Source organism: Dendropsophus ebraccatus, chromosome 4 (assembly GCF_027789765.1).
Source record: "Dendropsophus ebraccatus isolate aDenEbr1 chromosome 4, aDenEbr1.pat, whole genome shotgun sequence".
NCBI classification, from domain to species: Eukaryota; Metazoa; Chordata; class Amphibia; order Anura; family Hylidae; genus Dendropsophus; species Dendropsophus ebraccatus.
The window spans coordinates 85,814,879-85,959,057 of NC_091457.1; the positions used below are offsets into that span (position 1 = coordinate 85,814,879).

The window sequence follows — 144,179 nt, forward strand, 5'->3', positions numbered from 1 at the left end:
TCGCACTACCAAATCGGCTCTGAAATTCCACTCGGAACCCCCGCCCATGGACTGCACGCTGAATCTGGCCTGCTATCTCTTTCAATGAGATGCCTTCCGCGCCTCCACTATCCACGCCTCTCTGCTCAAAGAATTCAATTGTCAATTCAAATGTCAATTCTTTGAGCAGAGAGGCACGAAGAGTGCAGGCGCACAAGGTCTCCGATTGAAAGACATAGCAGGCAAGATTTGGCACGGGTCCACAGGCAGACGGGGTTTACGAGTGGAATTTGTGAGCTGGCACACACATTTTAGCAAAACTGGCCATCCCTGTGCCCTGCGCAAAAAATCTGCACCTGCTTCCAGCAGTTGTAGATTTGTATCATGATTTACGCCTCAAAAATGAGGCACGGGAGGAGGCTGTGCCTCCTCCTCACCTTGCTGCGCCCGCCTGCCCATTAGAGAGGGGGCATATGGCAGGTGTATGCCAGGGAGAAGGGGCAAATCTGTGCCTTTTGTATGACATAAGCCAAGGGCGCAACATTGATAAATGTCTTCTAACAAATTTGTTTATGCCAGTTGTAAATGCATATTAAAAGCCAACACAGACAGGGTCCTCTCTCCTTCTGCACATCACTCATTTACTTTATGTTTATTGGTTGTTTGCCCAATGGTATTACCTCTAGAACAGATGGTTGTTGGTCTAAATAGTAAAAATAGGACTCTAGGGCAGTGATTTTCAACCAGTGTGCCGTGGCACACTAGTGTGCCGCGACACATGGTCGGGTGTGCCGCGGGGAAAGTTCCCCAAACTATGGTGCCCTTGTGAAACAGGAGAAAACAAAGGGGGAGAGAAACCTGGGGATGGGGGAGAGAAACAGCGGAGAGAAGCAGGGGGGAGAGAAACATGGGGATGGGGGAGAGAAACAGCGGAGAGAAGCATGGGGGAGAGAAACATGGGGATGGGGGAGAGAAACATGGGGATGGGGGAGAAACGGGAGAGAAGCAGGGGGGAGAGAAGTTTGGTGGAGAGAAGCAGGGGGGAGAGAAGTATGGTGGAGAGAAGCACAGGAGAGAAGCACGGGGGAGAGAAGCACAGGAGAGAAGCAGGGGGGAGAAGCACAGGAGAGAAGCAGGGGGGAGAAGTATGGTGGAGAGAAGCACAGGAGAGAAGCAGGGGGGAGAAGTATGGTGGAGAGAAGCACAGGGGGGAGAAGAAAACAGGCCCAGGTTTCACACTGAGTGAGTATAAATACATTTAGAATCTATATTATTAACTATATGTATAATATGTACTGATTTAGTGTCATTTTGTGCCATTTTGGTTGGTGGTGTGCCCCGGGATTTTTTAAGTATAAAAAGTGTGCCGCAGCTCAAAAAATCACTGCTCTAGGGTATGTATCAGTCTGGGTATGTATACTATTTCATTTAGTAGATTTTTAAGGGCAAACCAGGTTGGCCCATGGCATATGTTATAATCATATTTCAATATTTGTAAGGCCTTTGTTATTAGCATCTGCTAATGTAAAATCAGAGAAAAACACTTTTTTCTCCATGCCACAGTTATTAAGAGGTTTGCATAAACATAACATGTACACACCATTAGCGTAATTGCTGAGAGCTCGTTAATTGGGCTTTGTATCTCGCTTCTCTGTGTGCCACTGGGATACATTCAATGTAATCCAAACAAATCATAGTACAGTTTTATCTGGTTTTATATCATTTGGAGGCAGTTACCAGGCTGTTTGTATGGATAGACGGAATTTGCATGTTAAAAAAAAAAAGTGAGAATTGAGAAGTTTACTTTAAAGAGACAGTGGTGCTTTATCTTTGCTCTTTGTGTTTTTGTGATAATATTTTGCTTGATCACTTTTCATATCTCACAACTGGTGCACTTTAAATAACTGTTGGACATACTGTTTAACTGAAAGCTTTGTCCAAAATGGTTGAGCTGTAAGTAGCCACACTTACCTTCTTTATTTTAATGTGTGTTGCCCTTTTTCCACAATTGCTTACTAGTGGGGGTGTTTAGGCCACCGGCACTAATCCATAGGATGATGTCTCAAGCAGTTCCTTGGATTTACTGTATTTACAGTATGTTAAAGTTTATATTGTTAAACTGTCGCATGTCAGAAGTTTTGAATGGTTGGCCAGTAGCCCAGAACCTTTAACTGTAGTTGCTGCATGAGACAAGTTCTATTATGACCTTCTGACGAAGGGCGTGACCTGAAACGTGCGTTGGGGTGTTCTGTGGGTAAGATGGCTGCACGGCGTATTCTGCATTCATAGTATCACTACTTATCCGCCTCTATCCTCTTCTCTCTTTGATTTGATGTTTACTTTAATGCTGCATGAGTGGCTAAGACTTGGAGAACTTTTCCCTAGAGCATTTTATATCTGCCTACATTGGGATACTCTGGCTGGTTTGCTACTCATGTATCCACTTTAAACTCTGCTCCTTTTAGGATCTATACTAAGGGATGTGGGTTTGTTTTTTTTACACACTTTGCATCTGAGGATTTTTTATTATTGCACTAAGCCATTACAATCTGTTCACAATAACCTCATAGGCCAAAGTGTGCATAAGATTTTTTCTTACCTAGATGCCGTGCAGTCCTCTCTTCCCCTGCTGGTTGTTCTGTCTTGCCTACATATTTTATATACTTTTATTAATAAATGTATTTTTGTTAAATTAATATTGTATTTCACTAAACTTTGATATATAATTTTTTTTAAATGATTTCTGTGGCTCATGTGTTTGATGGGGGTGGGGGTTAAAGTTCTATGGAGCTTATCTCATACAGCAAGGCAGGAATAACAGAGAATGCACGTTCTTCTCCCAATTATATCTAGAGATCGGTGGGGTCTGACCAGACCAACAAAAACTTTTGATATTTCCCTGCAACATGTAAATTTTTTTTTATAATGGCAGTGACACTAAGACCATTAGCTTCACTACAGTACTGCATGTATGCATGCCATTCTCTAGCCTCATTTCTACACTTTCCTATCTACCGTATTTTCCGGCGTATAAGACAACTTTTTAACCCCGAAAAATATTGTCAGAATTCGGAGGTCGTCTTATACGCCAGGTATGGTTGCCCCATACGGTGGGGGGGCTAAAAATGTCTAATCGGAGACGCGCGGCTGCTCGGGAGAGCTTCGGAAGAATGGCAGTGGCTTCGGGAGGCCCTGGAAGTACCCGAAGCCTCTGTCATTCTTCTGAAGCTCTCCCAAGCAGCCGAGCATCTCCCATTAGACGCTCGGCTGCTCGGGAGAGCTTCGGGCATCCCCGCGCAGCCAGTGTACGTCTCACTGCCTGCACCGGGGAACGGGACCGGAGAAGAAGGCGCGCGGAGGACGGGAACGGGCCCAGGTGAGTTAATTGTTTGTTATTTTATTCATTTAGCTGCAGTTAACCCCTGCCTGATCGTAGCAGCGCTGTGGTCAGGCAGGTGTTAACATTTTCCCGCGTATAAGGCGAATCCCTGACAATCTGATTGAAAGTCAGGGGTTGTCTTATACGGCCAGTCGCCTTATACGCCGGAAAATACGGTACTCTTAAAAAAATCATGATCAGGTCGCATCTTGGAAAAATGGTCACCCAGCATATCTGACTCTAGTCTCTAAACATTATGTAGGCAGATGCCTAAAATAGGAAGACCTTATGTTTGGCAATGTCCTATGTGGATCCTCTATTGGTGTGCTCTCCATAAGGTGTTTTGTTATACAATGTAAAAGTAACCATACCAAACAATTACTAATTTAAATTTTCATATACAACTGTGATGTACTCGGATGTCAGGCTTTCTGTCATGTCTTCTTCACCCTGTGTGACCTTTGAACAGTGTTGCACACCCCAAAGGTCAACCCTTGGCCCATCCTAGCAAGCTTGTTGCTGGCTAAACTATCAATCTGAAGGATCTGGTACAAGATTACAGATCACAGAAAAGACTAAACCCTAACTTCTTTTTGGCTCACATTTACTTTATATTTTTGTTTCACTATAGACTTCTACACCACTTGGAGTTTAAAGATTACCACTTCCTGGCAGTGCTCTGTTGAATATGGTGACCTTTAATCCAGACACTCACTAGGACATGCTTTTAACGCCAAAGAAAAGATTCCTTAATCTCTATTAATTTATTGTAGACCTGATTGATATATAGAAACAAACACATTTCCCTTTGAGCAGTGCAGAGGGCTTTATCTATTGATAGGGAATGATATTTAGATATTGCAGAGAGCATGAAATTATCTATGTGTCCTCGTGAAATCTGAACAAAAATCTATTTCAACTACTTGGAGGGTGAACGGCGCTCCCATGACTGGGATGAAAGCATTAAGAGCTGTGTTCTGCCAGATGAAAATGCATTAACTGTTATCTCTGAGATGAGTGGAGAGGCTCACGAGTGCTCAACTTCTCTACTTCAACGATTCCAATTCAAGGGAAGAGACTTCAATATTTTCTTTGCAGCTGATGGAGAAGAAACACTTCTTTTATCTTATTGCACATATCATTGATTATAAGAAACAGATGTCACCAGAGTGGAATGGACAGGTCTCTTAAAGGGCAGATCCACCTTTATTAAGCAGTGACTTGGTAGATAATAAGTGTAAACTCCAACATCATCATCTGCATCATTATATCTGCATACCTCTCTACATTACACAACAAATTAAAAGATATTTCCTCTTAGGGCCATATTACATGGAGTGATAATCTGCTGAATCAGGCCAATTTGGCATATTATTGCCCCATGTAATAAAGACAACTGGAAAACGATCATTGGCTGATCATTGTTGTTTAGACTAGCTTTAAAATCATTGGCCACCGTCTGCGCATTGCTTTAGAATGTGAATATATATATATATATATATATATATATACTTACCCTTCCACACTCCCCTGTGTCCTTAAAGCTTCTGCCCCCCACTGCCCTGCCTCAGTCAGTGAATGGCTAAGCGGTCTGTAACTTCAGAAACTAGCTCAGAAGTGTCAGTGGCATCTGAGGACACCAGGAAGATTGGTGCTCGGCGCCGTAATAGCGCTGATCCCGACTCAGCACTTGGTTGTTTTCAGCTGCAGCAGCCGAAAGCAATCGAGTGCCGATTTCATTGAACTATGCTGAATAACTCCAGCGGCGTCTCCTTCCAGCTCGGCTCCGGCGGTCGGCTCGGGAGCGCGCCGTCGCTCCGCCCGCCGGAGCCAAGTGACGTCACGGAGACCCGGCGGCGTCCCTAGCAACCGGGGACGCCGTGGTCTCACGTGACTGTCAGCCGGCCAGCCGGCACGCAGCTACTGTGTCTTGCACTCAGGCTGAGTGACAGGTCGCCCGGCCACTCAGCCTGCAGTGCACCAGCTGCAGAAAGACTGAACTCAGGAGGCCGGACCAATCAGCCTTTGGTCCGGGCTCCTGGTATAGTATAAAGTCTAAGCATTGCCAGTAGTTAATCGCTGGCTATTAGTTCATCTGATCCCAGCTCCCCCCGTCCTATTCCTGCGAACCCCGTCCTAATTACTTCTGCCTGATTTACTTGTGTTCTGACCTCCGCCTGACTTTTGACTATCCCTTGTGTTCCTGACTTTGTACTGCGTTGTCCGTGTGGTTTGACCTGGCTTGTTCCGTTACTCCTTATTGTGTTTGTCTGTCTGTACTGTTTAGTGTGTTCACTTACGTAGTGTAGGGAACGTCTCCGTGGTTGTCCGCGACCGCCTAGGGTCGACTGAGGCAAGTAGGCAGGTGACAGTGGGCGGGTTCAGTTCAGGGCCCACTGTCTGGTTGTGTTTGTCCCTTCTGACAGAATAGCCAGCCCGAATTTTACCGCCGTTTCCTCATGGACAATCGGACGGCCATGTCTAATATCGTGGACCAAATGCAGCGGCTCAACACTATGGTTCAGGAGCTTCCTGTAAGGGTTCAAGACCAAGAGACGACACCCCGACAACTCACGGTGACCTCCCCAGCACCTCCTGAGCCACCCGTTCAGCTCCCAGATAAGTTCTCGGGGGACAGGAGCAGGTTCCGTGCATTCAGGGAGGGGTGCAAGTTATTTTTTAGATTGCGCCTCCGCTCTTCAGGAGACGAGTCTCAGAAGGTCGGCATCATCGTATCCCTCCTCCAAGGGCCACCGCAAGAGTGGGCATTCTCCCTGCCCCCTGACTCCCCTGACCTGCAGACTTCTGACCAATTTTTTTCGGCCTTGGGGTTACTTTATGATGACCCAGACAGTGCAGCCAATGCTGAGCGTCAGTTGACTGGGTTGAGACAGGGTCGACGTCCAGTGGAGGAGTACTGCTCAGAGTTCAGGCAGTGGAGTGGTCTCTCCACGTGGAACGACGTTTCAGTTTCGGGCAGGCCTTAGTGATCGACTGAAGGATATGTTGGTGGCATACCCCCCTCCTGACTCCTTAGAAGAGAGCATGACTTTAGCTATTAGAGTGGACCGGCGACTTAGGGACCGACAGAGAGAGAGGGGGGTACCCCCGACCTACCTAAAAACCCTGTATCACTGTTTCCTAACCCCAAGCCTTCCCTTCCTGTCTTGTCCGCACCTGAAGAACCCATGCAGGTAGATACTACCGATGCTAAAACTTGAAGAGCCCATCGCATACAGAATAGTCTGTGTTTCTACTGCGGGAAGACTGGACACCAGATCCGACAATGTCCTTCTAGGCTGAGGTCACTGCCGGAAAACTCCAGCACCTGAGAGATTATCGAGGGGGTCTCTCAGGCGCACAGGTACCCTCCAAAAATAAGCTACTGTTACCTATTTCTCTGTCTGTGGGAGGTAAAAGTATCAATGGGTACGCCCAGATTGATTCTGGATCCTCCGCAAATTTTATTAATCCTGTGTTCTTTTCTGGTTTAGAGGTATGTCCCCTGCTGCTCCAGCGGCCTGTTAATGTCACTGGAGCAGACTCTGCTCCCTTTGCCCAGGGGGACGTACGATATGTGACCCCGTGCCTGGAAGTTAAGGTGGGGTCGGTCCATGTTGAAAGTCTTGATTTTCTTCTTATGCATAATTTGTCATCGGATGTAATTCTGGGGTTATCATGGTTGGAGACACATAATCCAGTTTTTGATTGGTCGAGCAGGGAACTGGTCCGGTGGGGGCCTGGATGTGATTCTCATTGTATTGCTGTGTCTCTCTCAGGATGTTCTCCTGAGGAAGGAGAAATTCCAGAATTTTTGTCAGACTATGCTGATGTCTTTGATGAGAAGGCGGTAGAGGTGTTGCCACCCCACAGACCGTATGACTGCGCCATAGATTTAGTTCCTGGTGTCAAATACCCACGAGGTCGCATTTTTAACTTGTCCTGCCCTGAGAGGGAAGCTATGCGGGAATACATTAAAGATAGTCTACGTAAGGGTCATATCCGTCCCTCCTCTTCCCCCATGGGGGCAGGGTTCTTTTTTGTGAGTAAAAAATACGGGGGTCTCCGGCCCTGTATTGACTATCGGGAACTAAATAAAATCACTGTTAAGAATCAACATCCGCTGCCCCTAATCCCCGATTTGTTCAATCAGATTGTGGGTGCTAAATGGTTTTCGAAAATCGACCTGAGGGGGGCATATAATTTAATTCGCATCAGGGAAGGTGATGAATGGAAGACCGCATTTAACACCCCAGAGGGTCACTTCGAGTATCTCGTCATGCCCTTTGGGTTGTGTAATACTCCAGCGGTCTTCCAACACTTTGTTAACGACATTTTTCGGGAACACCTTGGTCGTTTCCTTGTTGTATATCTTGATGATATTCTGTTTTTTTCCTCAGACTGGTCGACTCATTTGCAGCATGTTCGTATGGTAATGGAGCTTCTGAGACATAATAATCTTTGTGCCAAGTTGTCAAAGTGCCAGTTCGGTATTCAAAAGGTCTCGTTTCTGGGTTATAATATTACCCGATTCGTTTAGTATGGATCCCATCAAAGTAGCAGCCATTGAGAATTGGGAGCGACCTGGCAACCTGAAGGCCTTACAAAGGTTTTTAGGTTTTGCTAATTATTATAGAAAATTCATCAAGGGTTTTTCTATCATAGCCAAACCTCTTACAGATTTGACCAAAAAGGGGGCGGATCTGGTACATTGGTCCACAGAGGCTACCAAGGCCTTCGACACACTTCGGCACTGTTTCTCAGAGGCTCCAGTGTTGATTCAGCCAGATTTCGAGCGCCCATTCATTGTTGAAGTGGACGCATCCGAGGTAGGGGTGGGAGCAGTTTTGTCACAGGGATCAAACACCCTTACCAACCTCCGGCCAGTTGCGTACTTCTCAAGGAAATTCTCGCAAGCAGAACGCAAATATGATATTGTTAATCGGGAGTTACTAGCCATTAAGATGGCATTTGATGAGTGGAGGCACTTCTTAGAAGGTGCCAGGCATAAGGTTACTGTACTAACTGACCACAAAAACTTAGTATATCTCAATACTGCCAAGCGTCTTTCTCCACGTCAGGCCCGGTGGGCCTTATTCTTTGCTAGATTCAACTTTGAGATCACCTATCGACCTGGTTCTCGCAATATCAAGGCTGACGCCCTCTCCCGCAGTTTTGATCCCGAAGACAGTTCCGAAAATCAGGTCGATACGATTTTACGACCCGGGTGGTGGTGTCTGTCCTGCAACCAGACCTGGTGACACTAATCGTGCAGTCACAAGACCTAGCCCCCCATAACACACCTGAATCTCTCCTCTTTGTGCCGCCGAATCTTCGTCTCCGAGTGTTGGAGGAGATCCATAGTTCTGTGTTGGCAGGGCATCTGGGGGTGGCAGGTACCAAGTACTTACTCCCGCGTCACCTTTGGTGGCCAACCTGGGCTCGTGATGTTAAATCATTTGTTGAAGCCTGTGAAATCTGTGCTAGGTCTAAGGTTCCCCGTAGACCACCGGTCTGCCGGTGGACCTGCCGGTTCCTACGAGACCCTGGACGCATTTATCCATGGATTTTATTACAGATTTACCTGTGTCTAGGGGTAAGACGGTCATTTGGGTGGTGGTGGACCGTTTCTCTAAAATGTGCCACCTCATTCCACTACGTAAACTCCCAAGTGCTCGCTTACTAGCCACGCTGTTTGTCAATCATGTTCTGCGCTTGCATGGGGTACCGGAGAACATTGTTTCCGACAGAGGGGTCCAGTTTGTTGCTAGGTTTTGGAGAGAATTTTGTGGTAAATTGGGTACCTCGTTATCCTTCTCTTCTGCCTTTCATCCCCAGACCAATGGACAGACTGAGAGGGTCAACCAGTCACTGGAGCAATTTCTAAGGTGTTTTGTGTCAGATACTCAAGACAAATGGCGTGATTTCATTTCCCTCGCTGAATTTGCAATCAATAACCATGAGCAACGTTCTATCAAAATGTCGCTGTCAGGATGGTATCTTTGCAGAGCATTATGCGCCCCTCGGCTCGTGCTGTGCGGCCGAGAAGGCGCTGATATTCTTGTCTTCTGTTTCTGTGTTTTTGTTTGCAATGTGTGAACACTGGTTTATATGTTGGGAGACACACCCGACTTCACCTGCTGAGTTCTGTCTGGCCATGTCTGGGTTAATCTGTGTTTTGGTTCTGCTGTGACTGACAGGTCTTCCTGCCAGTGGATCTGTTTTGTTCTCAGGTGTCTGTGCTTGGAGTTCAGGGGGATGGTCCAATTACGTTCTGGACCAGAGCCCTGGTCTCCTATATAACAAACCTCAGTCTCTGCACTCATTGCTGGTTATTGACTTAGTCTCTGCCTGCTTGTGTGTTCTGTTTTCTGGTTTCTCCTGATTCCTGCTTTGTATCTCTGACCTCCCTTGCTTGCTGCCTGCCCCGACCATATTGCCTGTTATTTGACTACTCTTTTGGATCCTGATTTTGTACCTTTGCTGCCAGACTGTTGTGACCCGGATTGCTAACCATTCTTATTGTGTTTGTTTGTTTTGTCTTGTCCATTGTTTCACGTATCCAGGCCAGGGATCGCCGCCAAGTTGTCCGCTGCCATTTTAGGGCAGATTGCGGCAATTAGGTAGGGACAGTGGGAGGGGCTGAGCTCAGGGCTCACTGTCTCTGTGTGTTTGGTGTGACTGGTCCTGACAGTCGCCATTTTTTTGTAATTATGGTTTTAATCCCAGATACTCATCCGTTCACTCCGCTGAGTCTGTAAACCCCTCTGCTGAGGCTATTTTTTCGAAACTGTGCACAGTTTGGGCCCAAGCTCATCAGAGCTTGGTTAAAGCCCAAGAATCTTACTGAAAGTATTCTAACAAAAGACACATATCTGGCCACCAATATGCAGTGGGTGATAAAGTCTGGCTCTCTACCAAGAATCTTAAACTAAGGGTACAGTCCGGGAAACTAGCACCCAAATACATTGGGCCATATACCATTCTGGAAATCATTAATCCTGTTACTTTCAGACTTAAACTGCCTACATCTTTAAGAATTCATTCTGTGTTTCACAAAGCTCTGTTAAAGAAATATGTGCCGCCGGTGTTCCCATCACTTCCTCCTGCCCCACTTGTCATTCAGGGTGAGTTGGAGTATGAGGTGGAGAGAATTCTGGATTCCCGTTGGGTACAGGGATCGTTACAGTACTTGGTCCACTGGAAGGGCTTCGGACCAGAGGAGCGTACATGGGTGGCACTTAAGGACGTGCACGCTCCTCAGTTGCTCCGACGATACCATACTCAGAACCCGTCTAAGCCCGGTCCAGTGGATAAGGGTCCTGAGTCCCCTCATAAAAGGGGGGGTAATGTCAGGAACTTACCTTACCTGGCTCCAGCGGCGTCTCCTTCCAGCTCGGCTCCGGCGGTCGGCTCGGGAGCGCGCCGTCGCTCCGCCCGCCGGAGCCGAGTGACGTCACGGAGACCCGGCGCGTCCCTAGCAACTGGGGACGCCGTGGTCCCACGTGACTGTCAACCGGCCGGCCGGCACGCAGCTGCTGTGTCTTGCACTCAGGCTGAGTGATAGGTCGCCCGGCCACTCAGCCTGCAGTGCACCAGCTGCAGTAAGACTGGACTCAGGAGGCCGGACCAATCAGCCTTTGGTCCGGGCTTCTGGTCCAGTATAAAGTCTAAACATTGTCAGTAGTTAATGTCAGGCTATTAGTTCATCTGATCCCAGCTCCCCCCGTCCTATTCCTGCGAACCCCGTCCTAATTCCTTCTGCCTGATTTACTCGTGTTCTGACCTCCGCCTGACTTTTGACTATCCCTTGTGTTCCTGACTTTGTACTGCGTTGTCCGTGTGGTTTGACCTGGCTTGTTCCGTTATTCCTTATTGTGTTTGTCTGTCTGTACTGTTCAGTGTGTTCACTTACGTAGTGTAGGGAACGTCTCCGTGGTTGTCCGCGACCGCCTAGGGTCGACTGAGGCAAGTAGGCAGGTGACAGTGGGCGGGTTCAGTTCAGGGCCCACTGTCTGGTTGTGTTTGTCCCTTCTGACAAGTGCTATGGCCTTTTAAGCACAAGGAAGAAAAAAACGGAACTGTAAAAATTTAAATTGGCTCTGTCTTTAAGGGGTTAATACCCACATTTCTAGACTTCATAAATAGCAAGTTCAAATTTCAGCTAAACACATGATGATAAGACTTAATGGTAATAAGCATTACTTAGGTATGCAGGTGTTCGTTACATCAGCTGTCCCGGATAGTCATTTTAATTTGAGGCATATTAACATCAGTCTACACTCACCGGCCACTTTATTAGGTACACCATGCTAGTAACGGGTTGGACCCCCTTTTGCCTTCAGAACTTCCTCAATTCTTCGTGGCATAGATTCAACAAGGTGCTGGAAGCATTTCTCTGAGATTTTGGTCCATATTGACATGATGGCATCACACATTTGCCGCAGATTTGTCAGCTGCACATCCATGATGCAAATCTCCCGTTCCACCACATCCCAAAGATGCTCTATTGGATTGAGATCTAGAGACTGTGGAGGCCATTTGAGTACAGTGAACTCATTGTCATGTTCAAGAAATCAGTCTGAGATGATTCTAGCTTTATGACATGGCGCATTATCCTGCTGAAAGTAGCCATCAGATGTTGGGTACATTGTGGTCATAAAGGGATGGACATGGTCAGCAACAATACTCAGGTAGGCTGTGGCGTTGCAACGATGCTCAATTGGTACCAAGGGGCCCAAAGAGTGCCAAGAAAATATTCCCCACACCATGACACCACCAGCACCAGCCTGAACCGATGATACAAGGCAGGATGGATCCATGCTTTGATGTTGTTGACGCCAAATTCTGACCCTACCATCCGAATGTTGCAGCAGAAATCGAGACTCATCAGACCAGGCAACGTTTTTCCAATCTTCTACTGTCCAATTTCGATGAGCTTGTGCAAATTGTAGCCTCAGTTTCCTGTTCTTAGCTGAAAGAAGTGGCACCCGGTGTGGTCTTCTGCTGCTGTAGCCTATCTGCCTCAAAGTTGGACGTACTGTGCGTTCAGAGATGCTCTTCTGCCTACCTTGGTTGTAACGGTTGGCTATTTGAGTCACTGTTGCCTTTCTATCAGCTCGAACCAGTCTGCCCATTCTCCTCTGACCTCTGGCATCAACAAGGCATTTCCGCCCACAGAACTGCCGCTCACTGGATGGTTTTTCTTTTTCGGACCATTCTGTGTAAACCCTAGAGATGGTTGTGCGTGAAAATCCCAGTAGATCAGCAGTTTCTGAAATACTCAGACCAGACCTTCTGGCACCAACAACCATGCCACGTTCAAAGGCACTCAAATCACCTTTCTTCCCCATACTGATGCTCGGTTTGGACTGCAGGAGATTGTCTTGACCATGTCTACATGCCTAAATGCACTGAGTTGCCGCCATGTGATTGGCTGATTAGAAATTAAGTGGTAACGTGCATTTGGACAGGTGTACCTAATAAAGTGGCCGGTGAGTGTATAGCTGCTTAGCCTGCTAATTGAGCCCAGCTTAGGGGGGACCCATCCTTTTTCTCAGTGAGTAGTGTGAAGCAGCCTAGGCCATTCCCTCTTTACAGGTATTGCTATAGGGTACTAAAAACTTATCTACCAGCCATGCAGGCAAGAGATGATCTTGTTCTGGGATGGGTTTTATTCTGGGGAAACATTTTTTGGGGGGCTTTTTCCCTATGTATATCCCTATTTTATACAATGAATTTCCTCTTCATGGATTGGATAACTACATCAATAAGGGCTAAATACTGTGAATTCAATGTTGAATAGAGGTTATTATCCATTTAACTACAACTCTAGAAGTGGAAACACTGGATGTGCTCCTCTTGCGCTTTGACTTTGACGCAAGGTCACAGTGGGGTCTCTGACATGTGATAAGAAGTTAATTAGTGAGAAAAATGGAACAATGGCTGCAAAATTACAGAGATTATCCAAGAAAAAGCTATAAATAAAGTGCTCTCATGGAGTCAGTCGGAAACATTTCACACCTTTTTGGTTAATAGTTTCTTTACATAACAGGATTTATTAACACAGGAAAAGAACTTGATTTGTAATTTACAGGCCTTGAATGGAAATAGCTAGCAGTGGTCTTCAGAGCACAAAAGATGTTATACGTAATTCATTACTCCTAACCATTGTGAAAAAAAAAAGGAAAAATATTTTAATGTGCCTTTGGTAGTAACCTGCTAATATAAAGTCTCAGACAAGGATGGCAGTGATAATGAAATGGGGTATATTAACATGTAACTAATTGGGCTTGCCATTTAACATACTAAAAAAACTGTGTGACCATTCAGCTATAATGGTGGCCATGAAAAGTGACACCTAGACAGTCCCTAACATATCACTTATGTATATATTAAAGGTTGGAGCCCTACCATTAGGTACATCGCTTTATGTTTTTTACATAAATGGATCAGCGCCTGTGCGGGGATGTCTGGCAAGAACCCTCTCCCCCCCATTGATTCTAATAAAGCTGTGTCACAGAGGGGAGATCGTCACACTGGGGGCCAGCAGGTCCGTCCTCAATGCTTCAAGCAGGCTCGGGCCCGGGAATAGGCCGGTGCCGTGCTCGGGAACCGGGCGCCGGTTCAAAAAAGAGAGCCACGGCATCGACGCTGATCCATTCATGTAAAAAACTTAAAGCAATGTACAGTACCTGATTGATTATTTTTATTTTATTTTACCCATTACTTTGAAAGCACTTCTGGTTTTGACTGGATAACTGCCACGTGTGAAATCAGCATAAGGGCACCCTCACACTTTTTGTCTGGCGTTTTTGAGGCCAAAAAACAACAACACTGTGAGCGTTTGTGTTTTATGCGCAAAAAAAAACAAAAAACAAAAAACGCCATACGCAGAGCAATGGCCTTTCTGAGGCAATCAGAACAATCCCAATGAAGTCTATTGGAGAAAAAAAACACCAGAGTTTGCTGAAAAAACTCCACACCCTCAGCATGCTGCATTTTGGAAAAACTGCCAAAAAACACCATAAAAAAGGGTGTGTACGGCAGGTCATAAACTTAATTGACTTCCACATAACAGCCTAAATCTTCTGAGGCCATTCAATCCAATAATTGGTGCAACACCTCTCTCTATTACTTGATTCTCTCTCTCTCTTTCTCGAGGACCCAACATGTGTTTGTGTTTAATAGACCATTGATTTTAATGAATACCATGTAATGCTTCATTTCACCTGTCATGCTACTGTAAGGAAAATGAACACTTGCTATTTCCATTCTGAGAATTTTTTTTTAGCTTATAATGGCTTTATGAAAGGGGCAAAAAAGGCAAAAGTATTAGCTACAATAAAACAGATGATATGATGAGTGATAATCTGATAATCCAATGAAGGACTGATGTGTCTTAGCAGAGGTGCTATGTAGTCATATTGCTTTGTGCCAATTTGAGACTCCTAATATTGTCAACTGTCTGTAAAACCATTTACTTTCCAGGCTCAGCTCAGATATTGTGTCTTCTCATCAGAGCCATGTCTTATAAATCAGATTGTTAGCAATAACACTGTGTCACATCAATCATACAGAACAGTGTTAGATCCTATTATGTAGATTGCATTTAGAGTGTAGATGATGTTGTGGTTGCCATAGAAAATGTGGATTTTAAAGCTATCTTCACATTAATTTTTTTGTGTATTTTATCAAGAAGTGGGGTTTAAAAAAATAAAACAATACCTAAACAGCAGGACCACATATTACCACTGCAGTGAGTAAAATAATACCATCATCATGTTACTAAATAATTCTGCGATGCACAGCTCAATGTCAGCAACTACCACTGTGAAAGGAATAAATAATTCTGTCACACCACAACCACTACTATTGCCACTACATGTGGCTGGAAAATACTGCCGTACTGATACTAAATAAAAAACCTATACAAAGATAAATATTTTTCTAAATACAGTGCTCATATAGTGGTGATTCCAGATCTATAAAGGATTTGCAGAATGAATAAATGATTACAGTGTTGCTACATCTAGTGACTCACAAGTAACATCTTGTTGAAGTCGTTTTTTATCCTTTCCTTCTATATCTGGACCAGATGCCCATGAAGACTTGTTCCAATCATAACTCATTTCTGCAGAATCTGCTAGACAAACATCTAAGGCTCCACACTTTTCAAGCACATCCCTTAGGGTTAGTAGGTAAGTGTGGTAACCCATGGTAGCCAAGTGGTGTTAGCTAGAGCAGATGTTGGTGTACCTCTTCAGCTCTTGTCAGCACTTGTTGTGTCATGTGCAAAGCACCCCCCCCCCCCCCTCCTCAGGTTCCAGAGACACACCAGTAAAAGTTGTGTAGGTGGATAGGAACTACAAATCTCAAAATAGACTTACATAGGCAAAATGTTAACTGTAATAAATTCTTAAGGTATGGTACACGGTAAATAACAGGTCCTTCAATATAGTGCAAAAATATAATGGTTTGGGGTTTCCGACTAAGATGCCTTGTAATACGATGGGTACTTATAATGCATTGCATTGCTTCTATCAGGTATACTGGAGAATTATGCTTAAGACTTGAGATAAGTGAACTACTTTAAAGTGACACTGCCACTTTTTGCATTATGACTTCTCTACACAGGTGTAAAGGGTAAATTTAGCAGTTTTCATACCATATTTTATATCATACGTCATGGTGCTTGTTCCCTATTGGTATATATATAAAGCTAGTGGGCACCACTAATAATCATGGAGTGCTAAACCAATGCATATAAGTAGTACATCATCCTCTCAAAGAAAAAAAGCATATGCACAAAAAATGGTAGCACATCACGAAAATCTTTATTATAACACTGACAGATACAAAAATACCACATAAATATATGAATGTAAAGGAGCAGTAAAATGAGGGAGACAACACCCCAAATACTGCTCTACATTAAAAACACTAAAATGTCACCATAAGTCCTGCTGGTGTTCCAGCCAGGACTAATCTACCACTCTGACTCTGGACCATATGTACAATAACAAAAATCCAACATCTCTACCTAGACAGAGACCCGGTAAAACAAAATATAACCACAAATGATGGAGAACAGAAAAAGTTAAGAAAAGATCACCATATGCTGTCCAACAGAATAAGAGTCCCATCTGACTCTCATTACCTAACCGCCCCACCCAATTCACTTTCCCCTCCCCAACACACATGCAATGTCCCAGAGCAAATATGCCACTGCTGCATGTTGCATATGTAGGTCGGTGTGCACTGGAGGTGGATAGATGTATTATAAGATGTTCTGAGCTAAACATGCACTCCCACCTCTAGATGTCATTGTATGATATGTACTGTATGGCACAGCTGAGAAAAGAGTTTACTAAGGGTTAACTGTGTGTGACTTATTGCATGTATTTTTTCTGTGTTCTGTGACATCAGCGCCGCATAGGCCCCGTCCCATCAGCTTGACAGCTGGTGATTGACAGCCAGAAAAGGCGGGATGAAAATACAGCATTACTTAACCGGAGGGCAGGCGCAGACAGTGTCACAGACACACCTCTGTGACACTGTCAGCCTGGGAATAAAGAAGGTTTTTTAGAACAAACCGGATCACAGAGATGTGCGGAGAGTACACATGCACTGCTCATGTGATCAGCAATGGGAAAGGAAACTGGTAGCAAGGATATATTCATATCCATGCCTGTCAGTTTCCCTTTAAATGCTAATTTACATTACTTTTTCTTTTAATCCTCCCACATAATGTATTACCGCACATATGCATAGCTGATTATGTATTTTTTTTAGCACCTACATGTATTAGTATATTTAGATTTTTCCTTACTTTGTTTTAGCATCTAATGAAGGTCTAGAAACCAAAACATTACATATACCTCTATTATGGCTGCACTTAATAAACTTAACTTATTGCTTGACATCTCTAAATGCAGAGCAGCTCCTTTAGCTCCACTCAGTAGGTATTTAATCACACTATTAGGTAAATGCCCCCTAGTAGGTACATATTTCCCCTTGACACCAATAGGTAGATGGCCCCAAGTAGAATCATAATCTCATCCCCCTCCCAATAGGTAGATGTGCACAAAAGGTGTGTAATCACCCCCTCCCAGGATGCCCCTAGTTGGATGGTCACTTCCCCTATCAGACAAGTAACCCAATAGGACCCCACCTCTTGCCAACATAAAAAACTAACAAAAATCTGGCCCCTCTTCTTTCTTTGCTCCTGCAGCAGTGCCGGAATCTTCCTGGATTAAATTATATTATCACATGGCACACACCAGAAACCCTGCCTTACTGTAGTAGCATACAAGAGCAGAGAGTCCAGATAGGACTAGAGTACCTCCTATTGCGTGTACATTGCATAGTGCACTAAACAGTGCACCAGGCAATGTGATTACAGGAACAAGGACCACCAAAGTCTATGCTTCTGTACAACACTCATTGACAAGGGCACAAAATTGCCCCCCCCCCCCCTGCACCCCATGGTATGCCACTGCCTTAGGGTCTCATTTTCCTATAGTAGCAGGAAGAAATTTATATACATAATATAGATACAAATATATACTAAAAAGACAACACTCCAGAAATCTTAAAAGTGAATAAAATAAACTATAACAGAGAATCTGTGTTACACTTAGTGGCACACCATCACAAGCTTTGGCTCAAAAGTAAAAACAATCAAGAACATGGACCAAATCCCAGATCAGCTTCACATGTTTAAAGCCTACACATGTTTATTTTTAGATATGATACTAAGGTGGAAGTAGAAGGCACAGGCTGGGACTTATAGTGTGGCATGTCAACTGCCATGAAGTGGTCCAATCATCTTTAGAGAATCTGAAATTATTATTATTAATAATATTTATGCATATACTATATGTTAAAAATATTGTATCCTGAGACCATAACGCTATGAAAAACCTATTGGTTTTTTTATTTCAAAATTGTTATACAAAAAAAAAAAAAAAAAAGTATTTACCTTTTACAGATTAACAATATACATGCAAAACATAAATACAAGTTTTTACAATATCATCAAATATTTATATAATTCTTTTACAAGGTCCATTTTTCCATCTGTATCCCTCCATTTACTTACTGTGTCCTAAGTCCATCTTTCCTTACTTCAGGTCTGTGTATTCTCCCCTATATCCCTAACTATAATGTTATAGACCCTTCCAAATGATTTTCTCCCTTTATTCCCATTTTGCCTCATAATGTCCATCCACTCGTGTAAAGAAAAATAATCAGGTAACTTATATAATTAAAGCAAACCCTCTGTCAGAAGCCGTAGTGTGCGGCTGGCCTCTTGTAGGTGCCGACGGTGTCATTGGCAACCAGTCTGGCCGGTTGTGGGTAGCGCTCCAATGGTGTCCCTTACGATCGGGCCGGCTGGTTGCTAGGGGTGCGCTGGCGAAGGCGTCCTTGGTTATTGCCACGGTCAGGGCTTCACTGCCGCCGGACGATCGGCTCAGGTGTTCCTCTTGAAGACATGCTGACTGGCGGCTGGCAGCGCCAGTCAGTTATGTAAATACTCTGGGGTGCTGGAGTCTCTGCCCCAATCATGCCTGGGGCTGGGACTCCAGCCTCCATAAGACTACTCCCCTCATCATCCTCCTTGCCTGTGATAGAGCCTCTTTAGAGTGTGACTAAGCTAGCAATTGTATCCTGATTGTGTATTCCCTGGTTTTCTGATTCTGGCTTGACACTCTGACTATTCCACCCGACTTCCGATTTTGTACTGGAACGACTGATAGATGTTTGTTTTTTCTTGTCTTTGTGTTTCACGTATATCAGCATAGCAACCAGTCTTCAGGTTGGGGCTGGCCTGCTTAGGAGCTGATTACTCCAAGAGGAAGGGACAGCGGGCAGGTGCCAGCGTAAGGGCTTCAATTGTCCTGCGTCTCTTGGTCCCAGCCTGACACCCTTACATACAACAGTAAGAAAGAGCTACTAGATGTTGTAGATCACTTTCTATGTTCATACAGGGGGCCAAATAATAAGATAAAACAGAGTCACCTAATCTGGTGCCCAAAGGAGCACCTGATTGTGACACAGGTAAAAAACAGAGCATGTAATATCACACTGTACTGTACAGAGGTAACCAACAACCCAGAAATATAGTTGTTTTACCAGTCAAACCTTTATTGTTCAGATTATCTAGCCATTAACATGTTTCGCAAATTTTGACCATCTGTAGCATTATTTGTTGGTTCTGGTCTCAAATTACAATTATTGAAGACCATTGTATGTTGAAAATATTGTAACCTGTGACCATTCCTACTTTAGGGACCACTGTATATCTATTGTAGTAGACTGGGGTGGAGACTTTTAAAGCATACCTGCCAGTAACAAAAACTTTCAACATGTCAAAAAATATTATCGGTCAGGGTTTGAGTGTTAAGACTGTGAGCAATCAGGAGAACGAGCAGGAAGAGACGGGTGCTACTGTGTGCCTTTCTCCCCCTCTCTCTCTACTTGAATGAGTTGGCTCCTTACGCTTACATTGTGCAGCCTCCGTGTTTTTCTGTTTGGTGCAATTTGAACCATTATGCCACTAATGGGAAAGCCATAATTTGTGAATTTTCAGAAAGAAAATTTGTTACAAATGAAAAGATGTCCAAAAAGCATCTACTGTACAGTTTCATAAGGCTTAGGGTGTTCATCCAGATATTGAAACAAATAGCATAAACATAATGTACAATCACGTTGGCTGTACATGATAAATCCTCATACCATAACAAGACTGGTGTATGAGTCGCAGTTTAGTTCTTTCCAAGATTTCTCATCTAACATCTGACAGCTGTACTTTTGAGCCAAAAAATGTGTTTTATTTGTTTTTTCTTCCAAAAAACCTGGTGTGACTCCTTTACAAACAGATGCATCCTCCATTGGTCTGGGAGAAGGACTTCACACGCATGAAAGAAAATCAGGTACTATAGGACTAAAGTGTTTAAACCCACTTAATATACCGGGCTTTGCTTCCTTCCTCTGCTCTAAATATCTGAGACATTGACCCTTGTCCCTGTGTCCAGTGCAATTTGTAGTGCACAAATGAGCTGATATGACATGATTTAGGGGCACCTCTACCATTCTCTGTACGCCATTATTTTATTAATTTATAGTTGTTGCGCACAGAGTAAAATTTTAAGCTTCTTTTATAAAGCCATTTGTGCTATTTCTGAGTATTTTACACCGGCTGCATCATTTTTTAAATGTTTCACTCAGAATAGGCATGATGTTTGAATTAGCTATTTTTTTTAACCAGCTATTTATTTTGCTAAAAAAAAAAAAAAAAAAAAAAGACGCAGCAATGCTCCAGTCAGACCCTGGCATTGTTTTTTTAGCCATTTTTTTAAGCCTTTTTAAGAAACTGCTCAAAAAAATTGTGCAAGCACATAAAAAATGTGCAGATTCATCAAGGCTACTGTGCCTAATGATACATTTTGAGCAAGCTCTGTGAGTTTTTTCCATAGCACATAATAAGTGCTCAAGTACTCCCTCAAAAATATGCAAATGATAGATGTGACCCCTAGAATTTATCTTTGGTCTATTAGCAGCAGAAAAGGCTTATAATTTGCTTTCCTCAGAGTAGTAGTGCTCAAAGTAGCTGTCATCTTCTTTTTTGCTCTGCACTTGGTAGCTTATACACAGCTCAGCAGGGAACAAAAATAGTCATGGAATAAAATTTTCATTCTGATACGTGATGGGAATAATATTCAAAATAATAATCAATAATCAATCATCACCATCATCAATCATCACAGGCATTCTGAAAATGTAGGCTGTATTTTGGCTTATAAAATGGCATTCCACACTGTACAAATAGTATTTTCAGATCATATTTTTAAAGTGATTTTAGCTAATCTTCTTTCCTTCACAAAAAAACTGTTGAATTTCTATGGTAATACTATCCTTTCCTCACTAGGATTACCTTGGTCCTCTAAATTTCCTGGAATCAGTATTTGTAGCAGTTTTACTCTCTGTGGATCACAGGACAACACTGAACTGTATTCAGTCTGTCAATTATTTCTGAGATACAAAGAAAAACTGGCAGGATCCACAAGGCTACCACAGTCAGGGACCTGAATGCCAAATTGTTGACTGATTGCAGCAGAGAACAAACAGAGAAAAGGATGAGATAGAAATAACTCCAAAGACTCAACCCTAATACTTCCAGACAAGAGCCAATGTTTCCTGCAGAACGAAGAATGAAGTCAATGGGAGCCATTGATTGTTATGTGGCTTTCACCTCCCAATCCCCGGAACGACATTGTCTTTCTGCTCACATTTCCTATTAAACACAAAATTCAAAGCCCGAAGAGAAGAAAATGTGAAAAGATAATGCTTATCTCATACAGAAGTGAAACCTCATTTTCATAAGGGGTTGCTTATTATAGTATAGTATAGTAATTAAAGTAATATGTATCATTAGGTTGGCCACCTGGTGGTCTTTAGATTTTCCCATCTTGTCTTTGGTCTTGGGCTTTTAAATGTTATGACTCAATTAAATGTTTCTGCATTTCCATTGGTCACCTTCTTCTTTCCTTTTAAATTTTTCATAGCAAAATGTTTTTCCCCCAAAAAGCCAAATCGTCGCTCGGGAGAAGATGCTGGTGATGATCATTGGTGGCATAAGATACCAGGAAATTTGGTGGAATTAAGCCTTTTATGCATATGAAGAACAATGCTGCATTTTTGTATTCCTTTTAGATCACACCAGTGGTCAATGTTAGTCCAGATGGAAGAGTTGGCTTGGCTGTGTTAAAAATATTTAACATCCAGCATTCAGAAATAAAAAAAATTTCCACAATATTTTCTCTTTAAGTTAGCAGGGAATATGTGGCCTCAGAGTCCCACCTTATGATACAGATAATTGTAATGCACCTGTATTATGGTTGAAAATGCTGGCACAACCATGGCTCAAATGACTCAGATTAACAACATTATAGATTCAGTGCTGACCCTGGCAACTGCAGATTTTACAGATGCAAACATGGTCCCTATTTAAATCTGGCCTAAGAGAGCAGCCAGACATTGTTAGTTCCAAGGTCATCCCTATAAGTAAGGACAGATGATCATCCCTTACAAACAGGGGTTAACTACAAGGCCTCTTTTATATGCTATATTCAAGAGGTTTTCCAGGGAAAAAAAACTATTGATAGACTCCACTCATCAGCTGTTCAAAAAATGCACTATACCAGGGGTGGGGAACCTTTTCCATGTCGAGGGCAGGTCGGGCATTAATAAAATCATTCGAGGGCCGCATACCGTGTGCAGCAGTTAGTAGTGTGGGTTTGCAGCACCCGGGGCAAGGCAAAGTATTGTTCCCCTAGTGCCCCTGCTATTGTAGTTAACCCCTAGTGATGCCCCTGCTATTGTAGTTAACCCCCCCAGTGATGCCCCTTGTAGTCTAGTTAACCCCCAAGTCATGTCCCTGGTAGCCTAGTTAACCCCCCCAGTGATGCCTCTGGTAGGCCTAGTTAACCCCCATCAGTCATGTCCCTGGTAGCCTAGTTAACCCCTATCAGGCATGTCCCTGGTGGCCTAGTTAACCCCCATCAGGCATGTCCCTGGTGGCCTAGTTAACCCCCATCAGGCATGTCCCTGGTGGCCTAGTTAACCCCCCTCAGGCATGTCCCTGGTGGCCTAGTTAACCCCCATCAGGCATGTCCCTGGTGGCCTAGTTAACCCCCATCAGGCATGTCCCTGGTGGCCTAGTTAACCCCCATCAGGCATGTCCCTGGTGGCCTAGTTAACCCTTATCAGGCATGTCCCTGGTTGCCTAGTTAACCCCCATCAGGCATGTCCCTGGTGGCCTAGTTAACCCCCATCAGGCATGTCCCTGGTGGCCTATTTAACCCTCCATCAGGCATATCCCTGGTGGCCTAGTTAACCCCCATCAGGCATGTCCCTGGTGGCCTAGTTAACCCCCATCAGGCATGTCCCTGGTGGCCTAGTTAACCCCCATCAGGCATGTCCCTGGTGGCCTAGTTAACCCCCATCAGGCTTGTCCCTGGTGGCCTAGTTAACCCCCATCAGGCATGTCCCTGGTGGCCTAGTTAACCCCCATCAGGCATGTTCCTGGTGGCCTAGTTAACCCCCATCAGGCATGTCCCTGGTGGCCTAGTTAACCCCCATCAGGCATGTCCCTGGTGGCCTATTTAACCCCCATCAGGCATGTCCCTGGTGGCCTAGTTAACCCCCAAATAAAAAAAATAAACATCCCACTCACCTTACCTCCGCTCCCACGCTGCCCATGTCCTCTTCTCTCCCAGGTCCTCTGTGCCGGTCTTCTCCTGCAGGCGGCGCGCGATGAAATGACGTCATCGCGCGCGGCCCACAGGAGACTGAAGACACGCGCCGCTCTGCTGTGGAAGAAGCCGGTATAGACAGCATTCTCCTGTGTCCGGCAGCTGTCACAGACACCAGAGGATGCTGTGTGCGCCGGCTCCTTCCTCCTCCAGAGCGGCGCGCATCACAGGGGAGCTGCGGGCCGCATCGGGAGGTCTCAGGGGCCGGATGTGGCCAGCGGGCCGGAGGTTCCCCACCCCTGCACTATACAGTAATACCTCGGTTTCCAAACACTGTTATTCATAAAACATTCCCTCCAGAAGTTTTGTTCAGTACTTGAACATTCCTCGATATCCGAACAAAATGGGGGGAGAAAACTGTTGGCTGAACTATTTTTCAACCGATAGTTATTGAAAGTGGTTGGACACCAAGGCCTAGAGGCTTATTATGATGGGAATCCCACCTTTAAACAGGTGGGTTGCAGCCAGAGCAGGGCTCCCTGCCTGGTAGTTCCTGGGTGACCAGGAGCTACTGCTTCTCCAGTAATGTTCTCCCTCAGCTGCATAGGAGACATGCCGGCCGCCTGGGGTGGGAAGACATCACTGTGCAGAGCTTTGGGTCACTCCCTTCATACGTCCAGCAGTCTATTCATGTGCACAGAGACGGAGAGCAGCTCCGAAGCTCCATGCACAGTGACGGCCTTTCTCCCCAGATGGTCGGCATGTCTCCTTTGCAGCTGAGGAAGGACATCACTGTGCAGGAGCTCCGGGTTACCTCATCATCTTTTGGTTAGAGCACCCAGAAATGCCCGGGTGTACATTCCACTTAACTGCTTCTTCTTTGGGCAGAGCACACTGTGCGACAGGCCCAGTAAGAAAGGGTTAAGTGGGATGCCCGTTCAGGATGGGGAATCTATTCATTATGAAGAGATTCCCCACTCTTTTACAATAAGTAGGGGTGCATAATGTACCAATACTTACTGCAAGTCCAGAGGAGGTATATGGTAATGCTATTGCTTCACCACTAAAATGTTTACACTCTGTGGGCCGGGGGCTCTGCACCTGACCCATGAAGTGTAAAAAACAATCAAACACATTTACATTGTTCCCTATGGGAAAAAAAGCTGGGTTCTTGAACTGCTAGATTTTGGAACAGCCTCAAGAACGGACTGTTGTTGGAGAACATAGGTATTTCTGTATAGTGAATGAGGCCAGGATAAGTTGTAGCGATGGTTTTCACTTCAATTGGAGCCGAGGCTGCTGTGAAGCTGCACTGCCGCTACACTGAGTATGGAGCCAACTTCTTCCGGCCCATTTTCAGTGTAGTGCGGGCACTGAACAGCTAATCAGCAGCATCACACCAATAAACCATTGCTAGGCGATCTGGTGGATAGCCTTATCAATATTTTTTGGGGGCAAATCTCTTTAAAATACTTAAGAAAAATGTGGCTTCTTTAAAAAGTTTGTAGCTTCATTATCCATGTACATAGTCTACGGTACATGACTTTCTTCCACATTCTTTGAACATTTCCATTACTTTCCTGATTTTATGCTCCACTCATGAGTGATCCAAATGCAAAAATTAAAGGACCTTGGAAGCTTTAGAGAGTACTCCAGTAGGTATTTATGCAAGTCTAAATTGTGCACCCACCTACGAGCATCTGACATGCTTAAATTACAGTGGAATATACAGTACCTTTGAAATCTCATATTTGTGGATAGCACTATTCGTATTTCATACATTTCCATTTTGCATGTCATGTTAAATTGATGACTTCATCTTGCTTCCACTCTACATCAACAAAAGTGACAAAGTTAATCACATTTAAAATTCCAGACAAAATGTTCTTGTATTGGGAGGCGTGCAGTTCACCTAGTGACTCACTAACAGCAGAAATTCTCACACAGATCTTTAAATCCAGGTGGCTCTCAGACTGAACTGCTGTTTAATGCAGTGGTAGAACAAACATCATACTACAGAACTAAAGAACTATGATTCACAGCTAAAAGGATTTGGGGCAGAATTCCATTATTGGGCTGTAGGTCACACCTCACTAAATTTATAGTTAATGGTGTTATCCATGACTACAAATGAAATGCTCTATGCTTAATATAGGACATCACTATCAGAATGGTTGCAGTCTGAATCCCGACATCCTGTCAATCAGGTGACTGACGGAGCCGTTTACCAGGCTGAGCTGCATACATTTGTTATTGTCTGTGCCTTGTAATGCTGCTTGCTGCAGCTTTACATGCTGGGAAAGGATGTCAGGATCAGACCCCTACCAATCAGATATTGATAGCTTGTCCTTAGTATAGGCCATCAAATTCGTAGTCCAAGAAAACTCATTTAAGGCCAGATTCACACATACCGGATCCCCAGCGGCTTTCACGCTGCGAATTCGCAGCAAAATCCGCTGGGGTTCCCTTGCCTGATGACAATCCCGCTGCGAGAATGGATTCTCATAGAAACTAACAGGCAAGGGATCTGCAACAGATTTTGCTGCAGATCTGGAATGTGTGAATCTGGCCTAAAAGTATCAACAGAAAAAAAAATACCTTGGTCCAGTTGTGCTTGGAACTGCAGGTCAGCCATATTTTACCATACACATATATGGAGTATCTACTAGCTACACATGGATGTACAGTAAGGCCTCACAGACTTTTAAAGGGTGCTACATTACTGCTCCTTATAGTTCCGCATATATCTACATAATACAACTGTGTGTATGAGCCCTTAAAAGGTTAATTCTCTCAGCTGTAATAGTGATTGGTAGGTGTAATCAGGGCCGCATTTAGAGTTGCTGCTCCCCTAGGCACTAAAACTGAAGACTCCCAATCTTGGGGAGCGTGGTTTCAGAATCGCGTTTTTCTTGCTTTTTAACTACTTAAAACATAAACAAATTTGAAGGAATTCTCTACACAGGATTGGTAGATTGGTAGGTAATAGCTCCAGGCATCACATTCAACACTGCCACACCAGGCTTGACCAATACCGCCATACTGTGACTGGATAACACTGCCTTACCAGACCTAAACAATACCGCCATACTGTGACTGGATAACACTGCCTTACCAGACCTAAACAATACCGACATACTGTGACTGGATAACACTGCCTTACCAGACCTAAACAATACTGACATACTGTGACTGGATAACACTGCCTTACCAGACCTAAACAATACCGACATACTGTGACTGGATAACACCCCCACAACATACCTGAGAACCCCCCCCCCCCCCCTCGAAAAGAGACCAGATTTACTGGCAATCTGATCGGGAGGTGGGAGATTAAAAAAAAAAAGTTTTTTTCTTCTCCCTGGTGCTTCTTCCCCCCCCTTCCGAAAGGTGCTTCCCTAGGCACCAGACCACGGGTGCCTAGTGGTAAATACGGCCCAGGGTGTAATATAATTCCTATGCACCATCTAGTCGCTTACTAAATACAAATTATTTACAACTTTTTACTGTTATTTAGTAATTATATTTCATTTCTCAGTATAAAATCTAAAAGCTATACAACAAATAGAAAATATAAAAATGAATGTCATTTTTAAGTGAGTGGAAAGATGATGGTTCAGCTGAGTAGCCTGCAGTATAGAGGATCCCGTTGGTTCTGAATCCTGCTGTGGAACAATTAAATCTAACTTCTTAGACTTCTCACTGGTAATCAGCAAGATGGTGCACGCCTCTTAATTGACTTACAATTAGTGAAGAGGGCAGGAATAATCAGGAGCCATCTGCATACAGCTGTCTGCAAACAATATGTCTTCAAATCATTGAGGGGAAAAGAATGCAAAGTTTTTAAGAACCGCTATGCTTATTGTATGGAAAATAAACGACTCACTTGGTAAAACCATTACAAAAAAAATACTTTAACCTGAATCTTGGATTATTGAATAGATATATGACTGTATATTGACCAATGTGGCATCTCCAGGGACTACTGAAAAAGACAAGGGGATGCTTCCTAGTGCAATACAATCAGCAAAGGTGAGCCCACACAAAATTATATTGAAATGAACTCACCTAGTTGAGTTGTGCAGAAACAGGCACAACTCTATAGAAGCGTGTTGTGGTATATATGTCTCTGCAGCTCAAAGGAAGAGGAATCACCACAGGTGTCCACTGGTGTCAGGAAAATGTAAAACATAACCGCTCGATCCAGACCTATCGTGCCACTCGATCCTATGTGAAATCCCAAGTGCAGGTGAGCGGTTACCACAGTCTGTGGTAGACGCAGTAGAGATGGACCATCAATTCAGGAGTACGAATAATTTATTAATAAGCTCAACACGTTTAGGCATCCACATATAACAGAGCCTTTCTCAGGCATAGCAAAATTATGCTGGGGTTGTACTTTGTTATGATATGCTTGAGAAAGGCTCCGTTATATGTGGGTGCCAAAATGTGTTGCGCTTATTTATAAATCATTTGTGCTCCTGAATTGATGGCCCATCTCTACTGCGTCTATCACGGACTATGGTTATTGCTCACTTGCACTTGGGATTTCCGACCTAGAGGATCAAGTTGCGCAATAGGTCTGAATCGAGCTTTTCTATCTTATACATCTCCAGAGAAGCATCCCAAGTGGTAGATATAAGCAATGGATTATTAAATTTCTTGAGGTGGCCCATTTTGTAAGGTTAATATTAGTCCATTCCTAATCTCCTCCAACCCCCCAGTATTACGCAGTATTACACTTTCTTACTTTAAAGGTGTAGTGCGGCAGTAAGCAATTATTCACTAAAAACACACATTAGTTATACAACTTTGTAATGTGTTATGTTAGTGAATGGCCCCCTTCCTCGTGTTCCCCCCCACCACCCCGGAAGTGTAGTGCTCTATACTCACCTGATTCGTGTCGACCCCCGCCTGCCATCTTGTGACAATGATGTCATCAGCAGTTATGCTCAGCCAATCGCGGCTAAGCAGCTGATGACACGGCAGAGGGCGGCCGGCACGAGGGACGGTCGGAGAGGTTCGGCTGGCCACCCGAAGATGACATCATTGTTACAAGATGGCGGTCGGGGGTCGCCGCGAATCAGGTGAGTATAGAGCACACTTCCGGGGGGGAATATTCCAGTTTGTAGCTGGCATGGATCACAGTGTGTGGCACATTGACTTCTCCTTATAACCTGTATCTAAAATTCCAGTCTTTGATATTTTCCCCCCATAGGGACTATTGTCTATTACCATAAAGACACATACTGTAGATCTGCATTTTAAATATATTTACATGAAATGTTTTTTTTTTTATATTCCTGCATAACTAAACAGATTGGATAACTTCTGTGAATGCTGCTGTGACAGCGATACTGGTTGCTACCCAGTTTTCCCAGGACTGGATGACTAAGAAATGGCTGGAAGAATATGTTTAGATACAGCAGCCTAGGCATAGATTAGAAATGCCAGCCCATACCAGCTGCTCAGTAATGACTTCTATATATATGCTTAAAGAGGCTTTATGTTTTCAGACTTCTTGACCCACCAGACGTGAGGTCAGTCAGCCGATGAGGAAAGTGTCTTGTTAACCGACGCAGTAATATAAAGTGATTAGAACACTTTTTTTTTCATCTACAAAGTAGGAACTCATTTGTGTTATGATGCATCTGTAGATGGATGTGTTCCATACATCTAATCAGCATGCATGAGCCCACACACAAATGACTGTTTTGCAGAACATGGCCGGGCAGTAGTGAATTACTCCTCACCATTCTATTCATGAGTGGACAAAAAGACTGGATGAAAATTACTGCTTTCAGTGTGTCTATCAGGCGCTTTCCGGTGTGAAAACATATGTCCATGATTACAGCGATTATAAATCGTAAACTACAGCAGCAGCATGGAAAACAATAAGGATACTGGGCAATAAGTGTTTGTACAAGACAACTATAATACTGCTCTTATGTACAGGAATATATCTGTATAATACCGCTCTTATGTACAGGAATATATCTGGTATAATACTGCTCTCATGTACAGGAATATATCTGGTATAATACTGCTCTCATGTACAGGAATATATCTGGTATAATACTGCTCTTATGTACAGGAATATATCTGCTATAATACTGCTCTTATGTACAGGAATATATCTGGTATAATACTGCTCTTATGTACAGGAATATATCTGGTATAATACTGCTCTTATGTACAGGAATATATCTGCTATAATACTGCTCTTATGTACAGGAATATATCTGTATAATACTGCTCTTATCTACAGGAATACATCTGGTATAATACTGCTCTTATGTACAGGAATATATCTGCTATAAGACTATGTTCACACTCTATAAGAGGCCAGCTGTTCCGTGACCCCGGCCGGGCCACAGAATGGCCGGTCTCTGCACAGATCATCCCGGCCGGTACTGCAGTACCAGCCGGATGATGTTTATGGCCGTAGTGTTCTGATGCGGGCGCAGCCGGAGCCGCTCGCTTCATTGTGTGAACTGACAGAGCTTTCTGTGGCCGCAATTCACTGAATTGTGGCTGCAGAAAACTGACATGTCAGTTATTTGCTGGTCCGCATGGGATCCCGGCCTGAGCGTATATGATGTGTATTTATCACTGATGCCGACCTGAGGAACATGGAAGAGATTTGTGAATCCCTCGTACCTTAACCATTTACCTCCCCAGCTGATGACGCAGCTTAGGTTTCCTCTGGGCCGGTAACTATACCTCCAAAGTGGTCTACTGGCCTCAGTAGTTACATAGTTAGCACAGTTGAAAAAAGACACATGTCCCCTGAAGTTCAGCCAAGGACGGGATGGATGATGATAGGTTCTATACATATGCATTTATGTTATTTTGGTCTAAGAACTTGCCTAGGCCGGTTTTGAAGCTCTCCACTGTCTTTGCTTTGACCAGATCCTGGGGTAGACTGTTCCACAGATTCACAGTTCTCATGGTAAAGTGAGACATAGCAAACTGGATAGTGTCTTTGTGAGAGATATGTACAGTGGAAATGGTAAAAACGATGTGTACCTGTGTGGAGTAACACAGGAACGCAGTCCAGGTATAGGCTCCTGTAAAGTGAACAAGGACATAAAACAGATTCTGTACCATATAAGAGGGACATTATATCTTTTTCAATGAAGAAGTACCTTTTCAATTACATCTATTAGTTGTTTCCTGTGGCTCTTTTGCTGCAGCAGGTTTTGGCCATAAATTATTCTCCTAGTATTTCATAATGAAGCATTTTCAGATTAAATCCTACAATCACATGAGAACTTTCTTGTAATTATTGCATTTCAACTGAATTATTAGTTTCCTTTAATTTTGTTCCTTATAACTTGGCCATGAGAACACAAAGAACAAGGACAACATCAATAGTCTTAATTATGCTGTCTAATTATATTGTATAATATAAAGCTCTGTGCTGCATACAAACTGCTGAAATGCTCTGATTTGTAGCCATTGTGATGTTGCATAAAGAATAGGGCAGCGGACAATGCCACACATTAGGGCGCTGCCGTTAATGAATTGATACTGTATTGTATGGCTTTCCATAATGAACGGATGAGGAGCAGCTACTGTTACTGATTCTCTTTATATTTCCCCACCATTAGCCATGCTTCTTAGCAATAGCAAGTAGGATCTAAATGGATGTATTAGGAACTGCATAGAAAGCATTTCTCTACTGTATACATGTGCGGCATGCAACCATGAATGTACAGATGGTATACTGTAGGCCAGCTGTACCGTGTCACGGCAGCTGGAGCTGGACTGCTGGCTCAGAGACACTTTCCTGGCATGCGCAGCAATAATAGGAGAAATGCACGTTATAAATTTCTGTGAGTCTCTCTGTGTAATGGGTCTGGTTGAGTGGTAAACGGGATACCCATGGGGGGACATGTATGAAAAGGCTAAAAAGCCTTTTTTTGGTGCAGATGTTTTTTTTTTGGCCTAAAAATATTTGCAAAGGGTATTTTTGCGAATATTTTTTCACACCTGCCCCATCTTCGCCAGTGGGGCGTTACTGGGGGTGGGGGTGCGGCTGCACGCAGAGGGGGTGTGGCCTCTGCGTGCGCCGCATTTATAATTTTTTCCGTGGAAGAATTATACTGAAAACTGCGTCAGTTCTGAGCTGACGTAGGTTTAAAATTTTCGCACGGACGGGCTCCATGTGATCGCCTCTACATAAATCCCCTGAGCTCCAGAGCTGCGGGGACATTTGTAAGCCCGGTGTAAAAAGCGCCGGACTTTATAAATCTTCCCCATTGTGTTCGTTGTGCAGCCAGATACATATTTACCAGAGCAGAAACATGGTTTTTAACAGAAGAAATCCTTCCTCTTGAATATAACACACCGATAGATCGGCGCCATTCTATCCAGCGGTACCGGGCCATGCTGAAACACTGGATGTCGGCCGTCCCGCCCCCAGTGGGAGGAAGTTCCCTCCCCTCTAAGACGCGGCTCCATTGATTCTAATGGAGCCGTGTCATATTGGGGAGGGAATTCCCTCCCACTGGGGCGGGCCGGCTGACCTCCAGTGCTTCAGCACGGCCTGGTACCGGTGGATAGAACGGCGCTGTACATGGGAACCAGGCCGCGGTTCGAAAAACGGACGGCGGCACCCATGACGGTGTCGTTCTGTCAGTGTGTTAAATTCAAGAGGATGTAGCTGGTGGTACATCCTCTTTAAGTACCGGCCGGATGATCTTTCCGGCCGCAGGGTTCTAATGGGGGCGCATCAGCGTGCGCCCGCATCAGAACCTCCCACAGCATACAATGAAGCATTAAATTGCGGCCGCAGAAAACTGACATGTCAGTTATTTGCGGGTCCGCATTGGGATCCCAGCCGGAGTGTATACGATGTGTAAACGCTCCGGCCGGGATCCCATAGAAATGTAGGCAATGTTCCACACTGCATAAAGTACGGCCATTGTTGGCGGGTCATACCTGGGACTGTTGGCAACTATGTGTGTGGGCAGAGAACGGGTGGAGTGCGGACGATGAACGGGCAGGACGCAGGCTCCAGCGTCGCAGTGACCAGCCAGGACGGGCGGGACGTGGGCGGGGCCCCGACTTAGCACCAGAGGTCACTGGGGAGAACGCACAGGATGCCGGCGGGACGCGAGGTGTAACTGCGTGCATCCATGGGTCTGTGTGACCCATGGATGCAAGCAGCTTCTTAAAGGTGGGGACACAGCAAGGTGGCTGGCGGGCCGGGTCGCATCTGCGACCGTTGCGACCCCTGTAGCTACGCCACTGCCTGCCACTACTCCCAGGATGCCGGGAAAAACTGGTTACAATCCTGGGAAACTTGTTTGTTTCCCAGAATTAGATCCAGCTTTTCTCCAGCACCCGGGGTGGAGCTGCCAGGTGCGGAGCAGTGCTGACAGGCAGTCGGCTTTATGAGCAGAGGGATGATCAATCGAAGTGATTCGCTTAGATGAACGATTCGCGCATCTCTAGTAATAAACCCTCAGCTGTGAGTATAAACCCTGTATGGGTTTTTAGCTCTCATGTATTGACAGCAAGCAGAGAAAATGCAGCAGTATTGAAAAGTAAAGTATATATTTAATTCTAAAGCTCTTGTACCCTTGTAAATCCCTCCACTTCTTTGACATGTATGATTGACAGTTCTATTATTGAATTTCCAGTTACTGTCATTGTAATTATTTGTCATTGAGATGTTGTGGAGCAGTAAAACATTACAATGTATTAAGATGGTCAAAAAAACTATTTTTTTTTTTTTATTCAGTTTCTCATTGTCAAAAGCTTTTAATAGATCATTTATCAGACCGTCACTTAGGTGGGCCTTGGTCTGAGCTGCCGAAGTCTAAGCAGTTAGTGGGGAGACAGGTGCTAAGCGCAGGTGACAGGGCTAATATTATTGCACTGTGCTGAAATTCTCAACTGAATGCGAAAGAAGTGGAGGGAGAAGGCTGGATCCAGGAAAATACAATGAATTACATCATCTGGACTCTAATACATTTAAAGGGGTTAACCAGTGCTATAAAAACATGGCCACTTTTTTCCCTACGGTTGTCTCCAGTTCAGGTATGGTTTGCAATTAAGCTCCATTTACTTCAATGGAACTGAGTTTCAAAACCCCACCAAAACTGAAGACAAATGTAGGGGAAAAGTGGCTATGTTTTTGTTGCGCTGGATAACCCCTTTAAGCCAATGCTGTATTATAGGATAATATGCAGGCTAACCAATGAAGTCTCTGTAGGGCTATGTTCACACAATGTCAAAAATGGAGAAATGGCGGCCCCTTTACAATTTAAAATAACGTCCGTTTTGGCCGCAATTTAACTGACTGCAATGGCAATGCATTGAAGTCAATTGGAAGACGGATGTCCAATGCGCAATAACAGACATTATTACCGCGGATGGCAAAATAATTAACATGATCATTATTTTCGGACGTCTTTTGCAAACAGCGGACGTTTTTTTATTAGTTGTTCACACACAGTTTTTCTTTTGTCACCATTCTTTCTCCGTTTTTGCTATTGAATTCAATGGACATTTCAATTAAAGGACAACTCCCACGGAAATTTTTTTTGGCTTATTTAACACACATTACAAAGTTATATAACTTTGTAATGTGGTTAAATACCCGGTCTGGCCCCCTTCCCCCACTTTCCGACCCCCGACCCCCCCCCCCCGGGAGTTAAAAAATGTATACATTACCTATTACGGTTGTCACCGTCCTCTTCTCCCGGGCGGCATCTGGTGACGACGACGTCGTCAGAGTCGGAGGGCGGTCCGGGTCTTCTTCCTCCTCTGCGTCTTCATTGAAAGTGAATGGGAGAGAAAAGGCTGCTGGTGCACATGCGCACCAGCAACCTTTTCATTGGCTGGAGCGCATCACATGGCTTCCAGCTTGCTCAGCCCTGATTGGCTGAGTTAGCTGGAAGCCATGTGATACCCTCCAGCCAATAATGTACCAGCAGACGTCATTGCAAGAGGAGGCCAGACAGCTAAATGACGTTCGTTATTTTAGACTTAAAATAACGGATGTCATTTTAAATGGAGCTGAAAAGACGTTGTGTAAACATAGTCTAATACTGTAACTAAAGGGGATGCAGAGGAAGTAGTTATGCTGAGGTCCAATAGAACCCTCTGTATTATGACAGAATAACATGGCTACAGCTTGCATCCTATTGTGTATTTATATCACAGCCATAACTAATATTGTGTAGGTCCTTCTTGACATACCAAGCAGCATCTGACCTGTCAAGACATAGGGGGAGATTTATCAAACATGGTGTCAAGTGAAACTGGCTCATTGTGATCATTCAGCTCGCTGCTATCGTGATCGTTCAGCTTTTAAAGTGGTACTCCGGCGGGGGGGGCATTTTTTTCCTGACACCGGGGAGGAGGTGGCTGAGGGAAACGACGTCCACTCACCTCCCCGATGCCAGCGGCGGGTCCCGCATCGCGGCGCTCCGGTCCCCCGCCGCTTCCTGGTGTCTGTCGTGGGCCCGAGACGTGACGTCAGTGACAGAGGCGGGATCTGAGCGGACTTGAAACGGATCCAGCCTCCGTCACTGACTGGCTGAGCGAACCTGAGATGTCACGTCTCGGGCCCGCGTCAGACACCAGGAAGCGGCCGGGAACTGGGGACCGAAGCGCCGCGATGCGAGACCCGCCGCTGGAACCGGGGAGGTGAGTGGACGACATTTCCCTCAGCTACCTACTTCCCGGTGTCAGGAAAAAAATGCCCCCCCGCCGGACTACCCCTTTAACAACAAACAGCCAACATCGTGCATCCGTGCATTGTGTCTTCTATTACATGAGACGATTATCGTCCGTAACGGCCGATAATCACTTCATTAAATAGGGCCTTAAGGTAGTTCCTTTAAATGGTTGCTGTCAATTCAAAAAAGTTTGCATACATGAATAATACAAATATATGAAACTTTGTAATCTATGTTATGAGTGATGGACCAGATGCTCACTGGGAGTTACACATATATGGAGAGGAATATTGTGAGAAGGGAGATGGAAGAGGAAATGTGTAAGTGGAGAAAGCCGGAAGCAAACAGAGAGACCCTAAAGGCCCTATTACACTAAACAATTATTGTCCGTACTTGGCTGATTACCAGCTAATAATCACTTGTTGTAATAGGACATGTTAAAAGAGCACGATCACTGACTTGCACAATTCTCTTTATTGGGATCTTAGGCTGTATTCACATGGTGTGTGATCAGTAACTAAGCTCTGTTTATTCTGTAACAAAAAACATAAGAGAAAACTAGGAACATCCTAGGATCGTCCTAGTGGAAAGGTTTTGGAAAAGGTTGTCTTGCTAAATCCTAATGGGTTTCCAATCAGTTTTTGGTATAACACATAGCTTCTCAATTCCAGTTCTCATGGCTCACCAACAGGCCATGGTTTGTTGCTCTGATTTATTACCTTCATGACTACTGCAACTCCTTACTAATCGTCCATCCCTTCTCTAATGGTGCCTTTAAACAGGGAGATTTATCTGACAGATTTTTTAAGCCAAAGCCAAGAACAGACTATAAACAGGAAGCAGGTCTTAAAGGAAAGACTGAGATTTCTGCTCTTTTCAAATCCATTCCTGGCTTTGGCTTAAAAAAATCTGTCAGATAAATCTCCCTGTGTAAAGGCACCCTAAGGGTCCTATTCCACGGGCCGAGGAGGGCCCGATCAACTATGTAAACGAGCCGCGATCTGCTAGGTCGCCGCTCGTTTACTGGGCCTATTCCACGGCCCGATGATCGTTGAGCGAGGGCTGCAGGGACATTGTTACCGATGTCCTTGCAACCCTTGCAGCATCATACATTACCTGGCTGCAGGGCTTGTCCTTCGCTCCGTCTCCTCCCCGGGTCCCCCGCGCTCTATCTTCTGAATGGCCGGTCAGCTGACAGGCCAAACTCAGCCAATCACAGGCCGCGGCGGTCCCGGCCTGTGATTGGCTGAGCGCTCCGTCAGCTGACCGGCCATTCAGAAGATAGAGTGCGCGGGACCCGGGGATGAAGACCACGCAGAGAAGAAGCCCTGCAGCCAGGTAATGTATGATGATGCTGCTGCTGTTTCTTCTCAAATCGTCGGTCGCCCGTCGCGCACCGCTATTCAACCGTAGCGATGCGCGGTGGGGGAACGATGATTTTAGGTCTGGCCCTAAATGAACGATCAGCCGATGACACGATCATCGGCTGATCGTTCTCTCTATTTCACCGAGCGATAATCGGCCGAATCGGGCCAAATGGGCCCGATCTGGCCGATTATCGTTACTGTAGAATAGGGCCCTAAGGGTGACCTGTTTCCTGTTTATAGTCTGTTCCTGGCTTTGGCTTCAATGATCTGTCAGATAAATCTCTCTGTGTAAAGGCACCCTAAGCTCTCCCCTCTCCAGTCCATCCTAAATGCAGCAGCCATCTGAACTTCTTATTCCTGACTTTGCTCTTGTTCCATCAGTTCTCTGGAATGTGATATCCAAAGCACATAGGTGGGGGGATGTATTAAATCAGCATATCTTTGTCAGTCTTACCTTAAAGGGGTAGTGCGGCGCTCAGAAATTATTCACAGAATAACACACATTACAAAGTTATACAACTTTGTAATGTATGTTATGTCTGTGAATCTCCCCGTTCCACATGTCCCACCACCCCCACCTGTGTACCCGGAAGTGTGGTGCATTATACATTACCTGATCCGTGTCGAGGGCCGTCCGTCATCTTGTGCCAAACGTCATCTTCGGACGGACGGCCGAGTTGCTGCCGCCCGTCCCCCCTCCACCGCGTCACAACTGTGCTCAGCCGCGATTGGCTGAGCACAGTTATGCTCAGCCAATCGCGGCTGAGCATCGGATGACGCTGCAGAGGGCGGCCAGCATTCGGCACAGTCGGAGCTGTTCGCCGTCTGCCTGAAGAAGACGTCACTCTCTGAAGATTGGAGACGGGTGTCGGCACGTGACAGGTGAGTATAGCGCACCACACTTCCGGGTACACGGGTGGGGGTGGTGGGACACGGGGAAGGGGGCCATTCACAGATATAACATACATTACAAAGTTGTATAACTTTGTAATGTGTGTTAGTCTGTGAATAATTCTTTACCGCCGCACTACCCCTTTAATCCCTTCCTCTATGTCCCACACCAGATTTATTGAGAGCATGCCTCTTGGTAATTCCAGTAAATCTGAGGTCAGCAATAGCTCTGAGCTGGTGTTGATCTTTTGCCATGATCTACATCTACATGCGCCTTCTGCACCCCCTGCCTCCCATCAGACGGACAAGGCTTTCATCTGTAAAAAGTTCCACATTTTTGTGCAATCCAGTGACTTTTTGTAAATGTACACCGGGCACAGGAATAAAAAACCCACCCACCTTTCAGTCAGCAGCGGTCTCTATGTTTCATGCACTTTGGAGGAGATTTATCAAATTGGTGTAAAGTAGAATTGTCTTAGTTTCCCCGAGCAACCAATCACATTCCACTTTTCAGGCCTCACAGGTTCTTTAAAAAATGAAAGGTGGAATCTGATTGGTTGCTAGGGGCAACATAGACAATTCTACTTTACACCAGTTTGATAAATTTCCCCCCTTTGTATGTACATACACAGATTGGCTGACAATCTATATACGATGGCTGGACGACTATACAAAGCCTCTTCAGCCTCATGTCTCAACATCATTCCCCTTAGGTCCCGTTCACAAGGCGGAATTCCACGACGGAACTCTCCTTCTTACTCAGTGTGAACGGGGCCATGGATTGTAAGCTTTTGCTAGCAGGGCCCTTATTCCTCTTGTTTCAGTGATAAGTGTGTAACTCTATAGTCTGTTTATGTCCCCTTTTAGGCTGGGTTCACACTACGTATATTTCAGTCAGTATTGTGGTCCTCATATTGCAACCGTGGTGTATGGAGAGGCTTTCACCGGCACTACTCCTGGCACTTAGTCAGTAAATACAGCTGGACGTAAGATGGACTAATATAGTTCTAGGCCGGGGGTGCTCCTTATATAGTGTAGAACATCAAAATGCAATTTCATGTAGAGAAAGAAGAAGCCAAGGGCACTCACCCGTCGGTAGTGAAGATTCCTTTATTTCATAGTGCAGTAAAATAACAAGATTGCACACTGATCGGGGCAGACGCCATGCGCGCGAAATGGCCATCATGACCACGCTTTAAACAGGATGGCGTCTGCCCCGATCAGTGTGCAATCTTGTTATTTTACTGCACTATGAAATAAAGGAATCTTCACTACCGACGGGTGAGTGCCCTTGGCTTCTTCTTTCTCTACATGAAATTGCTCATATTGCAACCATTACCAGGAGTGGATTAAAAACACAGAAAGGCTCTGTTCACACAATGTTGAAATTGAGTGGATGGCCGCCATATAACAGTAAATAACTGCCATTATTTCAATATAACAGCCGTTGTTTTAAAATAACAGCAAATATTTGCCATTAAATGGCGGCCATCCACTCAATTTCAACATTGTGTGAACAGATCCTTTCTGTGTTTTTAATCCACTCCTGGTTTTGGTTGCAATATGAGGACCACAATACTGACTGAAATATACGTAGTGTGAACCCAGCGTCACAGTGTACAGTGCTGTGGAATTTGTTGGCTCTATATAAATAAACCATGTTATTATTAACTATACTGCCATAGTACAATATTGCCATCTTGTGGATTTTTTTTAATTTTTTTTTATTAAAGTACAATTAATCCTGATACACATAGGCTGCATTTACATGTTCCATTGTGCATCCATAATTGGGGACCCATTCCTTTAAATCAGTGCTTCTCAATTCCAGTCCTCAGGCCTCACCAACAGGTCATGTTTTGAGTATTTTGTATATAGAATATTTTTTATTATATATATTATATATAGTTTTTTCCACATTTGTTTGTTATTCTATGCCAATTTGCACTTATAGGTCCGGGTTTATAATCATGTTGTTTTTTTTGTTTCTTTTTGATTTTTCTTTTCTCTCTTGTCTTCATTTCCTCCTTTCTTATACCTGCTTTTCATCAGCTCTTTTTGTTAATCATGTTGTGTATTTATACATATTTATTGTGGCCAGCGAGGTTCTATGCATATTTATTTTCTTATGTATATTTATATTTATAACTATATTCATTGTCATTCATTTATATTTATATTAATATAAGGTGCAGGGGTTGTGATGCACTTATTCATTTATTTATTTATTCATTTGATTAGCGGTGGCTGCTGAACTTGGATAAAGCCCTAAGGCTATGCGGAAATCATGGATATAGTCATTGGCTGTATCCATGTTTTCTAATGCACTTTCGTCATTGTGACACCGTCACCTGTGTGCTCCGAGCCTGGGAGAGGGCAGCCCATCTCAGAATGAGCTCATATATTTGTAATGCAGGTAGACATGGCATGAGATAAATAAACATCATCATTTGCTACTGTCTATGTCAACTTAATGCCAAAGATTTATACCTTGAGCCGAGCAGAGCTCTCCCTGACACATTTTAATTTAATTAAATTTCTGTCGGATTGATGTTTTATCAATCAATAATGTTAATGTTTTTGCAATTTGGAGATTAAAACACGCACACGCACGCACGCGTCCACGTCATACAGGTATCACATGTGACTTGTGTGTACCATGTGACTAGCTATTTGGACGTCATTACGTTGCGCCGCTAGCGCTGACGTCAGCCGTACCCGGAAGTAATGTTCCGACTTAGCAGGTAATTAGATTTTACGTGACACCCTACATGTGCGGAGCGGGTGGGTGATTGGTCTATCTAGTAGCATCTTAGGTATTTATAGTGTGACCCTCCAGCAGATAGGTACCCCTTGAAAAAGGCTACGCCGAAACGTGCGTTGGGGTGGGGGCCGCCGGTGGACACTTTGACTTCTATCATTTATGGTATGACACTTTAGTAGTTTTACATCAGTTGAGATCTATGAATTCTTTATAGCACTTTTTTAGCTTGTTTACTATAAAATCATTTACTCATAGCTCTTTTTGTACTATATCTAGCACTTTAGTCTACCATTTATTCATTTATTTATTTATTTACTTGCGTCCATCTGCAGCAGCCCCCTCACTGTATGTTTGTCGTTTTTTAACATTTTGTCAGCCATGGTTCATTGTGTATTCATCTATTATTTTGCCATTGTATTGTAATTTTAACAATAAAATCTATATGTTGTAATATATTAGAGGTTCAGTTGTTCTTTTATTGGTATTTAGGTCATGTTTTGAGGATTTCCTTAGTATTTCACAGGTGATATAATTATAGTCAGTGCATCAGGTATTAGCACAGGTGTCCTTTGTATGGGAAATCCTCAAAACATGACCTGTTGGTGAGGCCTGAGGACTGGATTTTAGAAGCACTGCTTTAAATGGCCTGTTTACACATACTATACAAATACTGGGCCGTGATCTATGCCGCATAAAAAATGGGCAGGTCCTACTACCCACATTTACAGCACAGATCACTATTCCCTATTGAACAGGTTGTGCACTGTGGACACCCAATGAATACACTTCCGTAGTCTGTCCAAAGCTACAGGTCTGCGGCTACAGACAGCCTACTGAACATGTAAACAAGGCTTTAGACCTCATTCACAGGTGCCTATTTCTTGTCTGTAATTGCGGATACGCAAAACAAGAGTCCGTGGAGCCTTGGTTGTGAGTCTCAAAACACGGGAATAGCCAGACATCCCTAGCCTGTTGCCACGGTGTGCCTCTATGATGGGGAGAGCACCACACCACCCTGTAATTGTGGATACGCAAGATTTGGCCAAGTGGAGCAGACAACCAACAATTAGGTAATGAGTCTAGCCATGTAAGATTATTATAGCCCTTGATAAAAAAAAAGTTAAAAGAAGAACTCCAGCCAAATCTAAAAATCCAGCGCAGGCGGGGGGACATAATAAAAAAGCTATACTTACCTGTCCCCATGCCTCAGCAGCATAGAGTCACCAGCTCACTGACCGCCGCCAGTTTCCTGCAGCTTCCGCTTCTGCATTGTCATGCCCCGGCTCAGAAATACCCACCCATCCAGTCAGTGACTGGGGCAGGACACTAGTGCAGTAACCGGCAGTTTGTCGTGTTGGCGTCTCTCTAAAGAAGTTTAGGACTGCAGTAATGACCGCCTGCCGCTAGTTGGCGTGGTGCTGTGGTGACCTCCTGCCACTAGGTGGCGCGCTGCTGCCTCTGACGCTCTGTCTACAGTAAAATTCCATCTCTTTGGTGGTGGATGAATGCGCAGCAGCGAATGAGCGCGTAGCTAGTCCGTGACGTCAGAGGAGGGTGTGACCGGGAGATTTGAACGGTGGCACGAGCAGGCGGGGCGGGATCTGCCGTTGTCATGTCGGAACGCTTGCTGCAAGATCTCTCGGAGAGGGAGGACGAGGAGGAGGAGGCCGGCAGTTCCCGGGACGTGAAGCAGGGTACGGTACAGGGCTTGTCCCAGCCTTCCGGTAGTTTCTGCCCGGCCTTGCTAGCAGCTTGGATGTTGTGTAGGGACTGCAAGTGCCAGCAATCTACTGGATCCCTGCTGCCGGGACTGGGCGTATGGGTGCTAGCTCTTGGGTAGATCACACATCCATGGGCTTCTGTATGTACTACAAGTACCAGCATGGCCTGACAGTCTCATGGAGGGATTGCTGCCCGGGCAGGTTACACGCAGGTACTCCACTATCACAGCAGGGAGGGTGATCGGGGGGGGTATGAGTATGCTTGATGGTTGTTATCCCTGGGAGAGGAGTGGCAGCAGTGCCTGTATCCAGCATCTTTCCCCCTCACTATTGGAATAACCTTTTCTTGTAGAGGTTTGGGTAGACGGCTGGCAGCTGTCATGTATGGGCAGCTCTCTTATTTGGGTAGATGGCTGGCAGCTGTCATGTATGGGCCGCTCTCTTATTTGGGTAGATGGCTGGCAGCTGTCATGTATGGGCCGCTCTCTTATTTGGGTAGACGGCTGGCAGCTGTCATGTATGGGCCGCTCTCTTATTTGGGTAGACGGCTGGCAGCTGTCATGTATGGGCCGCTCTCTTATTTGGGTTGATGGCTGGCAGCTGTCATGTATGGGCAGCTCTCTTATTTGGGTTGATGGCTGGCAGCTGTCATGTATGGGCAGCTCTCTTATTTGGGTAGATGGCTGGCAGCTGTCATGTATGGGCAGCTCTCTTATTTGGGTAGATGGCTGGCAGCTGTCATGTATGGGCCGCGCTCTTATTTGGGTAGATGGCTGGAAGCTGTCATGTATGGGCAGCTCTCTTATTTGGGTAGATGGCTGGCAGCTGTCATGTATGGGCCGCTCTCTTATTTGGGTAGATGGCTGGCAGCTGTCATGTATGGGCAGCTCTCTTATTTGGGTAGATGGCTGGCAGCTGTCATGTATGGGCCGCTCTCTTATTTGGGTAGATGGCTGGAAGCTGTCATGTATGGGCAGCTCTCTTATTTGGGTAGATGGCTGGCAGCTGTCATGTATGGGCCGCTCTCTTATTTGGGTAGATGGCTGGCAGCTGTCATGTATGGGCAGCTCTCTTATTTGGGTAGATGGCTGGCAGCTGTAATGTATGGGCCGCTCTCTTATTTGGGTAGATGGCTGGAAGCTGTCATGTATGGGCAGCTCTCTTATTTGGGTAGATGGCTGGAAGCTGTCATGTATGGGCAGCTCTCTTATTTGGGTAGATGGCTGGAAGCTGTCATGTATGGGCCGCTCTCTTATTTGGGTTGATGGCTGGCAGCTGTCATGTATGGGCCGCTCTCTTATTTGGGTTGATGGCTGGCAGCTGTCATGTATGGGCCGCTCTCTTATTTGGGTTGATGGCTGGCAGCTGTCATGTATGGGCCGCTCTCTTATTTGGGTTGATGGCTGGCAGCTGTCATGTATGGGCCGCTCTCTTATTTGGGTAGATGGCTGGCAGCTGTCATGTATGGGCAGCTCTCTTTGGGTTGATGGCTGGCAGCTGTCATGTATGGGCAGCTCTCTTATTTGGGTAGATGGCTGGCAGCTGTCATGTATGGGCCGCTCTCTTATTTGGGTAGATGGCTGGCAGCTGTCATGTATGGGCAGCTCTCTTATTTGGGTAGATGGCTGGCAGCTGTCATGTATAGGTATACAGGTATAACTGAGTTATAGGGGCTGTGGCTATAATTGTGCGGAGGCCACATGATCTATGACGTATTAATGGAGAGGTGGTCTCCAGACAGCAGCAGTGTCTTATACCAGTCCTGATATACAGTAATGTTCCTATGTGCTCAGTGAGATTATCAGCTGGTGTTTCCTGCACCTTGTAGTGTAGCATCTTGTGTCTGTAGGGATTGCTGCTGCTGGTTCCCTCTATATATAGTCATCTTATATGCCACATTTTCTCTCCATGCCACATGTCCTTCCATAGTCACTGTATGACACCTGTCAGATTTTCTGGGACCTCTGTTGTTATTATTAAAGGGTCTATCCAAAGAATGATAGTATATTAATAGGTGCTCCAAACCTGTTTCAGCAGTGGCCTGCTCTGCCAGGGATTGGCTAACCAGGCATTTCTTATATGCTGAGGCAGCAGGGGCCAACACTGGTGGGGGATCAATGGGAGGTGGCTAATTATTTCCTCCCACCCTGAACATATGTAAATATACAGAATAATGTTCTTGAGAAACCCTTTAAATGTTGCCACTGATGCTGGAATTGAGCAGGGACTATAGGTTTATATAGCTCAACCCATTGAGTAACTAGAGTTGCTGTGCCCTAGTGCGCCAAGCAGCTGCTGACAGCTTTCCTGAAGATTTCTGTCACATCCATCTATCTGTCCCTCGGGGGTTCCCTCACAGAACTGCTCAGCATTCCAGGTATCGTGTTACAGCAATGGCCTACAACCTGAGGGATGTGTACTGTATAGTGTGCAGTGATTGCCCCAAGTCCTGTAGATTTTACATACACTCTGCTCTGTCACTAGGGAGGTGCTGAGCCGTGCAAACAATAGGTCCATTGGAGTAAGCAGTAAAGAATAGCTAGGAAGTGAGCGGGCCTTCCTTTAGTAACACTGTGCTGTAATACCACACTTCATACAGGCCATCCAGGTAGCCTTGCGCCGTTCTCATGTTTCCTGTTTTTCTCCAGTCTTGTTTCAGGAAGATGTGGACAGTGACTATGGGAGCCACAAAAAACTTGGGAGGGTTTCTCCACGAGGTGTTTTTGCTGGAAACCAGCAGTTCCCAGACCTATTCCAGACTAGCAACCTCCTTTTCTATGAGAGGTTTGAGGCCTACAAGGATTATCTGCTGGGTAAGTACAGTGGTAAATCGCATGACAGCTGTTCAGGTACTTACTTATGAAGACCTCCAAAGATTCGCAGAGTGGCTGGGATAAGCGGATTGAATATAAGGCTTTATATCTGTCTCTTCTTCTGCTGGTCCACTGGAATCCGCTTTCCTGTTAATGCGCAGCATGCAAAAGCAGCGTCTGTGCAATCAGTATATTCTACTGTGCAAAACACTGTTCAGTGCAACCTTCATGCAACTCCCCCCCCCCCCCCCCTCTGCCTACTATAGACATTAAAGGGAAACTCTCAGCATGTTAGATACCCCTTTAAAAGCAAACTAACAGCAGGTTAGAAGCATCTTACGCTGTTTTCATTAAGTTTATGGTTCATTCCCTATGCAGCTGAGGCAGTTTGGTGCACTGGAGGCATGGCCACCACCCTTAGTGCTCCATTCCGCCCCAGCCGTCCCTCCCCTCCTACTAAATATTTATCTTGGATCCACAGTGCAAGCACAGAGTAACATCACTGCAGAGCGCTGCCCCAATATTTATAAGAGGCTGGCTGAGGTGAGTCAGTGCATTGAGGGTGGTATCCACACCCCCAGTGCACCAAAATGCCTCAGTTACATAAGGAATGAATCACAAACTTAACAAAAATAGTTTTGAGGATTAAGGTAAGGGAAAGTACCTTCTTACTCAGCACCCTATTCCCTATAGGGACATAACAGCAGGTTAGCTGCTTCTAAGCTAGGGCTGGGCGGTATACCGTAAAAATACCGATACCGTCACTGGTGTCGGTTAACCGACCTCAACTCTGCCAGGACGGTATCTGAGGTATTTTTCCTCCCCTCACCCGGCGGCCGCATGTTCTGCTCCCCTCAGTTAATCTCCCACGTGTCCCTGCTCCTACCCTTACTGGCCTGTGTAAAACTATTCCGATCCCAGCCAGGACACACATATACTGGTGCAAGGCAAGGGATAGAAGATCCTGCTGCGGGGGCTGAAGAGAGGCTGGAGAACTGACCGGCTGCGCGCGGGCGTGCAGTGTGCTCAGCGCTGCTGCCGGGGCGGCTCACTTCTCCTAGCTTCTCTGGAAGCTGCTGCACGGTGTGCCCTGCCCCCCCTCTTCCGCACATACAGTGGCTTCAGGGGGTCAGGTATGGGTCGGCACCTCCTCGCTCCACAGGGCACCGCACTCTGTCCCGCACAGGAATCCCCGGCGCCCGTTATCTTTTCTCAGTCCTGGAAGCAGCCATGTGTGACGCTCTTCCCCGGACACTGCCAGCAGATATATGTGCTCGGAGGAGCTACACCAACACTAAGTGACAGGGGCTGTGCGGGAGAGACAGAGAGCGGTGGCCGGTGGAGCAAGGAGGTGCCGACCCATACCTGACCCCAACTGTATGTGAGGGAGAGGGGGGCCACGGCAGAACAGCTTGTGACAGTGACTGGGGGTAGATATTAGATAGAAAGAGATAGATTAGATGAGATAGGAGAGAGATAGATAGATCTATTATCTATCTCCCATCTATCTATCTCCCTATCTATCTAAATAGAAAAAGCCGTGGCACTCGAAATTCAGTGAAAAAATAATAAGTGTTTTTTATTCGCCCAAAACCGCGGTTTTGGGCGAATAAAAAACACTTATTATTTTTTCACTGAATTTCGAGTGCCACGGCTTTTTCTATTTGTATACTTAAGCACCTGTGGTCGCAAGGGTGCTGGAAGGCACCGAACTAACTTATAAAAAGGAGTGCTGCACTAATAGACTTTTTTTCTATCTATCTATCTATCTATCTATCTCCCTCCCATCTATCTATCTATCTCCCATCTGTCGATAGATAGATAAAGCAAACCATATAGGCCGCACACTAAATGAACTGTGGCTGCCAGCAGTCGAATCCCAGATCTTGGATCAAGTCAGCTAGTAAAAAATACTCTGCAACACTGATGGTAATACAAACGTGGATTTATTCCATATAACAATGTACAACGTTTCGGCGTCTCCTACGCCATTTTCAAGTGGCACTTGAAAATGGCGTAGGAGAAGCCAAAACGTCGTATATTACTTATGAAGTTTGCTGCATATTGTTATATGGAATAAATCTACGTTTGTATTACCATCGGAAAATGTGGTTTTCAAAAGGGGTGTGGCTTTTAAAAGGGGCGTGTCATAATTATCGTCCAATTTATCGTTACCGCGGCTTCATGAACGATAAACCGCGATATTGATTTAGGCCAATATCGCCCAGCCCTATTCTAAGCTGCTGTTAGTTTCCCTTTAATAAAACCTGCTATACTGCTGCCACTACAGTAGCCAATAATAATAATGACTGCTTAAAGGGGAACACCAGTGAATGCCATTTTTCAAATCAACTATAAAGATTTATAAAATTAATTCTCTTTACAAATCTTACTGTGAGATACTTATCTGCTACTGTATGTTCTGCAGGAAGGGGTGTATTTCCAGTCTGACACTGCTCTCTGCTGCCCCCTCTTCGTGACAGGAATGGTCCAGAGCAGTAGCAAATCCCTATAGAAATCCTTTACTGCTCTAAACAGTTCCTGTCAGACAGAGGTGGCAGTAGAGAGCACTGTGTCAGACTGGAAAGAATCCACCACTTCCTGCAGAACATGGAGCAGCTGATAAGTACTAGTACTAGAAGACTGGAGAATTTTTGAAGTAATTTACAAATCTATATAACTTTCTGGTATCAGTTGCTTTGAAAGGTAAATAAACAAAAACACCAAAGTGGAGAACCCCTTCAATCCTCTGATAAAGTGACACATTTTTAGGTGACTTTGTTGTTTTTCTTTTCCTTAATTTGTCTTTACAAGGTGATGGTAAACCTTCTGAAGTGACAGAATTTATAGCCGAGTACCTAGAACGGGCTGCAGAACCCTCTGGCTGGAGGGCTGTATGGCGGACAGATATCTTCGAAGTTCTTGTAGAGGTTTGTGTACTTGTCTCTAATTATTGTATGATGAAGTTTTGACTGCAATGGTTATCTGTAGTTCTAAGCTGCTGATGCAGTCACAAGGTTTCCCAGCAGACAGGACAACAGGTTGCAGCAGCACACTGCAAACACTAAGATGACTTGTCTGCTTCAGCACTGTTTCAGCACTTTAAATTCTAATACATGGTTTTAATAAAGTTATACTACTCTATATCCTACACAATTTGTGTATATATGCACTATACAGAGCAGTGTCCCATTCCCCCCCCCCCCCCATATGTACTGTATATTCTTATACACAGTTCTTTGGGAGAAGGCTGTGAGATGCAATCTCTGTGTGCTGCGGCCTCTACACAGGGAGTGGGGTTGCTGTGATTGCTCAGTGTGCTGTAACCATAAGCAGAGCGAGTGGTGATAGCATTCATTGCTTGCTGTAGAGAGGCTACCACGTAGCAATCATGTCTGACAGCTTCCAGATAGGTTACTATTACCACAAAGCTCCTGCCGCGAGTGGCCGCGGGGGGGGGTGCGTGGGTGCCGCGAGTGGCCGCCGGGGGTAGCTGCAGACAAGGATGCGGACGAAGAGGCAGCAAAGAGACAGCAGGAGGCCGGGACAGAGGCGGAAGGTGAGTGGAACTCCGGACGCTTTCCTGATGTGCATCAGGAAAGCGTCCGGGGCCCGGGTGCTCCCATAGACTCCTATGGGGGCGTCCGGGCCGGATTTCCGGACGAAAATAGGACCGGTTCTAAAATATCCAGTCCTATTTTCCGGAACGGACACCCTTCCGGAAAATTCTGGAAGGGTGTCCGTGTCCAATGAAAGTCTATGCGTCCGGAAATCCATCCGGGTGGTTTTTCCGGACAAGTGAAGGGGGGCCTAATCCGTTTTTACCATCAGGAAGCAATCAGGAAAAACCTTCAGGATTTCCTGATGAGAAAAAAAACAGGCACCCATATTGCCGAAGTACAACTCCCATCATGGCCTGCCAACAGGGGCATGATGAGAGTAGTAGTTCTGCAACCTGGATGGCCACAGGCTGCAGAAGTACAACTCCCATCATTGCCTGCCAACAGGGGCATGATGAGAATAGTAGTTCTGCAACCTGGATGGCCACAGGCAGCAGAACTACAACTCCCATCATGGCCTGCCAACAGAGCATAATGAGAGCTGTACTTCTGCAATCTGGATGGCCACAGGCTGCAGAAGTACAACTCCCATCATTGCCTGCCAACAGGGGCATGATGAGAATAGTAGTTCTGCAACCGGGATGGCCACAGGCAGCAGAACTACAACTCCCATCGTGGCCTGTCAGCAGGGTCATGATGAGAGTTGTACTTCTGCAACCTGGATGGCCACAGGCAGCAGAACTACAACTCCCATCATGGCCCGCCAACAGAGCATAATGAGAGTTGTACTTCTGCAACCTGGATGGCCACAGGCTGCAGAAGTACAACTCCCATCATGGCCTGTTAGCAGGACATGGTGGGAGTTTTAGTATTGGGGTGGAGAAGGCTGTATTGGGGTGGAGAAGGCTGTGTATGTCACCTGTCGGCGGCGGAAGAACAACGGCGGCAGCTGGTGGGAGTCCCGGGGGGGGGGGGGGCCCCAGTGTACCGGGGGCCACAGAGGTCGGGGGTGGCGGCGGGGTGATGCAATGCGGCGTGGCAAGGTCATCGGGCGACGGCGGCGGGGTGATGCGATGCGGCGTGGCGAGGTCATTGGGCGGCGGGGTGATGTGATGCGGCGGGGTTATCGGGCGGCAGGGTGATGCGATGCGGCGTGGCGAGGTCATCGAGTGCCGGCGGCAGCTGATGTCCGGGTGCAGGGGCAGAGAAGCTAATGTCCTGTCCGATCCCTTGTGGTGGTGGCGGCGCGGCAATCGGGCAGCGGGGGTGCCGGCAGGCTCTCAATCATCCGGAATCATGGGCACTTTCCTGATGTACATCAGGAAAGTGCCCGTGGTTCCGGCGCTTCCATAGACATCTATGGGGGTGTCCGGGTCGGAATTCCGGACAAAAATAGGACATGCTCTATTTTTTCCGGAAGGGTGTCCGTGACCAGTTAAAGTCTATGGGTCCGGAAATCCGTCCGGATTTCCTGATAGGAAATCCGGATGTTTTTTCCGGACGTGTGAAGGGGGCCTAAAGGAAAAGCTTCTTATTACCCACAGAAACCAATCAGTGCTTAGCTTTCATATTATATATGGTTTTGGCAAGACTGGTTGGATGCTATGGGCAACAAATGCATTTTTACTATTAGTTTTTGAGGCCCTTTGTTCCTGTATTAAAGTGTGTGGGAAGCTTGTCAATTTAAACGTCAGGATGAAATATGAGCGGCTAAATAGGAGACACAATGAGAGGTGGGGGCACCCTTCTTGGGACAACAAACTTGGGCCCCCTACTCTGTTTCCCCACCCCACCCCGGAAGTGTGGTGCGGTATACTTACTGAATTTCTGTCGACCCCGGCCGCCATCTTGGGTCGACGACGTCATAGTTATGCTCAGCCAATCGGGGCTGAGAAGCTGATGACGCGGCAGAGGTGGGCCGGCATGAGGAAGGGCTGCAGCGAAGATGATGTCGCCGACCCAAGATGTCGGCCGGGGTAGACAGCAAGCAATTCAGTAAGTATACCGCACCACACTTCCGGGGTGGGGGGGACACGGGGAAGGAGGGCATTCACTTAAATAACACACATTACAAAGTTGTATAACAGATGCATCTGTCCATATTGTTACTTTTGTTATAACATCAGGTGAAGGGTGATCTTTCTGGGAATGTCCTGTGGACTAGTGACTATTTTTTAATTGATTTATTTTTTAATGACAATTGATTTAAAACTACAGGTTTTAGTTTTGCACATATGAGTAACCGAAATCGTTTTTCATAAGACCTAAAACCATTTAAAATTTCAAATATTCTTTATAAAATCTGTAATTTATGACCTTGACAGGTGATGGACCTCTCCTTCTCCAGCTTGCAGGCGGTGGTACAACCATGTGAGCCATTCTTGTGTGACTGTCGCGTGGATTGTGTCAATGAGCAGAGCATCCGTGACCTGTTAGAGGTTAAGGAACAGAAGGTCCCCCTCCAGGAGCTCTATGTGGTATTTGATGATTCAGGAGAATATGACCAGACTGCAATGGCTATAGAACATGTCAGGTTAGTGAAGCCAAATCCTCCTTTATCAGGCTTACATGTGTAGACTGATCTCACACATTGATCTCTAATTCTTGCATCTGAGTTATCCATAATTTCCTTTTTCCTCCATTGGCAGTGTTAACCTAACATTGACTTGCTTATAGATTATATCGGGCCTGTGAGTCCTAGGTTTTCAGATTTTCTTTAAACCATATGCCCAGCTTTGCATGGCTTAGTCATTGGGGTATATTACATTGCTTCACATGAAAGATGTATTCCTGGAAAAAACAACTTTTCCCCTATCCACAGGAAAAGATTTCGGGGGTCCAACCTCCATACCCCCCCATGATCTCTTTATCGGGCCCCAGCTTCTGTATTATGAATACAGTCGCAGCTACGGCATGTGACCCGTGTCTCTATTCATTCCTATGGAGCGATGGAAAGAGCAGAGTAAGCGGGAAGAGCGATGTACTCTGCTCTTCCCATCTGCTCCATAGGAATGAATATAGCCACTGGTCATGTGCCCTTCCCATGACTCTTCATAATACAGAAGCCGGGGCCCGATACCGAGATCGGCGGGGAGTACTTATTTTTCACCTCCTTAATTCATCACCAAAATGGTATTTCTCACAGATGCCCTGCTCTTCTGTTTTCTTGCATATGATAAAAAGGACACTTTTTTTTTTTTTTTTTTTTTTGCAGTTTCATAGAAAGTTTGCATATTTGAGGGATTGGCTGCATGTTTGTTCATGTCCCTTGACAAACTGGACTTTTTGTCTGTGTTGCAGATTCTTCTACCAGAACATCTGGCGTTCCTGGGATGAAGAGGAGGAAGATTATTATGATTATTTTACAAGATGCGCAGAGCCAAGGTTACGCCTGTAAGAACTCTGCATTAGGGTACAGTATAGGAGATGGATAACAGTGTGGTTGAATGCTTACGATTTCCCGTCCTTTTTAGATATTATGACATTCTGGAAGAGCGGATCCCATCGGAGCTGGTGTCCGAATATCACAGTATCCTTGCTCGCTGTGAACAAGTTTATTCTCAGTTCAACAGCCTCCGAAACACATTGTCCAACAGAGACTCCGACTCTGACTGTGAGCTCGACAATGTCTCCATGGTAGAAGGCATGAAAATGGACGGTGAATTGGAGAATTTAAAGAGGAAACTAAAATTAATTGAAAACCCACTTCTGAGGTATTTGATTAGTGAAGTGCCTAAGGGCTCCACCTGTAGGCTGGGTAGCCTTGCTTATGAACTACACCTGCTAATGTTGCCTTGTCTTATATTTGCAGGTACCTCTTCTGTTATCAGAAAAGTCCAGGTTCCTGTAGTTTAAAAAAGAAAGGGCGCCGACCTGCTGGTGGAAGGGTCATTCATGTTGTGTCCACAACTATGTCCATTGAAACATTGACATGTTTGACTAGAGAGCGTCTGGAGCCAGAATCCTGTAACCAAAGTCAAGAAATCCAGGTTAGAGCTTAATTAAATGGATTTTTTGTGCTAATAAAAGTACAGGAAAACTCCTTAATCTGACTTTATGCTCATCTGGTAATGCCACCAAAGATGAGAAGAAATGCTTTCATTCTCTTGCCTGTAAAAGAGTTTTGTTTTTATGCCTCAGGGCTATCAGTGTAAAAGACTACAGTTCCCATGATTCTCTTCCCTCGCCCAGACACTGCCTCTATGTCCCTCTATTACAAGGTGTGATCCATGTAACTGAGCACACTTATTGGGGTTTCACTAGTACAGCTCCAGCACATTGTTCCTGTATCAAGGCTTGCTGGAGATTTAACAGAGAAACTTCACTTGACTATAGATTCAGTCTGAGGGGATATCACAGTGGAAGCTGAAACTGGATGACACTGAACAAAGCTTCTACAGGGTCGTACACATGAGTCAAGTAGTTTGATTGCTGAATAGCCTATGAATGAATGGTCGCCCAGTGAAGGATTGGTTTGTGTATGCATCCGTACACACCGGTAACAAGGGTAATCTTACCATAAAGCATCTTAACAAATCTCATCCTTGGTGTTTACTTGGTTATATCACTGAGACAAAGGCCATCTCGGCTACAGACAGTAGATAAGGAAATGAAATATGTAACTGCACATTGTTTACGAACCTGCTGTTGTGTACCTATAGGGGATGACAGGCTGATTTAGGCACTGATCTTCTTATCTTGATCCATTTTGCCATTTTGGAGCTCCTTTGGTGCACTGGGGGAGGAGCTGGAACTTGAATGTGTATAGTGCTGCTCACATTAAATCGCAGATGGGGGTGTGTATATATACATTCCAACTACACGATGCATCGGCAGTTGGAATGTATATAGCCGTATGGCTGGCATGAAGGTGTTAAGAAACACCATGTAGATATGGTGTTATGTATTTCCCTATTGACTGCAAGCTAACATCTAGCTGGAATATTTTTTTTTTCTCTCATCGCCCTATGACGGCACCCCTGGATAGGACCACCTCCTACTCCTATTGGACAGGAAACAGGACCACTGGACCATAAAAGAAGCAAAACGCCCCACCAGCACCAGTTACTGTTTCCTGTCCCATAGGGCAGGATTACTCAGGATTCACTCCTGGACCTAAGAAGACGAGACTGGGGATCCCCGGTGTAGATTCCCACTCACCGGCTTCCCGGGCTGCGTAAGGCATCTTGAGCTGCAGTCCAGTCTGGTGGTCGCCCCGACACCTCCTGAAGAGGATCCCCGCTGCTCCCTTGGCCCCTCTGGACGCCGGCTGCTGCTATGTCTGCTTACTCCTCCCGGCCGTAGCGTGCGCGCTGGCGGGGGAGGGGCGCGGACTGATGACGCGGCCGGGGGAAGTCCGGAGGCGGGACTATCTGCAGGCCGTGTTCGGCAGCGTCCGGGCTGCGGCCTGTCAAGGGGGGATTACGTCCAGCAGTGGGAGGGTGTGCCGCATCAGCGCCGCGGCGGGGGGGCGGAGCCAGCCAGTCTCCGGCGTTTTTGGGCGCCAAATTTAAAGGAGCTGCAGAGCACCAGGAAGTGTGCTCTGCACTAAGCAGCTGATATCCCTTCTGCTTCGGTTACTGCCGCTACGGGCTGCTACACTTCTGAACTTCCAATTGTGGAAAGATGGAAGCTCAGGGCGCTGATCCTAAGGGAACCACTCAGACAGAATCCACTTCGGTATGTGGGGTAAGAGGGGTTTCCCCTGGAGATGTTTTTTGTGTATATCTCTTTGCTAAAGTGTGTTATATATTCCTTAAATGTCAGCAGGAAGAAAGTGCTAGAAAGGAAAAGGAGAAACAGAGGAGTAGAGATTGCCCTATCTGTAAAAAACACCTAAGCTCATCATATAATAAAGCGTTATGTGGTGGATGTATGAACCGTGTTCTTGAAGATCAGGGTCCTTCTTTCATGAGAAACATAAGGGACATGATCAGACATGAGATTAGGGTATGTGCTTTGATGTTGCTCTCGTTCCTACCAAGAATTATTTTCCTTTGTTTCATAAAATATTTTTTTATATATACCTTGTTTTCAGGCCTCATTACCCTCTAACCCTACAACCTCTGAGACTGTGGCTCCTCCAGCTCCGATAGCTATACCTTCAACAGCTCCTACTGAGTCCTCGCTGGTGGAATTACCGGGTCCTAGTAGACCAGCTCCCCTCCCTCCATCTATTGAGGAGGATCAGGAGCAGAGTTCGGTGCTTGATGAGCCTGGAGAGATAGCCTCTGAGGGTGAGAGGGAAGGAGAGGAGTCATCATCCCCTCTTCTGACTGTCGAATACATAGACTCCTTGGTTAAAGCTGTACGCTGCACAATGGAGATAGAAGAGACCCCTCAACTCAAATCGGTGCAGGACCGGATGTTTGAAGGCCTAGCTCCTAAGAAACGACCCGTGTTTCCAGTGCACCAGAGCATTAAACATCTCATATCAAATGAGTGGTCCAAACCAGATCGAAAATTTTTCATACCTCAAGCCGTAAGTGGGGGTTGTTTTCTTCACTCCTGGTGTTTTTTTCTTACTTAGAAATTGATTGACTATACACATATATGTTCATATTCTTTTCACTACAGTATAAAAGAAAGTACCCTTTCAGTCATGAAGACGCAGAATACTGGGAGAATGCCCCTATGATCGATCCTCCAGTGGCTAAGATCTCTAAGAAAAATGCCCTTCCATTCGAGGACTCGGCTACTATGAAGGACCCGATGGACAAGAGGGCTGAGGTTTACCTCAGAAAAAATTGGGAAGCTTCCACAGCGACCTTTAAACCTCTCATAGCCACTACCTCGGTGGCCAGATCTCTACAGATCTGGATGTCTGAACTGAAGGACAAAGTCTATGAGGGTAACCCTGAACAAGACTTTGCTACTGCTTTTAGTACCATTGAAAATGCAGTGTCTTTCATTTCGGAAGCCTCAGCAGATGCTTTAAAGCTTTCAGCCCGTTCTGCAGCATTGTCCAACTCTGCCCGAAGAACTTTATGGCTCAAAGAATGGAAAGGAGACACAACATCTAAGACAAGACTATGTGGAGTACCTTGCGAAGGAAAATTCCTCTTCGGCTCCGCTCTAGACGTGGTCTTGGAAAAAGCATCGGACCGAAAGAAAGGATTTCCCCTCATTCAACAGCAACAGCAGAATAGATCTTTCAGGGGCCGAGGTAGGAAGCCCAGAGGGGGATCCTCTACTTCTAGAAGGGATTGGAGGCCTACGAAGAAGGGGAAAGGGTTCCTCTTTCCTAGTACCGAGACCAAGAAACCCTCACAATGACGCGAGGTCCCTGTGGGGGGGCGATTGTCTTTTCACTTCTCTAGTTGGTGTAACATTTCTGGTAGCACCTTTGTTTTGGAGACAATAAAATCTGGTTTAAAGATCTCTTTTTCGTCCTCCCCAGGGAATAGATTTGTGTGTACTGACTTATCCTCTGATCCTGAGAAACAAGTTGCCTTAGTCTCAGAAGTCCACTCATTAATAAGTAAAAGAGTTTTGGTTCCGGTCCCTTCAGACCAGATAGCAGCAGGATTCTATTCTACCTTATTTTTGGTGAGGAAACCAAATGGCTCTTTCAGAACTATAATCAACCTAAAACCCCTTAATAGAGTTCTTACTTACGAGAGGTTCAGAATGGAATCAATACCCTCTACTATTCTGAACCTCTCGGAGAACTGTTACATGGCCACTCTGGATCTTAGGGATGCTTACTACCATGTCCCAATACATCCAGATCACCAGCGATTCCTAAGAGTGGCTGTTAAGATGGATAAGGATATTCAGCATTTTCAATATTCTGCCATGCCCTTTGGCATATCTCAGGCCCCTAGGGTATTTACTAAGATTATGGCGGAAGTCATGGCCCATGTCAGAGAGAAAGATATTATTATCATCCCCTACTTGGATGATTTTCTCCTAGTGAATAATTCTCCAACCATTCTAGAAGATAACATCCGCTGTGTAGAATCTATCTTCACATCTTTGGGGTGGGAAGTAAATGATGAAAAGTCCAATAAAATACCATCGCAGAAATGTAAATTCCTAGGCATCTACCTGGACTCTATCTCCCAACGATCCTTTCTTCCAGACAATAAGATCTCCCAGATTATGGCCAGAACTAGGGATCTGATTTCCCAACCTCTCACTACCTTCAGATCAGCTATGTCCCTTTTAGGGTTATTCACCTCATCCATCCAAGCTGTACCTTGGGCTCAATACCATTCTAGACGTTTTCAGGCCCAGATATTATCCGAATGGGATGGACTTATGGATTCCCTAGACTCCCCCTTTTTTCTTTCTCCACAGAGTCTGAGATCCCTTTTATGGTGGACGGTGGAGGAACACCTCAACAAGGGTCTCCCATGGAAACTACACGACGTAATTACAGTCACAACAGATGCCAGTCCTCAGGGATGGGGAGCTCACCTAGACTCCCTCTTGCTACAAGGACTATGGACTCCAGAAGAGGCAAAGGACTCTCAGAATATACGAGAATTAAGAGCCATTTTTCTATCTTTAGCTCAGGCCCTTCCCCAGCTACAAGGCAGAAATGTAAGGGTAATGACAGACAATGCCTCAGCAGTTGCCTATATCAACCATCAAGGAGGCTCAAGATCCCCAGAACTGATGAGGATATCTCACCACATATTCCGACTGGCAGAACCTCATTTCTTGTCCCTCACAGCACTCCATCTAAAAGGGATAGACAATTACAAAGCAGACTACCTGAGCCGCAATCAACTTCACCAGGGAGAATGGGAACTGTCACAAGAAGTTTTCCTTCAGATTTGCAGACTTTGGGGTTACCCCAAGACAGACCTTTTTGCAACCCGGGCCAACAGGAAGGTTCGGGAGTTCTTTTCACTATGCCCAGAGGACAAACCTACAGCCTTGGATGCCCTAGCCCAGAAATGGGAAGGGGGTCTCCTTTATGCCTTTCCCCCCATCAGAATGTTACCTCGAGTCATCCAGAAGATCAGGGAAGACAGAGCTCATCTTATTCTGATTGCACCCTTCTGGCCAAGGAGGGTGTGGTTTTCCTGGTTGAGAAGGATGTCAATCTCAGAACCATGGATACTTCCAGAGAGGGGGGATCTTCTCAGCCAGGGACCAGTCTCCCATCCTACAGCCGGGAGACTCCATCTGACAGCCTGGCATGTGAAAGGCAGCTGCTAATAGATAGGGGCATTTCCACAAGTGTTATTTCTACCCTCCTGGCAAGCCGAAAGAGAGTTACTTCGGCCATATATCTCAGAACATGGAAAGCCTTCGTTAGATTTGTTAACCAGCCCATTAATGTGCTTAGCCCTCCTAATATTCCATTAGTGTTAGACTTCCTACAGGAGGGCCTCAAGAAGGGACTCAGACCCAGCACAATTAAAGTCCAGATATCTGCTCTTAGTGCCTTGTTTGATTTTAAGCTGGCAGACCACCCCTGGATCAGTAGGTTTACCAGGGCTGCAAGTAGACTATGTCCAACCATCAAATCTAGACTTCCCCCTTGGGATCTCAACATAGTACTCTCTGGCCTCACCATGTCTCCATTTGAACCTATGGATAGTTGTAGCATAAAGTTTCTTTCCTTAAAATTAGCATTTCTATTAGCCATAACATCTGCCAGGAGAGTAAGCGAAATTCGGGCCTTCTCTATCAACTCACCCTATCTGTCGGTTAGGGACGATAGAGTCATCCTCTCTCCTGACCCTGCATTTCTACCAAAAGTAGTGTCCGACTTTCATAGATCACAAGAAGTGATTCTTCCCTCTTTCTGTGATAATCCTTCCAATGACAGAGAGGCTTCTTTTCATACACTAGATGTTAGACGCATCCTCCTTTACTATCTAGAAACCACAAGGGAGTGGAGACGTAGTGACAATCTTCTTATTTCCTTTCAGGGGAAGAATAGAGGGAAGGCTGCCACTTCCCAGACTATCGCCAGATGGGTAAAGCTTACTATAGGTGAATGCTACAAGATCAGTGGGAGGGATATTCCAACGGGGTTTGGGGCTCACTCCTCCAGGGCCGTAGCTACTTCTTGGGCCGAGAGAGCTTCTGTCCCTATAGACCAGATTTGCAGGACTGCCACATGGAGTACTCCCCATACTTTCTTTAAACACTACAGATTGCAGTTATCTTCTACAGAGGATTTAACCTTCGGCCGTAGAGTTTTGCAGGCAGTAGTCCCTCCCTAGGCGGGTTATTCCTAGTCCAATCTCCAGGGGTGCCGTCATAGGGCGATGAGAGAAAATATAAATTACTAACCGGTAATTGCTTTTCTTTGAGCCCATGACGGCACCCCGCCTAATACCCACCCGAAAAAAAAAAAAAAAAAAAAAAAAAAAAATAATAATAATGTATAGATGTATATATGTATATACACATTATGAAATAGATAATTTATAGTATATGGAGAGAATATACTAGAGGACAAATACAGATATGTATATTTTGCTGTTTGTTGTCTTCATAAACTTTGCTCCTAGGTACCTTGCTGAGAACTGGTGCTGGTGGGGCGTTTTGCTTCTTTTATGGTCCAGTGGTCCTGTTTCCTGTCCAATAGGAGTAGGAGGTGGTCCTATCCAGGGGTGCCGTCATGGGCTCAAAGAAAAGCAATTACCGGTTAGTAATTTATATTTTTTCTTTTTAGCCAAATAAGCCAATGATATTGCCACTTGTATTGGCAGATGCAGTTACCTCTAGGGATGCACGATGCCTTAAAAAATTGATTCTAATATCACTTCTTGGGGCAAAATGTTGGTTCCATACCAGGATTCCCTGGTAGTCGATACTTTATGTTAAGCTGTGCTTTTGTGCAGAGAGTATACTGCAGAGAACATGGAGAGAGAAGAGGTAGAGCGGGCTGGGAGAGGAGTTGCAGGAGAAGGATGGACGTGCAGAGAGCGAGGGAAGAGATGTACCTCTGCCCGGCCGGTGTGCGTCCTCCCTCCTCCTCAGCAATCCATGCAGCGTCCAGGATCCTCTGCCCCTGCTGTAAGCCTGATGATTCTTCTATCTCCTCGGTCTTGTTCTTTTACCATTTTTCTATCTATCTGTCTCTTATTTATCGCCCCAGCATACCTCAACAGCTGAAACAGTGCATTACTACTACCCCAGCATACCCCAATAGCTGCAACAGTGCATAACGTCTGCCTAAGCATACCCCAACAGCTGAAACAGTGCATTACTACTACCCCAGCATACCCCAATAGCTGCAACAGTGCATAACTTCTGCCTAAGCATACCCCAACAGCTGAAACAGTGCATTACTACTACCCCAGCATACCCCAATAGCTGCAACAGTGCATAACTTCTGCCTAAGCATACCCCAACAGCTGAAACAGTGCATTACTACTACCCCAGCATACCCCAATAGCTGCAACAGTGCATAACTTCTGCCTAAGCATACCCCAACAGCTGAAACAGTACATAACTACTACCCCCAGCAAACCCTCATGGCTGAGATAGTGCCTAACTACTACCTCCTCCATACCCCAACAGCTGAAACAGTGCATGACTACTACCCTGACCATATTCCAACAGCTGAAACAGTGCATAACTACTACCCCCAGCATACCCTGATATCTGAAGTGTTATTGTCCAAACTATAAAATGATCACATTCCTGATCTTGCACGGTAAACGGTGTAATCGCAGATAAGGCCAAGATCTGTTGATTTTTAGTGAAATCACATCCCAGAAAAAAAATTAAGAGTGATTAAAAAGGTCACTTATATAACAGTCGGGGGGAGGGGGGACTATATTTATATAGTTGTTGTGTTTTTTTAAAAATTTTTTATCATAACTATCGAATTAGTATTATCAAAATAAAAGTTATCTGTATCGAACTCAAAATTCTGGTATTGTGCTATCACTAGTCACCTCCCCAAGACTGAAGTGTGAATATTAATGTTTTTCTTGTTCTCTTATCAGTTCCATAAGGATATCTTGGAGGCTGTGAATGAATGCTTTGATGGAGATTTGGTCTTGATCTGTCCTGGGCATTACTTTGTATACAGTCCGATCTGCATAGCTGACTCTGTACATGTAGAAGGTAATAACCTGTGGTAGTTAGTTTGTTTTTTTTTGTGACCAATACCTGTAAGCACAGAGTTGTTGAAGTGCATCTGTCACTGGAGAATTCACTACTAAACCACCGACTTTGTCACAGAGCTGTCAAGTGTGTACAGGTAATACCTTTTAACTTTGGCTGCCTGTGTATTTATTTACCCCAAAAACTGTCTTGTGTGATGTTCACGTGTCAGAGGCATGCCCTGGGGTGCAGTGCCTCTCTGCTGTTTGTTTCCCAGCCTTCTCCCTGTTTGATAGACAAAGCATAGAGCCATAAGCTACTCCAGTGGACTGGTGTCAAAGTGCGAGAGTTTTGTAATTTACTTCTATTAAAAAAATCTCAAGTCTTCCAATGCTTACCAGCTTCTGTCCTGCAGGAAGTGGTTTATTCTTTCCAGTCTGACAGTGTTCTCTGCTGCCACCCTGTGTCCATGGCGAGAACTGCCCAGAGCAGTAGCAAATCCCCTTAGAGAACCTCTTCTGCTCTTCAGACTGGAGAAAATACACCACTTGGTGCAGATAATAGCTACTGGAAGGCTTGTGATTTTTAAAATAGATGTAAATTTCAAATGTCTGGCACCAGTTAATTTGAAAGAATTTTTTTGTATCCCTTTAAAATTAAAAGGATTAAATGCCTTTTTGGCACTTGAACACTACAAAATAAATAAAGACACAGACAGTAAAGATATTACTAGTATCATTTTACTGAGAGCACTGTAACACTGTTGGTGGTTTGATGAATTTCTTTTTGACGGGTACACTTTAAATATCAAGAATAAATGTCTTTGTGCTTTGACATAAAAGCAGACATTGCTTATATTCAGTGCAGATATGCAAGAGAATGAGCCATTGTGTTGCATTGCTGCCTTTGCCCACCTGCGGCTGCTTAGCAGCTATCTGCCTATAGTGGGTGTAGACAGACAAATGTCAATAAGTGGGCTTAGGGCCCTATTCCACTGGACGATTATCGTTTAGATTTGAACGATTTAAAGGGGTAGTGCGGCGCTCAGCAATTATTCACAGAATAACACACATTACATAGTTGTACAACTTTTTAATGTATGTTATGTCTGTGAATGGCCCTCTTCCGTGTCCCCCCACTCCCGCACGTGTACCCGGAAGTGTGGTGCGCTCTACATACGTGTCGACCGACCCCGTCCGCCATCTTCTTCAAAGACGTAATCTTCGGGAGGCCGGCCGACCCGCTCCTGCCGTCCCTTATGCCGCCCCCCCCTCTGCCGCGTTATAACTGTGCTCAGCTGCGATTGGCTGAGCACAGTTATGCTCAGCCAATCGCGGCTGAGCAGCTGATGATGCTGCAGAGGGGGGACGGCTGCAGCGTGTTGGCCGGCCTCCCGGAGATTGCATCGACAGAAGACGGGGGTCGACACGCGTCAGGTATGTATATCGCACCGGGTACACGTGCGGGGTGGGGGGACACGGGAAGGGGGCGATTCACAGACATAACATACATTACAAAGTTGTATAACTTTGTAATGTGTGTTATTCTGTGAATAATTGCTGAGCGCCGCACTACCCCTTTAACGATAATCTGAACGATAATCGTTCGGTTGAAATGCAGTTGGCGATTAACGAGAAATCGTTGATCGGTTTATAAGACCTCCATTTATTTTTATCGTTCGCAAAACGTTTGCAAATCGTTCGCATTGAATAAGACGTCGTTCGCAGTAGATACGAACGCAATAGCGAAGAAAAGACTATCGCAAATACGATCATAAGTAACGATTATTCCATGGAAATGAGTGAACGTTTTCAGGTCTTTCACAATAGCGGTCGTTTGAGACCGTTAATCGTTAACGATTATGCAAACGATAATCGTCCGGTGGAATGGGGCCCCCTAGGGAGTGATGCGGCACAGCGATGCATATGAGGAGAATGGATGCAGTGATGTGTTCTACATTGTTCTGTTCAGCATCTGTCACTAGTTTTATGTGCAGCATAAACCATGTGACAGATTCCTCTTTAGTTACTGTCAATGTAAGTACCATCACATGATGCTGAAGGGGTTATGAGATTTCACTGTATCCCAGAAATGTACATTTTGGTAGCACTCCAGTGATACATGCGTGATTATGTAGACGGTGATATTTTTTTTTTCTCCACGTTTTCTCGCAGAAAGCCAATTACATTGGAGCAGGATATCTTTGATGTAATTGTTAGTATTTTTGTTTATGCACATGTTAGATTTACTACTTTGTTTCTTTTAGGCTATGGCATGCCAGATGACATCATCATAGAAAAGAAAGGAAAAGGAGACAAGTTTGTTGAATGTTCTGGGGCCCATGTGAAAATTTCCAATATGAAGCTTATCCAGCACAATGCAGTGGAAGGCATAGTCAGTAAGTCTATGTGCCTACAGTATGTCCAGTGACCAGTTCACCTCCCAACCCCCCTTCCCTGAGTCAAAGTGTATATGTCAAGTTTGCCATTAGATAGATATCAGTCCCTCTGGGTGCTCTTTGGTAGTTACAATCACTGACTGCAGGACAATTGTGAAATATTCTGAAATTCACCTCTTATTTGAGGCTCCAATAAAAGCAGTCAATGAAAAATCGATTTGTTATACCAAACGCATGCACGTTTCAGACACTGGTGGCAAAAGTTGCTCTGGGAACCTGAAGCTTTAGTTTTTCTTTGCTGAGTACTTCTGGGTTAATCTATTAGAGCTGATCTTCTTGTTTCTTTCTATTGTGTAGGTATCTTCTCTGGTAAGACTGAGCTGGAAAACTGTGTGTTACAATGTGACACAACGGGTATCACTGTGAAGAAGTCTGCTGAATTATTGATGAAGTATTGCGACTTGTATGGAGCAAAGGTAAAAGGATGACTAATGTTCTGTTTCCACAGTGTATCCAAAATTATGACTCATTTAGTGGTTACTTTCTGTGTGATATGTTTTTTTTTGTTTCTTCCCCTGCTTGCCTTTTCACGATGTTCTTGTTTTGACTCAGGGGGCTGGGGTGGAGATCTATCCTGGAAGTAGCTGCAGCCTGATAGACAATGGCATTCACCACTGCAGGGATGGGATCCTTATCAAGGTACTGGCTGGCAGGCCCCTCAATTCATTCTTCTACATATAGTTTCATGATTTTTAATGGCGTTGTCTAGCACAATTTATTCAGTTATTAGAAAAATTCCCAATTGTGTAATACCTGGTCACAGTGCCAGAGGCCACTAGGTTTGGGTGTTTTATTAAATTTAGCTTGTATTCTTATTCTTTAGGACTTTATTGATGAGGTTCATGATCTTCCCAAAATCACTCTTGAAAATAATGTCATCCATAACAATGAGGGATATGCTGTTGTGCTAGTGAAGCCGGGTGCTGTACAGGAAAATATGATGCCAGAGACTCTGCAGGAAGGTGAGTTTACAAGCCCTAAATTTAGCTTTTCTGTCGTGTTTACATGTATCAGGTCATAGTCTCAGACATAAAGTGCTCAATTCTGCATTGGGCAGATGTTACATTGCAGTAATGTTGCCTATTTAAACTTGTGTGAAAGAAAAAAGTGATACACTCCCACCCAACCCCCTGTAAAGTACCCCTCTATAGTGGCAGTCTTGACACAGCCTGTTTGAAAATGTGGCACATTTGTCTAGTGTAACTTTGCAGCCTCTATAAGTTGCCACATTTTTGGCTCTTTTAAATCGTACACCTCATTCTGCTGCTTTGTGCTGCCCCTTCAATAGGGCTTGTGCGCTGAACTTGCTCAGTGTAGACAATATCCATTGGTCTATATCCACCTGATCATCCGAAGGGCAGGGGCAACTGCAAAGCTTTTCTGTAAAAGGAAGCAGAATGACTTGTATGCTTTACACCTTGTCCCTTTCAGCAGGGTCATGTCCATTTTCTTGTAGGCCATACTTGCAGATTTCTTTTTTAATCCAGTTATTTTATCATCTTCACTTTTTGTGTGTTAATTCCTCATTTCAAGATATTTATTTGCTATCCCTGAATGAGAACACTTGCATGTACATAGGTAATCCTACTCTTAGCTAAGAAGCACTAGCTTTGTACAGGGTCACCCTCTGAATTCAAACAACGGTGGCCTCATTCACTGACAGCTTGAAGCTTGTGAGGAGTGTAAATGCAAACTAGAGTAGAACATTGAAGAACTCCCTTATATGAAGAATAAGGTTTTTGCTTATTCCGTGTAATAGGAGGCAACAATCAGCCAACATGAACAATGTCGCCCCGCGGAATAGGAGCGGTGGTAGCAGACTGCCACTATCCTCTATGGGCTGCCCAGACAATCTAGCAATCACTCGGGCAGCTCCCCGCGCCCCCACCCCCCCCAGCCCCTGCAAGGAGAGAGGAGCAAACGAGCACTGACAGCGCTCATTTGCTCCTAGTCGCCCCGTGTGATAGGGGCTTTAGCAGCGAATTAGAATGTTAGTGCTATATAAATAGTAATTAGGTTTTGTGTCCTTCCTGCCAGATAATTTGGATGCTGATCTGGCAAATGTTAAAGTAACATCACCTGTGATACTCCTGGAATCTGATGATTGTATGCAGCCAGAAGATGAGAACAACTGCAACCCGGTTTCTTCCGAGTCGGAACCTGAAGCAGATGCCAACCTGTTTGCTGCAGATGAGGAGCACAATCCTATATTGCCTGAAATAAAAAGTGACTACTGCATTGCTAGTGAGGAGGTGGATGGAAACCAAGCCATTGTGTGTGAGCTAACTGCAAACTCTCGGAGAAAGACCATTATCCACAAGAAGAGACTCAGCACCTTAGGGATCACTAAAGCCGATGATGAGCAGATAATGTCCCAGGATATGTTTGTCTCCATAGCTGATAACCAGTTTAAACGAAATGGGAAGGGAAGCTTCGGAACATTTCTCTTTTAACCCAAGCTTATGACTAAAAGCTTACACATGATTCTTACTGGCTTTTATGGCTTTCTCCTAAGTATCCAACTTTTGTCAACTGAAATCCTATTTAAATTGCACATTGTACATATGACAATTTTCTTCTATATTGCATTTTGCACCATATTTTTGTAACTGCTTGTCTGTCATTAATGCACTGGGATTGGCTCAGAAGAAGAAGAAGCTTCACACCGTTTGTGCACTCTATGAAGATCTGTGCCTAATATTTGCCAGGTGGGATCATTATATTTGTAAAAGAATAGACTGGGTGATGATATCTAAGGGGTAGTAACCTCCCTGATCTCCTCCCTCCTGCTTCAGATTTATACACATATATATATTCTTCCTTACCCAGTCTGCCCTTTTTCAGAATAAAATTCTCATTAGGCAATCTCTAAAGCATTCCTTAGGGGAAAGAATTAAATAAAAATATTGCTGCTTGATTTGTCATTAATCAGATGTAATCTGTCTGGGTACTTGGCAGTAACTGTTCAGTTTCCCTGCAGTGCCCCTGCAGGAGGAATGAAGTACAACACAGTGCCTATTGAAAGCAATGCACAAGTGTTTCTCTATCTATCCTGCTGGTTGAATTCTTCTAAAAATGCTAAAACATAGAAACACTGGCAAAAATTGTATGAAATCTGTTTAAGGGTGCAAACACACACAGCAGATACGCAGCAGATACGATGCTGTGTTCAGTTATTTAGATCTAATCTGCTGCGTATTTGCCGCGTATCGCAGCAGTAAATACGCAGCGTATATGCCGTGTGTGTTTGTACCCTAAAAGAAAATCGAACCTTGCCAGCAATAGCTATCATCACAGTGCAGCTTATTTCTTATAGTGCGCTAGAAAAATTACAAGCTTTGTTATGATTGGTTGTTGCTATCAACAAAGATTTTAGATGGCTCTTTCAGAGAGTTGCAATGAATCCAGTGTTGTGAATAATCTTCCTCTATATAAGGTGCTATAGATACAGATCACAAAAGGAGGACCCCGCTAAGTTAAGGCTTATGAGAATGAGATTACCCAACGCTGCAGGTAAATAGGAGTTTTCAGTTTTGCCTGGCCTGTCTCAAAATAATTGTAAAATTCCCTCTCAAAGGGTCAAGTGACCCCTGCTTGTGTCATAATGGATGAACTTCAGATATTGTAATGCTCCCACTAATCTTATAGTGTAAGCTTCTGTCCCATATACCCAGATCTTGTGTTTTATCAGTATCCCCCATTGTAGCATCTTTTTATCCGTACATGAAGGTTTAATGGTGTCCAGTCTTCTATAATCCTTGTCTTTTTGCTGATGTATTTAGCTCACAAGGGATTGTTTACACCTGTACATTGTAACATCCGCTATGTGGGCAGGAGGTGGTCAGGGCTGTACGGAGGCAGGAATATTTTTATATTCATTGACAGCAAGCAGTGGTTTGAAATGGTGATGACTTCATAGTTTCACAGGGTTCTGCACTTTCTTGCTCTGTATTATAGACACCAATTCCTGTATATTATTATTATTTTTTTTTTTTACTAAAGTGACCCTTATCCTTTTGTCCTCTCAGGTGCTGCTATAATATATGGGAAGGTATATTTTTATTGTCCTTGGATATGGCATGTTAACTCTATTTAAAGTATCATCAGAGCAGTTAAAATGTCTGTGTGTTCCTTTAAATACGTATATGTTGTAAAGCCTTTGTTACTATTTATTTCCTAAGGCACTGGCACTGGTTTCCTCTTGAACACCGCAATCACAGATTCTATATATATTTTAAAATGTAAAATCACCTAATTTAGCTATACTTCTAAAATTAAACACACATCACAAACTCCAGAGCTACATTCACTATTCTGTTGTTGGTTACTGTGGGCAGTGAGCAAGCTTGGCTCCTGTAATGTGGATGACTTTACAATATTATGTGTAATGAACACAGGAATGCAGATCACAAGAAAAAGCTCTGCGGACAGTGAACCTGCAGGGGAATGATGGGGATTCACAGCTCTGAAGTCTGCAGAACTGAGCACCATTATAGTATACTCACAAGTCAAGGTCAGGAGTTGACTCAACTTTTTATTTCATTTGAAGTGTCACTGTCATTATAATTTTCAAAATTTAAATCAACAGTAGATGTGAAATAAAGCAAGTTTGCAGTATTCATTCATTTTATTTTGTGTGTTTTTTTTTTTTGTTTTTTTTTTAAAGTTCCACTTGTCTGAAGGCAGCTTTATAGTCTTCTGCTGCTTGAAAAGAAAGACTAAATGCAGGGTGTACTGGCCAGTACAGTGTCACCATTCAATGCGTCCGTCAATCACGACTGCCTTCTCTGAGTGCAGATAACTGGAACTTCCGGTGTTTAGTCTTTCTTCAACCAGGACAAGATGAAACAATTCCCTTCAGGAGACTGGAACTGGATTTCAGATAAGCATAGCTTTGCTTTAAAGCATGATACCTAAAAGTATAAATATTGTACATTGCAAACTTGTTTTATTTCACATCCCTGCTGATTTTTGAAAGTTTTAATGACAGTTCCCATTTAATGAAAGGTCTCTCGCTAACCTAAATAACCCAGTTTGGGGAGCAGTGAAGGGACCCGCCTTTCTGGTGACACTCTTATAGCTTATCTACTTGATAATTCATATCAAGTTGTTTCATGGGAAACCCTCTTTCAGAAGTGACACAGATCAGACATAGTAATTATAGGGGGTCGAGGTGCATCACATGGTTAGATACAATATACATGTCCTTCCTTGTGTAGGATTCATATTTTGTGAGAACATGTTGGTTAAAATAATAAACTGCTTTTTTAATTTTAGTAATGTCAATGAGTTTACTGATTATTCTCCAGCATCATAAATATAATTTAAATTTATGTAAAGCATATCTTCTCTTACTAAATTGCTCAGACTGCCCTGTGTTTCTTCTTTAGACTGCATCTTAAAGGGAATCTATCACCACCAGGACCCAACCCGAGGTGCTGACAATATCCCAGTTAGAAGGGTACCTTGGCCTTAGGTATTGGTGGAGGGGATGTTGCACAGTTTCATATTTTCCACTGTAATCAAGCATCAAAGAGGAGTCATGGTGAAGCGAGTGTGCCCCACTTTGGCACACCTCACCACTCTTTCCTTTTCTCCATGAATGTTCTGGGCTGGATGGCCTCCTCTATGCTTGCACCAGCCTCTGTTTTCGTGAATGTTGTCAAGAGCGGTGCGTGCTTTCTTGAAAGTTCTTGCATGTTCCACATGCCTCCCCTCCGTGCTGTTTGTGTAGGTGCTGTAGACTGAGGGAGTGACGTATGCCTACTGAATGGTCCCGACTTTGGTCATTGGTTTCAGCCCATCAGTGCACTTGTGCCACCAATCAATGTCATAGTTTATTGCTGATGTTGCTCCTACCCCATACCAGTAGATGCGGAGCAGAGGGGCTGAAGCCAGTGCCCACAGACTGGAAACTTAGTACGCGCCACTCCCCTGGTCTACGGCATCTGTACGAGCAACAAAGAGAAGAGTTGCGGCTCTTTCCGGCAGTACTCGCGATCTCTTACTTGTCCTATGGCTGGGGACAAGTTAGTTTTGCCTGGACAACCGCTTTGGTTATGTGCAGATATCCTACTAGACTAGTATACGTCACCCCTGGGCTGGCAGATGATGTATGAGTCTTGGCTCGCTCTGACTTGCTTAAATCATTTCACTAATGTTCAGTTAGTGAAGTTGTTGTATTGATAAAGGAGTAAAACACTGCAGTAATTAATGGAAAAGTCTGTGACTGTAAGAGCAGCAGCATTAGCCTGTAGGGGCGGGGGTCACTTTACTAGAAACATGGTCAGTAGTACATAATTTGGAATCACTCAAGAAAATGGCTAAAAACTAATAAAAGGGTGGTAATTATTATTACAATCTATTATAAAAGTTAATGTCTATCTGTCCTTTATAGGCATTCATATGCCTGAAATGTTTGGCCCCAATATTAGCACATAACTACAGTCTGAGAAGGATTTTGTAAAGCCCCAACCTTGTCATTATCACAATCTGTCCTTTAAACACATCCAAATGCCTGTACTATATGACTGCAAATTGTACCTCTAGGAGGGTTTATGTAATTGTCCTGACCTTGTTAGATGTATACAGCACTTGCTAACTCTTGTTCTCTGTTACCAGCCATTATCATGTGAGATGTCAGTTGATCTCCAATTCCATCCAAGGAGCCGATAACAATATCAGAAGATTTTTGGGTGTATCTACTAAACAACAAAAGAAAACTTATCCAGCTCTGTAAAATTCAACTCTTTATTGTAAAACCGACGCGTTTCAGATGCCTGGGAAAACCTTTAATGATGGTGGTGACAATCATCCTGGTGTGTAAGAGTACATGCACACTACGGAATGTACACAGAGATATTCCGTTGGATCCCGTCGCTCGTACCCACTCGCGGCGGCGTGCATCTCTGCCGGTGCCATAGACACCATTCTATGGCCATGCCGGTTTCTGCCGTCCGCTGAAAGAATTGACATGTCAGTAGTATGCACATACCCTAACAGACAAATGCTGCTCCTCTATTCCACCAAATGATAGCAAATGTGGCTACATTCTTGCACAGACAAGATCCCATCCCCAGAATTTGGAGAAAGAAGACAATATTTTGTGTCCCACCACGGGTGTTTCCAGTATGGGCACCTGTTGCAAAAGTCCTGTACTAAAAAGTAAAGTGGTTTTACCACAAGATGTCTATATATAAAGATATATATATATAAAATGTATCTATATTGCACAGCTGTAGTAAGTCAATGGTTATTATTGTGTCTTGTGGTTCTGTACACCAATGAGAGATGCTGTTTCTTTTTTCTACCTATCTCTACCCTCTTACACCCCCCCCCCCCCCTGTTGTAAGTAGTCACATGGGTAGAGGAAGTGTAGGAGTAGGACACACAGATCAGGCATCCCTGCTAAAGTTAGCTAGGAGCCTGGCTCTGCCAGGTTCCCTGTCCGAGAGAGACCAGCTGTAGTGGACACACTAAAGCAACACTACTACTTAAGAGGAAGTGCTAAAAACTTGAGAGGACAAGTCAGAGAACACCTCAACCCACGCCGCGAACGTCTCTAAAAGTGCAGGACAGTATCTTGGACAGAGGGACTGATCCGGATAGAGCAAAGCAGCCAAGGGCCTACCTACTCTATCTTGCAGCGCAGGTGATAACTTTGCTCAACTAAGGTAACCAGGACTGGGGCTTGTCACCCTCATAGGACGGGTACCCTGACACTGCAGGGCATAAGGTGGTTAAAGCAACAAGTATCATCTTCAAGTATCTCTTCTACTAAAGTCCCGGCAGAGCACACTACTAAATTGGGTTGGGGCTCTCCCGACGAAATCCACTACCCTCCTGACAAACTCCCCTCTACTCTCCTGAACTCTACTCAGCACTCAACCAACCTAGCACTACCGTTCTACCTCAGCACTTCGAGCACTACTCTCAGTACAGATCCAGTGAAAGCAAGTCTGTGGGTGTGGGTACCGACAGTCCGGGTGGGTCATATTTCCACTCCGGACCACTGTCACAAGAGCCCAAGTGACCTATCACAACCCGACAGGTCATTGACTATTGGGAAGCAATATAGCCAGCCACACACTAAAGCAGGTATACCATCACACCTGTGTGCTGAACTAACACTGGCGTCACGACAGAACTATAACCGGCTGAGCTATGTTCCACCGACCATCCACCAAGAGGTGTCACCCGGAACAATTTAACAAGTGACCGGTCGCAGAGCTACCACAATTTCAACACCGGGACCTCACTCGAAGTCCTTACATTGAATAGCTGTAGGACCCATACATTATCTCACAACCTAATGTTTTATTTCACTGTCCCTAAAAGAGTCTTCCCTTTGCTTCTCCCTGTAGAACGTAGGTCGGGTGGAGCTGTGTGTTTGGCATCCTGTTATCTGTAGTCCTCTAACTGGATGTCCCAGCTGCAGTCAGTGATCTAGAAATTACATTCTGAGCACAAAGTTTAGTTTAAAAATGAATAAATCTATTTATCTAGTAAGGCTCCTGAAAAATTACATTGTCCTCCATCCTTCAAGGTGATCAGAGCTGCAATGTTTCTAAAGAGCAGCTTCAGTCACTACTGACATTAACATCAATGCTACGGCTGACAACACACGGGGAAGAGATTTTACCAAATACAGTTTAGAAATTGTAATTGTCCATCCCCTCAGGCCTCAGGCTATAACTTCGCTTTTGTATTCTCTCTACCCTGGGAAGAAATTTCTGCTCATAACTATATAACTGCTGTATTATAATACTGCTCCATATTTATAAGACTAGAACGACTAAAACACTTCCTTCTAAGATTATAATTATTAGTTCTTTTTATCTGCATGTATACAGTATGGATCTCCTTGGCTTTCACCCATAGAGCCCTGTTTTGTTCAGTGTGTGGCAGGGGTGTAGCTAGAGGTTAAGCCTACGGGGGGCGAGTGAGTTTCAGTGGGCCCCCAGCCAATTATGTTAGCCATAGGAACCTCAGTAGATGACAATGCTTTCCAAATAATAAAGGGTATTTTTTTACTTCATTATTCATAGTGAACTTTCTACATTTCACATATACAGTATAACCATGTAAAAATTAAAGGGGCTATCCAGCTTTGCAAAAACATAGCTGCCTTTTTCCAGAAACAGTGCAACTTTCCTCCAAAGCTTGGATGTGGTAGTGCGGCTCAGTTCCACTAAAAGAATGGAAACAAGTTGTAATACCACAAACAACATGGAGGAAGCTATGGCGCTGTTTTTGTTTTCTAATTATCCATCCATCCATCCTTCTATCTCTTTATCTCATATCTATCTGTCTAATATCTATTAGGCAGCATGAGGACTACACCATAGTTGATGGGCAATGACCAAATAAGCAACACCCGAAGGCTACACCCGCAATACTAATAGAGTAAATGTATGGTACAAATGCTGGGTAATGTCCCATGCAGTTTAAGGCAATATACTAAATTACTTATATACAAAAAAGCTAATAATAATGGGGGGAGATTTATGAAAGGGTATAAATATACACCTTGTGTAAACTGCCCACAGCAACCAATCACAGCTCAGCTTTCAGCTCTGGTAGGATAAAAGAGGAGCTGTGATTGGTTGCTGTGGGCAGTTTTACACCAGGTGTATATTTACACCCTTTCATAAATCTCCCCCATGGTGTACAGGGTATATGGAAGCAGCCAATTTATGCCTCCATGTAATATTTAGACCCAATTTTAGCCCTCATATAGTTCATAGGGTCTTTCTTAGTGAAAAGGCTACCATCTTTACACTAACATAGTAGATTACCCCCCCCCCCCCCCCTCTTGTTCCTCCATATAGAAGATAGACCCTGCCTGTGCGCTCCCCCCATATAGTAGTCAGGCCCCTCTGTACCTTCATCTTGAAATTTAGCTTCTCTGTGCATTCATGTAGTAGTTAGGTCTTCAGTGCTGCAATATAGTAATTATTTCCCTCTGTTTCCATGTAGTAGTAGTTAGGGCCCTCTGTGCCCTCATATAGAAGTTAGACTCCCCTCTGTGCAGGAAATCCCCCCCCCAAAAAAGGTAGTATCCTCCATGTAGGCATCCCTTCCAGCACCATCTCATGTAGGTAATCCCCCTGGTATGTATTCCTCATGCAGCCACCCCCTTCCCTAGCAGTAATCTCCCTGGTAATCCCCCCCCCCGCCCACCACCACCACTGTGAGTAGACTGTACCTCCAAATTAGGTTCCCCCTTTTCAGTTAGTCAACACATCCCATAACCAAGCGCATACAGCTAAATGGTAAGACACAACATTCGGTAGCCGTGTAGGCCCCCCAGGAGCACTGGTTGCTGGCCAGGGGCCACCTACAGCCAATAGACATTTGTTAAGTCTGATATTGCTTTTGCGGACAGCATTAACTGGCCAAATCTTCAGTGGGCCCCCTGCCTGTGTGGGCCCAGGAGCGGCTGCCCCCACCAAATTACACTACTGGTGTGTGGTATAGGACTTGCAGTTCCTAGGGCTGGATTCACACATAGGGGACATTTACAAAGGATGTGCCATGGGCGTACACCAGGGAGAAGGCGCAGATTCGCCCCTTCTCCCTTGTATATGCCAGCCTTATCTCACGCTCGCCTGATGGGCGGGCAAGGGGCTGTAGCAAGGGAGGAGATGTGGCCCCCTTCTGCGCCTGACATTATGCCTGCTTACAGTCGTAAACCATGATACAAATCTACAGGGCCAGTCAGGTTTACTGAGAGGCATGCGTCTCTTAGTAAATCCAGCCGGCGATTCACATAAACAGTTCGAAGGTGGAATCACACAGGGCAGTTTTTGTGCCAAAATCAGAAGTGGATTCAAATGGGATAGAAAACATAAAGGGAGGACTTGTATTTCTCTTTCCTGTTTGATCCACTTCTGGTTTTGGCACAAATACTGCACTGGCAGTTAAAAAGACACTGCTGTGTGTGATTCCAGTCTTAGCAACAGTGTAAAGTCTATATATAACCAGAGATTATATATCCACCTTTGTGTGTGCTCCTTACAGCTGTGCACTCTGCATTTTATTCACTGATTTTGCATCCTGCACTCTATTCACTGTGGGTGCCTGAGAATCCAGTATACTATGTCTGCTTTAACACGTTCAGCAGATCAAGTATAGCCTAGGTAAGATGACCACCCCACCCCATAATCTATAGTTTACCACATAACCATCTTACATTAGCCCCAGACCATCAGTTTTCTTTATTGACCCTCTGTTTTTCTTCTGTGTTTGTATATTTATTATTGCAGTCAGTATAAAAAAGTACAAACCTCAGGTTTTCTGCAGTGAATTACAAGCCTTGGCCACTAGGTGGCAGCCTGCCATAGCACACCAGCCACATCACCAGCTCATTATGCTGCCAATTGTGCCCAGAGACATTTTGCTGTTTTGCAGACTTGTAGAATTGCAGCACTACACTCCTTGCTGCTCACAGCGATGTATCTACAGGGGCGCATAAATGAGAGCAGAGGAAAAAAATAAAGATTAACTTATGTTTTTCAGTGAAGATACAAATATTCAAATATGATATATATATAATACAGTGTAGAAACAGATGTATCAGAACATGTCAGCTTGTCCACTGAAATATTAATTCACCTGGGTGAGCAGAAGTGATTTTATAGTGCGGAGATCCCTAAAATGAGATCAGCCTTGATTTGTGGCTATTGAACATTGTAACGCTCGCCAAGATTACTGATTACCCACTCGCACAATCTGATTTTAATGAGGTTTTTTTGTTGCACTGCAGAAAATAAGGCGATTTCCTTTCCACTTTGATACAGCTGAAATGGGCGTCTGGCTTGAAAACTTCAAATTTGCAGCTGACAAAAATCATTTGTCAAAAAGATGTGTATGCAAGCTAACAGATGGTGCAGCAGAAGGAAGGAGGGCGCCGCATCCGAATTACTTGTCACTGTTTAGTTAAAGCACTTACACACCTCCAGCTTCTTAAGATGATAGGAGGTGGATACCAGTGTGATAAATTACCACAGCAGCTCCTGTGAATCGTTCTGTCTTAATAGACAGTGAAATCTTTTGCTCATATGAAAAAGGAGCAATGATTGAGATAGCATATTGAGTTCTTCCCTGGGCAGACTGCCATTCAAAGGCTTCAATGAGCATGTTACGCAGAATTCCACCAGGATTTATATGATATGTTAGGATTTCAATGGGGGATAATTATTGAAAATGCTTTGATTAAAAGTGACTGTGGAAAAAAGCACTGTTGTATAGGGTGCAGTACCTACAAATGCCCTTTGGGGGGTGTTAGGAGTGCAGAATTCTTTAAGGGGTACTCCAGGAAAAAATTATATTTAAAGTGTGACTGTCGTTATAACTTTCAAAATCTAAATCAACAGTAGATGTGATATAAAATAAGTTTGAAATTTACATTCACTATTTTTTTTTTAGTTATGATGAAAAACACGGCACTATCTGTTTTATGACTCTTTTTTTTTCTCAAAAAACAGGAAACAGTCAGAAAACAGGAAGTCCTGTGTATCCCAGGCCATCTGAGCGCTCACAGAGAGAAGGCAGTCATGTGACTGATGGACACATTGAGCCGTGACTCTCTGTACTGGCTGGAATTCCTGTGTTTAATCTGTTTAGTCAGCACAAGTCAGAAAATCTGCCTTCAGGAGACTGGTCCTGGATTTCTGGTAAATTCAGCTTTGTTTTACAGCATGATAACAACAACAAAATAATGAATGTAAATTGCAAACTTGCTGTTTTTCCCATCTACTGTTGTTTTAGATTTTGAAAGTTTTAATGACAGTGACACTTTAACTATTGTTTTGCCCCACTAAAGTTATATAACATGTAAAGATACTGTATCTAATGCTTTCGGCCGCATATTGCTATAGTATCTGCACTTACTGTGACTATAAGTCTTGTACTCCATAGGAAAATGCTTTTGTCACGTCACTTGATGGCTAGAATCGGGCGCCATCTGAGGGCCGTTTTATTTTCACTCAAAATTGCAGCTTTGCCACGTGTTTTTTTCTGTGCACATTTTGGGGATTCAGGACATAGATTAGCCCTACTGAATGTTGGCAATCTACATCTAAAAACACAATAAAATATATGGTGAAAAGACCCTCAGTATATGTCTGGTAACATTCTGGGAGATGTAGAATTGCGGAGAACAGCCAATCTGTAAGGGAAGATGGCAGTTGACCAGCAGATGGAGCTACCCATGGCACTTACCCTCCATGTTCATACCTAGTACTAGTGATTTCCTTTTAGCCTCCTTTCACTTTAATAGTTCTTAATTATCCTTAACCACCTTCTTGTCTTAAGATGATACATACATAAAATACTTTGACTTTCAATGTTCCCACTAGATACATTGTTTAAAAGCTTTAAATCATGTAAAGTTTAGAGACAGGATCCAGGTGCCCCCCAGAGATGCACAAAACCACCTTCCAGCACATCCTTAATGCGCTGCACGGCCCAATGACCAAGATTTAGCACCTCCTTCCATCAGTACATTGTCTTTCTCCGTTTTCTAATATTAAAATCCAAAACGGCTCCTCTGAGAGTCACGTGACTCCTCTCCTATCTCGCCTCCCTGTTCCCCCCTCCACCAATGAATCACTTAACATGACACTTATTAAATTATGGCAGTGGCTTCTCGCAATATTTAGGCCCCTTCTCTGCAGATGATGTTGCCAAAATTTTAAGAAGTGAATACAATTACAGAAGCCAATAAATCCTAACGTCCTGGACGAGGATCCGATCACCAGTTTTATAGTGCCCATAAAACATTACAGGTGCTAGTGGATGACTCTGTTAAAAGTCATGTGTACTTAATAAAAGCCGCTGCTGGGACCTTGAGCAATGTCCAAGTCTCAAAAGTGATCCAGGATGGAGATGGCTGTTCTCTTGTTCTATCTGTTCCTGGGGAAGCTGGGTGACTGCTGACGTGGTCATTATTACAGCTCTCGTCACACATATTTCTCTGGCTCCAGGCAATTCCATCAACTCTCCCTAGAAATGAGGCGATATGGCGCTGATGTTGCCACTTAGAAGATTAAGAAAGTTAGATGACAACTGATATTATAACTCCCACAAAATTTGGCACTCAGGCATTCCCATCAAATTTGCCTAGTAATAAGGCTGTATACTATAACTACTCGAATTATCAGAACTCTTAGAAAGCTGGATGAAGAAATACAAATGCTTTATACCTGTTATATTTGCCATTTTCTTGTAATAAATCTGCACTTTGCACACTGCAAACAGGTGACTGATGGAGTGTCAAAATTAACCCCTTTAAACGCTGCAACAAAACCAACTGTTGTGAGAGAAGGACTAGAAATCTAGAGTCTCAACCCTCTGGAGGTAAAGAATGAATGCAGATATTCACTATCAGCAAGCAGGGATTTTGATGATAATATTAGGGTGGAATTAGAAAGTTAAACTGTATGTATTTACTTGATACATCAGATCAGTATAGTACACATTTATTAAGTAGACACTATTTTGCACTCTATTTGGGAGCAGAGTAAGTGACAGATTCTTTAGGGGAGCAGTCATAGTGATTGAGGATATAACTCTAGAACCGTGTCCATGACAAATAACTTTGCCATAATTTGGCAATCCAACAAGAAAAATACCCTTGTTACATGAAATTAAATAATCTGCACTTTTTGTATCTTGTCAGAAGTGATAATGAATGACTAGACAGCAGCCGTAATCGTGCCAGGAGATGCAGGTGCCAGCACATCAGGTGATGGCCCGGCTGTGCTTACTATTTAGGCTCGCTGCCTGTTGTAAATCTGTGTCATGTCTCTTTTAATTAAAGGGGTCCTCCAGGAGTTAAGAATGTGCTTACTAACTAATATATCAAGGGATTGTCTAAAGCTCTTAAAGGGAACCAATCACCTAAAAAAACGCTATAATGCTATTTATCCACTCTAAGGGTCCGGACACACTGAGCAAAAGAGGCAGAATTTATGAGCAGAGTCCGCATGGCAGATTCAGCTTGTCATTCTGCCTGTCCTATTGCTTCAGTGGGATTTCTCATGCACCTCTGCTCTCCGCTCTTATTCCTTGAGCGAAGAGCAGAGGTGCGCAAGAAATCCAATTGAAGCAATAGGACAGGCAGAACGACAAGCGGAATCCACCGCACAGACTCCACTCGTAAATTCAGCCTCTTTTGCACCTAATACGTCCAATTACAAATTTTGCAAATGTATCTGTATTGCCTGGCTGCCCAGAGTATACCCAGAAAATGTACTTATATTGATTCCCAGCGTGACTGCTACAGCTAGGCCTGCCTCAAGAGCTGCCCCATAGAGGTGAAACCAAGACTATGATTAGTTGGATGGATATGTCCCATGTCTGCCCACTGTTTGCTTTACAAGCACAGAACTTGTGTCTGAATTGCTATGGGCTTGCAAGCTCAATAAGCTCTTTCAACTGCCCAGTTCCCCTGGTCCTTATCCTAGTCTAGTCTTTCTGGCAGATGTTTGTGAGTTTGTAAGCTAGTGCTTCGTAAACTGTGAGGCTCCCCCTAGTTGTTGGTGAGGCACAGCTGGAAAAGCAGTTATCACAAAAGTGTCTATGATCTGCACAGTCCTTTCGCTGTTTGCTCCATTTAAGCAACATTATCAAAGACGTTGTCCGGGCAAAACTAACTTTTCCCCTATCCGTAACCCCTGCTGATCTCTGTTTCTGCCCCCAACTTTGTTGTTATGAATACAGCCACAGGTAGGGTATGTGACCCGCGCCCCTATTCATTCCTGTGGAGTCACCATGAAGATCCATGTGCTGTACTTGGCTCTTTTTTGGCAGCTCCAACGGAATGAATAGAGAATGGTCCTTAGGTCATTTGGGTGGCCCTCATTAAAGAGAGTGTCTGCTGCCGCTGCTCTGATTGCACGGTGTGACGGGTTGCAGACCGTCGCTATCTGTATTGGTTTAATAGAACATTCTGAAGGTCAAGGATCAACCGACATTGTGCATGGCTGATCATTGCCTTTTAACATAACCTATTACACCAAACAATTACTGGCCAGAATGGCCAGAAATAGGCCAAGTACCGTCAATAATCATTTGGTGTAATAGGGCCCTAATACAGCACAGACCTCCAGTTGCAACTGACATGAAATAATAAAGGAAAACTTCCATTTTGGAAACTACACCCCTCAAGCCATGTATAAAAAAGTATAGTAAATAGAGATGAGCGAACCTCGAGCATGCTCGAGTCGATCAGAACCCGAACTTTCGGCATTTGATTAGCGGTGGCTGCTGAAGTTAGATAAAGCCCTAAGGCTATGTGGAAAACATGGATCTAGTCATTGGCTGTATCCATGTTTTCCAGACAACCTTAGAGCTTTATCCAAGTTCAGCAGCCCCAGCTAATCAAATACCGAACGTTCGGGTTCGGATCGACTCGAACCCGGACCCGGTTCGCTCATCTCTAATAGTAAACATTTTGACCCCTTTAGTGGTTCCAGAAGAGTGATGCGTGCCAGATTATGTACACATGTCTATTTTTTAAAGATATGCCGTACATGTGCTTGATATGTTGTGCCGTCAGAGACACACTTCATACGCTGTTAAACGTGCTCTTCCAGGAAAAACATTGCCATAAATGTGGATGTAAACTGCTATTTGGTCACATGAACGATGTCGGCTGATTGTTGCAGTCCTTTGTCTTTCAACATGTGGAAAGACAGACGACTCATATAGCAGCGATCTGCTGCCATCGCTCCGTGGAAGAGGAGCGGCGGCAGCAGACTGCCGCTGTCCTCTATGGGCTGCCCGGATGATCTAGCAATCACCCGAGCAGCCTCCCCGCGGCCCCCCCTGCACTCACCAGCTCGCTGCTGCCGCATGTCATAGCAGCAAAAGGACGCTGGTTGACCTCAGGGAGATCAACCAAAACACCGCAAAGACACCATCACGTGTCTCAACGTCAGTGTATTCTAGAACATTGCCCCCTGGGAAATCAAATATGCAAAAGAACCCTGCAGAGACACCATCACGTGTCTCGACGTCAGTCCACACTAATGAGGGGCAAATACCCCAAAACAGCTGTCTGTGGATGGATACCTTGCTTGGGTGGTTTCCTTGATTGGAGACATTCCTTGGCTTGGTTGTTCCTTCCCGGAGGAAGGTCTGGCTAGTTCACTGATGTTGAGACATGTGATGTTGTCTCTGCAGTGTTCTTTTGCATGTCATAGCAGCGGCAGCGAGCAGGGAGAGAGGAGTAAACGATCGATAACAGCGCTAGTTTGCTCCTCCAGTGGCCCCGTGGAATAAAGCCTTAAAGTGTCACTGTCATGAATTTTTTTTTTTGCAGAAATCAATAGTCCAGGCAATTTTAAGAAACTTTGTAATTGGGTTTATAATCCGAATAATGCATTTTTATCATGAAAAAGCAGTTTGAAGCTCTCCCCCCTGTCTTCATTGTTCTCCTATGGAGAGAGCTAAAGAAAAGACCAAAACAGGACAACAAAGAGTTAATCTCCAAATCCCTCACCCGTTATCTCTTCTGACCATCACCAGTGACCAGTCTGAGCTCAGATTACAGCTGTCACCCAGCTCCGTGCCTGTAATCCTCTGTTATCTGCTTTCTACTGCCGGCTAACTCCCTCCTTCCTCCTCCCTAGAGCAGACAGGGTACGACTCCTGCAACAAGTCACAATTTTCAGATTTGGAGTGGATGAAAAAGAGGAAGGAGGGGAGGACCTGGGAAAAGGCTTTTTACATGCAGATAATGGCAGATTTGGCAAATAAACCCAATTACAAAGTTTCTTAAAATCGCCTGGACTATTGATTTCTGCAAAAAAAAAAAAAAAAAAAAAATACGACAGTGTCTCTTTAAGTTGGCTCACCATCAATAAGGTATGCAGGACCACTGCAAGTAGGGTTCCTGGATTCCTCTGTGATAGCACAACCTGCAGCTGCATCCAGAATTCTGGTAGGTAGTGTCCCCTAAGCTCTCCACACTTATTTTGGGCACCATGCCAAATGTTTGATGCCCCAGATCTCTGGGAGGCTTCCTTAGAAATGGGGCACTGGATGCTGCTCAGTTTTACTTCGCTAATAACGATCCTGTTTCAGAATAAATTATATGATTGGGAGGGGGAGCAGGAAAGGAGTCTAATAAGAGGAGAAAGAGGCATTTTTCTTTGATAAATATATTACAAAGTTTCTTATATTCACTTGTACTATTGATTTATGCAAAATTTGTTGAAATGGCTGTGCCTATTTTATTTCTTCGGAGCAAACAACACATCACGTTTGCAACTAATTGATTAAGGTGTTAGCTGTGCCTTTAAGATTTATTACAGAAAGAAACTCCTGCAATCGCTGCCTGCCAAAATGGTTGAAGTTTCGTCAGTGCAAACGTCAGTTATCAATATTTCTGATTCACCGAGCTGGGAGAAGAGTGCCTGGGCTGATGTAAAGCCTGAGGCTATAGCTATGTGTTTTCTAAAGGATGACTATGTAACAGAATCTCCATTGTCCATTTTAGTCAACTTGGTTAGACCACCAAAGTGACCACTGAAACTAGGAAACTATGAAAATATTAATTTAGATGTTAATTGCTTAAACTCAAATCAACCCATTTACCCCCTTCCCCCAAGATAATTCACAACAGAGTTTGTTAACACTTGAGGTGGTTTGCAGGAATTAAAGGGGAACTATAGGTCTCTTACTTTCCTCCTTGATGCCAATCTGGTGCAGTTAGTCTTTACACCCCCTTTCCATATAAGGAGTTCTCAGCAACATTCTTAACCCTTTTCCGCACAAGGACGTAACTGTACGTCCTCGCGCGGGTGCGGGCGTTCAGAGCGGGGCCGCGCGGCGACCCCGCTCTGAACCGCGGCAGTCCCGGGTGCCACTTGTAGCCCGAGACCGCCGGTATTAGTGGGCACGGTCCGATCGCCGTGCCCGCTAATACAGTAATCAGATGCAGCTGTCAAACATGACAGCTGCATCCGATTACCGGATACAGCATTTCCCTGGTGTCTAGTGGCGGAGATCGCTCCTTCGGGACGTTGTCCCGGAGGAGTGATCTCCGTTACTGAAGCCGGCCAGGGACCGCTCCAAGATGGCGCCGTCCCCGACTCGGCACTTGTTTGTTTTCGGCTGCAGCAGCCGAAGGCAAACGAGTGCCGATCTCATTGATCTTTGCTGTATATCTGTACAGCAAAGATCTCAATGAGAGATCAAAGTAAAAGTGTTGTCATTAGTAAAAAGCCCCCTCCCCCAATAAAAGTCTGAATCACCCCCCTTTTCCCAGGTTTTAAATAAAAGTAAATAAATAAATAAACATGTTTGCTATCGCCGCGTGCGTAATCGCCCGAACTATTAATTAATCACATTACTGATCTCGCACGGTAAACGGCATCAGCGCAAAAAAATCCCAAAGTGCAAAATTGCGCATCAAATCCAGAAAATTTTTTATAAATAGCGATCAAAAAGTCGTATATGCGCAATCAAGGTATCGATAGAAAGTAAACATCATGGCGCAAAAAATGACACCTCACACAGCCCCATAGACCATTTGTTAACAATGGTTTGAATTTTTTACAGGCCATCAGATACAATATAAGTTATACATGTTATATATTGTTTTAATCGTAACGACTTGAGGAACATGGATAACAAGTCAGTTTTACCCCAGGGCGAATGGCGTAAAAACACATTCCCCCCAAATAAAAGAAATGCGTTTTGTTTTTTTTCAATTTCACCACACTTTTCTGGTTTCGTAGTATACTTTATGCCAAAATTCAGCCTGTCATTGCAAAGTACAATTAGTGACGCAAAAAATAAGGGCTCATGTGGGTCTGAAGGTGTAAAAATGCAAGTGCTATGGCCTTTTAAGCACAAGGAGGAAAATACGAAAACGCAAAAACGAAAATTAGCCTGGTCCCGAAGGGGTTAAAGAGGATGTACCACCAGGTACATCCTCTTTAACCTGAAGCCACGTATCGAACAGCGCCGGCATGCCGTTCTATGCACCGGAACCGGCTGGTTCTCAAGCACTGGAGGTAGGCCGGGCCGCCCCCAGTGGGAGAGAATTCCCTCCCCTGTATGACGCGGCTCTATTCCCCGTGCCGGAGCCGTTCGATCCGTGGCTTCAGGTTAAAGAGGATGTACCTGGTGGTACATCCTCTTTAAAGGGGTACTCCAGGCCAGCTGTATAATCCGTATCTTGCAGGGGAGGGGATGGAAATAGAAGGCTCCGGTGACTTACCTCCCCGGTTCCAGCGCCGGCTCCTGGATCGCGCCGCCCCATACTCCCATCCCACGGCAGCTTCCTGGACTGAGCTGCGGCTAAACATCATGGAGGAGATCAGGGGTATGGGGCATGATGCAGTGAAGCCCCACCCATATGGCAGCCCACCGACAAAACATGCATTTTTTGAGGGGAGAGACCACCAAGAAATCCTTAAGGCTGGGTTCACACAGTATATTTCAGTCAGAATTGTGGTCCTCATATTGCAACCAATACCAGGAGTTGATTAAAAACACAGAAAGGATCTGTTCACACAATGTTTAAATTGAGGGGATGGCTGTCATTTAATGCCAAATATTTGCTGTTATTTTAAAACAACGGCTGTTGTGTTGAAAATAATGGCAGTTATTTACCGTTATATGGCGGCCATCCACTCAATTTCAGCATTGTGTGAACAGAGCCTTTCTGTGTTTTTAATCCACTCCTGGTTGAGGTTGCAATATGAGGACCACAATACTGACTGAAATATACTGTGTGTGAACCCAGCCTCAGGCTATGTTCACACAACGTATGAGACCGGCCGTTCCGTGACCCCGGCCGAGTCATGGAACGGCCGGTTTCTGCCCGGATCATCCCGACCGGATCATCTTTCCGTCCGCAGAGCTCTGATGTGGGCGCATTCGCGCGCCTGCATCAAAGCTTCCCATAGCACACAGTGAAGCAAGCGGCTGGAGCCGATCGTTTCACTGTGTGAACTGACAGGGTTTCCTACGGCCGCAATTCATTGAATTGCGGCCGCAGAAAACTGACATGTCAGTTATTTGCGGCGCTGCACGGATCCTGGCCGGAGTGTATACGATCCGTCGGGGATCCCATTGAAAATAAGGCATTTTTTTACCCCGCAAAAAGTACGGCCGTACTTTTACGTAGTGTGAACTTAGCCTTAGGCTAGGTTCACACTATGTAAGTTTCTGGCCGTAGCACGCTCTGTGAATAAGCGGCCGGAGATTTACGTAGTTTGCGTACAATTGAAAGTATACGATCTACGGCTGCACAGTTCACACTACGTATGAACTTACATCCGGATCGTATGCGGTGGCGTAAAAAATGAACCAGACCATTGTTTCGGGACGGAAATGCTGTAACTTACGCCCGTAGCATAACATGCGGTCCCGTACGGAGTGGTGATTTCTTCTTTTTTCCACTTTGTTTTGCCGATCCAAAAGGTTCTGTGGGGTGTTCGGGGCTAGCCGAAGATATCTCAGTAAAATACCGCTGTAAGATCGCTACGTACGCCGCTCGGGAGGCGTACGTAGCTTACGGGCATAAGTTCGTGGACCGTACGTAGCCAGCCGCAACTTGCGTAAATTCCGGCCGGAGTTTTACACGTATATGTCCGGCCGCGAAAAATATGCGACCGGACATATACGTAGTGTGAACATAGCCTTATACTGTAAAATGTGAAATGTCCAGAATATAGGCTTAAGAATGGTGCTGAGAACTCCTTATCACTTTAGGCTAGATTCACACATACTGTATCCACAGTGGATTTCACACTCCAAGTTTGCATCGAAATCCGCTGCAGATACCAAACTGTCATTCTCAAAGAGATTACATATTGTCATCCCACTGCAAGTATGTAAATGCCACCTCTCTTAACCACCCGCCGCCCAGAGCATACTATTCCTGGTCCATGCTCCGGATGCATCTGAGGCTCCCGGAGGTCCCACCCAGCTAATCAGTGACTGCAGCGGGGCCGTGTACTGATTGGCTGAGTGGGACCGGGAGCCTCAAATACAGCTGGAGTGCCTTGTCCGCGAGTGGGGGCGAGCTGCAGAATCCGTGTAAGAAATTACAGTTAGTAGCTATTCAGGAGCTTGGGAAAGCCTCTTTTACTCCTTGTACCAGAGAATAAAAGTGTGTCTCTACATCCTGGAAGAACAGCTGGATATATGAAAGGTAACACATGTTGCCTTGTCCTAACATCGATCTAACAGTGTCTGCAGCTTGGAACATGAATTTCAGCTGACAGATTCCCTTTAATAGGAGATGTAGTCTTCTTCACCCCTACAGCTCTCCATCTGCTTTAGGAAGCCATTCAATTGATTTCCATTTTAGCAATTCCCTAATAATTTCTGCAAATTCTTTCCAATCTGCAGTTTGACGTTAAGGATGAGCTAAGGGGGTAAACCTCAGTCTAAGGAGGAATCAGGATATTGCTTATTTGCTTTTTAGCAGATGACATTGTTTCCCATATGTAAACACACAAATGAAGGGTTTTGTCCGGCAGCCAGGACAATGTTTTCTATGAATAATCTGCTGAAGCATGGCAGACAATTCTCACAGCTGGGGTTACTGCCTGAACCGAGGCCAGAGCCAGAGCCAAGTGCGGTGTCATCTCATGTGAGGGATTTTCTCTGATCAGTCACTCAGCCCTCATCTGTTTTTTTATGTTTAGTTGAATATATACAACTTGTATATAGCTATATAGATGATGATTGTATATCCTGGGCATCTTCTTAGTTTTGGCATTTGAATTACATGTACATCAAAAGATCAGGGTTCTAGCCTTATGACCACTCTAGCCCAATGCAGTGTAATGACAGGGTGCCAAGTACTTAATGTGGCAGCCATGGGCCTACTGAAGCCCCCAATTCTATTCTGCTGTTAATCCTTTTTCATCCTGCTCATAGCAGGGCAGGTCTCGGCTGGAAAGCACATCCCTCACTCGACTGGAGAGACCCTTCTTGAAGCTCTATGTGTATGGTGCACTGTAAAAGAAACCCCTGCACATTTCGGGTTCACCATCATACTTGCATGGCAGTACAAGGCATAGATTAGGTTTAAGGGGAGATGCTGCGGGCAATGCAGGTGAGGGAGACACAGGTGGGACCTGTTGAGCCGTGGGGAATTGCTGCAACATGGCGGACAACTTCTGAATCTGCATGCGACTGCTGGGCAATCTGGCAACCACTTGGGAGATCTCACGGATATCAGGCACCTTGCTGAGCATATTATGCTAAATATATGTAAAGCTGATAAGTAAAGGCATCATTAAATATTATTTATATAAGTACAGCTGGTATATGTTATACACCCTCTTGCATATACTGTAGTCATATTGATCATGCTGGTATAGCCTGTGAATCTATATATGTGTGTACAGCTGGTATGAATCATACATCTTCTAGTGTTTAGTTATGTGGACCATGCTGGTATAACCCGGGCATCATGTGGTATAAAATTATATATATATATATATATATATATATATTTGTACAGCTGGCGTAAATTATATATCTTCTTGGTAAATAGTGGTATGGACAATGCTGCTATAATCAGAGCTGTGTTTACCCATGATATTCTGCAGCCTTGCGGAAACTTTGGATGTTGTTATAACTCTCTGCTTGCTGTCAGACAGACAGACAATCTTCCCTCGGTTTTTGGAGCTCAGTGTGTCTGTCATGGTGCTTGGTACAGAGAAATATGTACATTTATAGGAATTACTACTTCAAGCCATTTTGAATTGAATGTTTTAATGTTTGTACAAGTGCTCTTTTTTTTCGAATTTGTCATCTAATTCTATTATCCGGATGAATAGAGTGGAAAATTGATTTCTATTTAAGGGGAGGGGTAATTAATAGATCTTACCAAGAAAATCAGTGGTTTGGAAAAATATCCCAGAAAAGAGAAGAGAAGACGAAGCTCCTTCCAGAAAACAGAACACCACTGATGTGAAATTCTTTGATGTAACTGTTTTTGACATACACCCACCCACAAAATTTGTCACTTTACCCATGCGTCCAAAAACAGTGTCTTAACATACAGACATGAGGATATACTATTTTGTAAAACGGGTTTTGAAAAATGTAAAAATCACAATTGCAGAAGATCAAGGGTTAAGAAATATTCAATTCAAAATATGCAGAAGTAGTAAATACTCGGCTCAATGGACTTTAGAAACGGGTGCTGAAAGGTTTGTGATCAGTTAAAAAGCAATGTTAAAGAATAGATGTACTTTTGTTGATGCAATGCATCAACTATAAAAAACGAAAAATGTCCAAATAGTCTGGATGAAAACCTCAACCATTGCTATGCAGACCTGTGTCACCATGGTTACAGACTACAGACAAGTCCTGTGTGGTCTGATCCTGCAGTTATGAGCTACTCTTTTTCGATCTGTCCTCATTTCTTGCTATTATATAACAACTGTCCACAAGCTCAGAATTTTGTTATATTCTTATCCAAAGAGGCAGTGTTATAGTAGTTATAGCCATGACACAGGATGCAGTATTCTATTAGTCTTATGATATAATAGAGAGAGGGAGGCACAACAGGTTGTATATAGTGTGGGTCATGGGTGTCAGACAAATGTAGCTCGGTAGGTCGGTAGTGCTAACTACTGTAAATGAAGAGTCTTTAAATCCAGCATACACATAGATATAAAAGGAATGGTCGCACTCACCGAGATAATCTTCCACAGGCTTTATTTCTTCATATCAAAAAATTATAAAAAATCGACTTAATGCGGACATAGTGCGAGCAGACGCCAAAGCAGAGTAGTAACACTGTTCTGCGCACACAGCACTTTAATGGACAAAGCATTTGCAAGATGATCTTGCGGAGTGGAACTCTTTCTTTGAGCTGTATGTGAATGCTTATACTACTATACGTATGTTCACACTACGTAAAAGTACGGCCATTGTTGCAGAGACCGGCCGTTCCGTGACCCCGCCGGGTCACTGAACGGCCGGTCCAATACATAGTGTCAACATAGCCTTAGAGTAGTTATGTTCTTGAATGCCGGATGTCCATGTTAACTTTTGGCTGCCTGCTTCCCGCAGGAAGGGAACTTTCTAATAAGACCTGGATGGTCAGGACTGGCTGTTCACGACTTTTTTGCTGATTACTTCCTTTCCACAGTGGGAGATGTACCATGGCAGATGGCTGCCCTTTGCTAGAGGATTTGCTTCTGGGCTGCTTCTTCATGTTCTGTTGTTTATTAGTTTTTGTTTTTTATTTTTGGTTCCTGTGATAGTTAATTAGGGACTCACTGTAGATGAGGCCCCTTGATGTGGGTGGTTAGCTTACGATATCTGTGTCCACATTACCCCTTTTTTAGGGTCTATTCACACGTCAGTATATTTTCCAATCCGCAATTTTGAATCCGTAAGTAATCCGCAAATTTTCATCCGTATTGCATCCGTATTGCATCCGTAAAATACGGACCCCATAGAGTTGTATTGGGTGTGTCAGTTACTGTCCGTACTAGGGCCTGTCCTTTTTTTTTTTTTGCGGAACAGATTGCAGCCCAGTACACAACACGGATGTGTGTATGGGTCCATTGAAATACATTGGTCCTATTTTTCTGCTGATCCGCAATTGCGGACAGGAACAGGATGTGTGAATAGGGCCTTATTCAGAGTATTGTTGAAACAAATATCAACCAACTAGGTGGACAAATTCAGCTTTTTTCTCCTAAAAGATGTACCAGGGAAACGGCTAGGTTCGCCCACAGTTTTTCAGTCAGCATTTTGCTTAAAAACAATAGTGGGTTTTCAGACTGGGTCCAATGGCTCCTCCTTGCTGGAGTTAGCTCTTCCTCACTCTGTTCCAGTTTGTCTTGGGTCTCGGTGTCCTCAACCTCAGAAGTGGCAGCTCGTGATTCAGACTCCCATTTGATTGTCCACTGTGCTGTAAAAGAAAAAAAAAAATATTAAAAAATTTATAATGTGGTTATATGTGGCTTTAATGTGGCAGCATGGGATTATCCTAGGTATCAGGAAAGCACCTGCAGCTTAGGGTGCTTTTACACAGAGAGATTTATCTGATAGATTTTTGAAGTCAAAGCCAGGAATAGATTTGAATAGAGGAGAAATCTTAGTCTTTCCTTTATGACCTGTTCTCTGTTTATAGTCTGTTCCTGGCTTTGGCTTCAAAGATTTGTCAGTTAAATCTCTCTGTGTAAAGGCACCATTAGGATACTCCTATATGCCTATAACAACTCTGACACACATTAGTCAAAGAATACAGTATCCTAAGCCATTGGTGCTTCCCTGCAGCCTATAATACTCTGATGTGCCCAGGATTATTAATTGTTCCATGTAGCAGTAACGCTCCTTCTGCCCTTTCCCGCTGCCACTAAGTGGTGCAGTTCTGTTTTAAACTGGTCCCTGCATGTTTGCCAATGTGACTTTACTATGTCAATATATTCTGTATTGAGAAAATAAAAAAGTCTTGTTCCACAATCTTTTGTTGCCAAGTATCCCTAGCCGAGTACCCACAGTCTGAAATGTTTCTTGATGCTAGGTATGTCTCTTCTACCCCGATCTGTTCCCTTACAGCCTGATAATTCCCCATATAGCCAAATACATGCTCCACATGTAGCCAGATACACCCCCCTATAGCCAGATAACCCCCTATATAGCCAGATATGTTCCCCCTTTAGCCAGATACATCCCTCATATAACCAGATAGATTTCCCCCCTTGTAGCCAGATATGTCCCCCATATAGCCAGATACAAGCCCCCCATATAGCCATATCCATCCCACATATAGCCAGATAGATGCCTCTTCTATAGCCAGATACATCCCCCATATAGCCAGGTACATCCCCCATATAGCCAGATACAAGTTCCTCCATATAGCCAGGCATGTCTACCATATAGCCAGGTACTTCACTCCATATAGCTAGATACTTCCCCCCATATTGCCAGATGCAAAGTTGCCCCATGCCACCAGACCCCCCCCCCATATTGCCAGTTGCCCCATGCCACCAGACACGTCCCCCCATGTACCACAATACGTTACCCAGAAATGTAGAGGAAGGACTGTAGATAACTGATGAAGCCTTGGCGCTGGACTTGTATGATACACTCACCAGTACCAGGTGGAAGGTATATGGTAATTTTTTTTATTGAGCAACGTGTTTCGGCGACGTGCTGCTGCCTTTGTCAAGCTCCTGTTGCATATACATAATGCAACATATATCCAACAGGAGCTTGACAAAGGCGGCAGCATTTCTCCAAAAGGTGTTGCTCAATAAAAAGTTTTTACCATATACCTTCCACCTGGTACCGGTAAGTGTATCATTCAAGTCCAACGCCAAGGCTTCATCAGTTATCTACAGTCCTTCCTCTACATTTCTGCGAGTGACGGCATCTAGATGGGAGTCGTCAGCTGCATACTGAATGCCTGGCTGTGGACTACAATTACAAGCCATTACTAGTGTTGTGCCTATTGTTAGCACAACACTTCAAGGTTAGTTTCTTTTTTGAACAAATACCAAGTTTTGTTTGCTATTTTGGAATACTACACTATACAAGTGCCCCACTGTGTTTATTTATGTTTGTCCGTCCCTTTCTCCTTTCAATACATTACTCAGGTAGCCATATACCTCTGCCTGTGCAGATATATCACTCCTCCTGTATACAAAGCTTTCTAACACTCATAAACTCCATGCTGGGCACTGTAAGCCACGTGAAAGAAAGGTCATGTGATGAACTGCTGACGTTTTGAGCTGTGCTTTTCACGGACAATAAGCACACGTGGTCCGTGACATCCACAATCCGTGCCGTGATCCGCATCCACACTATGACATGTCCTATTTTTTTACAGAGCGTTTGAATAGACCCATTGGGGGAGATTTATTAAACATGGTGTAACGTGAAACTGGCACAGTTGCCCCTAGCAACCAATCAGATTCCACCTTTCATTCCTCACAGACTCCTTGGAAAATGAAATATGCAATCTGATTGGTTGCTAGGGGCAACTGAGCCAATTTCACTTTACACCTTGTTTGATCTGATCTCTTGCTGAGTCCTATAAGCCAGTGTTTACCAACTATAGTCCTCAAGGCCCACCAACAGTGTTTTGAGGCTATCTCATGCAAAGATTACCTTGGGAAATACATCATGCGCTGATTAATTATATAATCTGTGAAGTGCTAAGGAAATCTTTAAAACATGACCTGTTGGTGGGACATGAGGACTGGAATTGGGGAACACTGTTGTAAACAAGCAAGCGCTTTGCAGGCAAGCAAAAGGTGGTTCTTGGCTTGGACACAGCCCTTGTTGTAAGATCCACAATAAAGCCATTGCTCCATTCTGAAATAGTTTGGCATAGACTATATATACTTTTTGGCATAGACATGAACATAGACAGTAGTAAACCCTGCATATGCAAAGTGCCGGCTTAAAAGAAACAGAAAAATCAAACATGTTATTGTGTTACGTATTGTAACCTCCAGATTGATGTTAATTTGGGATCTCGAGAGAAAGTCATAAAGCGACAATTTTCAATAACGATTCGTCTGCATCTGGCTCGCCGCACTCTCCCCTGGATGTTCATCATGTTCTTTGTTAGTTGTATTTGTCTGTTTTTTTGAGCTATTTTTCTCCATAATGCACATAATGAAGTCGTTGTGGCTTTTTATAGTATTTTCCTATTGAATCAATAAAGACTTTGGCCAAGAGCGGTGTAGAATGAACATTGATTAATTCTACTGATCACGTACAGATTCTGGCGCCTCCTTATTAATGGCAAATCAATGCCCATATTTGACTGCATCGTTTTATGAACCTTTTCTACAGTTATTTTTGGACTTCTTGACACGGCCATTGCTTCTCGTTCCCAAATGAATATGACTGCGTAGAAGAGAACTCTTATTAGGTTAAAGAGCTTCATAAACTTTCAATTTTTACTATCGTCTGAAGATGTAATCTCTATTTGATGTCCGGTTTGCTGTTAAAACTTAGAATTCCTGCACTGAAGTGTATTTTTGTATAGTTCGCTTTCTGTTAAAGGTGACTTGCTGCTATATCAGGTTCCCTTTGGGGGAGGGAAAATATTTGATTTCCTGTTATAGCTGAAGTAATGGATGCAAATATGTATAGGTGTCCTGAAGTATCAAATGACCAGAAGAAGTGGAACTCCCATCTTTTACTATAAGGTTTTTTTTTCCAATATAGAAAATTATTTTATATTGTTTTTACTGTTAAGACCCCCATGGATCCTATGAAGGGCTACAGTGCTGAATGGAGCTCTGCTGCAGCAGTGGTAAGATGTGCCAGCCAGAAGAAACCTTTGAACGATAGAATATGTTCTTTAGGCTATGTTCACACTACGTAAAACTACGGCCGTAGTTCTCGCCGCAGAACTACGGCCATAGTTTTGCGGGGTGGGACATAGCTTTATTTTTAATGGGATCCCGGCCGGAGAGTACACACATCGTATACGCTCCGGCCGGGATCCCGTGCGGCGCCGGAAAAAACTGACGTCAGTTTTCTGCGGCCGGAATTCAGCGGCTCCGGACGCATGCTTCACTGTGGGCTATGGGAAGCTCTGATGCGGGCACACGCTGATGCGCACGCATCAGAGCTCCGCGGCCGGAAAGGTCAAGTACCAACCGGGATGATCCGGGCTAAGCCCGGCCGTTCCGTGACCCGTCCGGGGTCACGGAACGGCCGGTTGTCTCTTCAATTGGGGGCTGGCCATCAATTATTGAAGTTGTCAGGTGTTTGATCCTCTTGGTCCCTTATACCTTGCAGGTCAACCGCCCAGGCTGCCTGATGGAACGGTGGCTCAACATGGAGATTTTTGCATATGAATCTAGGGCTTTAGGTTTGGTCACAACTGCTACCATTATGACCCTCTTGGTTTCTCCATTGCTTCTCATCCCTGACCTGATGTCCTCATGCTGCAACTGAGAATCAATAGCGTCAGGTTCTGAGTGAATAGAATCCTATTGTAACAGAGCCAATTGTAGAACTGAATAACACAAACGAATTGCAGTTCCTGGCAGCCGTCCATCTAGAGCTGTACTGGCTTCCTTTACAATTGTTTTGCTCAGTTTTTCCCATAGCAAAATGCTTATTTTCATGGTTGGTTTGGAGAGTCTTTATACAACAACATCTGCAAATCTGCATCATCCGCAAAACACATTTGTGGAAGAGAAGGCTGAAAATAAGAAAAGCTGCCGAATTGTGCATTTTGCTGTAAATGATTTCTGTGTTCAGTGTCCAGAATCTCTGTGAAGCTTTGGGTCATTGATAGATGCTGACACCCATTCAGCTGCCTGTTTTCATATGCAGTTGATGCTTTTTAATATCCAGCATTTAAGATTCAAAGCTACATTAAACACTTGTTTCTATGTTAAAGAGAATGACCTTTTGTTTAAAAGTTTTAAGGGGCATGATAAAATAGTGGAGGCGGGGGGATGATAAAAGAAATAAGCATTTTTGTATGTTAAGATATTGCAAAGTTTTCTATATTTGCATACACTATTTGTCTATGCAAAGCCCCAAAGCCTAGATTAAATATGATTAAAGGGCTCTTGGGCTGTGATGCTGCAGGCCTGCCCAGCCAATCAATGGCTGCTTGGTCTTTTACTTGCAAGTACAGTAGTGCCTTGGATTACGAGCCTAATTAGTTCTGGGACAATTGGTTTCACACCCCAAAAATATATTATATTTTTATATATTTTACATATAAACCATATTAAACAAACATTAAGAAGCAGCGGAATATGTTTTATTACAAGTTGCTGTACAGTATAGCCATCAGCATGTGGAGTATAATGTATAGTAAGTGCATAAACCTGAAAAACAGCAGCAGTTTGTTAATACAGGATGGAATTGCAGATTCCCATAATGCAGTAGCAAAGTACAACAGGCTGAAGTAGGGCTGCTGTCAGAGGTCTGTGTGGTCACATGACCATAATAGGGAAGGGGAGTGTGCTCAGCATGGATCAATCAGGAAGTAAGAATCACAGAGCTGTGCAGGAGGACAGTGACAGAAACGTTTCTATATAGTAGTGTGAATGGCTGAGTGTGAGTGCAGGCGCATTATAGCAGCAGTGTCTATAGCTGAGTGTAAGTGCAGGCAGATTATAGCAGGAATAGAGAGAATGGGAAACACAAGGGCTGACAGAGACTGCAGGGAGCATGAAGGAATGAGCAGGACAGATGTGGGCACATAAATGCAGCACTCTCTGTCCAGGAAGAGAGGGGTTACAGAGATTACCTCCACAGTCCTGTCTTCTGATGTAATAGCCAGCCTGAAGTGGAATCAACTGAATCATCTTTGGGTCCTTTTCCATGGGCCGATGGGGGCGCAATCAATAATGTAAACAAGCGCCATCTGTTTGATCGGCGCTCGTTTATTGGGCCTATTCCACGGCCCGATAATCATTTAGCGAGGGCTGCAGGGACATTGTTACCGATGTCCTTACAGCCCTTGTTTAAATAGCATACTTAACCTATCCATGCTGCAGGGCTTCTCCTGCGCTCCTTTTCCCCGGGTCCCGCAGGCAGCAGCAGCAGCAGCTTCGGAGCGGCCTGTCTGAGCTGAGAGACCGCTCAGCCAATCACTGGTCACGGCGGCCCCGGACAGTGATTGGCTGAGTGGTGTGTCAGCTCAGACAGGCCGCTCCGAAGCTGCTGCTGCGTGCGGGATCCAGGGAGAAGGAGCGCAGGAAAAGCCTGCAAAATGCTTAGGTAATGTATGTTGTTTGTGGAATCGTCGGTCGCCTGCTGCACATCGCTATTCCACGTAGCCATGCGCGGTGGGTGCCAGATGATTTTAGGTTTGCACCTGAATAAACGATCATCCGATGACACAATGATCAGCTAATCGCTGTCTCTATTCCACTGACAGATAATCGGCCGAATTGGGCCGATTCGACCGGTTATCGTTCCGTGGAATAGGCCCTTTAGTCTGTTACTGATTGTCACTCCTGAGACAAGTTTGTCTCTGAGTGGGAGCGACAGTTAGTGGGGGAGCTAGAGGCGCCATAGAAGGACACCGGGGGAGTGTGGAGAGGTAAGCATAGGCACTTTGTTATTTACAATTTACTTGCAACAACATGTAAAAAGTTTTCCCATGAAGGATAACCCCCCTTTATCTTTATCTAGCTACTATATGAAGGCACAGAGGTGGTTATCTACTATATCAGGGCATAGAGGGGCTTTAGTACTATTTGGGGGGCCAAAGTGGGCCTAAACACTACATGGTGGCATAGAGTGAGCACTGTAACAGTACGGAACAATATAGATGGGGACTTTTCAGACTTTATATAGATGGTGCATAAGCAAAAAGCCTAAAAGGTTTGTCTGGCAGATTTTTTGAAGACGAGGGCATTGCCAGAAGTGGTTTTCATGATGGTTGGGCCAGATGGAGAAGAAAAGAAAAAGTGAGCAATTACAATCAGAGAAGACGCCCCCCTGTGAGTCACTGAATGTAGCTGTACTGTAATCACGTATATGGTGTAAAGAGCCTGTGAACCATTTGTAACTTCCTCTGTATGGGTCAGTGTATGTGAAAATACTGGTCTTTGTATAGTGGAGGTTATGTTGTAATGGTATGGGGGTGTAAATCACTGGTAATAGGTGATGTGGATATGGGGGCGTGGTGCCGTGAATGTCCCTCTATCCTCCCAACTGTGGAATACATAGCATTGTTTCACTTAGGGTACAAACACACACGGCATATACGCTGCGTATTTACTGCTGCGATACGCAGCAGATTAGATCTAAATAACTGAACACAGCATCAAATCTGCTGCGTATTTGCTGCGTATACGCTGTGTGTGTTTGTACCCTAAAGAACATGTTACCTTATAAAACATATAATAAACCACCTGCATGGAGCAGGTGATCTTTTTCTGCCACCAATCTGCTACATTTCTACTTTTTTGCTTGTAATAAACATGAATATATGTATATATATTTATATATATGAATTAAAGGAGTTTTCTGCGCAATAAAAGGAATGGATAGCTGAGCGGTCACCAATGAGCTCCGTTCACTGCATAGTGACCTGAAAAGCTTTCTGCAGCTCAGCTGCTGATTACTTGAACATGAGCTGAGTTGCAGGCACAGGTTGCCAGGTCATTGTTTCCAATGATAAAATTCCAATTACCTGCAGTCTCCATAAGGGGGGGCTTACTGCATACTTTTTGTTATTGAATTTAAAGAGAATTACAGAAATGCAAATGCTATTGGCTACCCCTGGTGGTAGCTGTGGACTATGACGTGAAAGCCTGTTTTGTATACAGATCAGATACAATACGTAGCTCTTTTCCCCATGTTCTTGTTAGTATGGATTGAATACAATGTGACATTTTTTCCTGCCGCTTATCAAGAGCTGTTGGCTGGATTTTCGCAGACATGCAGAGATAAATCACCTAATCTCTGACCTATTGTCCCAAATCAAATACAAATCAAATAGGATTCAGTGTTCATTAGGTCAGCGTCCTATTAGGTATTGATGTGTGTGGCTTGTTGTAGTAAGAGGATACTGATAGGCCTACTGAGTTATGTACATATCTGCCAGAGATTAAACACTAATCTTCTCACCAGAAAGCTGCAGATCCCAGTCCTTTCACCTACAGGGTTTAATCTAATTCTTGTAGGTATTTCTGGAGGATCTATAAATAAGATTGTTGTCTGTCTTCGGTACGTAACTGTGAGGAGCCACAAGTCACTATGACAAGTAATGGCATAAATGTCTGTAAAAAATATGCAATGTAATTTTATCAGTACTCTGCAAAGATTGGGTTTTGTAGTAAAATGTTGTCTTCCTCCTAACTACTATAGTTAGTGCTTGAGTCAATATCATTAATTTCTGCACCGATGCAAAAGAGTTTGAAAAGCCTAATGGTCTTGGAAAACATGATCTATGCCTCAAAGCTAAAGGTGCTGTAGCCAAGTGGCCCAAATGAACCCTGACTCTAGCTCACATTTCAGGCAGGAAAACAGGACACACATTCTATTATCTAGAATAAAGTCTAGGTCACTTGCCCTCAGTCATGCCAACCTAAACTGCCCTTCCTCTGCATGGTCTTCATAGCACCTGTACTGGCTACCTCTAGAATCTTATTTTCAATGTGACCACAAGAGAAAACATTTGCCAAGGTCCTTCCAGCACTGCTATGTTAAAAGGACACACTTTAAATCTGTTAACCTTATTTTATTAGGCTTACTAAATGATAGTGGGATGCAGTTTCCCAGGACTGGATCCAGCTTTTCCCAGCACCTGGAGCGTAGTGGCAGTCAGTTAAAAAGCAGCCAGCTGATAAGCAGATTGCAGAGATAACAAAGCCCTTTGCTTCGTTATAACTGTAAATTCGTACATCTCTAACTATTATAGCATATACAAAATGTACAGATATAACATCAGGTGGATGGAAGCTGCGTTGATATGAAGACAAACCTGTTAAATGTAGGGTCACAGGTCCAATATATTCTGATATAATGAAGGAAAATGTTAAAAAGGGAGATCATAGAGCTACAGTGAAAAAGCTTTAAAGCTTTATATATATATTACAATGCTAGCGTAGCATAACAGAAAAAGAAAGTTGCTTCATTCTGGGACATAGTTACATCTGTAAAATCTGTTGTGTGCTCACTACATCTGACCCCATGTGCCCTACAAAGGACCACCAAATGTGTACGTAAACCTGTCCAGGTTCCACCATTAACAATGTGCTGAAAAACCCATAGACTTTTTACAAGTAGCACAATCCCACAAATATTCCCTTCCTTCTGTGCAGAATCTATGTCCTTCAGCAAAATGGCAAAAAGCCCAATAATGGCACTCATGCATGACCATAATTTTTAAGATTTCAGATCAACTTTACGATTCCACAGCCAAAGATGACTCCTGCTGTGAGCAAGGGTAAATGACAGATGGCGTCTCTTGCTCGGCTCCTCACACTGACAAAACACCCAGCAAAAGCCATTTAAAATCTATTCATCTGCTTTCCAATAAAGTTTAACATGCACAGCAGAATAATCCCAATACTGTTATTGGTCTACAAAGGCAAAGGCCCAGACTTGCAAATGCACCGCCCCGAACATTGCCCGCCATCCCTATTAAACAGACAGTGCGCAAAAATATAATTTGCTAGAACATAAACTGCGTACTGGTTTCCTGACTTATTGCATTTTATATAGGAGGTGTAAAATATTAAGGCTTTGATTTTCTTTGTGGAGTCTGAACAGTAAAAAGTAATAGATTTTCCTTGTATACATATGACAACGAGCAAATACATTTTACATGCAGACACAAAATCTGTTGAAGTCGTTATTTGTCGTCTTAACTCAAGGCTTTATTGTAAAGAGACTCTGGTGTGAAGAATGCAAAAAGAGTTGTAGGACTTTGTTGAATTACAAACTTTGAGACTTGACTTGAGAGGGAAAGGGTTAAATAATCTGCCATTTGTTCATATGGAATCAGTAAGATATATTAGGAATATGACTACTGAGTTGTTAGTAGATGGAATTCATTTATTCCAATTCCCATTCAACCCTGGTGGCATGGAGGACTATTGGGAAGGGGTCTCATGTGTAGTTGAGAATCACCCCTTTCCCATGGCATACGCCAGCAGCATTCCCCACTCGCCTGATGGGCAGATGGGGGCATGGCAATGCTGAAAGGAGGCGTGGCCTCCTCCATTGCCTTATTTATCAATATTTAGTAATGAGCGAACTGTCATGAGGTTTGGGTTTGTACAAACTCGTACAAACCATCAGCATTTGACTCCACTGTCTTCCCGTTCTGTGGGAAAGGTGGAGACAGCCCAAGTCCTGCCTCGAAAACAGGAATACAGCCTAGGTCATAGGCTGTATCTCTGTTTTCCAGATGGGACTTGGGCTGTCTCCACCTTCCCCACAGCGGAAGACACCTTCCCCACAGAATGGGAAGACAGCGGAATCAAATGCAGATAGTTCGTCATGGTTCGTTTATTACTACTTATGGGCTGAAATCGTGGCACAAATCTCAACCTGCTCCTGAGCAGGTGTAGATTTGTTGCACAATGCCTGTACCAGGTGCAGGGACGGCCGAATGTACAAAGAGGCATGTGCCTTTTAGTAAATCAGTGTGGAAGACTAGAGCTTTATTTAAGCCTGGTGTACTCGTACTCGTATCTTGATAAATGTCTCCCAAATGTGTAAGTAAACATGTCTAGGTCCTACCATTAGCAATGTGCTAAAAATTTTTAACCCCTTCCCTCCTGGGCATATTTTCGTTTTTTCCTCCTCGGGTTTAAAAGGCCATAGCACTTGCATCTTATTTTTTGGGCAACTAATTGTACTTTGCAATGGCAGACTTAATTTTTGCATAAAATATATTGCAAAACCAGAAAAAAAATTATATGCACAGGGAAATTGAAAATAAAACGCAATATTTTTTATTTGGGGTGGTTTTGTGTTTACGCCATGCGCCATATGGTAAAACTGACTTGTTATAACAACGATATGTAACATGTATAACTTTTATATTATTTGATGGCTTGTAAAAAATCAAAACCTTGCAAAAATCGCTCTATTCCCATGCTTATAACGCTTTTATCCTTTGGTCTATGGGGCTGTGTGAGGAGTAATTTTTTGCGCCATGATGTGTACTTTCTATCGGTACCTTATTTGCATATATGCAACTTGATCGCCTTTTATCACAATTTTTCTAAATTTGTTGCAACCAAAAATGCGCAATTTTGCACTTTGGGATTTTTTTGCGCTTACGCTATTTACCATGCAAGATCAGGAATGGGATCATTTAATATTTTGGGCGATTAGGCGATGTCAAATGTTTGTTTATTTATTTTTATTTATAAAATGGGGGGGTGATTTAAACTTTTATTAGGGAAGGGCATTTTTTATTATTAAAAACACTTTTTTTTTTTCACTAACAGTAATCAGAAGCCCCCTGGGGGACTTCTTTATACACAACACTAATCTCCCATTGAGATCAATGCTGTGTATACAATAGAGCTGCTGCAGACCATCTAAATGGATTCAAAACCAAAAAAAACCCTAAGTTAACGTAAATCACATACCAAGATTAATTTAACAAAATATTAATCCTTTATTATTGTATCAATCCCAAACCTATCCCATAAAAACAACATATACACATAAGACACTTAAAAAACACGGTGCAGGGGACCATAAGAATCTATAACATATTGCAATACATCAGCAAACACAAAAAAGGGGGAAGCAGAGCTATAATAGTTTACATAAATAATGGGATTCCAGATGGTTAGAATCAAGTATTTAAAGTGCTATGTGCAACCAATATGCAAACAACCAGGTACTGAGTATAGAAAAAGGGAATACATTAGTATATTACATGGCTAATATTGCCATCCCTGAAGTAACACAACCTCAGACCAGTGCCAAAGCACATGGAATCCCAAACCCCTTGTACTGCTGCCCCTGCACCTCACCCTCCAACGCGTTTCGTAGACCTTTCTCAAGGAGTGGTGAGATGTGCAGAGGTAGGCACACTTATATATCCAGTACTGTCATGTAACAGCCTATAATCGGCCGTGATTATAATTACCTGGCGCTCCGACGCCATGCCGCCCCCCTCCGCCAAGACCACGCCTGCCACCAGGCCGCATCACCGAGGACGCACACCGTGCGCCGTCAGCGGTGCGAGCGTCGGACCGGAAGTCGTCACGGCGGGGGGAGCGCATGCGCACCGGAGCGCTCAATCACGGCGGCCATATTGGAAAAGGGAGACAACTCCGGATTTGCCCATAGCATGTCACTGTGGATAATTGAACCGTATACTAAATATAACAGTGAAGCAATTTCAGTTCTAGGAATACTAATGCTAAATCTAATAATAAACCATACCCATAAATTAATACTATGTGAAAATAATATGACTAAAAAAGTTTTGTATAGGTAAAAAAATATGAACCATGATTGTATCAATACAATAATATGTGTATACATACTCGAGACCAAGTGAAATAATTAAAACACTAAAATAAGAAAACCATGATATAAATCTATGTGTATAATAAGTGTGAATAAAACTAATAAATTTAATGAATTAAATACTGTTGTAAGTGCATGAAAAATATATGATATAATAAGAAAATATATATATGTGAATAAAAATGGAAAAGAAAATATGTAAAAAATGAAAATGAAAATATATAAAAAATAATAATAAATAATAAAAAATGAAAATAAAATAAAAATGTAAAAATAAAAATAATAAATAATGAATAAAAATGAGAAATAAAGATTAATAGTGAAAACAAATAGTGTGAATGAGTGTCATAAAGTGCATGTGTACATTCATTGTGATGAATAAATAAAAGTATATAAAACCAAAACCAAAGTGTAAAATCAGTGACCAAAGCTACACAAACAAATAGTGCACTGTGAATGCATAATTGCATGAATACATACGTGTATATACATTAATAAACAATGTGAAATATGGACAATATAATGTGCATAAAGTGACCGAGTGAAATACAAGGTGCCTAAAGTGCAGAAGTGTGTATTAAAAAACTTGGCCAGAGTCTCCCTATACTCACTAAATCAAGACCACCAAATAAGACTTACCCATACTACAGGCTGGGCCAAAGTATCCCTATACTCCCTATATCATAGCCGCCAAACGAAACATACCCATATTCCTATGTGCCCAACCTATATCTATTGCACCACGAACAATAAAAAATAGCCCTAATTAAAAACCTACAGTAAAGAAAGACCCTGAAATGTATTTGAATATATTATTCAAAAAGTGTTAGCTTCACAGAAAACTAGAAAAAGTCCATTGTTCATTCAGACCATCCGGAGAGATTGTTTTCAACTTCGTCATCCATTTGCATTCACGTTGTGCCAATAATTTTGACAGATCCCCCCCTCTGGATCCAAGACGAACATGATCTATTCCTCGTACCCTCAATTCTTTCCATTGTCCATTGTGTTTCACACGAAAGTGACGGGCCAACGGTTTGAGTTGTCGAATGGCAAGGATGTCCTCCAACGAGATGTTCATAGCTGCCTTGATATCACGAATGTGTTCCTGTGTTCTCACTCTTAGATCTCTAGTGGTCAGTCCGACATATATCAGGTCACATGGACAGGTGGCATAATATATAACTCCAATTGTTCGACAGTCAATATGGTGCACAATACGGAATTCTTGTTCCTTCGTGGAATCCACAAACCGGTCAGTTCTGATAACATGTGGACAGATAGAGCATCTACCACAGGGGAATGATCCCCACTTGGGGCCACGTGTCTGAAAAATAAAATTAGATTTAGCCGGAACATAATGGCTCTGAACCAATTCATCACGCAAAGAACGGCTACGTCTCGGTGTGATTAATGGTCTTGGAGACAGAGCCCTTTGTAAATCAGGGTCATGTGACAAAATTGGCCAATGTTTATTAAGTACCTCAGTCATTTCAGCCCATCTCGTATGGTATCTGGTGATGAGACGGATTGAATCATCATTATTCCGTTTCTGTTGCGGTCTCAACAGGTCCCGGCGTTGTGATGTTCTTGCTTTCAAAATTCCAGCATCAATATCTTTGGAACGATAACCCCGCTGTTGAAATCTCATTTCCATTTCTCTGGATTCTTTCTCGAATTCTCCATCCAAATCGCATATCCTGCGAGCCCGCAGGAACTGACCAGTGGGTATAGCTTTCACCACGTGTCTTGGATGCGATGAGTTGGCATGTAGGAGAGAGTTGGTACTGGTACTCTTGCGATGCACTTTTGTATGTAACATGCCCTGATTATCTGCAAAAATATGCAAATCAAGGAAGTCGATGCAATCTTGTTTAATGACATGTGTTAATTTGATGTTCAAGGCATTATCATTTAGGTTTTGAATGAATCTTTCTAGGCCTTGTTTCGTCCCTTGCCACAAAAACAGTATATCGTCTATAAAGCGCATCCACATAATTACCTCTCCATACGATGCGGTGTCATAGGTCAATACGTTTTCTTTTTCCCAGTGGCCCAAAAATAAGTTTGCGTACGATGGTGCGCAAGTCGCGCCCATGGCCACACCCCTTATTTGCAAAAAATATCTGTCCCTGAAAAGGAAAAAATTATGATGAAGAACGAATTCCAACAAAATCAACAACAGATCAGTCAGATCACAGTCAAGACCTCTGTTGATGAGAAAAAACCTACATGCCTTCAGGCCATGTTGATGATCTATACAAGTATATAGGCTCTCCACATCACAAGAAACCATATATACATCTCTCTCTCTCCAACCCCCTCTAATCTCTGCAGAACTTCACTCGAATCCCTAATGTAGGACGGTAAGTCCTGTACACAGGGTTTCAAATAATAGTCAAGAAACCGGCAAACTGGTTCACACAGTCCCCCTCTACCGGAGACAATTGGTCTTCCAGGTGGATTGAGAATGTTTTTGTGAACCTTAGGTAAAAGGTATAGGGTTGGAATTCTTGGATGCTCAACCACTAGTCCATCATGCACCTTTTTTGAGATTTTTTTTTGACTTTTTTTCTCATCAACAGAGGTCTTGACTGTGATCTGACTGATCTGTTGTTGATTTTGTTGGAATTCGTTCTTCATCATAATTTTTTCCTTTTCAGGGACAGATATTTTTTGCAAATAAGGGGTGTGGCCATGGGCGCGACTTGCGCACCATCGTACGCAAACTTATTTTTGGGCCACTGGGAAAAAGAAAACGTATTGACCTATGACACCGCATCGTATGGAGAGGTAATTATGTGGATGCGCTTTATAGACGATATACTGTTTTTGTGGCAAGGGACGAAACAAGGCCTAGAAAGATGCATTCAAAACCTAAATGATAATGCCTTGAACATCAAATTAACACATGTCATTAAACAAGATTGCATCGACTTCCTTGATTTGCATATTTTTGCAGATAATCAGGGCATGTTACATACAAAAGTGCATCGCAAGAGTACCAGTACCAACTCTCTCCTACATGCCAACTCATCGCATCCAAGACACGTGGTGAAAGCTATACCCACTGGTCAGTTCCTGCGGGCTCGCAGGATATGCGATTTGGATGGAGAATTCGAGAAAGAATCCAGAGAAATGGAAATGAGATTTCAACAGCGGGGTTATCGTTCCAAAGATATTGATGCTGGAATTTTGAAAGCAAGAACATCACAACGCCGGGACCTGTTGAGACCGCAACAGAAACGGAATAATGATGATTCAATCCGTCTCATCACCAGATACCATACGAGATGGGCTGAAATGACTGAGGTACTTAATAAACATTGGCCAATTTTGTCACATGACCCTGATTTACAAAGGGCTCTGTCTCCAAGACCATTAATCACACCGAGACGTAGCCGTTCTTTGCGTGATGAATTGGTTCAGAGCCATTATGTTCCGGCTAAATCTAATTTTATTTTTCAGACACGTGGCCCCAAGTGGGGATCATTCCCCTGTGGTAGATGCTCTATCTGTCCACATGTTATCAGAACTGACCGGTTTGTGGATTCCACGAAGGAACAAGAATTCCGTATTGTGCACCATATTGACTGTCGAACAATTGGAGTTATATATTATGCCACCTGTCCATGTGACCTGATATATGTCGGACTGACCACTAGAGATCTAAGAGTGAGAACACAGGAACACATTCGTGATATCAAGGCAGCTATGAACATCTCGTTGGAGGACATCCTTGCCATTCGACAACTCAAACCGTTGGCCCGTCACTTTCGTGTGAAACACAATGGACAATGGAAAGAATTGAGGGTACGAGGAATAGATCATGTTCGTCTTGGATCCAGAGGGGGGGATCTGTCAAAATTATTGGCACAACGTGAATGCAAATGGATGACGAAGTTGAAAACAATCTCTCCGGATGGTCTGAATGAACAATGGACTTTTTCTAGTTTTCTGTGAAGCTAACACTTTTTGAATAATATATTCAAATACATTTCAGGGTCTTTCTTTACTGTAGGTTTTTAATTAGGGCTATTTTTTATTGTTCGTGGTGCAATAGATATAGGTTGGGCACATAGGAATATGGGTATGTTTCGTTTGGCGGCTATAATATAGGGAGTATAGGGATACCTTGGCCCAGCCTGTAGTATGGGTAAGTCTTATTTGGTGGTCTTGATTTAGTGAGTATAGGGAGACTCTGGCCAAGTTTTTTAATACACACTTCTGCACTTTAGGCACCTTGTATTTCACTCGGTCACTTTATGCACATTATATTGTCCATATTTCACATTAATGTATATACACGTATGTATTCATGCAATTATGCATTCACAGTGCACTATTTGTTTGTGTAGCTTTGGTCACTGATTTTACACTTTGGTTTTGGTTTTATATACTTTTATTTATTCATCACAATGAATGTACACATGCACTTTATGACACTCATTCACACTATTTGTTTTCACTATTAATCTTTATTTCTCATTTTTATTCATTATTTATTATTTTTATTTTTACATTTTTATTTTATTTTCATTTTTTATTATTTATTATTATTTTTTATATATTTTCATTTTCATTTTTTACATATTTTCTTTTACATTTTTATTCACATATATATATTTTCTTATTATATCATATATTTTTCATGCACTTACAACAGTATTTAATTCATTAAATTTATTAGTTTTATTCACACTTATTATACACATAGATTTATATCATGGTTTTCTTATTTTAGTGTTTTAATTATTTCACTTGGTCTCGAGTATGTATACACATATTATTGTATTGATACAATCATGGTTCATATTTTTTTACCTATACAAAACTTTTTTAGTCATATTATTTTCACATAGTATTAATTTATGGGTATGGTTTATTATTAGATTTAGCATTAGTATTCCTAGAACTGAAATTGCTTCACTGTTATATTTAGTATACGGTTCAATTATCCACAGTGACATGCTATGGGCAAATCTGGAGTTGTCTCCCTTTTCCAATATGGCCGCCGTGATTGAGCGCTCCGGTGCGCATGCGCTCCCCCCGCCGTGACGACTTCCGGTCCGACGCTCGCACCGCTGACGGCGCACGGTGTGCGTCCTCGGTGATGCGGCCTGGTGGCAGGCGTGGTCTTGGCGGAGGGGGGCGGCATGGCGTCGGAGCGCCAGGTAATTATAATCACGGCCGATTATAGGCTGTTACATGACAGTACTGGATATATAAGTGTGCCTACCTCTGCACATCTCACCACTCCTTGAGAAAGGTCTACGAAACGCGTTGGAGGGTGAGGTGCAGGGGCAGCAGTACAAGGGGTTTGGGATTCCATGTGTTTTGGCACTGGTCTGAGGTTGTGTTACTTCAGGGATGGCAATATTAGCCATGTAATATACTAATGTATTCCCTTTTTCTATACTCAGTACCTGGTTGTTTGCATATTGGTTGCACATAGCACTTTAAATACTTGATTCTAACCATCTGGAATCCCATTATTTATGTAAACTATTATAGCTCTGCTTCCCCCTTTTTTGTGTTTGCTGATGTATTGCAATATGTTATAGATTCTTATGGTCCCCTGCACCGTGTTTTTTAAGTGTCTTATGTGTATATGTTGTTTTTATGGGATAGGTTTGGGATTGATACAATAATAAAGGATTAATATTTTGTTAAATTAATCTTGGTATGTGATTTACGTTAACTTAGGGTTTTTTTTGGTTTTGGACATATAGAGTGAACCCTATTTGTTTATTATTGGTCAGAGACCCTAATATAGGTTTTTGCATCTAAATGGATTGCCGAGCCGGATCAGCATCATTCCGACGCTGAGCCCCGGCCGGCTCAGTACACCGGATCTCATACCTCCCCCCTCCCGCGATCGCATCGTGGGGAGGAGATCTGGCCACTAGACACCTGGGAGAGGGGGAGACAAGACAGCCAAAGGCAGCTGTGATGTTTGACAGCTGCATCTAACTGTCCTAATTAGCGGGCGCGGCCGATCGGCGGCACCCACTAATAGCCGCGGTCCCGTGCTGCAGTTAGCAGCCTGGATCGCGGCGGTTCAGAGCGGGGCCACGGCGCGGCCCCTCTCTGAACCTCCCCATCCCCCCGCAGGACGTGCCGGTACGTCCTGCGGAGGGAAGGAGTTAATAACTTTATTATATCTAATAAAGGGCCTGACAAGCAAAGCATAACACAGAGATTTAAAGAACACTAAGGGTACTATTACATAAAGCGATTTTTCAACGATCAATGATTAATGATAAATGATCTCAAACGACCGCTGTGACGAATGACCTGAAATTGTTCACCCAATTACACGGAACGGTGATCGTTACTTATGATCATTCCTTTGATCGTCTTGTCGTCACTATTGTGTTCGTCGCTACTGTGAACGACGTCTTATTCCATGCGAATGGTTTGCGAGCGATCAACAATAAAAATAGGTCCAAATTCTATCAAACGACCAACGATTTCTCGTTGGTCGTTTAATCGTTGTCTGCTATTACACTGAACGATTATCATTTAAAACCGAACGATCTAACGATTTTTCAAACGATAATCGTCCAGTGTAATAGGGCCCTAAGAAGACAGTGCCTATTGTATGGTCCACCCCCTTCACTCCAGCACCTATTGTGAGATGTACAGTAACTGTATCGGCAACTGCAGCAGAGGGGCCCTGTTTCCAAAGTACTGCTGTCACTCAATATACATACTGCATATGTGAATGTTGGGAATTAATCTGACTGTCTGGGCTAGTGCATCCCAGAGAAGTGATATCACACAAGCAAATTCTTGGAAAACAAAGTTGGAAGTTTGGATTATTGAGGATGTTAATCTTAGTTTGTTGGCAGAATGTAGAGAATGGGAAGGGTGGTAGACAGATGAAGAATGAGATATGGCGCAGTGCGGAACTGGGAAGTGTTCTGTGAGTTTAAATGCCAAGTTTTAATTGTATTCTTTAGTGGTTGGGCAACCAGTGCCATGCCTGGAACAGGGGGTAGGCATTGGTGGAATGGCTGGATAGAAAGATGGGCCTGGCTGCTGCATTCAAGATGAATTAAAGAAAGGAGATATTATACAGGGGAAGACTGATTAGTTATGATGTACAGTAATAAGATGGATGTATGAGAACAATAATAAGACTTTTAGCTCTTTTCACAGGAAGCAAAGTATAAATTCTTGAGATATTTTTGAGATGCAAGTGATTGAGCATAGGCAGCAACAGACAGATCTGAGTGGAGCATCACCCTCAAGACAGGTTTGTAGATTGCAGATGCAAAAGCAGTTTAGTTTTTGAACACTTCAGTATCAGATATAGAGTTGACATGATAGAAACAGCAAGCACAATTGCTGGTGTTTTTCAGATGTACAAGGATAAGGTCAGAGGAAAGAGTTAGAGATAATAAAGAAATCTCGTGATGGGAAGGCAAGAGCAGTAACTTTCTGAAAATCTCTCATCCTTTAATAATAATAATAATAATAATAATAATAATGATAATGCCTTGGAATTTACAGTGATTTATAGCTGTACTATGTGTATTAATAGGATATACTGTAGGACCCTACTGATACATGTTGGTAACTTTTTCAGACACTGCAAACGCATTGTTATTACACCGTAAGGGTAGCTTCACAAGTACTGGATTTCATGCTGTGAGTTACATGTGGTTACATACCCGCAGCTGAATTTTAATTCCGCTACAATTATGCAACACGGCCTCTTTAACCCCCACCGCCCGCAGCATACATTCCCTGCTTGGTACCGCGGGTGCATGTGAGGCTCCTGGCTCCCGTCAGTCCCGCTCAGCCAATCAGTTTACGGCAGCACTGATTGGCTGAGCTGGACCGACGGGAGCCAGGAGCCCTAAATACTATGAACAATCTTCCAAACTAATGTCCGTGTGTAAAAGAGTATGCAGTGACAAACTAGCAGCTAAGTTAAAGACAGACAGCAATAAGGGTAGAGCGCAAGGTGGCTCGCATGCAATGCGGGGGCGGTTGGGGGCTGTGCTCATGAATAGACAGGAGGTGAATAATTAAATCAGCAATGTGCAAGTTGATGTATTCGATTTGTTTTAGAAGATTTGACATGTTCCTTAATGAATGTATACCGTATTGAACTTTAAAAGTTAGCATTGTGTAAATGATCTAATTCAGATGTGAAAGTTCCGTCTTAGTGGTGTGATATCGCAGCATCAGCACAATTCAGCTGTGTGTGTCTACATATCATACATTGTGTAAATATTCACACAGTATTCTTGTGCGTAATTAACACTTGGGGTGATAAATGAGCTAAGTGGAAAAATAATTTGTTCCCCTTTCTCTGTATTTCTGATATGCATGTCTGACACTGTGTCATATCTAATAACCCTGAATGCGTTGGGGAAACTTTTCATTGTATGTGTTATTCTGTAAATTAAGTTTTTTGGAGGATTTGCTAACTGCTATTATGTGTAATTTGTGCATTTCCCCCCCTTGAAATTATTTTGCAACACCAGGATAACATGCCTTGTACAGTGTTTATACCAATCTTTGGATTTAAATCCCAGAATGTTCCATCGCTTGATTCTGGTAGGGAGACAATGCTCCAAAAATGAATGGACATTATTATAATAAACTGATTATATTGAACCCACTATAGCAGAAGCTACACATTCTAGCCTAGTGTGCCTTAAATCTTGGACCTAATGAGTGACTCCATATCTGCTTAATCCAACTATTCCTTATCCAGCAATCGGAACCCGGCTGCATGTGTGTATACCTGGGTTCTCATAGAGCACTCATTGGGTAGAGATCTATCAGATTCAACAACCCAAAAGCCAAGCAAGGAAGAATGATCCTCAGTTAGGCTTTTTAGGTTTTTTTTTTTTAAATTCTTTATTTCTTTTTCATTTATAACATATAAAAATATCCGACATACAAAAATTGCCATACATTCCATTGGTCAACATGACCCTTTGGCTCAAAATCAATATTCATTGTTGAATGCTTAACAATTCTGTCCCCAAAAGATCACGCCCACTCAAGACCCTCCCTCCCTCCCCCACCCATACCCCGGCCAGGAAAGCTGGAGAGAAAAAAAAAAAAAAAAAAAAAAAAACAACCCAAAAAAAAAAAAACCTACCATGCATCCCACTTCTTCGCAAGTTTTGCCTTTTTCCTCCACACTTCAAACATCCTGGTTCTATTAACTAAATTTAACCATTCATCTCTGGTAGGTTTTTTATCATTAATCCAGTTCCTGAGGATAGTCAGCCTGGCCAGAAACAGCAGAGAGCTAACTAAGCTACTGTGCTCTCCCCGGCCACCGACATCCCCAAGGACTCCTAGCAAGATTGGGATGTTCTCTTCATAAATACCTCTATTATTTAACTCTTCATTAACCTCTGACCAGAATTCCCCTATGACTGGACATGTCCATAGCAAATGCATCAACCCTGCACCCTCCATCCCACACTTACAACAGCAAGAGTTGTCGCTAATACCGATCCTTTCCATAAAAACCGGGGTGTAATGAATTCTGTGAATAACTTTAAATTGAGTAAGGTTGTGTTCTAAATTCGTGGAATTAGGGGTTTGTTGATAGAACATAACACAGCAACATGTTTGGTCCTTGGCATCATGATCAGCCTGGTCCTGGCTGCTTGAGAAGGACTTTCTAGGAGTTGGTCTCACCCTGGCAGGAAGGTCAGATAATAACTAAGAACGCCTGTGGCTGACATTATCCTCCGGCCTACAATAGCATTTTATCTACTTAGTGCAACACCTATAGGTTAGCAGAATGCTCTACTACCGTTGTTTGTGCCTTTGGATATACTGTACCATTGTTCTGCACTAGGGGTTACCCCTCTCTTGCTTTTTACTACTCCAAGTAGAAGAGCTATGGTGCTTAGTAAGATTTTGCACTGATCAGGATTCATTTCCATAACTATTAATCTCTGTACAATGACAATTCTAACACTGCATTAAAGGACAAGTGCCATGAAAACCTTTTTCCCAGTAATTGAAGCACATTACAAAGTTATATAACTCTGTAATGTGCTTCAATCACCTATCTGCCTTCCTTCCCTGTCTTTTCCCCCCTCCACCCCCCACCAGGAAGTGTTCTAACTCACACAGACCTAATGACTGTCATCACCGTCACCAAGCTCTTCTCTCAGCTCCTTCTCCTGTTACACTAGCCTCCCCCCTCCCCTGCTTTTTCAGGTGGCTCAGCTTGCTCAGCTCCCATTGGCTGAACAACTGCAAGCCATAACTTGTCACATGTCACTTGCTTATCTTCCCTCCGACTGACTCCTGCATATATGCAGCTCCCCCCTCCCCTCATACTCTCTCATGCTGCCCTGGACTCAGTGAGTGAATGAGTCATGTCACTAGAGAAGATAAGCAAGTGACAATCGAAGCTGAGCAAGCTGAGTCACCTGACAAAGAGGGGGAGGCTGGTGTAACAGGATCTAGACCAGCCCTCCTGCTGATGACTCATCCTCACAAGAAGGAGCTGCCTGTTGATGGTGACGACAGTCATTAGGTCTGTGTGAGGTAGGACACTTCCTGGTGGGGGGGGGGGGGGAAGACAGGGAAGGGAGGCAGATAGGTGATTGAAGCACATTACAGAGTTATATAACTTTGTAATGTGCTTCAATTACTGGGAAAAAGTTTTTCATGACACTTGTCCTTTAATTGAAGTTATGTGTCGGAGATGTTGCTTTATTGGCATCTCTGATCAGTACTCAAGACTTTTAGATACTTTCTGAATCAATAGACCTTATCCAATGTTATGTTCTGACATGAAATTGTAGTAATTTTAAAATGTTTTAGTAATTTCAGGTAGTGAAGAGGCACCAGTTGTGACCATGTCCTTGTGTCTAATAAGGGCCAAAGATCCCTTATCCAGTCAAGAAAACACCAGTATGAAAGGGAACCAATCTTCCACCTCAGGGAGACTGACTTGACCCCAGTACCTTACAGCTGCTGGCCAGAGCTCTCTGACTCTCTGCCCGGCAGTCACTAGTGGGACAGCAATTTCAAAATCTTGATCTTTAATCGCCCGCCCCGGCACTCGGTAACTATGGAGAAGCCGCAGCGCCATTTAGTCTCTTTCCGGCCACTCATGTTCCCAGTTCCCAGTGTTCAGGCTGCCAACCAAGCGTGAGTGGCTGGAAAGAGGAGGAGGCAGCGCGGCTAAATGGCTCAGTGGCTATTAATTTTACGTTGAAGATTGAAGTTAAGCCTCTGACTTATAGGTTTCTACAGGATTTAGTCAACCCAGTACTCCAGAACTTGCTTCCATTTTAATATTACAAGTAAAAGTAAAGGAGCCACACAGGTTCTGGATCCTAAGGTGTAAAATATTGTATGAAAACTTCTTTCCATCCTTTACAAGTAATCATAGAGTAGCCGGTGTAATTACAACATTCTGGTGCTAATAATTCATAGGTTCTCAGCCCTATAATAATGACAATGTATATCTCTCCCTGTTAACTTGTGAGGGGCACAGCATGTGTCTGCTCTCTCTCATTATTGTTGACAAAGCATGAATTTATATATTCACAAGCCGCATGAGGCAAATTATCTGCATAGGGGTCCCAGATTTCCTCAATTAGTTCTCTCATATATTCTACCGCCATTGAGATGTCATACGGAGGTAAAAAAATGTTACACACAACTGAGTGAGAACACATTTACTGCAAGGTAAAAAGCAAAACAATCAGCGGGTGACCCTAAAAGAGAAGATTCAAGCAAATAGCAAAATGCATTTTCATGGTGGAATTACCAGATTTTCCCCCCAAGTATATGTAACAAACTGTGGCACAACAGACATAAATACCAGGCATTGACAAAAACATTCACTCTCTGGAGGCTACATTAAATCATAAAATGTCGTTCCATGGATCAACTCTTAAATTGCTAAGCCAAATGAATGACACATTTTTGTCCTTGTTGCTGATTTACTGACTGCTACAGATAAAGGGTGGGATTTTATAATATCTATAGTAAAATTGGAAATTAGCATAAAATCACCAAATAGTCTTAAAGTGTACTTGTTGTTATAACTTTTAAAAAGTCTTAATCAACAGTAGATGTGATATAAAGCGAGTTCGCAATATACATTCTTTGTTTTTTCTTCTCTTTTTAGTTTTTATGCTGTAAAACAAAGTTAAACTTACCAGAAATCCAAGTACAGTCTCCTAACAGCAAATTCTTAGTCTTGCACTGGTTGAAAAAAAAAGACTAAACACATGAAGTCCTGGCCAGTACAGAGTGTCACTGCTAAATGTGCCTTCTGTCCGAACACAGGAAGTGCTGTGTTTTCCATGATAACTAAAAAAAATGAATGCCACTGAAACATTGTCTCCATGCTGAACATTGGACAGGTCCTTAATGATCCAGCCCATGTGCCGGGCTGCCACGGGTGGGGAATAGGAGGCAATCTGCCTGGAGCATTCCTAATGATGAGGAGGGTGGGGAGAAGGGACAGAGAGGTTGTGCAAAGTTAGGGCACAGATACTCCCGTTTGGCATAGGGCTTCAAGTTTAAAAGAATTTTTTTAGGACAATAACTGCATCACCTGCTGAACGGACCCCAGGACAGATCTTGGATTAAAAGCAGCTATCCGAAGGTACAAGTTATTTTGTGTGTGTGTGTGTGTGGGGGGGGGTAGGTCAGATTGTGGGTACAGAGTCACTTTAATATAAAAACTTGATTTAAACAATCTGTAATTTTTTGATGACTTTTTCCCTTTCACTGAGCCTAGGGCCAATTTTTAAGATGAGGAAATTTAGGCTTCTGGGAGAAGTTGTCTAAGCCAGGACAAGAAAGATGTCAAAATAATCATATGAAGATTGGCACCAGAAGGCAGAACCAGAATCAGAGTTGCAGATGTAATCAGAAGTTGAATAAGAATTCTGGTTTGGAAGACTGAAGACCAATTCTGGAAATCAGTGTTCTGAACTTTTTCATGGTGCTGTTTATGGCTACTGCGTAATCCTTTTAAGTGTTGAATGGTGCTGGCATTTCCCAGCTTTGGAGGATCTGTATTAGGTCAGTCCAACAACCCTTTCTTGTGTGTGCGGAAAAAAGGGAACAACCCTTATGAGAATCACAAACTAACACCTAAACATGGATGGTCATAAAATGTCCAGGCTAGTAAGAACGTTTTCTAAACTATGGATCCAGTAACAGCAATAGAATGAAGATTAATGACAAAATCAAAATAGATCCCTCATTATGGTACCGTGGTTTATTTTCTTCTCTTTTGACCTTCTCCTCCACCATGTTAATTAACAATGCTCTTCTTGAGGATGCGGAGTTGTGCATATCACAATACTAAAGGAAATTGGACTAGTTAAGGAAGAATCCTTCCTAGCACCCCTTAAGGCTCTATTACATGGAGCGATTATCATTTAATAATAATAATTTATTTATTTGTATAGGGCCAACAGATTCCACAGCGCTTTTTTTCTGTGCATACAGTACAGAGGTACATAATACACTGTTAGGCTGCGTTCACACTACGTATATTTCAGTCAGTATATTTCAGTCAGTATTGCAACCAAAACCAGGAGTGGATTAAAAACACAGAAAGGATCTGTTCACACAATGGTGAAATTGAGTGGATGGCCGCCATATAACAGTAAATAACGGCCATTATTTCAATACAACAGCCGTTGTTCTAAAATAACAGCAAATATTTGCCATTAAATGGCGGCCATCCACTCAATTTCAACATTGTGTGAACAGAGCCTTTCTGTGTTTTTAATCCACTCCTGGTTTTGGTTGCAATACTGACTGAAATATACTGACTGAAATATACATATACTGACTGAAATATACGTAGTGTGAACGCAGCCTTAAATTAGAATAAATAAAAACATAAAAATACAAAGCATAAACGAGACCTGCTCTTTGGAGCTTACAGACTACAACTTGGGCTGACACCAGGCATAAGTGCTTCATTTGTCCATGGTCCAGCCATTGTTCATAGATTAGAAATACAGGATGAGCCAGTAACAACGCCAATATCTGATTGCAAGTAAACATATAAAGTGCAGGAACCGTCAGAGATATAGAGCGAGGGAAGCAACAGAAGGGGTAACAAGTTTAGGGAACGTTATAAGCGAGCCTGAAGAGATGAGTCTTCAGGGCACGCTTGAAACTGTGAGTATTGGGTATGAGTCTGATGTCTTTGGGTAGAGCATTCCAGAGAACTGGTGCAGCACGAGAAAAGTCTTGGAGGCGGGAATGAGAGGTTCTGATTATGGAAGATGTTATCATTTAAAAATTCGCTATAGCGATCAAAAATGCCCATGTAATAACACCCAACAATCAAACGACGAGTGAAACATAGTTTATTTTGGCCTTTCAACATGTTGAAAAATCATTGTTGGTAGTTCGTCCATTGTTGCACATCTGTTTGTGTAATAAGTTGTTTGCAGATAAAACATGTTGTGTGGGTTGTCCTGAGGTACGATTAAGGACTGTATAACAATGTAAAAATGATCGTTCATAACAGTTAATATTTCATTGGCGAATGTAATAACTTTAGAATTGTTCGCTATAAAATTGCTAGTCTTCCCTAGCGATTAATTGTAATAGCAAATCTTTAAACGATAATCTCTACATGTAATAGGGCCTTTAGCAGATACTTGGGCTTATTCTTTGACACGTACCCTTTTGTACTAATGGATCAGCATGTTTTACCTTCAGATGTAGGAGTGCTGTTATGTTAACTCTCGCCAGATATAGCACATCTGTGTGGTACTTTGACACCTCTTGTATTAAGACCCCTCATCATTTTGTTATGACAACTGCTGTCATCACCACAGATAAACTTGACAAAGGTTAAACATGGCCTGTTTACATGTTAGCAGTTAATTGAGCTCATTTGCATAAAGCATTATAACTCCTTATTAATGCAGTTGCCATGGCGTTCTGCACAGAGCCCCCTCCCCTTTTGTTTAATTATCTTTTTTAAGTCTAACTAATTATATGAGGAGAAGAAGAATTATGAGACTTTACACCATAATTAAAACCCAAAATATGTGGGTTTGCCTTGTTTGATCTGACTATGTGATAACAAGTGACATAAAAAAAACACAAAACATTATTTATGAAAATGTACCGTATATCAAATTTAACCGCCTAACAGGGTCTGGATCATGAGGTCTAAAATATTGTATGAAAACAACTTCTTTATGGGAAATGTACCATACATACATACACACTAATCCTAAATTAAGGCAGGGTGAAGGCAGAGCATTATAACCTTCCACACTACTAGTGGATCAGGTGTCAGGGAAATTACATTGTGGTTCTGGTCAATTTGCACTTTATTAACAACACACAGGAACTGTAAGCAAACTTACCTTCTACTGCAAACTAGCTAGGTGTTGTAGTACCCGTTCACTTTTGCCAAAATCAGTTATCCCCGTTGAACAGTGTGTTGGAGAAGGATATCAATCACACAGTTTCTTGCAATATCCGGAAAATTTTACTGAACAGTCCAATATAATATAATCTCTTGTTCACAGAGCACAGTACAGCCTGTAATTCAATAAGCTGGTCACTCCCCCTTTAAATAGTACCTCTGCTACTAGCAGGTAGGCTGGAGACTTAGTTTTAGAGAATTTAAAAGGTCACTCCAGGTAGAGGTTAAAAAAATGAAACTTCTGCAGAAGCATATAGCAGTACATACCTTTCTATTCCAGTTTTGAAACTACCAAAAATATATATATATATATTTTTTTGTTCTGTATTGTGTTTCTGTACTTCCTGGTTGAGCAGTTCCCAGAATTATTAGAGACCTTTCCCGCTTGCAGTCTGCTGCCACTAAAGAAACGTACCCAAAGGGTCTCAGGCAGTCTCTGGGTTTGGGTTCTCTCTATGCCTGCTTATGAGCACCATGTTCTAAGTGAGTCATGACAAGCACATTTGTTGGATGAAGCACGTCTTACATGGCCCTGTGTAACTAGCTTCACTCTGTACAGGCATCTCTAGATGGTATGGTATGCTTTGGCCTAATTCCATCTCCTGCAGCTTGACAGTCTTTTGAGCACTGGCTCATAACTTGCGGCCTGTACTGGTGCAGCTCTGGGGTCTGCTCAGTGACATAGTGACAATACTTCCTAGACCTAGGGAAGGGTCAATTTGCTGATATAGCTCTGGGGTCTGCAATGCACTCTGATGTAGAGAACATCACATCTTGGCTGAACTGGAGCTTCTTTTCTTTTACCCGACAACTTTGGACTATGGACCTCTTTCCATAATACGCTTTGTTTTATTATTTATTTTTCCAAATATACTGCAGCCACATTCTAAGGGATATTCTCAGCTGCCAAACGTACCCCTTTTCATGCTCCTGGCCTGTTTTTACTTTCTGTTTTGGGTTGAGGGCAGGCACTGTGCTCTCCTGCTATGCACTCTGCTCTTCTGTTCAGCTCTGCTATTCCAGGTTCCGTTCTGACAGCTCCATGGGCTGGAACCTGTGCTCCCAGATCCTGAACATCCCTCCCTTCAAAACAAAGCAGTGAGGGAGTGAGTAATCAGCCTGGCCACTGCTGATAACACAAAGAGGTGGTCGGGAACCTAGACAACCAGCTGTAAACATGACAGACACAACAAAGTGCCTAGCTGGGAGACGCAGCTAAAAAGGTAACTAGAACCAATTGCAAAGTTTCTTAAAGTTTAATGACCTACTGTTTTAGCTATAGTTGTTTTGATAAGAATACCCCTTAAAGCAGATTAGCGCCAGCACGGGGATGACAGTGCTGCAGTCCTTTTTTTGAACAGCCGCAAGATGCCAGTCTATTCCCGAGCATCACCCCGGCATGAAGCACTGGGAACGAGCCCATCGGCCCCCAATGTGATGATGTCCTCTTGTCTTTGGGAGGCATCTCCATTGATTCTAATGGAGTCTGTTCATGTAAAAAACACAAAGTCATATACCCATTGGTGCATTCGCTTTAAATCATTCTGTTAGGCTACATATACCGCAGAGCAGTACCCTTTAGGAGGTCACATGGCAGTTGGAGAAAGCTGAGCTGTTATGTCAGAACATCTTGCATTGAAGTGGAGACAGATTTGTCTTCTTACAAGGACAACTAGAACAAATCTGAAGGCAACTTTGGCTGTAAATGGCATATTAAACTCCATATCGGTAGAAGATAAATAAAGCAAAATATTGGCAGAGTTTCTTAGCATTTTATGTAGTTCTACACTGTAAAATGTTGTTAAATGTGGTGTAGTGATTTAACATGGGAAATAACATCCTGTTATTTACTTTCTGCAAAATGTCAAGATAACACGAAAGTCAGATAATATAAGTGTGTGTCTGGAATAAGGAATGAGCTAGGTTGGGTCTACTGCCACTGAACATGGTGTCATGGCAAAGATAGACACATACTGAAATGCATCATAGCTGGAAGATTATTCTGATATATGGAAATCAGAGCAAATTACAGTAATACAGCGGAGTATAGATGGTGTCAGCAGGCGATACAGATGCTTGTTGATTCAACTCCCAGCTAGACCAATTACCCCGAGCTGGGAGATGATGAATTCCTTGTGACTCACTTTCCTGGGACTGATATTTGCGAGTTTAGAAAGCTATAAAGCATGTGAATGGGAAATGCAAACTTTTAATAACCAGCGTTGAAGTCAAGGATTTCACAGTTACGGGATGGGCAACAGAGAGAATATTCACATACCTGTAGCTCTGACACAAGGGACTGGCTACAGATTCTCTACCATGGTCTTGAGCATCAGTCACCAGGCTCTGCTTGTATTGTTCATTTACTTCCAAATTCTTCAGATAGACCAAGCAGTGCCAGTCAGGATTGCTCCAGTTCAATGGATTTCCATTTATTAATGAAAATATTTACTTGATTGCAATATTTAAAGGAGTATTCTGGTCAGGTAAAATACATGTTGAATCATCCCCCCTCCTAGAGACTAACAATTTGTTCCATACTATTTATATTTTCAGTCTCCTTTCCCTAGTTCTGAGTCTGCTGATTTCTGCTGAAGACTCAGAATACTGTGTGTGAGCTGTTCACACCATGTCCACTCTAACCCCCCCTTCTGAGATGCCACATGTAAACAGTTCTCTGGCCCGCTGTCTCTGTACTCTTTGATGCCGGGAGGGTTAATCTAAGGTTAAGTTGCATGTGACCTCACTGTGATTAACCCTCCTGGCATTACATAGTGAAAGACAGAAAGCGAGGGACACTATTTACATGAGACATCTTGGAAGGGGGGGAGCAGAAAGCAGCAGGCTTAGAACTGGGGGAAGGAGACTAAAAAGATATTATTATCATCATTATTATTATTATTATAATAATTATTATTATTTATGGAACAAATTGTTAGTCTTTATGGAACGAATTGATGATTCAACATGTATTTTACCTGACCAGAACACCCCTTAAAGGCAAGACCTTTTAAAGAGTTCTATAAGATGTCTTGCCTTAAAGGGCTATTCTAGTCAGGAAGGGAGGGAGTATATTACAATACTTTTTTACTGTAATACTTGTGTGATGATCCTGAGTTACAGCCTATATTGTACCCTAGAGCTGTATGCAAAGTTCTGCTGGTTATTGTTAGGAACCATTAACAAGGTTTTCATTAGATACTATTTAAGAGATTTAAAATCTCCATCATATACTGAATAAACAGGGAATGCTTTTAGCTCTGAATTAAAAGTATTAAAATGCTATTCTGGTTGGATGTAAATACATTTTGAATTCTTATTAATCTCTACACAGGACCAAAAGATGGGTATTTCAAGAGCAAGAGGAACAGATGGTCTTGAGGCAAAATAAGGTCTGTATTTCCATAAGAAGTAAACAATGATAAGGTACGTAGAAGTTATGTGCGCCTTTCCTTGGTGGATATCTGCCATTACTGCATGTCCCAAGATCTGCTGTCAGAGACCTAACCACAGATAAGCATGTTGCATGCTCATGCCAATACACTTTATTTGCTCAGGGCTCCCACAGAAACCCTAATTGTTATATATTAAAGTGACTCTGTACCCACAATCTGACCCCCCCAAACCACTTGTACTTTCGGATTGCTGCTTTTAATCCAAGATCTCTCCTGGGGTCCGTTCGGCAGGGGATGCAGTTATTCTCCTAAAAACAACTTTTAATCCTACAGCGCTGTGTCTAACAGCCGGGGCTTACATTTGTATATGCATTAGGCTGTCACACCCTCTCCGTCCTTCCTCCCCACCCTCCTCATCATTAGGAATGATCCAGGAACATATACTGCTGTTTGAGCTTTGCACAGGTGTCTTAACGATCCAGCCCATGTTCATTATACACACAGGTGGGGAATAGGAGGCAATCTGCCTGGAGCATTCCTAATGATGAGGAGGGCGGGGAGGAGGGACAGAGAGGTTGTGCCAGCAAACTGCATATACAAATGTAAGCCCCGGCCGTTAGACACAGCGCTGTAGGATTAAAAGTAAATTTTTAGCACAATAACTGCATCACCTGCCAAACGGACCCCAGGAAAGATCTTGGATTAAAAGCAGCTATCCAAAAGTACAAGCGGTTTGGGGGGGTCAGATTGTGGGTACAGAGTCACTTTAATATGAAGGTACTATTGCAGGAAGTTCTTATCTAGCTTTATAAAGCTTCACCCCTTCTTCTGGTTCCTTAACTTCAGTTTAATAAGAAAGTAAAAACGTCAGCTATTATAGGGAGGGCGAAACAGCGTAGCATAGTGGCAGCCAGTACATGACTGGGTGGGCAGTAAGGGGTTAACAGTGCCAAGGGTGGGGGGGAGAGCAGGAGAGAGGTTACCTGGAGTTCAGGGTATAGTGGTGAAAGGGGGTTGCTAGGTGAGAGCCAATGGGGGTGGTGAGAATAGTGTGGGGAAGGAGGGGGCTAGCTAGGAGTAGGAAGTGAGGAGAAAGAAACTTACCAGTCTTCTGAAGCTACAGGACCTGAGACGGAGCATGGATACTCAGCCTGCAGCAGACATGTCAGCATTCATGGCGTCCCTGAGGGGTGCAGCGGCTCAGCATGGGGCCGCCTGGGTCCAGGCTCAGCTTGCCCAGGTGATTAGGGAAGCGGACGGGGGGCTGCAGTCCCGGGGGGCCCGCCCGTCCGCACGCCGCCGGCGCCCGCCGGAGCGGCTCAGCCCTGGAGTCCCCAGCCGCTCCCGCCGCGTAAGGAGCCCTTCACAGGACCCTCCGGCCCCTCCTGGCAGGCACAGCTCTCCCCTGCACAGGAGCCGGGCTGGGAGGAATCCTGCAGCGCGGCGGGGTTCCGGGCGGCAGGGGGAGGGTCACGTGGCAGGGTCACAGTTTGCAGGTATTGGGGAGGCAGTGGTGCAGTTTTTAAGTAGCATGCGGGGGTTGATGGTACAAAGCGCGGGCTCGCATGCGACAGTGGTGCCGCCAGCGGCAGCGTGGGTGGGTAACGGTGCTGGGGCGGTGGGACAGGGGACTCCGGTAGCGCAGGCGCCTGCAGCTTTTCAAGCGGCACCTATTGTGGGGCCCGCGGTCAGCGATGCCTCTGTCCGCTTGGATGACTCGGCACGTGGGGAGGTGTATGTATGTTTTGATGGCCCGCTGGGGGCGCATTTGAAACAGGAAGTGCGTGAGAGGATCTGGAAGGATGAATACGTGGAAATATTCTCCCTCCTTCCTCTGGAAAAATTTAACATAGAGAAGGGTAAAGCAGATGAGAGTAAGAAGGAGGAGGAGGAGAAGCGGCGGTATCGACTGATACCTCGCACTTTTACGAATTGGCTTCAAGCATTCGCCATTTTGGCGAGTGTAATCGGAGAGAAGGCTCCTCAGAACTGTTCTGCTTTATTCGGCTATATGGATGCTATAGGGGAGGCTTATCGTGTTTATGGCGGAACGGCTTGGCTGCGGTATGACGAGCAGTTCCGCCAGCGTAAAGCGGTAAGGCCGGCGCTGCGTTGGGATCACAAGGACATAGCATTGTGGATGCGGCTGATGGTGGCGTCACGCGCGCCTTCTCAGTCGTTTCGGGCGGGGGCCGGGGGTTCGTCTGGGTCAGCTGGGTCGGCCGGAGCCTCGGCCTCCCAGCGCCCGGGTTGCTGCTGGCAATACAATGAGGGTAACTGCCGGTATGGGTTCAGCTGCAGGTTCAAGCACGAGTGTGGAACCTGTGGGGGGAACCACCCTCAGTCCAGATGCTTCCGGAAATCCAAGGGTCGTCCCGCCGATGCTGGCCAAAAAGGGACAGACGCCGGTGAGCATAGAGGCGATGCTGCCACTGCTAAATGAGTACCCTTACCTGAGGGCGGCGCAATTGTTGAGGGATGGGTTTATGTGGGGCTTTCGTATTCCTTTTGCTCCAGACGCACCAATTTTTCGCCCACAGAATTTGAAGTCCGCCAGGGCGCATCCGTCCGTTGTGAGTGAAAAGTTGGGCAAGGAGGTGACTCTTGGACGCATGGCGGGTCCGTTTGCAGACCCGCCGTGGCCGTACTTGCGGGTCTCTCCTTTGGGTCTGGTGCCAAAAAGGGAGCCTAACAAATTTCGTCTAATCCATCATTTGTCATATCCGGAAGGTGCTTCGGTAAATGATGGAATAGACCCGGAAGCATGTTCGGTATCATATGTCTCATTTGATCGGGCGGTGGAGTGGGTGCGGCGGTGCGGGCCGGGAGCGCTCATGGCAAAAACGGACATTGAGGCCGCATTTCGGCTCCTGCCGGTGCACCCTGATAGCTTCCATTTGTTGGGTTGTATGTGGGAAGGACAGTACTATGTGGACTGCTGTTTGCCGATGGGGTGTTCCATTTCCTGTTTTTACTTCGAGGCTTTCAGCACGTTTGTGGAATGGGTGGTGCGCAAGGAGTCGGGGTTGCAGTCGGTTTTGCATTATCTTGACGATTTCTTGTGCGTCGGCCCGGCACGGTCGCCCATTTGTTCTGTCCTGCTGCATACGGTGGAGCAGGTGGCGCGCTGGTTCGGCATTCCATTGGCCCCGGACAAGACAGAGGGACCCGCCACTGTCATTTGTTTTTTAAGCATCGAGATTGATTCGGTGTCAATGGAATGCCGGCTGCCACCTGACAAGTTGTGCGAGTTACGGGCGTTGGTACGGGAGTTCCTGGGTTTGCGAAAAGTGCGGTTGCGCCAGCTTCAGTCCCTTTTAGGCAAGCTTAACTTCGCGTGTCGCATTATGCCCATGGGGAGGATTTTTTGCCGGCGCCTAGCCACTGCCACTGCGGGAATCCGTTCCCCCCTGCATTTCATTCGGCTTACAGGGGACCATAGAGCAGATTTGTGTGTGTGGAATGAGTTTTTGGCACAATACAATGGGCGTTCGGTTTGGCTGGATGACTGGGTTGAGAATGCGGACATGGAGTTGTTTACGGACGCGTCTGGTTCAATTGGCTTTGGTGCATACTTTGGGGGAGAATGGTTTGCAGGTGTCTGGCCTGACGAGTGGCGTGAGAATGGTTTGGTGCGCAACCTTGCGTTGCTAGAGTTGTTTCCCATAGTGGCGGCAGTGGAAGTCTGGGGGCCTCGATTCCGCGGCAAAAAGGTGCGTTTTTGCTGTGACAATCTGGCAGTCGTTCAGGCCATCAATAGCTTGTCGGCATCCTCGCCGCCGGTGGTGACTTTATTGCGCCGGCTTGTTTTGAGGGGGTTGGAACTGAATGCATGGTTGTCTGCATGTCATCTTCCGGGGTGCAGGAACTCCATTGCTGATTCGCTTTCTCGTTTCCAGTGGGACCGTTTTCGGGAACTGGCGCCAGAGGCGGAGCAGCATGGGCTTTCTTGCCCCGATCATCTATGGAGCCTGGTTTGCGGACTGCGTTCGGTCTGATGGCAGGGGCGGTTAGCCGGCCTACATGGCGGGGGCGTGAGGAGGTGTGGCGTGAGTGGCAGCATTTTTGTAGGAGAGTGGGGTCGGATGGGGCGAGTGGTGAATTGGTCCCGCTGTTGCTGATGTTTGTTGGGGATGCGTTTGGAGCGGGGGCTTCGGCGGCCGGTATCGCCAAGAAGCTCTCCGGCCTTTCGTTCTGGTTTAGAATGATTGGAGTTCAGGACGTGACGAAAGATTTTTTGGTCCGCCAGGCAATGGCGGGGTACAGGAAAGCGAGGGTAGCAAGGGATTCCAGGCGGCCGGTGTCCTTTAGTATCCTGGGGGATCTGGTGAGAGTGTTGGAGACCTTGTGTACGGATGGGTATGAATGGGTGTTGTTTAGGGCTGCTTTTTCGTTGGCATTCTTTGGGGCCTTTAGGATTGGCGAGTTGGTCAGTCGTTCCTGTGCGTCAGGAGATGGATTGCAGGTAAGGGATGTAGAAGTGGGAGAGGGGAGTGTGTCCTGCTGGCTTCGTAAGTCGAAGACCGATCAGGCGGGGAGGGGGAAGCATATAAGGCTCTATGCGATAGGGGATTGCGCGGCATGTCCGGTCAAATGCGTATCAGAGTACTTGAAGGTTCGCTCGGGAGGTAGGGAGGGACCCCTCCTGCTACATAGGGATGGTAGAGCCCTCTCTCGTTTTCAATTTGTGGCGGTTTTCCGCAAGGGTCTGGTATGCTTGGGTTTGCCGGCAATGGAGTTTGCCTCTCACTCCTTCCGGATTGGCGCGGCCACGGAGGCGGTTAGATGTGGTTTGTCTGAGAGTGTGGTTCGTCAGATTGGGAGGTGGGAATCTGCTCGCTTCCGGTCGTATGTGCGGATGGACATGATTTGAGGGGAAGGAGGCGGTTTGTTCTGTTGGTGTTCTTTTTTCCCTTTGTGTTTTTTCTTCTTGTTTTCCTTTTGTTTTCTTTGGTTGTTTTTTCTCTCCTTAGATGGTGGGTGCCTGACATGGATCCTGGGGCACTCGTACGTTCGCCGGGGGGCGGCACGGGCAGACGTAAGACCCAGCGGTAGACAGCTGGGTTTTCAGAGGAGTGAAGTCCGCATCCGGTGGATCGGTGTCGGGGGCTTGTTGTGGAGCGGGGTGTTGCCAGAGTTTCATTTCCACGCCAGGCTGGATAGGCCCCCAGACATATTAGTCTTGCACGTCGGGGGCAATGACATCGGGGTGCGTGCTTCCCGGGAATTGATACGGGACATTAAATTCGACATATTGAGGCTGTGGTCCATGTTCCCAGGGGTGGTAATAGTGTGGTCAGAGGTGGTGGCTAGATTTGTGTGGCGCCAGGCCCGGTCGGTGGACAAGCTTAACAGGGCTCGGGGGCGCATTAACAGGGAAGTTTCCCGCTTTGTGGCACGTAATGGTGGCATAGTTGTTCGCCATAGGGAGTTGGAGGTGCCAGCTTGGGGTTTTATGGATGCTGACGGGGTTCACTTGAATGAAGTGGGGACGGACCTTTGGTGTTCAGATTTGCAAGACGGGATTGAAAAGGCCATAGGGGTGTGGAGGGACTCGCAGGCACAAGGTGTCATCCCTGCTCGCTGTGGCGGAGGGGGGGTCATCGATGGCTCGGACTGAGGGGGTTATCAGGAGGCCCTGTGGAGGAATGGGGAATCCCCGTGGCTAGCTGGCAGCTAGTGGGAGTACGGAATGTGGTTACTACTTGGGTGGGATGATATGGTGATGGGCAGTACGTGACAGATTTGTCAACCCGGAGTCGGTGCGTAGCGACTGGGGATCATTATTCTAACTGTACTGCCATTTATGGGCCATCCGTGACCTCCTCGTGATATCAGTGTTATGGTTATGATAATGGGTTGTTATTGAAGTTTATAGGTAATATGTTTATTACAGAGTTGGTATATATATATTTGATATCCCTGTTATTTAATAAATAGGCTGCTGTGGCCATTATTCCAATTCTACATGGTGTTTGGTGTTTTATTTAAAGGGGCTAGAAGGGGAAGGAGGGAAGTGTGGTCAAGGTATTATTCCCTACCCGTAATCTGCAATACCCGGGTCAAGGGAGGGCGAAACAGCGTAGCATAGTGGCAGCCCGTACATGACTGGGTGGGCAGTAAGGGGTTAACAGTGCCAAGGGTGGGGGGGAGAGCAGGAGAGAGGTTACCTGGAGTTCAGGGTATAGTGCTGAAAGGGGGTTGCTAGGTGAGAGCCAATGGGGGGGGTGAGAATAGCGTGGGGAAGGAGGGGGCTAGCTAGGAGTAGGAAGTGAGGAGAAAGAAACTTACCAGTCTTCTGAAGCTACAGGACCTGAGACGCCCGCCCGCCCTTATTGATACTTGGCCGGTGGGTGGTTGGCCTGGGGGTTCGCGATGCAGCACTCGTCGCGGCAGCTGGCGGAGGGGGGGTCATCGATGGCTCGGACTGAGGGGGTTAGCAGGAGGCCCTGTGGAGGAATGGGGAATCCCCGTGGCTAGCTGGCAGCTAGTGGGAGTACGGAATGTGGTTACTACTTGGGTGGGATGATATGGTGATGGGCAGTACGTGACAGATTTGTCAACCCTGAGTCGGTGCGTAGCGACTGGGGATCATTATTCTAACTGTACTGCCATTTATGGGCCATCCGTGACCTCCTCGGGATATCAGTGTTATGGTTATGATAATGGGTTGTTATTGAAGTTTATAGGTAATATGTTTATTACAGAGTTGGTATATATATATTTGATATCCCTGTTATTTAATAAATAGGCTGCTGTGGCCATTATTCCAATTCTACATGGTGTTTGGTGTTTTATTTAAAGGGGCTAGAAGGGGGAGGAGGGAGGTGTGGTCAAGGTATTATTCCCTACCCGTAATCTGCAATACCCGGGTCAAGGGAGGGCGAAACAGCGTAGCATAGTGGCAGCCCGTACATGACTGGGTGGGCAGTAAGGGGTTAACAGTGCCAAGGGTGGGGGGGAGAGCAGGAGAGAGGTTACCTGGAGTTCAGGGTATAGTGGTGAAAGGGGGTTGCTAGGTGAGAGCCAATGGGGGTGGTGAGAATAGCGTGGGGAAGGAGGGGGCTAGCTAGGAGTAGGAAGTGAGGAGAAAGAAACTTACCAGTCTTCTGAAGCTACAGGACCTGAGACGCCCGCCCGCCCTTATTGATACTTGGCCGGTGGGTGGTTGGCCTGGGGGTTCGCGATGCAGCACTCGTCGCGGCAGCTGGCGGAGGGGGGGTCATCGATGGCTCGGACTGAGGGGGTTAGCAGGAGGCTCTGTGGAGGAATGGGGAATCCCCGTGGCTAGCTGGCAGCTAGTGGGAGTACGGAATGTGGTTACTACTTGGGTGGGATGATATGGTGATGGGCAGTACGTGACAGATTTGTCAACCCTGAGTCGGTGCGTAGCGACTGGGGATCATTATTCTAACTGTACTGCCATTTATGGGCCATCCGTGACCTCCTCGGGATATCAGTGTTATGGTTATGATAATGGGTTGTTATTGAAGTTTATAGGTAATATGTTTATTACAGAGTTGGTATATATATACTTGATATCCCTGTTATTTAATAAATAGGCTGCTGTGGCCATTATTCCAATTCTACATGGTGTTTGGTGTTTTATTTAAAGGGGCTAAAAGGGGGAGGAGGGAGGTGTGGTCAAGGTATTATTCCCTACCCGTAATCTGCAATACCTGGGTCAAGGGGCTGTCAGAACTGTATGACTCCTGGCCTCATATAACCTTTGCACGGCTGATGTGATCAGCTTTACGAGTGATAATGTGCCAGTCTGTGTATTTGTAAATTCTTTATGAAAGTCGACTTTTCCACTGCGCTGCTCCTGACGTTACTGGACAGAACAAAACAGGCAAAAGTCACTTTTCTCATTTTGCTCTCTAGTGAACAAACACACTTTGCCTTCTTTCCATAACATCTACGACTGCTGGAATCCTCCAAGGGGCGGCAGGACTTCCATTAAAGCATGACAGGTCAACAATTCGCTACCTCACAGAAAGAACAAAAACTTCACCGCATTTTATTGTTTAACTTCTTAGTGTCTTGAACATCTTTTTCTATCTTGGTTTTTTAGAATAAATGGTTACTTGACCTTGACAACCCCATTCCTTTGCATATGCCCTTTAAAGACTATGATTTCAATGGTAGGGTATCACTGCTGGGACTCATTCAATGTTTCCTGCCTTTAGGCCTTGTTCTTGCCCTGATACCAGAGGACACCAGAGTATGAGCATAACATAAACAGACTAAACCCTCCACCTTACCCTCCAACTACTTCTTTGAGAGTAAGAGTGGTATTACATGGAACGTTTATGGTTAAAAAAAACGTTAAATCGTTTGGATTTGAACGATAATCGTTTAGTGTAATAGCAGATAATGATTAAACGACCAACGAGAAATTGCTGGTCGTTTAATATAATTTGGACCTATTTTTATCGTGGAATATTTGCAAATCGTTCGCATGTAATAAGACGTAGTTCGGTCATTTGCAGTAGCAACGAACGCTGTGGCGACGACAGGACGAACGCAATAACGATCATAAATAACGATCATTCTGGGTGAACGATTTCAGGTAATTCGCGGTAGCGGTCGTTTGAGTTCGTTAATCGTCGAAAAATCGCTTTGTGTATAGTACCATTAGGTGGAAGGTTTAGTCTGTTTATGTTATGCTCATACTCTGGTGTCCCCAATCTGTGTAGAGGGTGAATTTTTCCTTATTTAAGATATCTTTGCAGGCAAAGGAGATTTCTTGGTATTATCTGTTAGGCACAGGGGCAGCTGCAAATAGCACTTTGGGACTTGTGGGTCATATTGCAGCAGGCTTTTTCCTCCAAAGTATGTTTATAAATTAAAAAATAATGGACATGAACATTTTTATTTATTGTTGATAAGTAAGAATTTTGGGTGATTTTTTTTGGGTACTGGATTTATGTTTAAAATGAGTTTGCTTAATAAACTATGAATCGATGAAGGAACATTTTGTGATGATTTATCAGGGAAAAGTATAGTTTTATACGTATGCAGAGGTACCCTGTAGATTTGTAAAGATTTGGGAGAGGTTTCCTTAAGGTTGTGTTTTTTTTTCTATTTTTTCTTGCCCTGATATACTATTTTATTTTTTTTTAAGTTTCTGGCTACTGATATTTTCATTGCCAACTTGTCATGCTGACCATGAGGCTACATTTATGGATTTTACCAACAAAACGAAAAGGAAAGGCCTGTCATATACTTACTGGCACACCGAACAAATAAAGAAGAAAATATGTATCTTTATTTCACATAAATCAAAGTAACAAACATCACACTGGGACATAAACAGTTAAAAACATCTAAAAAAAACACAAAATACATCAAGAGGGTCCCACTACATATAGGGAAAAGCCCCCAGGACACTCCAACAAGAAAAAATGGCAAGGACCATATCTAACCAATGAATCTGAAGTGATAACTGTGCCCCACTATTGTAAATAATGATGAGGAGGTAGAAAAACTGCCAAGAGATGTGCAAAACAAGCAAGGGCAGGTATAACCAAAAAATTACCAAAATATCATCAAATAATTGGAAGGTCCATGTCGGGGTCCACTGCTTTCCGCACGTTCCGTTCCTCACTGGGAACTTCCTCAGGGGTTAACCTTTTCATTTTGTTGGTACTATTCATATTCCTGTCATCTTCTGGGCACCCTGTAATATTGGCGATGCATAGTCCACATATATTTGTTACATTTATGACTTTTGAGACAATTTAAGTATAGCAAACTAGACACCATATAGCTTTTAAGGTCCTGTTAAAAATTTGCCACCCTATGCCTGTAAACGAGCACCAATCTAGTACATCAGTGCTTGTTTAAGCCCTTTACATTGTTCAGTTGACATGCATAAAGGGCCACATGGATAATCCCTGTATCGCTTATGTGGTTTTTTTACGGTCCATTTACAGAGAAAGATTATCTGACAGATTACCTGCCAAAGATTTGAAACCAAAGCCAGGAACAGACTATAAATCGTTTGGTCTAATAGCTCATGTTAAAAGACCACACTCAGCTGACATGGACAATGGACAGGTTGAAAAATCGTGATAACGAAATCGGTGGTCTGCTGTGCGTTGCTTCATGCAACTGGAGCAGACCGCCACTGACTTCAATGGGCAGTCTGGATGATCTAAGGATTATCCGGGCAGCCCTTCCCGCAGCTCCCCATGCCTCCACCTGCTACTGTCCACGCACGTAATAGCACAGGCAGTGAGCAGGGAATGAGGAGGAAGCAGGCGCTGATCTGACAGGTCGTCGATCACTTCCTCCTTTAGAATGTGCAGTGTAATACAGCCTTTATAGTAAAAGTGATGCACTTGAGGTATATTAATCTTCAGTGGAAATGTTTTTTGTTATGTGAAATTCTACTTTATACAGGTAATGGTAATGTTTATTACATGGTGATGTTTACTTTAAGATGGACAAAATTGACGACATAGGGGGAGATTTATGAAGGCTGAGGTTGGAGCGTACACCAGGGTGAAGGTGTTGATTTGCCCCTTCTTCCTGGCTTACACCTGCCATATCCCCCACTCAGGGCAGTTTTTAGGTAATTATGACTACAAGGCGAATCTTAATAAAAGCCCCCCCCCCCAACACATACACACTATCCCACCTAACCCCCCCCCCACACACACACACTATCCCCCTGACCCCCCTTCCTCCACACAGTATCCCCCCTCCTCCACACACTATCTCCCCTGCCCCCCTTCTCCACACACTATTCCCCCTGACCCCCTTTTCTCCACACACTATTCCCCCTGACCGCACTCCTCCACACACTATCCCCCCTGACCCCACTCCTCCACACACTATCCCCCTGACACCCCCTTCTCCACACACTATTCCCCCTGACCCCCCCTTCACACACTATCCCTCCTGACACCCCCCCCCGTCTCCACAGACTATCCCCCCTTACCCCCCCTTCTCCATACACTATGCCCCTGCCCCCCCTTCTCCACACACTATCCCCCCTGACCCCCCCTTCTCCACACACAATCCTCCCTGACCCCCCTTCTCCACACACTATCCCCCTGACCCCCCTTCTCCACACACTATCCCCCCTGACCCTTCTTCTCCACACACTATCCCCCCTGACCCCCCCTTCTCCACACACTGTCCCCCTGACCACCCTTCTCCACACACTATTCCCCCTGACCCCCCTTCTCCACACACTATCCCCCCTGACCCCCCTTCTCCACACACTATTCCCCCTGACCCCCTACACACAATCCCCCCTTCTCCACACACTATCCCCCCTGACCCCCCTTCTCCACACACCAATCCCCCTGCCCCCCCCCCTTCTCCAAATGCAGTGTTAAAGGGTTAATGGCCACTGCAAAGAGCTCAGCTTATGTTGCGCCCCCCAGTGTTCAAGTTTGGTATTATTCACTGTGTTCCTCATATTCTCTTATGTACATTGATTTGCATGTGTCCATGTCACATGGTGTGCTGATGCAAACGGCCTAGTGTCACGTGACTTTCCCCGACTGCCATAATATCCCCAATAGCCGTCAAGCTTTTGGTTGGGGTCAGTTGGTCACTCCCCTTCTAGTTGGTTGTTCTCTACCTTCAAGAGGGAAGGACGTGTTCTCTGCTGCTCCTCAAGGAAGGCCGCAACCTAGTGTGATCCTCTCCACTACCTCAGAGACAGATTCCGGTCCAGTCCTGACCAGTCTCATCCCCAAGATTCTTCCTTCTATATCCTCAAGTCGCTACCCTAAGTTATTCACTATCGCACTATGGCCTGTTGCAACATCACTCATCTTCTCAGTTATACTCAAGTCTGCCTATCACTGGTTGCATCCAGAGACTGTTGTTATTGACAACCACCGTGTTAATAAACGCACAACTCCCGTTGTTTCTGAACCCTGGATCTAGTTATTGGTGCCTTGACCAGGCTAGCCCTGCACCCTCGTGCCAATACTGTGACCATAACATCTGACAGTGGCAACACGGGTACCGCCAACATCTACCTCCCCAGCGGGTTACTCCACACACACTATCCCCCCTTCCCCCCCTTCTCCACACACTATCCCCCCTATCCCCCCCTGGGCGCAGGGGGGGCTGGGGCAAGTCTTGAGCGCTCACATGAGCGCGGGCGCGGCAGCTGCGGATGGGATTGTCGCTCAGATTAGCGCAGACTGGGGGGCTGGGCTGGTGCGTGGCCGGGTGACGGTCTGGGGGTGCGTGGTGCGCTATCCAACCCAGGCTGTGTGAGGCCCTGGGGGAAGCCACCAGCGCCCTCTAACTGTCGGCGCCCCATGCCGTCGCCTGACCTGCCAGGTGCAAGAAATGGCCCTGCCCCCACTTATCCACCTAATGGGCAGACAGGGCGGCACATCAAGGCGGTGAGGAGGTGGGGCCTCCTCCCGCACCGATTTATTATCATTTACACCTGCTTTCAGGTGTAAATCTGGATACAAATCTACACCTGCTGGAATCATGTGTAGATTTCTTGTGCAGGGCCGCAGAGCCGGCCATGTTTACTAAGAGGCGTGCGTCTCTTAGTAAATCAAGCCAGGTAAAATGGGGAGGGGCAAACTCGTAATCCGGTCTTCATAAATGTGCCTCATAATTCGCAAACTGTTGTTGCTTGTGTGCAGTTGATACTATTCTTATGCTGTACAAACAGACTGTATGAGGCTTGTAAGCTCCCCCTAGTGGTGTTTCAAGGCAAACAGAAATGTATAATTTACTTTTATGCAAGTAATTTTAAGCTCTGCATTAGAAAATTAGAAAATGCTTTTCACATGACTTGGGCACACAAAGGTGGGCATATACTTTGAAGATATAATAGCACAAGATCAAAGCTAAATATATTACTGAGACTAGATTATAGTTTCAGAATAGGAAGATACAGTATGTATTTATACAGGTATAATCAGCAATAAGTTACATTTATCTTCTTTAAAAGATATTCACATTCAATTAGTCAAAGTTTGTCTATTCCCTGCTCAATGAGTTACCCGGGGCTGCAGAATAAGCTTCAGGCAATCAATGTCAGTCAGCTCTTCCGAATGGGTAAAATTATTTTATGTGTAATGTGAAATGCATCCTGCCACCCCAGATTGTGCCGAAATACAGAAAGGCTGATTAGGGTTTGTTAACATTTCAAAGCTAGGTTCATTTTTACAAGTCTTGTGTTTGTTTAGCTAAGCGATACCTCAATAGCGTGCAAGCAGAGCCATGTCTTTAGATTTCAATTGGCAATTTATGACTGGTACAGCTTTCTATGTTCCTGTTATGTAGAGAAAGAGAAATATAGAGATAGATTTGGATTGAAGTCAAATGCTTGCCAAGCGTGGTAGGGTGTGATTTTATCTCCTTATTAACCATCTGTTCATAGAAAATACAAGATTTTATGATGAGACAGGTTTTTTTCTTTCAATTTGACAGGCTAGAATCTTGTTAGATGCTTAAATTGTTATATGTGTTTTTGTTTGAAATTTGAATAATGCCAAAGAAGAGCCCGTGGAGCCTCATTGAAGAGTCTCGAAACACAGGACTAGCCTGATATCCCTCTGGGAAGGACCCAGCCAAGGGGAGGTTCCTGTAAGGAAACCACCAAAACCACCATATTAAGTGGCCCTATAAGTTAATGTAATGAAAAAACACAGGTATCCATCCACACACAGCTGTTTCAGGGTGTTGTCATCAGTGTGGAGCAGGATTCTGGCTAGGTGGGAGCAATGCCTAGTAGAGCCATAAGAGAAACAGATCACTGATCTCAGGGAGACCAGCCAAACGATAACACTGCCGGCTGCTAGTGAAAGCGCTCAATGCAGTGAAATCCTAGGTGCATTGCCCCCTGGGAAACATGAATATGCAAAAGAAGAGCCCGTGGAGCCTCATTGAAGAGTCTCAAAACACAGAACTAGCCAGATATCCCTCTGGGAAACAGCTGTGTGAGGATGGATACCTAGCCTTGGTTTTTCCCTTGTCATTACATTGACTTCTAGGGCCACTTAATATGGTTGTTTTGGTGGTTTCCTTACAGGAGCCGCACCTTGGCTGGGTACATATCTGGCTAGTCCTGTGTTTAGAGACTCTTCAATGAGGCTCCACAGGCTCTTCTTTTGCATATTTATGTTTCCCAGGGGGCAATGCACCTAGGATTTTACTGCATTGAGTACTTTCACTAGCAGCGGGCAGTGTTATCGTTTGGCTGTTCTCCCTGTAGCTCAATGTAGAAGTATGCCTTTTCCAACTACAAGACCCCTCGCCGAAACGGGTGTCGGGGTGGGGACAGCCAGCGGACGCCACTGTTATTTATACATAGGTATTACCGTTTACTTTTTGTTATACACTACTTGTGATGGTCCTCCATTGTTGAGTTTATTTACATGTACTGTTCTGTGCCTTTCTCCTTAAATGTCACCTTTAGTATCAGGTTATGATTGATTCTTCGCACCTTATATATATTTAGTATTGTGGCAGTAACAGTAGTCCATCTGTAGCAGCCCCCCTTTATTTGCTTTTATCTTTTCTTGCAGCCATGAATCATTGTGTTATACAGTGGTACCTCGGTTCTCGAACTTAATTGGTTCCGGAAGGCAGTTTGAAAACCGAGCAGTTTGAAAACCGAGCAGTGTCTTCCCATAGCAAATAATGTAAATGTCATTAATTGGTTCCAGCAGCCACCAATAATTACCTACAGTATAATCACTACAGTACAGTACAGAACAGCACTATACTGTACAGGACATAAAACATAAGAAATGTTCATCAGAACCAGCAATTATAGTACAGTAGTTACAAACTCCTCACCCATCCTTTACTGTATAGCGTCCCCCCCATCCAAGCACTGTAATGTATGGGAGATGGTGGTGCACTGCCTGTACTACTACTGCACTGTATATGCACTCCAGCAGTCTTTTACAGCACTGTACTGTATGTGAAGCCTCACCACTGCTTAACTCGCCAGGTACAACCCACCATCCACGCTCGCAAAAGCGTTCGAAAAACGTTCGAAAACCGAGCAAAGTTCGAATTCCAAACACTTCTTCTGGGTAAATTTTCGTTCAAATACCAAGCAGTCCGAGATCCAAAGCGTTCGAAAACCGAGGTATTACTGTATATTTAAAGGAAGCCGTGCCCGCTAATTAGACATTTAAATGCAGCTGTTAAAACTGACAGCTGCATTGAAATGTCTTATGTGCCCCTATCCCTGGTGTCTAGTGGGGGATCTCCCCCACTATTAAATTATCACATTCCTGATCTAGCACGGTAAACTGCGTAAGCACAAAAACCCGATGAATTGTGGATTTTTTGTCACATCAAATCAAGAAAAAGTCAGGACATTCCAGAAACAGAGTGTTCATCTGCAATGGAGCAAAGTGCAACTAAATCTGAAGTACTCCACTGATCTTTACTAGGCCATCTTAGGAAACTATGAATGACTATCTTCGCCTGGTTGTTCAAGCCCGGGGTTCGTGCGAGGCATAATCTTATCTTAAACTGTAAGTACGAGCGTCTTCTATAAAGATTTTTCTCAAGCCAGTCGCCCAGAGTTCTGTTACTAATTAGGCAAGGCCCCTGGGTAGCCCCCTTGCCGTCAAGATCCAACAAAACCTTAACCTACTTATATATTTATATACCTTAAGCACCCAGCTTAAGTATTCTGTGTTGTCCACTAGAAGGACTATTTTTGATATATTGCACCCGATTGCCAAGTATTTTTTTGTATAACACTGAATCTTAAACCGAATGTACAATTAGGTACATCGTTTTTTTTTTTTATGTTAACAGATGTACGCCGGCAAAGGCATCCTGGTGGTGCGTGCCTTTTTGATCTTTTTTGATATCTCCTCCCCTCTGTTATGCGACTCCATTAGAATCAAGGACCACGTCACTGGGATCTCCACACCGGCTTTAATCATCTCATGTAAATTAATATTTACATTATTATAAAAGCAATGTATGAGGTATATTAGCTTTAAAGTAAGGTGTTAAGAATTGGACTCCAGTTTAACATAAACATTGGACTCTACTGATATCTACACCTGTTTTACTTTCAAAGTTGTGTGTCAGTAATATCCGGGGGTGGGCATGCCACTCCTGGCCACCATGACAAGTGCCTATCGGTACACCTAATACCTAGCCCGCAGCTAAACACCTAGCAACCCCAGGTTACTGCAACAGGTTCTGTAAACAAGCACCGATCTAGAAGATAATGTGGCTGCGACCATGTATTACAGCCTTTGTAATATGTGTAATTAACAGGTTCCTCGTGACAGATAGGGTGGTCAGCTGGAAGAAGTGGTATCCAGATGTGTACAGCAGTTGTACCTAGCAGGAGGACCTGCCAATCACTGGGGTTATAACATTGTTGTGATCAGATCTGGTTCTCTATAAGCTTTGCTTGTTCTCCAGGCTCTGCTAGATTACATTGTAATTCCCAATCAGGCAATGTGATTAAAATTCCAGCCCAGGAGACTATTTGCCTAATCTCCTGTCACTGACAACATTTTATGAACACGTCCCACATGAATGCTCTGCTTAGGCCTCTCATTTCTTAAAATGGGCATTAGTTACATCAAGGAAATGTTTTAATAATTTTAATTATTGATTTGCTGCCGGCTCTTATTCAGATGGGTTTATCTTAAAGTAGAAACACTGTGATAGGAAAGTAGATTATAGCTGCAAATCTACTTTATCCTGTCAAAGAGAATAGAGCAACAGAGAAGAGACCATGCCAGTTCAATGGAGTTTCCTTGTGTTACTATGTAAGGGTATGTCCACACTATGGAATCCCGGTGGATCACCCATCGTGGATTCTGCAGCTCGCCCCCGCTCGCGGCTACCCACTCACTATTCAGGTGGATGGGGGAATCTGCCAAGCTGCCAAGCAACTTGGATCTAGATTCATTTCAACCGTTAGCAGCATCCGACTGACATGAAGCCGCACCTAGGTGACACTGTCCACCCAATAAATGTAGCAATTTTAAAAAAGAAAGAAGACACGGATAAGTTGTATACAGGTATACAGTATGTGGATTGTGCAGCATCTAAGCTTGCAGATGGTGCGGAGAACTTCACAAATAGTAAAGGGGGGGGGGGACAATATCTCTCGTAGACTACAGTAAGACTGCCCTCATAGCCACCATAGGTTTCCATGAATTGTGATGGAAGGAACAGTCAGATTGAAAACATTTATCTGATTAAAGTAACATGTATCTAGCTTGAGGCTTCTCACATCAATCTGCCTCAGCTTATATTTGTGTATTTTGTATTTTTCAGATCTATCACCAGATCATTTTAAAATTAATTGCTGTACTGTATCATCCATCTAGCTGATCTTACTGCACATGTGATTACATTGATGTCCCCTCAACCTGCAGAAGCAGTCTTCATAGTCATCACTAAGGATTGCAAGTAATCTTGGTGAGCTAATACCATCTGTTTGTGTTTTTATTGTGCTCCTCCTGAGTACTTTAGACATTCAGACTGTTTTGATCAGAAAGCCCAGTGGGACTCACTTACAGCTGTGTGAGAATATTCGTACATGACATAGGCAGCAAGCATTTCCCAAGCCTTCATCCTCATGAGATGAGGCAGTGATGCTTCCTCCATTTTAATCCTTCATTTTCATAATCAGATTCTTTTTTTTTTCACAACTCTCATGTCTGCAGGACAGGATTGAAATATATTACATACCCCTTATTACTGTTAGGACTCAATTCCCGGATGGGTTTATGTGCTGAAATATTGCAACTTGAAGCTATGTCCCCACAATAGGAAAATGATGGCCAACTTGCTGGATGGCTCTTATTTTAGCTCCAAAAGACAGACAATTTTTTGGTAATAATGGTTGCAAATGTTCATGATCATTATTTGCAGCCATCATTATCAAATGATGGCCGTCTTTTGGCGCTAATATGACTCTCATCTTCTTTCTCTCATTTTCTCTCTTCTTTGGATATTCCTTATCCATACTTTATCTTACTCTTTTGTTTCAGCGCGCTGCGCTTGTCGTATGTTTGTTCCTTTTCCTTAGGGTGTGGGGCGGGCTCGTTCATCTCTTTTTGTACTCACTCGCTATGATTTGATCCCATTTTGCAAGCTGTATGCCACTGCTTGGTCCTGTCTTCTCATTTGTGTGGGTCCAATGCATTATTTTTACTGGATTGCTTTGGGTGTGCCTACCCCTTCTGTTCGGTTCTCCTCTCTCTGAAAAGGTGGTTGTTAAATAAAGAATTTATTTTAAAAAAAATGACAGTCATCCAGAAAGGCAGACAGCATTTTCCTTTTGTGGGAACAAAGCCTGAAACTGCACTAGGTGAGCTGTGTCAGGAACAACATCGGAGGCAGTCACAGCCAGAGGAGTGCAAGGAGAAACCTGTGGAGTCAGCCCTATAAGATAATTTGCTTAGGAAGGACAGTGTTATTGACAGGGTGAGCATCACGGAAGCCTACTGATTAGAGAAGTTTAACTTAGAAGGAATATTCAAGTTAATTTTGCTTCATCTGTCCTATTTATATGCACCTCATCAACACCAAGGGTGTCCCATATACCATGCCTTCAGCCAGTCTGCAATTTTATAGAGTCAGCCACAACAACCACCTTCACAACTTCTACGATGGACCCTCAGCAAAGACAAAATTACAGGATTAAGGCCTGTGATAACAATTTATTATTTCTGCAACAGTCTGTCTCCCTATTCCACTCAATCTAGTTTGCTGCTCTTAGATGATATCTCCATAGTACACCCAAATAACAATAGTTTTTACAACAGTTTTTTTTTTTTTCCGTGGCAACGCTGGAGTTTTTTTTTTTTTTTTAACCACTGCTGGAGAGAAACAGGTTGAAGACTACTGCTGTGGAGGTACAAATAAGTGCCAATTTACACCAACATGGTGTAAGGTAAACCTCATTACTATTTACTTAAAGGGAATCTGTTAGCACAAGGGCCCTACCTAAGGTGATGACAGCGTGCTATAGCTGGCAGTCCTCTTGTAAGCACGGTACCTTTTGGTAATCTGGTAATTACTTTTTGGAAGTTTTTCTACTGTAACGAAAAGTCAAACAGGAGATGTTTGTGCCACACTCTGGTGTTAAGGATGTGATATACAGACACCTCACCACTCCTTCTTCCTCTTTCTTCATGAATAATCAATGCAGGTCTCTAGACAGCTGAGTTAAGCTCACAAATTCAACTATATTTGAGTATTTGTTTCAGACATAAACTGCCTATGTAGGACTGATCTGCAATCAGAGACACTGGCTGACAGCTGAGTGAGCAGGAGGCTGGGCAGTATTGATTATTCATGAAGAAGAGGGAGGAGGAAGGAGTGGTGAGATGTGCCAGAGTGTGGCACAAACAACTCTGTTTGACTCTTCATTATAGTAGGAGACCTGAGATGGTGCATAATCCACTGCACAGACAAATTACCAAAATGTACCATGTTTACAAGGGGACTGCCAACTGCAGTACACTGTCAAAACCTTAGGTAGTGCCAGTGTACTGACAGATTCACTTTAGGGCACCCAGGTACCTTTGATAGCTATCTGACAAATGTTCTGGCAATTCTCTCCAGACAAAAAATTGTTGAAAAGCCTTCCAGACTCACTCACTCACTCGTTTCTGCACTGCTCCAATCCTTTTATGAATGCTGTTCCCTTTTCAAGATGGAGCCGTCTGGGAAGCTACATTTCCCGCTGCACTTTGCATAGAGGCTGATCTCTCCCTACTGTCTCTCCTCCGAGACAGAGGACAAATGACCTCCGTCTCTCCTGTTTTCTGTGTACCTGAAATGCAAAGTCCACAAACTTTACTATAAGCTAAACCAATGGGGGTACTCAACAGTCACAATGGGGGTTCTATAAGCTGTCTGTTCTGCACCGCTGCCTACATGATCCTCTACATGAGCTCCCAGCATACAATCTACAGATCTAATCATCACACTCTAACAACTGGATAAATGAAAGTGAATAGAAATGAGCGAACCTGGAGCATGCTCTAGTCGATCCGAACCCGAACTTTCGGCATTTGATTAGCGGTGGCTGCTGAACTTGGATTAAGCCCTAAGGCTATGTGGAAAACATGGATATAGTCATTGGCTGTATCCATGTTTTCCAGACAACCTTAAAGCTTTATCCAAGTTCAGCAGCCCCCGCTAATCAAATGATGAACGTTCGGGTTCGGATGGACTCGAACCCGAACCCGCTTCGCTCATCTCTAAAAGTGAACTTTCATGCACCTGGATAAAGTAAGTTATACTTTATACAAATGTCACAGAAATACCAGAGTTGCAGTAGAGGCGCTAGATGTTTTTGAACTTTACATTATATAGACACATCTATATAACTTTTAATGTACTTTTAATAGAAAACAAGTTTTCCTTATGTGGAGTTCCCCTTTAAGATAAATGGAACAAGTGACAGCTGGTCTGGGCAGACCAGATGGCAAGAGTGGTAATCATCTGAATAGCCAGACAGTACAGGCAAATACGTAGATGAAGGACACAACCGATGCAGGTGGCAAATGCAGGTGACAAATGCTGTAGATAAAGACACAGGTGCAGCTCACACAGTTCAGGTCACACAATACAGGTTTGGCAGGATTCCATACACTTTAGGCAGCCATCAAGTCCTACAAGTTTGGACAACTTTTCCAATGCATATGGGGGCCTTGTAGATCAACTAGCACCAACCCAGTAGAAATATAAAAGGTCCTTTTGATACAACATGGGTCTCAGGAATGGTTGTTCAACATTAACTACCACCAATGGAGATACTAAAGTTTTCCATGCAAATGTTGTAAGTTGATGAAGGTTAGTAGGCCAAAATACGTCCTTGTAACCTATCTGTGATTGACTACACTAAATAAATAAGAATTATTCGTTTTTGGTGAGTGACAGAATTCTTTTTACCTTCCAGCTATTGCAAAACTACAATTCCCATCATATTTGGAAAGCAAAAGCTTTGGCTGTCCAGGCATGATGGGAATTGTAGTTTTGCAACATAGATCATAGCATGGCTAGTGATGTAAGCCAAGCAAAACCTATGAAAATCACTGAGTAGTTTTGCATTTTCATTTTAAATAGTTTTTTATAACAGCAAGAAAAATGAGGGAAAGCTAATAATAACGACTGTGTCAAATTTTATTTTTCTCCCATGTAAGTTGAAAGCATTTTGTTGCAATCCAACGTAGAAAAATAGAATGAATGTCATCACATCAGTCTTTCAAACTGTAGCGGAAACATTGTAGATTTATTGGGCCTCAGCACAACAACAGACTTCAGTTAGGGCCATTTTTAAGACAAATATTTTCCATGTGAAGGCGGTTGAATAAGACGACATCTGTCAGCACTTGCCCATCTCCAGAACTAAGGCTCTCCGAGCGGCCTCTTGTCATATTCCTTATTAGGTGGGAGACAGTAACTATGAATTTCAAGACTTCATAAACCCTCAGCTCAGTGTCAAGGAAGTTTTTAAAGTCGCCTCTAGTTGAACCATATTTCTCTGCAGCAGAATAACTGAAACTGAGCTCTATGAACCTTTTATGAGGCTCGAGATGTTATAAAATGTCATTTAATTCCCCAAATGCTAGTGCCAGGCGAGGAAATTCTGCACTTTACTTTGATTCTCTATACTTTTATCTCTCTTGTCATAGAACAATTCAAAAAGAAACGAAAAGATACATTTGTTTTTATATATTTTATCTAAAAAATAGGCTAAGTATATTTTTGACCCTTTCTATCCGGCACAATATCCATCTGCTTGCTCCATATACAAACATGCTTGTGTCGCTGACAGTGCCTCACCAGAGACATTACATATTCCACTGTTCACAGCGCTCTGAGCAGCCAGTATTCAGATGTGTCTCTGGTAATTAATGTCACATTGCACGCTGGGACAGATTTTTTTCCCTCTCTGATACTCTACACTTTTACTTCCCCTGGTAGATGCCAGACACCGTTCTGGAACTTTGGACCTGTAATCTGAGCCCTAAAGAGACAGTGAAGCAGAATAACAGTGAACTTTGCCAAAAGACAAAATGCATCATGTACCATTCATGTTTAATTAACAGTTGAGGTTTACAAACGATTTTTTTTAACAGAGGGAATTGGTGAGCAGTACGGCTGACCACTATTGCTAAAGATGGACATAAGGCAGCATATAGCTCTGGATAGTCTAATTCTTTTACATGGGAAATAAACGTTTCTTGTAATAATAATTGGACTAACGATCAGCAAACGCTCATTCGTCAGCAGAGTTTTTTTTGCAACCATTTAAATTATTGACATTACCCGTACATCGCATTGTGTAAATAGGGGATATACGGCTGATAGTGATGCCTTTAGTGGGCTGCATGATTAATTGAGCATTGTCAAGGCTCGGCAAAAGAGTGCCAATCAGCGATATTGGTGGTCATTCCTTGCCTTTTTGTCGAGCTCTGTAAAAGGTCTCCTAGTTTCAGCTCATGATATAGGCAGCAAACGTGGTGGTCACCAAGCTCAGATGGGGCAAATAGGGATGATTCCAAAGACATTTGCCCAGCCTCTACCCCCCCGGCTCAGGTGCACTCTGTGGATGTAGGGAAATTTGTTGCAAACAAAGCGTACGTTCCAATCTCTTTATTGACCACAACCTACCTTTTCTAGGTGTAACAGATGGATGTGACTGACAACCTTAGATACTGTCTCCCCTGCTGCACGGGCTCGGGTGGCCTAAAATTTTCCGCAACCCCCAGACTGGCAATAATTGCATCCACCTCTCTGATATCCATGATTTTTCTTCCACTTTTTAAAACTCAACATGGAGTAAAAATAATTCTTATATTTTCCACATCCTGATAGAACCACCTGATCCATACAGTCAATGTCTCAACTTTCTATCCAGTCCCAAAGGTCTGCTGTTTCTGGATCACCTTTGATTCTGTTGTCTTTAAGATCACACATCTGGTCCCTTACCACCTCTTGCTGCCTCCTCCTAAGAATCTGCCCCTTTCTCAACACTGATTCAACTAATGGTACATGTCCCCATCATCTCCTGCCTGGACTACTGCAACATCCTCCTCTGTGGCTTTCCATCAAACATTATTGCACCCCTCCAAAACCATATCCCTATACATTTTTGACCTGATCATCTGATACCACTACGTAATCTTTGATCGTCTCAAGACCTACCCTTGTGCTCTCAACCCATCGAAACCTTACACAACCGTGACCAAGACCTCTCATGTGCTTCTCCAAACAGGAATCCCCTATCTCAACACATCTGTCTTTCAATCACCATCAAGACCATCAAAATCAATTAAAAAAAAAAAAACATATTTGCATTTCTACATAAACCCAAGGAGCATCTGTGCTGCATGGACATTTCTAAGCCTGGCGCAAAAAAATGTTGGACTTAAATGTCCGCCATTGTGTTTCTTTAAAGTCAATGAGAGTTATGCAAATGACTTTAAATAACTGGCTTGGTTGTTTTCAGTTTCTGGGCCATGTCTGGCAATTGGGGGGGGGGGGAGCTCTCTTATTGAGATGGGAATACCCCTTTAAGTTTTATCCAGAAGTTACATTTAACAACGTAATTCCTTCCTGACTTACTGAAAATTAATCAATTTTCTTACTCATTCACTTCAGTTACTTGCAATAATTGCAGATATATTTCCGTTCTACAGGTACAAAGTAGAAATTTAGGCACAATAAGCTGTAATTTGTGTCTTTAGATTTCTAACACTGTCTGTGAGAAAAAATGATGGTTCCCTGATCATTGATAATGAACACCTGCAGATGCCGTAATAAGAGCAATTCCTCTGCCATTCAGGACCTTTATCTATTAGCTGGAGCAGAGAATGGCTACAAAGAGAGGAGGACCTGGCAGAATCTTAAATTACACGGACAGATCATTGAGTAGAATGGGCATTAAAGGAATGTGTCATCAGAAAACAACTTATTGTTTAAATAATGTTTTTATTTAAAAAAAAAAAACATTTTTAAGAATTTTTGTGATATTTTTTCTAATTTTCCATTTTTTCCCCCTATATGCTAAAATAATCCTGGCATCTTGCAGTTTTCATTCTCATCAATGGGGCCAAAACTAATCTGAGACAGACTGTTCTGTCTGTGATGATTAGAGCAGACTGCTGTAAAGTGATCTGTACAGCATTGTAGCGACATGTGATCCAGTAGATAGAAGAGACAAGAGCATCTCTCTGTGGAATGACCTTTTCAAAGGTCACAGAGCATGCTCAGTAATGTTTCAAATTCATCTTAAGGGGACAGACTCTGTCTATTGTCTTGCTGTAAAGCATGTCACTAAATGTTGTTAAGAACAGTCCATGCAAAATGGCAGCCCCCCATAACAATGTACAAAAAGTGAAATAAAAAATTACAGTCATAAAATAGAAACAGATTGGAATAAAAGAACAATTTTTGTATCTGACTAATCAGTTAAAAAGAAAATTTAGGAGATACATTCCCTTTAAGGAATGCTTTACTTTTCCTGCAGGGGTGCT

The 144,179-nt window shown here is 44.0% G+C and overlaps 1 protein-coding gene across 1 annotated transcript; it reads left to right on the forward strand.

Annotated features, from left to right (window-relative positions):
- Window positions 1–41,865: 41,865 nt before the first annotated feature.
- On the forward strand, window positions 41,866–65,827 carry SHCBP1 (SHC binding and spindle associated 1). The gene is made up of 13 exons (XM_069966208.1): window positions 41,866–42,028; window positions 44,704–44,868; window positions 47,683–47,798; window positions 50,753–50,961; window positions 51,729–51,821; window positions 51,902–52,141; window positions 52,240–52,417; window positions 60,353–60,473; window positions 62,719–62,850; window positions 63,208–63,326; window positions 63,463–63,549; window positions 63,734–63,872; window positions 64,948–65,827. Exons 1-13 carry the CDS (start codon window positions 41,947–41,949, stop codon window positions 65,361–65,363), a joined length of 2,097 nt encoding a protein of 698 aa, XP_069822309.1. The 5' UTR covers window positions 41,866–41,946; the 3' UTR covers window positions 65,364–65,827.
- The last annotated feature ends 78,352 nt before the right edge of the window (window positions 65,828–144,179 follow it).

Coding starts and splice junctions, on each gene's coding strand:
- SHCBP1 (XM_069966208.1), top strand. CDS start 41,947: ATGTCGGAACGCTTGCTGCAAGATCTCTCGGAGAGGGAGGACGAGGAG. Junction 42,029..44,703: donor TTCCCGGGACGTGAAGCAGG/GTACGGTACAGG, acceptor GTTTTTCTCCAG/TCTTGTTTCAGGAAGATGTG. Junction 47,799..50,752: donor TCTTCGAAGTTCTTGTAGAG/GTTTGTGTACTT, acceptor TGACCTTGACAG/GTGATGGACCTCTCCTTCTC.